The sequence below is a fragment of the Micrasema longulum genome, unplaced genomic scaffold (genome assembly GCF_059751315.1).
Source record: "Micrasema longulum isolate JH-2025_06_02 unplaced genomic scaffold, ASM5975131v1 h1tg001474l, whole genome shotgun sequence".
NCBI classification, from domain to species: Eukaryota; Metazoa; Arthropoda; class Insecta; order Trichoptera; family Brachycentridae; genus Micrasema; species Micrasema longulum.
In genome coordinates this window covers 70258-214436 of record NW_028278659.1, presented here as the reverse complement: position 1 = coordinate 214436, position 144179 = coordinate 70258, and the positions used below count along the sequence as shown (strand labels likewise).

At 32.6% G+C, this 144179-nt stretch overlaps 2 protein-coding genes across 3 annotated transcripts; both read left to right on the top strand.

The window, feature by feature from the left end:
- Positions 1–34369: 34369 nt before the first annotated feature.
- Tpst (tyrosylprotein sulfotransferase) lies at positions 34370–93085 on the top strand. Its single transcript, XM_088235931.1, has 7 exons — positions 34370–34535; positions 58368–58498; positions 87086–87194; positions 88344–88538; positions 90153–90269; positions 90798–90934; positions 92246–93085. Exons 1-7 carry the CDS (start codon positions 34386–34388, stop codon positions 92565–92567), a joined length of 1161 nt encoding a protein of 386 aa, XP_088092057.1. The 5' UTR covers positions 34370–34385; the 3' UTR covers positions 92568–93085.
- Positions 93086–103536: 10451 nt separating this feature from the next.
- dom (domino helicase) lies at positions 103537–140900 on the top strand. Of its 2 annotated transcripts, XM_088235933.1 has the most exons (27): positions 103537–103745; positions 107701–107843; positions 110261–110568; positions 114238–114494; positions 118428–118555; positions 118638–118823; positions 118939–119079; positions 119166–119334; positions 119413–119603; positions 119693–120609; positions 120683–120869; positions 120955–121091; positions 121169–121355; positions 123092–123520; positions 124183–124394; positions 125446–125648; positions 125904–126385; positions 127206–127490; positions 128367–128570; positions 134191–134226; positions 134313–135462; positions 136114–136271; positions 137067–137207; positions 138033–138200; positions 138989–139138; positions 139990–140175; positions 140609–140900. In XM_088235933.1, exons 2-27 carry the CDS (start codon positions 107715–107717, stop codon positions 140618–140620), a joined length of 6753 nt encoding a protein of 2250 aa, XP_088092059.1. In that variant the 5' UTR covers positions 103537–103745; positions 107701–107714; the 3' UTR covers positions 140621–140900. The 2 variants fall into 2 exon arrangements, with proteins under 2 accessions (XP_088092059.1, XP_088092060.1); XM_088235934.1 differs by lacking the exons at positions 103537–103745; positions 107701–107843; positions 110261–110568; ... (7 more) ...; positions 139990–140175; positions 140609–140900 and adding an exon at positions 117249–117353 and having other exon boundaries at positions 128367–129915.
- The last annotated feature ends 3279 nt before the right edge of the window (positions 140901–144179 follow it).

Genomic DNA, 144179 nt, shown 5'->3' with positions numbered 1-144179 from the left:
GCCATAGAAAAAATCAGAAAGATTGGTTGCAATAATATATTCTTTGTGACCACAAGCGAATGTAACCCGTTACAATAGACAGTGAGGAAGTTTAGTGCTTCGGGAAATTTATTATAAAAAATGATTTCTTACGCAGGGAGAAAAACATAATAAAAATGATTTTAATACGAAGTAATTTGAACGACGTCATTAGTTCTTCTAAAAACAACCAAAAATGATTTTAATACGAAGTAATATGAACGACGTCATTAGTTCTTCTAAAAACAACGAAGGATAGAGTGTTCTCATAGATTTTCGGCTACCGGGAAGCCAACCCACCAATCAGGAAAACTTACCGAAGAGAATTTGTAACGTCATACGCGCAGTAATTTCAAAACTAAAAAAAATCATTGCGCTGATAATATGATGTACTCGTATATTAGCGTATTTAAAAAAAAATAGCTTGGTTCGATCTTTTAACAAATAAACTAATTAAAAAACCGCTGAAGTTCCTCATTAACCCGACAAATTCAAAAACAAAACCTGTTCATTTGTCTAAGCGCTCACTGCCAAGTGCCTTAATATATATATTTTTGTAATTTTTAGGTACTAACTCTAAGAAATTCTAACAAGTATTCACAATCGGTCGATTTTTTTTCTTTCTGAGAAGATATCAAAATTAAAATCGCACGCTGACATTCGACCTTTTTTAATACCTTAATCAAAACGTAGTTAAAAATCATTAAAAACATTTCTTACATCGTATTAAACTACATATTGCAAATAATATTATACAGTTTCCCATTTTAAGTTATGAGGGTGAACAGGAAACCTTTACCTTCAAATACATATATCAATGGTATTTTCTTTATCTAGGGAGTGTATCCTTGTCGGTAAGGTACTGTCGGTAGATATATTTTGCTACGACTTCTGCAACCTGCCCACACGATCAGTTACCGTATAAATCTCACCTCAGCCCACATAGTTTCCCATTTCTTCGAATCTCCCCTCCTTGTGTCAGCCATAAATATTTTTTGCAGAATATTATGTCCCCGCCATTATCTCTAGATATTGTTTTTACCAGTTGCCTTAATTTCCACCCGTGTTTTTTTTTCTGCTGATTTATTAACCTAATTTCTCTAACATCCCGTGGTGCATGTGTAGTAATAAAACGTATTTAAATAAATATATTTTATTAAAATATATGAATTAGGTAGGTAGGTAGGTAGAAGTAAAATGGATTGTATCATTCGCCCAAACCAATGTTGAATCAACTGCTCCACAAGTGCATAGCTTATGTTAGGTTTTTGTTTGTTCATAGTGCGTTTTGTAATGTGGATAATAAAGATGTACATAAATTAATTATAAACATAAATACGTAGTGTTTAAAACTGTCTGAACATTTTGTTAATTATCTCTGTTTATCAAGTTAGTCTTCTTTGTTTATTCTCAAATGTAAAAATATTTAAAAAATATATAAATATTGTTAAGTGTCCTCGGCATAGGTAACCCCAGTTTGTAAGAGAAAAAATATTAATAAATAAATAAAATATATGATGAGATTGTAATGTATTCCTCATTGATAAATTAAATTAATAAATGCACAAATATTTGTTAGCATAGAAAATTCCACTGATAAACCTTACATTCACGGGCTGAGAAAAAAAATCTGTTTAACAAATTCCTCTGTAATCAACCAGGGGTGCATTTATGACTCTTCTCTATCCCCTAGAGAGTAGTTAATTTGGGGATATTATTTTTTTTCATGCGGCTGATTTTTGCTTCATATAATGGCCACACTGATGATTAAACGTCAAATGGTGTATAAAACTGCTTCAAAAACGGAAATACAACTAATATGGTTTGGTCATTTCAACCTAATGAGGAAGTTCAGTGTTTTTTTAAATTTTTTTTATTTGTTAATAGACAGTTAAACTAAGTCAAAATTTTTTTTTTTTAATTTTTATATATCGCATTATCGGCGCTACGATTTTTCAAAGTTTTGTATTTCTGAAATAACTCCGCGTGTAACGTCAGAGGTTCATTTCCGCTTATTTTCATTCGGTTCTTCCCATTGGTCCAGAAGCGACAAGCAGACTGGAAATCTTCCATAGCTCTCAGATCATAGGTTGATTCACATGAACCAGTGACGTCATTCAAAGTAGTGCGTTTTTATCAAAATATTTTTTCTTATTTTTTCCGTACATTTTCAAGAAACTTTGGGGTACAATTTAATGCTCTAATTTTTACCCCGCGTAAGAAAACATTTTTTGTATCCAATTTCCCGTAGGGCTGAAGTTCCTCATTATGTGTTTTGGGTAATACCTTCGTTGCCCTACTTCGCCAAAGAGCCTGGAGGCTATGGGAACGCCTGAAAAGCTCTAATAACGCGCTTCTCCAAGCCGCTGCAGGGTGGACCCATTCACCGTTGTTCAGGCGATAGCGTGATATGCTAAGACCACCATAAGTGCTTTACATATAAAATTTTGTTTTATGTTTATATGGTAGAATTGGATCTGCACTTTGTAGCCATTTGACTGGAATAAAAAAAAAATTACGCTTATGGTTAAAATAATACTCTAAATGAAAATCATCATATATAAAGTTTATATTTGAAGCACTAACTTTGTGGTTATTCATGTGTAGTATTTAGTGAACATGATAGAAATAACAAAAAAGAATCAATTCACTAGTTACGTAAACCTTGACGAAGAAGCTTGTTTGCTTTAAAACCGGTCGGTGAAAAATAAAAATTAGTGGTTAAAAACAAAGTTGTTTTATTTATGAAAATCATCATGTTCATATTTTTCGACGTTTAATCGTTAGTGTAGCCATATATGATTGATGATAAATTAGCCGCATTGAAAAAATAAATATCCCCAAATTAACCACTCTCTAGGGGATAGAGAAAATTCATAATAGCACCCATTGTAATCGGGGCCCAAGACCGCGATTAAAGTAGCCCTTATGACGAAGCGATGAAGAAAGCCTTTTTTATCGCGGCCCTAGGCTGCGATTACAAACGCTCTCTTTATCTGTACGTATCGAGACATCGGTTTTTCTTGTATCTTTATGTACCTCGGTATGACGAATTTTGATGTACCGATACGTCGATACGTGTTTTTAGGAAGATAAAACTTTCAACGAAAATAAAAGAAATGGTAACCTTTATTTTCGTAGTGGCAACATTTCTAGCTTAAAAATACCAAGTTATAAGATATTTTTACCAAATGGAATTTTTTATGAATCCATTAATTTCTCTTAATATATAAAACATGGTTTGATAATCTATTCATCAATCAATATTCCTTTATAACTTGTGCCTATTTCAATCCTCGGGTAGTATGTAGGTCCCGGTTTTTGCTCCACGCCCACTACTACATACTCGTATAAAGGGTTCTTGTCTTATATCATATTCATGGGTTTTTGTGGTTTTGCGATTCACAGGTCGCAAAACCGATCTGTTAACCAAATGCTAGACCCTTATACCCTTGGATCTAGATGACAGATAATGTTTAAAGGGTACATATTACATTTAAAACGTATTTTGTGAAATTATATATTATTCCAGTATTTTGGAAAATTTTCCGATTTAATTAAAATATAAGAATTCCATTCGTGCCTTTCGGGACTTTCGGGACATTGTTACTCCTTATTTATTTTAAATAAAATATTAACTAATTTATTTTGTGTAAAATAAATAAAATACTAATCATGTGCCTACCGGCTTACAACATATATGTAGTTGACTTAGTTTTATTTGATTTATTATATATACGACCTAAGCCAACAACAACAGTTTTATAAAGAAACATGTACATGAAAATGAACATAAAGAACGCAAAACTATGTAGCAAAAAAAACTAAAACTAAATAATGGTATACAATACATTCATAAACAAAAAAAATATTTTTACTAAGAGGTGTTATTTTTTTGTTATAATTTATTCAAATATTTTCGGAACAATATTTAGATAACATAGATATATGTAGGTAAGTCTATATTTTTAAACATTTGACTTATTACTAGACTTTAAAATTAAAATTGGAATTGGAATTATTTAGCATAGAAAATTACGAGGCGATTATTTTTAATGAAAATTTTATGATATATTATAAAATCGGTCGGAATATAAAATCGGAATAAAAATGTAATATAAAATCGGTCGGATGTAATGGTCAGCACGTTTGCCTACCTTGCAAGAGATCTCGGGTTCGATTCCCGACATTGTTGATTTGAAATATTTGTTTTAAAGGGTGTTTTCATACTATAATATTTCACAATACCTGGACTGGTAGCTTAAACGTAAGACTGATCATCTTACCTTCATGTAACAAAAAATATCAAGATACGCTGCGATTGGTTTACTAATGCAGTGCCCTATGTACCATTAGGTGCGAAAAGGGAATGATAATGATAAAAATAATTTAGCGCTCGTAAATAATATTCTTTGAGTAGCGTAATGTTCGAAATTAAAATTAAACTATTTTATAGTTCAGCCTTGTGTTATATTTGGAGCAAGTCCAAATATTTGGACTGAATCAAAAAAAGGTGTAGTATTTTCAGGCGTTGCTTATTAACTAAATAATTCAGTCCCGTGAAACTCACCCACATCAATAATGGTTCCAGCTCTTCAACTTCACAAAAGACTACCGATGAAAACTTTTAAGAAATTTAAATAGTACACAGTTTGTAATGTGGCCAATTACACCAGCCAATGACAGGTCATAAGCCTTTTTAATGCCTTGGCAACCATATTATTTCCTTTAAAATGTTTTCCCTCTCTGTTGCAATAAATTTTAATTATTATCATGTTCTCTGTTAAGGCTGTAGTCGGGTAAAACACACGAAAAATTCGGAAGTCATACGATTTTGTCGTATGTACGTAATCATACGATTTTAATGTACCGGTAATGGCCGGTATGAAGGTAATAAAAACCTTAATAAGCTATTGTTAGAAATTGAATATTACAACCAGAATTATCTTCTTAAAAAACAAAGGAAAATACAATTCTATAAAAAAAGGATTTTAACTAAAATATTGCAAAAACGATTTTTTTACCGATAGCATAATTTTACGTAGAAATAAAAAAAATGACACAAAAAATTATGTGATTCAAAATGCTTGAATTTATTTTTTAAAACAAAAAATTTAAATTTTGTTTCGGTCATTTAATTTTCAATCTACCCTTTTGTCTTTAAATTTTTTAAACAAATTTTAGTTCAATACTTAGACCAAAGTTAAGTCTAATATTGAAATGGCTGCCGGTCGAAAAGTAATTATATTTTACTCATATAGAACTTTTAAGTATATTTTTTAAAAGAAATACCTTTAAAACTTATTTTTTATCTAGTCAATGTTTTTTTATTGCGCGACTTTCAAAAAACATTCGTTTTAAAATGGTAAAATCGTATGATTTCCTCATTTTTCGTGTGTTTTATCCGACTATAGCCTTAAATTTGCATTGTTCACATTTGCGTGGAATACCTTTGAAATGTTTCTATTGGTGGATAAATATTTTTCGGATAAGGGTGGGGAGGTTTTTTATAATATTTTTTTTACTTTTTGATACACTAAGTATTGTAATCGTTTGTTTTTTCCGTATATTCACGTTTATTCATATAAAAAAAATGTTCATATTTACTACGAAGTTTGTATCAGCTTATCGCGACCTCAGTATTGGAACGCGAAAATGGATTTCCGTGACGGGGAAGAAGAGTCTTGGGAAAAGGGTTTCTTAATATCTAGATCTAAATTACTATCGTATTCATTCGCACCTTACATTCACAGTTTTACTTCACACTGAGGGCGAGGATCACACCAATATTTAATGCAAAAAAAAATTGTTTCAAACTCTGGACGATATTGGTTTCTCCAGATAAAATACTTATACCTTCAACATTAAATTTCTATGCTCGCTTATTATTTACTTTTTTAATTTTAATATTGATTTTTTTAAACATGAATGTACATATTTTAAAAATTACGATCAAAATATTACTTTGTTATGGATTTACTTGTAATTTTAATAACTAATCTTTTTTTATTAATCTCAAAAACACTTAACTTATTAACTCCACGTATCAATGTCTAATCTGATGGCTTTTTTTAAAATTATTTTTTTTAAATTTTTATTCCAGTAAAATGGCTATAAAGTGCAGAGCCAATTCTACCATATAAACATGAACATAAATATAAATATAAACAAAAATATAACAATAAACATAAATATAACAATAAACATAAATATAAACGTAAAATAAAATTTTATATTGCAGCACTTATGGTGGTCTTAACATATCGCGCCATCGCTCGAACAACGGTGATTGGATCCACTCTGCAGTGGCTTGGAGAATTTCGTTATTAGAGTTTTTTTGATTTGGTCGTTTTCAAAGGGCTAGCTTTCAACCACCCAACACGTTGAATGATGAGTTATCTTATACTATCTTAATGTAATATTTAGTTATCAATGTGGAAATAAAATAGGATACAACTCATTTGTTAAGTACACCTTGATAAAGAAGCTTGTGTAGCTTTGAAACCGGTCGGTAAAAATAATACAAATTAGTGGTTAAAAACAAAGTTGTGATATATATATTTTATTATAATTAAGAACCGCAAAGTTAGTGCTTCAAATATTCATTTTATAAACTGATGTATTTTAAGAGCGAGGAATATATCGTAGACCTATCTTCTCAATTAACAATTCATAAAACAATGTTTCGGAATAAATTAACACCAAGATGTCAACCTCTATGTAATTGAATTTCCCGTTAACTTCATAAACCTCTGAAATGTCCGCTTCTCTAATACAATATTACAGTGTGTGTACCGGTTCGTCTGTAGGGTCTATGTTTTTTGGCATACTCGGGATATCTTTGGCCTACCACTAAATGCTGAGCTAAAGATCGGGTTTACGAAAGGAGTTTAATACCATTGTGTTATGTGACCTATGCGGATTACTGCTGCTTCTCGTGATAAAGCTGAGACTTGGAACCTAACCGCGGAGGCTTTGCGTTAAGTCCTTCGCCTATTGAATTAACTTCAGCATAGTATAACACCCTTGAAGACGTTCTGTCAATTTACAGTTGAAGAAATGATTACGCCCTATCTTTACGAAAATCATATTCCCTCTCTCAACACGAGCATCTTACTTCACTAGAATGTAAAGTAAAATAGTTTTTTTAAGTATATATAAAAAAAAACAATAAATAATATTAGAAACATTAAACTAGTACACGTGAAAATAGTTACATAGTCAATTCATGTACACATAATATGTACGTTTTTATATTTAATTGAACCTTTCAAATAATAATAAAATAAATAAATTTAAAGTAAATTTAAGAAATTTTTTGAACACGTGTAAAAACTACACTAAATTAATTTTAATTAGTATGAGTTTATTATTGTTTTATTTTTTTCTTCTTCATATATTCTATGTTTTTATTTTTCTTTCTCGTGTACTTGTTTATTTAAAATTATATAAACTCTTATAAATAAACAACTACAATAGTGTAAGTCACTCTCCAAGCACATGAGTTGGTCTCTTTTTTTGGGAGTTACAGTGATAACATTCACTAGATGTATAAAAGTAGATCTGTAAAGATTTTTTTTTAAACATGTACCTTTTAAAAAAATAAATTATAAACAAAAAAAATGTAACAATAAAAAATAACATTCCAAAGAAGATAACATAAAAAAACCAAAATATAAAAACAACGTTAAAATAAACTGCACCACATATACAATTATAAGTTAAAGCACTCCCTCCACATGCGCAAAAACCGTTTTAAAGACTTTCTCATCAGTTTCGCTTATACGAGAAATAAATTGTCAAAAGTCAAGTTGTTTTATTAATTCTCTCGAAAACTCTTCTGCTTTTATTGCCCCTTTCACTGTGAGTTTAACAAATTATGTGAATGGCTTATGTCTGATATTGTTATTCTTCCTCGTAACAAAATTACAATTACAGAAACAGCTGCAAAAACTGTTTATTCACTTATGTAAATAGTTACAAAGATCCATTATCATTATTATCATCATAGTTTACTTATAAACAGTTTATTACACATTTTTGAAACATTAGCTCCAACTCTATGGGACCAAAAGTCCTGTGTTGTATTGGGATGAATAATGAATTATCAATTCAAATAGTTAACTATTAAAATTAATTTTTAAAGAACTAGATTTACCCTCAATTGATGACGTCTTTAAAAAAGCATCTATTATACATACTTTCAAAGAAAAAAATCACCTTAATTACAAAATTCTCGAAACCCTAGCTTTCCAAATAATTTAACTTTACGCAGATGTTAGGAAAAAAGTTTAATAATCTTCCGGAAATCTTAAAATTAATAGCAAATATTAAAACGTGTAATTTTAAGTACAAAAAAAACACACAAGACCCACCCTATCCTGAACTCCATACTGTAGAAAATTGTGTATCTTTTGAATATAATATTTAATTTTAAGGATCCTGTTTTAGATACTTGAAATCCCTTTCTTAACGCGAATTTTCATTCTATTAGAGAGGTAGATACGTTATTATCAATTTTGTATGTACAAACCATTTGTCATTTTATACTTATTTTGTCAACAATTCTTTTCAATAAATATAGAAAACAAATATTCGAGCTTATCACTACAACTATTATATTGGATCAGAAACATAATAATGTTTTAACTAAAATATGGCACATAAATATAGTAAACAGTAAATTTTAACATTTGGTTTACTTTTAATAAAAAAGAAAAAACAAAAAAGGTGGTCATATGTTCGGAAAATCATCAAGGAGTTTCTTGCTCAAATCCCATCTCACTAAGGAAAATCCAGTCCTCAACTCCTCTCTTGAAAATAGTTTTTATCCTTGAGAGTTTAACACGCTCTTCAAAAATATTGAACACTCTCGGTGCGATAAAGTAGAGATGTCTCTGAGCAAAAGCCGTATAGTTCTAGAATGTTTTTGTGTCATGATAATTTAATGGAAAAGATGCTTTGATGGTGTAAACTAAGCCATCCATGAATGAATTAATATTACGTTAGACGAAATAATTAAAAATATTATTAAGAATTAGTCGAACATTATTCTAATGTCGAAAGTTTTTCAGTTGCTCATAGATCGTACAGTGAACTTTAAAAAAAATGGTATTTCCCTCGAACATGGTATCCCAATTTGTGACGAGGCGCATCTATATTCTTCCTCTTTAAAATCTCCGTCGCGCCTTCGTAAAATCTCCACCAAAATGTGCCTAATTGTTCTACAGGCACTCGTAAACCCCGTTTTCAAAACACTAGTTATTACTAAATCCGAGCTGTACTATTTTAGGCGGGCACGTATTGTTTGCCTGGCACATTTATAATCCGAGGTACCCGAAACATCCCGTTCGCTTACGTCACACTCAACTTGATCGACATCTCTAGCGACCACTGTTTTGGCACTAAGCATAGTAAAGCGCGGGTGTACGTGGAATATTAATTAAAACCACGTAGCAGGTAGGGGGAGACCAAAATCTTATTATGTAACCAGTTCGTTCTGCAGGGGTGTCCTTTAGTGCGGGAGGAGGGATGGAAAATATCGCTGTTATTTCATTTCATTAGCGCGCTTATTTTATTGGCATAGCAATGAACAATCCATTAATTTAATTCGTTATTAAACAAATATATATTTATATTTTTTTAATATTACATTTGAAAATGAAACAAAATATTATTATTTAAAAGGGGCAAGAGCTTATGCTTGATTTGGGATTATAATACGGGTTTATACAATAATACATTTAAATGTTAAAAATATATAGTTCGTAATATATTTAACCTGGTGATGAGTACGGAAGAAAAAAATATTGCAACAGAGAGGGAAAATTAGTCGGCCTCGTGGTGTAAGGGTCAGCGCGTTTGCCAACTGATCATTTTACCTTCACGTAACAAAAAATGATCAAGATACGCTGCAGTTGATGTACCAATGCAGTGCCCTGCGGAAAGGGAATTATGGTGATGATAGGAGGGAAAACACTTTTGATATAAAGAGCTTATTTACCTGTCATTTGCTCATTTCTTGTGGCTTTTGTTGATTAAGAATTTTTACTTTAAGTTAAATATTTTTTTATAAACATTTTTCCGATTCTTTTCCGAGTTCGTTATATTATCACCGTCATTTTTCAGAATCTTTAAGTTAAATCCGGTCTTTTAAAAAGTTTTTTTTACGTTTTTTTCCTTCTAAAAAGAAGGCGTGGTTTGCTGCAAATTAAATAATAGTAAAAAAAAATTCGCATATAAATGACATTGTTTTGAAAGTATGATTAAATTTATTGTTTCATTGTTTAAAATATTTAAATAATTACAAGTACTTTAAAGCTTACTTATCTTTTATTTTACCTTAACATCTCATTAAACAACATTTGTCTATCAGATATACCAATTATTTTATATTTTTTTTAAATATTGGAATGTCAAATAATTGTTGCGTTTTTGGCAAAATGGGCAAAACGGGTTGTTTTAACTTATTTTTTTCACACGACAAATTTCGTCCATTTTGGCAAACACGCGACAATGATTTAATTTTAATCATTTTTAATGCAACGAGCCCTAAGATTTATGCAAAATGGCACTAAAATTCTACTACGTGCTTTGCCCACACTGATTTTTTTTTTTATCCTTTATTAAAATTTTCCGTTCAAATTGTATGACCGTTCTCTGAATTTTTTTCAATTACGTCCCGTCCACTCTGGAATCCTTCGCGATATTCTCATGTCATCCCTCCAACGAGGTTTCTGGTTTGTGATATCCGGCTGAACTCCGTCCGATGTACCGAGGCTCGCGCGCTATGTCCACGCAGGGCTGGCAACGGCGAAGAAAATAAGCACGAAAGTCTCAAATGAACGGAATTATACAGAAAGCAGCCAGCCATATATAAGTGTAGCTGAGATAATAGCATTTTTGTGAAATGTGTGAATTATCAAATCTACACAAGAGTTGGAATATTTTGACTTTAGCATATGATAAACAATAAATACATTTTTTTTTTCAAAATACAAACAAGAATCTTATTATGTATTTGACCAGTTTTAAAGATTTTTAAATAAAAAATTTTTTTTCTAGTTATGTGGGTGTTTTCTGCAAATTGAGAAATGCCTTTTTTGTGATCGACACTATTTTCAGAAGGTGATTAATAGAGTTTTTTTGTCATAAAGTGGTCTGGCTGTTTTTAGCAGAACATAGAATTGACCTTACTGCACCCGATTACATAAATATCTAATTTTTTCAAAATTGTGGACTGGCTGCTATCTGCATAACTACGTTCAAATCATTAAACTGATATCTCTATTGATCAATACAAATTCTGAAAATCAATTTCATACTCTTTGATTTTTTTTCGTTTTTAGAGGGTTGTAAAATCTCTTTTACGTGTATTTTAAACAAAAATAGGTAAATGAAATTGTACTGAAAACCTTGTTTCAATGTTCTGTGTTATGTTTTGTTAAAATATTTATTTTGTATTCTTTAGAAAAACTATCTTTCATTCATTAGTTTTTTGTATATTTTTTATTGTTTTTATTAAAACATCACTATAATTTATACGTCCTTATACTAACTTTATTGTTTTATTTTTAAGAAAGGAACCTCAAGGTCGAAAATAATTTCATGGATAGCTTATATAGCGCCACTTTTACTTAAATATAAACTACCAGAGTTTCTATTCCACCCTCTGTGGATAACGTAGGCATTGTTATTGCCGAAATAGTGGAGTGAGATGACTGAACATGAACATAGAGATGATGAAATATGCAAACTTCTGCAATTTTTTTTGACTGTTAATTGTTGTTTAGTTTGTTAACGTGTAACTCTCAAACTCACAATTATAACGACTATATTATGTACTATATATTAATGAATAATTAAATAAATAAAGTATTATATTTTAATGATTTATTAAATTTTATTTTCATTAACAATTTCTTTTAAAAAAAATTATCAACCATTTTCGACGGGCTCAGTTGGTTAGATGACTTACTGTGAAACAGGCGTCGCAGGTTCGATTCCCGCCAGTTTCAAGAAAAAAATCCAAGAAAGATTTTTCCCATTGGTCTGGGTGTTGTGGTGTATATTTCATTACCTCTTTCCATATCTCCTCTTACCTAACTGCTGACAAGCCTCTAAATAGAAGCTTAGCGGGTTATTCCTTTAAAAATATATAAATATTTAATTTCTTAACATGTGTCATAATGAATACTTATGTATTTAAAAATATATAATGTATCAGGCGTTAACATAGGGTGTGTCCGTTTTTTTTGAATGAAGAGAACAAGACAACAAAACAATTAAAAAATTACAAAAAATTAGTCAATAATGTATTCTCAAACTTTTTTTTTAAATAAACATTTGGGTCCTTACGATTTTCCTTTCGATTTTGGTAGCCATTTTCAACGAGTTGTAAATAACTCACTATTAGAAAATGGGAATCAAGTTAGAGCGGGGTGCGAACCTCGGACCTTTGATCCGTGAGTCTACGATACTAGCCACAGGACCACAGGCCGATTCAACAAATTAGTAAATGATTCATAGCATCTGCGCAAATATCGCGAGCAGCTTTGGCAGCTTTATTACCTCGATTGAACACGAACAGAAAAAGATGTTGAAAATGCTCACTTTCGTCTACTCGACGTTCCATTTTGAAGGCGTGTTATCAAATAAAATAATCTATGTGACATAAAAGCTAGCACAATATCTTGTAGAAAAGAAAATTTTCTTCCGAATGACGTATAACGTTGACTGTTTTTTTTTGCTGTTGATGCTCATTTTTAAATTTGGAAAAAAATGGACACACTTTAACATATCGTCGCTTCAGTTTGTTTTTGTCGAACAGGCCAAAATACAAATCTGCAGAAATATATTTTTAAAGTTTTTTTTACAAAATAGGCATAAATTATGACCACAACTTTTGACAAAATTCGTTAAAAAACTTAATTAATATTTTTTTAAATATTTATTTTTTTTAAACATTATAAATATAGGTTTTTTTTAGAATTCTTGAACACCTAACGCAGTTTCTTTGAGAATGGTCTTTTGGGCAAAATCGAACTAATGCGATGATACGTTAACGCTCAATAAATTACCATATTTCAGTTTACGTCGCTTGCGTGTTACCTGTGCTATTTCAGAAATTGCTTTCTATTATAGGTTATATCGACTTCGTATATTAAGGTTTTTTAACCCTTGTCGCGTAATGTGTTGAAACGTTATATCTGTGAAATTTAATTAGCCATGCATATATCCTTAGTGTTTCTCAACGAATTTTCATTAGCTAAGAGAAGCCTATAAATGTAATTAAGCACCGCTCAATTTGCGCTTTCCTTTTTTGATGCTTTGGAAAAGTTTGTTTAAGCTATTTCCTTTGGTAAATTATAATTATTTATATAACACATTGCGATCAGGCGTGTAATCAATTCGTTCGTAAATCAATCAGATGCTTGTAGCAATTTTACTATTATTAATGTTTACATCGAACTGACTTTCTAAGAAATATTTTATTCATCATTTTGTTGCCTTTCACGTTGTCTGTTATTTAATCTATATACTCGAATATATTTTACTTTCTTGTTTGTATTTTAAACGGAATATGTCTACATAAATTAATATGTTATTTGTATGAAATTAATAGTCACTAGCCATCTCAGCAGGTAAACTTACCAATGCCGTCTTCAATAAAGCCTTTTCCAATTGTCTATTGTAAAATTTTTGTTATTTTGGGCGAAAATGTCTATATTTTGATGGCTTTTTATGTAAAATATGTTCAATTACTCGTTACCGACAAGGATACTTCAATTTTTTGTACAAATATTTACGTTTTCGTTTTAAAATTTCGCGTCTTGTTTAAAGGCAATTCGAGATAACATTGTTAGTGAGGCCCGTGTTAATTTTTATGTGGCTTTGTTATTTTTATTTTTATTTATTTATTAATTATCATATCATTTACATAAAACTTTACATTTCTACAAAGTTGCTTTGACTATCTAACTATTTACCCCGTTCTAAGACAGTAATCAATACAAAGAAAAATAAAAAAAGGTAGCAAACATAGTGAAAATATAGTGAAAAACATAGTTGAATACATAGTAAAAAGGCATATTAAAAAAACGTCGTAAAAGACATGGTATAAAACATATTTTTAAACCCCGTAAAATACGTAGTAAAAACAAAAACCATATTAAAATGTAATTGAAAAATATGCATTCATGGTTTATACTAAAAAGGGTGGTAAAAAACATAGTAAAAACAGAGCTCATAGTAATGAGGATCTCTAAAAATTTTATCAACAAAAAAGTAAAAATTAATAATCACAATTTAAATAAGAACTTTTGGTGGCCATCTAACGGCCATCATCAATCCGTCAGACTCTGCGACCAATTTCACTGATAGAGGAAAGTAGTCAGTGACTTCTTTAGCTAGTGGTACATTTCCATAGTAGTACATTTCCATGGTTCTGGAGTTATGTTAAACAGCTTTTGTCGTATGTAGGAGTATTGTCTCTGTGCTGAAAATTTCTAACCATTTAACGTGAAATCTGATCGCTACTGGAACTCCGAGTCTCATAATGATGAGAAACTGAAGGGTGTGTATCTCTGTTAGTGTGGGTGACCACCACTACTCATGCACCTCGTGGTCTAATTAGTCAGTGCTATTGTTCAATTCTCGACATGTTTGATAACGGTATTTTAACACCGCATTATTTTACAGTCCCCGTACTTGTACCTGAATCGAGATACGCTGCCATTGATACCTATAACAATGCAGTGTCCTATGCATTATCAGATGCTGAAAAAGGAACGATGATGATTAATATATTTTTATTTAATATAAATATAAAACAACTATGTTTTAACCACTTTTTTTTCTACCGACCGGTTTTTAAAGCTACACGAGCTTCTTTATCAAGGTATACTTAAGTTTAAAGTTAAGTTGTTTTATATATTTTTTATTGTAATGAATAACCACGAAGTTGGTGCTTCAAATATAAATTGCATATTTTTATTTGCTTTTTATCGTCTTAATTCGTCGTCGTAAGAGGTAAAACAGAGTATTAAAAAAATAAAGGATTATTACATAGCAATGAAATACATATTAATAGTAAAAATAGTAAACAAAAAATCCCAGAAAGGCAGGCCTGTTTGTGGGTATACAAAAATGATTTTTTGCTGCTATAATAAATAAACAGTTATAATATATTTGTGTAACATAAGAAAGAGAAAATAAAATATTCTGTAAAAGATTATACCGTATTTTATTTTTATAGTAATTAAAAATGAACTAAAAAATATTTCAAAAATCATTAAAATATTCCTTCTTATTAAAGGGCAATAAAATATATCATAGAAAAAAAGAGTTCATATCTTTAGTTTGAATCCAGGATAGTGCGTGGTAACCCTGCTGTACCGGAGATGAAATAGGAAATTCAGCCCAAATGACCGTCTCGGGTACACAATACAAGAACTTTTAGCTACGGACGCAGGGTTGCTGCACGAAGTACCCACACATAAGATAACGTATAATATTATGTTAGCGACTGTTAACGTTGATTCCATATGCCTGCGGCGCGAGCGGTCTGACCTCAATATGCACAGAAAAATGTGTTAGTCAACTCGTAATGTTTTCTGCGGGTCTGTTTTATTTAATAATAACTTTTCCATCGTTATTATTTTTTCAATCTTCTCTTTTGACCTGAAGGAAGATATCTTTTTTTCCATACCATTCTTGTAAATTAAATGATTTCGTTTCGCCCCATCGAAGGAAATATATTTCAAGTATTTAAAATACTATGTACATTATTTATTTATTCATATAAAGATACGTATTACGAAAGAGTATAATAACGTATCTATAACTCCATGAAGCCAAGAGCCCTGTGTTGAGTTGGGATACAACATAATGGACAGTGGAAGCATACATATTTTATTTCATTGGAAAGCCAACAGACATTTATAAATTTATAAGATACAATTATTTTATAAATACATATCATAAAGTCCAATTAGAGGCTTCCACATAATATTGTAATTGTAAATGTGGTCACATAAAAATTATACATAACATAAAATAAATAATCATACAAAACTTATAATATAACTAAAAATGTAAATGTAATGCTTATTATTAAAAATATATCTACTTTTGAATATTGGTCACACAGTTGCACATTATAATATATAATACAACTATAATTGATCATGCAGTGTACATTTATTATGTGCCTACATACAGAACTGCACATGACTTGTATATTATAGGCTGCGGATTCAAGGCGCAACCTCATAACTTGAATTTTTTTTGGAAGTTTTATTTTTAAAGGAAGTTAAAGATATGTTATTAATATCAATGCAATTTAATTTCTGATTCCACATATTACAGGTTCTATTTACAAATGAATTTTGAGAAAATTTAGTTTATTAAAGAATACTAAAAATAACAGTTATTATGTTTGCACCCGACATAATTGTACTCCCATGAGTATGCTTTCCTAATATAATTATTAATTTTGATTTTAGGTTCGATTCCTGCTAGTTGCAAGAAAAAAAACTAAGATTTTTTTTCTTAATTGGTCTGGGTGTTGTGATGTATTTTCCGTTACCCCCTTCCATATTCCGTCTTTTCTACAAGCCTCTACATAGAGGCTTAGTGGGTTGTTCCTTTAAAAAAGTAATAACAATACATGTATTTCAAGTTTTAAATAAAATATACGAGTTTAATGATGGTGTTTTTAATGCGTTTTCAAATTCAAGACAGTTGCATGCATGTGCATGTTACTGATATTTCCGGTTATTAGTTATGTTTCTAAATTCATTGTTTTTACATTAAGGTCACATTAATATTAAGTTCTTATTAATAACCTACACCAACAAGCCAAAAATAGTAGCTTGGTAGGATTTTAGTTGTTAAAAATTATAGAACAAGAGCGTACGAAATTTTTGGGTTGGTTTTTAGTTTAACAACAAACGTGTAACGATCGGTTTCGGTTAGCGAATACGATTCTCGACCCGAGTTCCCACGGCTCGTTGTATTGCTGTAAATTGTAGCTAACTTCGAGGTTAATATTTTTTTTTTCTTTTTTTAAAAAAAAATTAATATTTGCGTTCTCATGATTTTCCCAAATATTTAATTTTGAGGGCCACTCTCAACGAGTTGTAAATAACTCACTATTAGAAAATGGAATCAAGTTGGGGTAGAGTGGGATTCGAACGACGGACCTTTGGTCCGTGAGTCCGAGACACTAGCCACGGGACCACAACCTGATTTAATCATAGAATGGTTTTATTTCTGTTTGAGGTACACTATTAGCCAGTGGCGTGTTATTATTCTAAGGTTGAAACAATATATTCAAACTGTAATAAAAAAGTATATTTGAAAAAAAATTCAGGACGTGATAGACAAACCTGCTGACCATTTGACCACAAGGTGGACTGTCATATTTTTTTATGTGTGGATATTTTTTACTATCTTTTTTTTTACATTCGGGAATATAATACGTTTCTGTATTGACACAGTGTTTTATTAATTCGCCTCTTTACGTTCTTACCCTTCGCGTTAAAGGGGTCAGAAATACACATACAATAAACACGGAAGTGACGAAAAAATTACACAGTTGAAAGCAGCATCACGCTCTCCCTCTATTTTCGTAAAATGCGGACAGTTAGAGGTGAAAGAAAATATATAATGTAGAAAAATATGAAATGTCGCGCGTATGAAAAGCAAATGGATTATCGCGACATCGGCAAAACCGTCTCTATCTTGGAAGAGGAAACGAATATTTTCTCAGACGCAAATTCTTGTTATTTCTTAGGCCTTTGAACTCAACCGACGAACGACTTCCAAGTTTCATTATATTGGAACTTCGTTATGTACAATCGTATTACAGTTTTTTTGCTTAGTCGTGTATTTTAATTTTATTTAATTTAAATAAACGGCATGAAGTCCCTTTTACATATTAGTTATAAATACAATGTAATACATACATGTAAGTAAAGTTAAAGTATACATTAAAAGTAAAAGACAGTATTGAATACAAATTAATATTGACGGTTATTTACAAATTATGAAGTCTGAAAAGATAGAGCATAAAATTATGTAAACAGTTATTAAAACTGACAAAAGACATATTTTTAACATATAAAAAAAAAAATATCAATCAACAAATTAAAACAATTTTGAATAACTCTAAACTATAAAGAAAAAATATGTATTTTATTATCAACTACGTATTAGGTTAATCGTTGCTTTAGTTCATTTTTAACGAAATTGAGTTAAGTATACAGGAGTTAAGCCTTTATTTATAAAATTAAAATAAAAAAAGAATAATCAAATAAAATAGTTTATGGGGTTTTTTAACGAATTTCGTCTTCAACGAGTTGTGGTCATTATTTATGCCTGCTTCGTAAAAAAAACTTTAAAGCTCTGTTTCTGCAGACATGCATTTTGGTCTGTTGGACAAAAACAAACTGAAACAACGAAATAGTATATATATACTGATCTATTAAATATTTTTAGTAAAAAAATGATAAAGAGAAATAATTTTAACCTTTAAATAAAATTAAGAAAAAAAACATTAATAAATAAATTCAAATAATTTTGAAGAGCAATAAATGATAAAAAAACTATAAATATTGTTTTCTAGAACTATTAGGTGCTAGCTTTTGCTACCCATAAAGTACAGGAAAAGGGGCCGCCTTGTATGTACTAAACTTCACATAGAATGAATCACCAACGTCTCGGTACTTACTGCCTAGAGTATAGTCTGTTGATGACTGCATTTTTACAGTCTTAATTCTGAAGTATTGTTACCATAGTATTGGTTGGTTTGCCGAGTTGCCCTTTTCTGTACATTACAATTAATTAGTGAAAAAATTGCAGATGTATGAAGTTCGTACACGTTTGACATCTTAAATTATACAATGTACTATGCATATGATGAGATGTTCTTTCGGTTGCTGGTTTAGTATTGTAGAATAAATGTAATAATATTTAGTGAACTTTTTTAAAAATAAAGGAAATTAATTGTATCAATTTTTTTGCAATAGTTTTTAAAGTGGTTTTAGTAAATAAATATTGCTATTGTATTAATGAATATTCGGAAGATGAAACAGGGTAAATTTAAATGTATTTCATGTACTTAAAATAATGTGTGCACTAAGGACCATAACTGATATTACATTTTTGCCGTTTTATATTTTCTTAACTTATTTTTTAATTTTAATTTTAATTTTCTTAATTTTTGCATATATACGTTTTAATTAATTAGACTGCAAGGCATTTCTAGCGGCAATGAATCCGGCTTTTAGTCATGCATACCTTTATTTTATTATTTTGTATTTATTGCAAAGATTTTTAACTTTTATCGAAAACAATACAATAAATGTGATTCGACAGTGGAATCATCTCCCATCCACTATTAAGAGGATACGCGGCCTGACTTTTCTTCATATAAACGTATTCCTGTATTTTCTACCTGGATTATTGTACTAGAGCGATGATTTTACACACTATATAGATATCCACCATTGGCGTGTCCCTGTCGTTTTTTTTTTGTATAAAAAAATGATAACTATTTTTTTTAAACCACGTTCCGACACAGAAAGTTTATTTTGGATACTGTTTCTTTAAAAAAATCTAAATCCGTTCAGTTTTGGGGATGAGAAGATGAGACCTCGATTTTGTCGTTTATATGTTGTTAGGCATGATCAGTCGTGCAGTTGTCTTTTTCGCACAGTATTCGGAGAGGCATCTACGAGAGTATGGCAGAAAAAATATATTGAAATATCTAATTATCAAACCGCTCCCCTGCCGCATATCCTCTGAAATATATTTCCATAGTAACTTTGTTTAAACCACGCTTGAAAAAACGTTTTCCATCTCATCCTTAAATACTTTTCTCTACCTCTCACTTTGTTCTTTTTTTCCTGTCTTAGACTAGTGTCTACATTTATTTATTTTTCTACACACATTGCCATTTCTATTAAAATAGATACTTTTTTGTTTTGTTTTTCACATTCATTTCAAACCTAAAAAATAAATACCATGTTTCTTTATTGGTTAGTAAATTGCTAAAAAAAATGAATTGCCATTTGACAATAAGCCCGCCCGCCTATGCAAAGAGCAAATATAACAGTACGAAAGGGCGAATAAATAAATTCATCAGCCAAATTTTTATGCTACGGTTGTTACAATTTACAAGTTCTTAGCTGGAACGATAGTAAAGTTAACCGTCCGCTCTGTACAATCATTATAATTAAAAAGGAGCTGAAGTAGGACTAACAATTATCAATTAATTATTATTCTTCTTCTTCTTCTTAGTTTTGGCCTTGTCGATCCATCTCTTTCGTAGTCTGCGCGGGTGTAAATAAATCGTGAATAATAACGGGAGTTAATGCATTTAAACTGTTAATGCAAAACTTTTTATATTCGTCCCAAATATTCTATAGCGCTTTCTATGGGGCTAGGAATTGCTATGGCAGCTCCCAGCAGGTCGCGAAATTTTAGGAAATTTTTAGAAACTCATTTGAACCGCCGTATTTTAATAATTTCTCGTGTCTTAGTGTTTCATCAAGCTTTTTACAGATGTCTCCGATCGTACGAAATCTTAACCGTTCGAAATACTCTAACTCGACACATAAAGCGCGCACAAAAGCACGCGTCTTTACGCGCTATTGCTGTATGGCCGCCCCCCCGAGCAGAAAACGGAGAACGCATTGACGCGCTTATGGCACTTCACCGGATAAGTGCAGTTATTATAACAAAAATGCATTTAGTACTAGCTTCACATGTCCACCTCTTATGTTGTTTCACGAAAGTTTTTGGTCAAAACGTCATCACCTTTTCTGACCTCTGTAAGCAGTTCCCAGTAGGGGGCTGGTCATAACGCCCCATTGCAAAACGATAGCCATTTTGCCGACAACGCATGACTTCGTATCGAGGTGGTCTGATTCCCTCCCCCCCCCCGCCCCCCTCCGTTCGTGACTTGCAGTCGGAACGGGGAATAGTTACAAATGATGAGAACTTTCCCGGCAGTCGGTTTCTAGAACACAAGAGATTTTCCTTCCACGGACGCCCCGAATCGCGCGCTTTATTTTCCTGACGCCAAACTTCTCTGCATTTAACATATTGTTTATACACTATGTCAAAAGCTAGTTTTAACGGAAACTTTCTTACGACTCTCATGTTTTTAGTTTCTATACATGTTTTCCCCATCCAATTAATTTCACTTAAGAAACTTCCAAAATTGTTTTGTGATTTATTATTGTATTTCAATTTATAACAGTTCACATATTTCAAACATTGTTAAATCGTTATTGCTACTACTGCTATCACGTCATGTCCTCGAGGCAGAGAGAACGGACCGCCCCACACGCCTATCCTGGCATACATTCCTATCTTCTCTCACATTCATACATGCCCTTTGGTTCTGCTTGCTTTTTACAGGACCAGACTTAAGATTTTGGTTTATCTGATCATGCCGCGTCTTCCTTGGTCGTTTTCGTCCCACGTCACCTTTCATTCTCTCCATATATACCCGTTTTACCATTATTTCGTCATCCATTTGTTCTTCATGACCAAACAATCTCAATACCCTTTCTCGATCTTATATACCTGACTTAGATTTTCACTCTAGCATGATTTCATCATTCGTAACCCGGTCATATATTGATTTCTTTAACATTCGTCTAAGAGATCACATTTCGACCGCGTTAACCTACCACTACTACTAACTACTCTACTTTCATCCTTCCTCTACAAGTTCTATGTTTAACATAAGTGTTATTGCGAATAATATTATTAATGTGTTGTTGGATTTCATTTATTTGTGCTTTATTAAGTTAGTTCATAACAACATCTGAGTTTTGAGACTCTGTTTTTCTCCTCATTGGTAATCTTAATTTTTTTTATCCCTAGTTTCATATGTATGTCATTGCTGGTTAAATTTGTTTTTTTTTTTTAAATTTATTTATCCCCTTAATTTGTTTATGCATAAAAATTGTTACATTCAATTTTATTTGTTGCTTTACTGTAAGCAAGCCAATTTTCTGTGCATTTTTAAAACATTAGAACACATATTTCTTACAAAGTATAATACTCATCGCCTTATTTAGAAGAATTTGTATGTTTTCAATTTCCCCTTCATTACATAAAAAAAGAATAGAAAAACAGTAATTTATGTGTGAACATACATGTTTGATTGTTTTATAGATAAGAACTCTACTCTTTATGTTTTTTTTAATTTCTGAACCTTCCCATAAAAGGTTTTGTTATACATTGAGAATGTGTTTTAAATTCAAAAATTTATTTAAGTAAACTCCGAGAAACTTTATTTTATCCACAGAATCTTAGAATTTTAAAAGCTTTAAATACAACAATGTTGGAGTATGTCCGAATGCTAGCTGGATTTCCTCCCTAGTGAGTTATTCATATTTAAATTTATTTCAACAGAGAAGGAAAACATTTTTGTGAGAGGGGAATATGGAAGCCAATGACAGGTCAAAGGCCTTGTAAATGCCTAGACTTCCATATTCACTTCTCTTAAAAATGTTTTCCCTCTCTTTTGAAATAAATTTAAGCATTAAATATATTTTACTAAGCATACGTGATGGCGTAACCATATACCAGGTTTATAAGTAAGGGGCCAAGTATAATATTTAGTGAATTTATAATTTTCCCTCTAATTTATTTATTTTATAACGTTCTTTAATTGGTTTTTGCAGTCATCCCTACGAAGAAATGGCGCATCAGAATAGATTCAGTATGTGTTTTCTGTTTTTTAATTTTTTTATTGATGAATTAATTTATGTATTTTAAAACTACAATACTACAGCCCTGTATTTCAACAACGGCAACCACGGTGGCCTTATGGTGTAACCAATTTGTTTCGTAAACTCATTCGTGTCGTATGAGAGGGAACAAGAGCGAAATACGGTTTTAATTGCACTAGAATGAGATGGATATATGACGAACGAACGAACTTAAGAAACAAAATTGTGGCAGAATAAGCCCGCAGATTCTCGAAAATCTCGGTCGTTTCACGAATCATTTCGCCTAGCGGAGTGAGCGACCCTCGCCTCGCGCCCTAGTAGGGACGATCCCCCGCGGCCAAAGGCCCATTCACAACAGCCGCCCTCCACTCCACTTCACGCGCTGGATAAAGGCCGCGTGATGAGTGATGAGTGGGCAAGAGCACATCGCTCCATCTCGGCCCAGAATACTTACTGCTCAAATTTCTACCCGCGTATTGAGGAGGACGGTCCGCGAACTATTTTGTCCCGCGAATGAGGGCAACTGGTATGAATCCGATTTTTATTCGCCAGCGAGTTAAACGTTTTCCTTTTTCTGGCATACGAATCCCTTTTTCATCTGTTTTTCTTATAGTTCCTTTACTAAGTTTATTAATGTAATAAATGTTCGCTTCGACTTGCGTTATTTAACTGCAATAATCGTAAGAAATGCGAATAACGTCACCCTAACTTGTAGAAGTCATAAGTCGTCAAATGTTAAAAAATGATATATTGGCGTTTGCTGTTAAGACTTCAAATGACTTCAAATTCTGTTGTGTGTAAAACTTGTGTAGTCATACAGTGTTCCACTATTTAAAAAAATACGTATCGTACAAAAACATCGCTACTGAAAGCTGAAGTAAAAACTATGTTTACTCTCCCCTGAACAAAAGTAGTTTGTCGGCCTCGTGATGTAATGGTCAGCGCGTATGCCTACCATTCGTATTTTAAGTGGTGGGGGTCAGTGCTATGCAAGCTCCTGACGTCACTGCGACCTGTGAAGATCTATTGTGACGGGTCCCTGTGAAAAGTTCTCGCCCTCTAAGCCCAGGTCTATAAAAAGCCTTGCTATTGGGTGGAAGGGGAAAGCTTACATTTTGCTTAATCTCCCCTTCCAAGCCCAGATCCGTAAAGTTTCGGACTATTTTAGGTAGGGGGCGAGCTCTTTAACATCCTCAGGTTAAACCAGTGGTCTCCCAAGGATGATGCTCCTTTTATGATGAAAAGCATCACATTCACATATAATGTGTATAGGTGTTTCCTCATCTGCACTGCAGAATGTTCATCTGGAAGTTTCGGGTTTGAATTCCGTCATGTTGATCTGAAATATGTATTTAAAAGAGTGTTTTTACACTAAAATATTTCATAGATCTTAGACTGGTACCTGAAGCGTAAGACTGATCATCTTACCTCCATGTAACAAAAATTATCGAGGTACGCTGCAATTGGTGTACCAATGAAGAGCCCTATGCACCATTAGGCGCGGAAAAATAATGATGACGATGAATATTGGAAGCGTCCACCACATACCCGAATCCGTTTTAAATACTAAATGTCTTTCTTCGGATTCACTCATACAAGCAAGCACTTTTTTTTCATTACGAAATGATTATATTTCTTCCTCTACTAACCAAATTCAGTAAGATTTTATTTACTCAACGCGCGAACAAATATCTATATTTACAACTTTTATATTCGCCTTTACCCCCTCCTCCCCCCTTATCGTCTACAAGGTAGTGACAAGGGGAAGTATAAATAAAATAAATAAATAAACCCATCACCCAGTTCAAACCCCTTTATGTCGACAGTGATAGGAAACGTTTAGTTGGTATCTACTCTCCGGAGCACCAGAACGCCCCCAGGTGACACTCAAGGCGGGTGATGATGATGAACAAAAGTAAGTTTGGGACACACGAGTTTTACTTTCTAGGCCGACGATAAGATTCTCCTGCCGAACGAAAAACGATTGCGTTCATACTAGCCACGCAGACCTCTCACCTTGCGAAGGTGACGAGTGACAGCCCTCCTATTCACAATCGCCCGCACGTTGCGCCCTCCATTCATATTACATAGAGCAGGCACAAAAGGCATGAGTGATGAATACTGGCGACAAGACGAATGTGTCTACCAAACCACTTCAAGTTCGGCAGATTTTTCTTTAATGTTAAGTGATCGGGTGACAAGCTCCTGTCTAAAAAAAATATTAAAAACGTCTGCGTTCATTCAGTTTATTTGAATTAAGAATGTTTCAAAAAAATTTTTAAAAATAAATTAAAATGGCTTTTAGACCAAAGAACTGGTCTATGGTCTAAAAATGGCTGTTTGTGTGTATATGTTTAAACGTGCCACCCTTTCTAGACAAACGCTCCCCGTTTCAGAATAATTAATGTAAACAAAATGTTTTTTCCATTACGATAATCCAAAATGGTATTCGAAATGTGGGCCCCAGTCTCAACATTTGTTTTTAATGAGCTGTATGTTTCCCTTACATTCAAATAATAATATGCCATGTTGAAATTTACTAGCTCATTTTTTCTTACAGTTATTAAAATTCTTATAGTCATTATCTTGTATTTGTAATAAATTAATCTTTTACCAATGAAAATTGGGCGAGTGTTGTACCTATTTAAACATTATAATTTGCATTGACTACAATCTCAAGGGCATTTGAAACATTGTTGCAAAAATATCAAGATTACACTGTAAATGCCTATTTATTTAGAGAACATTATATAGAAAGAAATATGATAGTCTAGGCATTTACAGGGCTTATGACCTTTTTTATATGGGAGTTGCATTATTTTTTAACTTGCTTATAATATTCAATGTTCATATTTCAAACGAGGATTTTTCCGCAACTATATTTCATTGATTTTATCTAAACTGTTGGGATCAGGAAGGATATAGTAAGCCAATCAGGAATTTCTCAGCATTTGCTCATGTGGAGAGGAAACCACTTAAAACTCTTCAGGAGAAGCTGGCCTGTTGACAGTAGTCAACAAGCCTTTCGTTCCAGGGCTTAACAGGGCGTATGACCTGTCATTGGCTGATTTAAGCGCTTATTAATTTATAATTTATTAAACACGTTATATCCATAAATATTTTATATACCTATATGGCAGGCATATTACCTGGAGGCGATTTCTACCCAAACTGTTCCGTTTGATAATAATAAGTATAACGACACATTCTAGGTATATTAATACATATCCACTTTTTTTTTATAGAAACAAAAATTGACTAAAAATCTACACTATACTATGAAGCGAGGGGTGGGATAGGACGGAAAGAAGGAGAAAGAAAAAACGCAAATATTCAGATAGCTTGCCCACCACATACCGCACACCGCACCTGAGGACCTAAGTCTCCTTGGCGGTACCCACATACACGGAAAAGTTGCTCGTTGCCGAACGAGAAAAGCTGCTGGAGCACTCTCTAATATGTGCCTCGATTATGAATGCTATCTTCATCTGTATATATCGAGACGGTATACTGAGCTTCTGTACCATCTGTACCTTATCTCGGTATGTTCTACCTACTTGTCATATCGACATCATATGATCGAAACAAGCCAATGAATGACCGCAAACAATTAGACCGCGTTCTTTATGTCATTAACATTTAAAATAGTTCTCTTTTATATTTTATTTCTGAGATAGAAAGTGCCCACTTCAAAGCGATTATAAACTCCAATAAATCCCAATTCAGGCAAAAAAAGCTCGCTTAAACATGATTTTTAAAAGACTTTTGACACTTGCAAGACAATATACTTAACGATCGTCTGTATTTATCTACCGAGCGACTACAAAGCCTGCTCCTTTAACGTCTCGATACGTACACTCGAAAATATAGTAAAACAGACGATAAAAATATAATAACTCAATTTATTTTTTACATTGGTAACATTTTACGGCTAGATGCTCTTGTATATTAATAGGGCAGCATCTAGCTAGCCTAGCCACTGCATCTAGCTACTCGTTTCCGAAACTGACAGTTATGTCAGAATTTAATTCGACTTCAAAATGTACTTATTTCTCTCTCATATTAGTCTTTTAAGAAAAAAAAATGCCAACCTCAAAACGATAAAAAAATTAATTAAATCATAACTTAAGGAAAAATTTCTTCATGGAACAAAATTTTTGACACTGTCAATGCCTAGATAAACGTATCGAGGGGTTCTAGACCCGTCGGTATAAACCAATGTACTTACATTAAAACTTGATGGTAGGGGGATCGGTAGTATTTCTTTGTCGTCGGTCGGGAGAATTTTATCTTTAACTATGACATCATACTGAAGCTATGTCATTTTAGAGCGTAGATATGTGTACCGTGACGTACGCTTCCCCTTGTTTCATATCGATGTACCTATTTTAAACATGAAGGTAGTAAATCTTTGTGATCGCTAGAGCGAATTTATCTTCAACTTTACCGTCAAGGTGAAGGTGTGACGTCTTTATCTTCTCATCATAATCGAGGCCCTGGTAGCCTTAGCATCTTTGTGCTAAAAGCAAGTAATCCAGAAGTCGATAATATGCACTTCATTAGATCGAGAAAAGAGGTAAGTGAATTCTTCACTGACTGGGATTAAATTGATTGGACGGGATCGATTCGAAAACTTTTTAAAAGCCTTGAAATTCTTTTTGGAACCCACCAAATCTGTATATCTGACAGGACCTTATAACAAATATTTAGATAATTAACATTTGAATCTTTATTTAAATCTTAAATAAGGAAGGGGCGTGGCGTCTCTGACATTAGTGGGTAGTTGTGGGTAGTTATTTCACAATCGAGCAGCTACCACTGTGATGGTGTTTCGATTCAAATTTAAGAGTGTTTCTTTAAGATAATAAATGATAATTATTTTTATTAAGACGTGAGATTCAAGCTATCAAAAAACTCCTGCTTCATTACTGTTGCACAGTTGATATATGTTATTATATTTTTATAACGTCTTAATATCTCGGATTCGTGAATCGTATGAGTGCGGGCAGGCGCGCTTTTATGATGGTCGAGTCACCATCTTGTTTGCATAATGTCGCCATATCTCTGGCTAAAAATAAATAATGGCGAGATTTCCCGACGTCCTCGCGCGTGTAATGTGACAAATTGCCCAAATTTGGCCCACACACACCGCCCGAGATGAAGTTTGGAGCCTGAACTGCGGAACGTCGCACGCCATCTTTGCGACAGATATTTTACAAAGTTTCTTACAATATTACAAAGTCTCATAATTTTCAGATGCTGCAAAAGTAAGACTACCCTATTTACTATGAAAACCAGATCATTTATTTGTTTTAACCTGCTGCATAATGCATGATAGTAAATTAGTCTTAATTTACTATTTTTAATAAAAAAAAAATATTTGCATTTTTACTATTCACTCAAAGCAGCTATTATTAGTAGGCAGTTAGAGCTTGCTCATTTAAACCAAGTTTAAAAAAAAAATTATTTATTCATCATATAATACAACGTATTTTTTTAATTTTTTTTAGTCTTAAAATATTACAAACATAATAATTGAATGTCCTTATATTAACTCATATCTAATTATTATTAAAACATGTACTAATTATTAACATTTTTAAACAATATACGTACACTTCTAAGAAGCCAACTCGAATAAGATTACTGTTTTAAAACTAACTTATCTGCTAAACACATATTTTTTAAACTTACATTTAAATGAAATAATATGTTTTTGTTCTCTTATGTCTAATGGTATTTCCTTTTAATATAACTGTACAGCTCGGTGCATCAACGAGTTCTGTGTATTTGTCTTTTTACGAAATGGCAGCTTTACTTCATTTTTATTTCTTGTTTTATATCCGTGTTCACATTGATTAGAAAAAACCATTTAGTCAACTCCTTTGGGGTATAACCATTAATCATTTTGTGAACAAAAAACATTACATTAAAACATATTAGTTGACTTATTACAAAGAAAAATACAAATTCATTATTTTCCCGGAGTTACTACAACTCAATTAGGGATTAAAGAAATACTTACATTTTTTAAAAAGGATATACTCGTACATATTCAAAACAACAAAGGCAAGTTAAACATCTTTATAACTAAATATATCACAAAATATAAACGAAAGACCATGAACAGTTTCTTACACAATCAAAATAAATAAATGAAAACCCTTTCAAGAATGAAGAAAGTGACAAATCTAGCACTAAGGGAGATATGGTCGTTAACATCATATGTTACGCAGATGACACAAATGTATTGATAAAAATTCTTACGCTGTACACATTATATGATGAGGATTTATTGACTTTATTTGATATTTTATCTTTAAATTATGACTACTGTCTGTTTTCACTAAATGCACGTCTCATTCTGTTGATTGGCTATTTATATTCCCTCTGAAAACGATATGTATTTCACAAGTTTCCGTTTAAGCTAGGTAGGTTTTTCCAATGCTGAAAAGCGTGGCGCAATCCTTTTTGTAATTTGGCTGTACGACGCAGGCCGTACGACTTAGTCTAACATACAAAGCTCACATTTTCTTTTGATGGTATATACAGAACGCACGGTGAATATTGCTATCGCTCCCCTGAGAATATTCTGAAGGCTTTTGATACGTATATTCCTTTCAGGGTACTTTCCCTCGCCGTGTGAGAACCTTCCACCCGCCAAACGTTTAGGGTTTAGAGCGGCGCTCTATACTTTATACACCGTCATGTGAGGGAGTAGCTAGTGTGTCGTCACGACTCGACTGGAAAAATCGCGATATCCGAGTTCTGCAATATCGTATTAAAGGGAACGTATTTTCACCCCTTATGGTTTAAGGGTTCCTGTGAACATTTCATTTCGAATTTCGTTTTAAGGCCTACTGCTTTGCATCATTTATATTTTCTCAATATATTTACATCCCAACGTTTTGAATACCACCGATTTTTATAGTAAATGCTGATAAGCTTATTCGGGGAAAGAATCTTCGAGTCTTAAATCTTACACGCTTAATTTTTAATTAAATTCATACATTTCATATTTTTGCATGTGAAACACTCGATTATTTTATTAAATGTACTATTTCATATATTTTTTTTATTTTTTACTAAATCAACAATTATCCGTGCATGGTTACCACTTCGTTCTTTTTCTCAAAGCATACTCTTAAAAGAGTATGCAATGCCAAACAGTTTTGATAAATATGTATTTAGACATCGTTTTTCTGTCACTCTTTCGCAAATGCCTCCCCGATATTGCGCGAAAAGACAAGTACTCGCCGGAATAATCTTGCCTAACTAAAACCGACAAAATCGACGATTGGCTGTTCCGTTTTCCGCATCCCAAAACTAAACCGATTAGGTGATTTTTAATAGATTTTCTGTATCGGTATCTTTGCCGTTATTCAAAATGATTTATATTTGGATATCGTACGTCCGAAGACGGCAGACAAAACTAGGCGCTTTTTTAGATTTTTGGATAGTCTTAGCTCCCATAAGAAAAAACATATCAAAACAGCTAAAGAAAAGAGACGAAACACGCCAATTGTAAATATCCATAGTGTGTAAAAAAATATTTCTCCATTGCCATAATCCAGGGACACAATACGGGAATACGTTTGTATGAAGAAAAGTAAGACCGTTTTTCCGCTTAATTTCCATCGACAATTCCACCATATTCTCTAAATCATATAGTTTCTCTGCAGCTCGACTGGAATCATCTCCCATCCACAATCAAAGATATTCTACAGTTGCTTAGTTCAAGTTACACCGGAAAAATATTATCTTTGTCTTCCTTAATCTCTCCTCTTTTCCTCTCTCTATTCTCTTTTCCTATTAAAGACTGGTGTCAATATTAATGAATTCGTTTACACATATTGCTTGTTCTATTTTTGTCTCTATTTTATTTTTTATATAGTCGAATTCGTTTTTAAACTAAAACATGTAAATATCACCTTTTATTTAACTGGTTGGATGAAAGAAATTGCCATCTGGCAATAAGCCCGCCAATTTACAAATGTAATATCACCGTACAAAAGTTTATTTCTTAATCCGCGTATGCGCTCAATGGCTACAAGTTCGCTTTTTTGGATGTAAAATGTTTGTAAGGCGATTTTCAGAAAAAATATATTTTTATAAGTCATCCAAATGATTATTGTATAATATTTGGTCCAGGTATATTTATTTTTTCATTTTTTCTGAAAGCTTTGCTTAATATTTAATCTTGGCAGAACTAAATAATAATATTTTTTTACACATCAGGTGGTTGAAAAAGCTTTAGAATCCCAAACGATTTTTTTTTTGTACTTTTAATCAATGTTTATTATTGAATTGTGACATATATATTTTTTTTCAAGCAAACACAGTCATAGTTATAAACAATACGTACGGAATAACGACAGATAACAAGACCACGGGTTTCAAAAGCAACAAAAATATAAAAAAAACAAAACGTACAGTTTGCTAGGGGTGAAAGGAAGTGTGAAAAAAAATAGGGGTGAAGGATGAGAAAATAGGAACGGAAGAAAAGAAGGAAGAAGAAAGAGTTATTCAATATAAAACAATGCAAAAAAATAAATTAGTATAAATATACACATACAACATACATACTTATACATACACACACACACACATCCATATATATATATATACATCATATAAATATATATATATATATATATATATATATATATATATATATATATATATATATATATATATATATATATATATATATATATACGCACATGAACATATATGCATACACAAAAGCACATACGTACATACATACGCGTACATATATCTAATTAGTAATAAATTAAAGAAAACTAATAAACAAAATGAAAAAAATAGAAACTAAAAACGTTGTTCTTGTGGCGTTTTTATCGCAATTTCGATATGTTTTTTAAAACAATATTTTGTTTCGTTGAAAAGATCAATCGTACCTACTTAAGTTTTAATCGTATGATGAGCATACTCGATGAATGTATTCATTTTTTCTAATGCAGTTAAGAATGAACAATATAGTCAAGCAGTTTTAACTGCATGCTGTTTTACTCTTGTTTTAGTTCATGAGAAAAAATTAGATCATATGTATCCTATAGGATACATTGCCAAGAAAAGGTTTAATAAGAAAGCAATATTTTAGAAGAAACTCTGACGATATTTCATTCGCTGGACATATTCAACGTTAAAACAATAAAACGTACCATAAAATCTTAATTTAGTAAAAGGGTTCAATATTTCATTGATAAATTGAACTCTAGACCTCACTTACTCCATCAGCAGTAACTTTTCGATGCTCAACAACTTATTCAAATCCAATTTCATTTCACGAAAATGCTACAATCCGCCCGCAATTAGCCTGATAAATAATATCAAACAAACTTTCCAAATTTCCATTTATCTAACGTCAAATCTGACTGGTTAATTACTTGTCGGTATAATGATCATTGTTTATCTTTGTGTAAATACTTTGTATCGAGTGATCGGCAAGTCAATACCTTGAAACAACAAGCCACCAACTAATGCCCACAATTTCGGAATGATGTTTTAATTGGAATCTCACAAATTAGCAATAATATTCTTGGAATAACGCGACGAACTTAAACAATATTATGTACTCCAATTTAGTTTTGAGCAAAATTCAAACTGCCTGAAACATGATTTAACTTTACAGGTTTTATTTAGTTTGATTTTGTTTTTTATCATATGTATGTTAGTTAGTCCGCCTTTAGGTGTAGTTGTTTTTCTGGTTCGATTTTTGGCAATATCGACCTGAAATATGTATAAAAATTTCTTTTTTCAACTGCAACATTTCATTGTTCCTATACTGGTATCTGTAACGTAAAAACAAGCGGCATCAATGATCCGATCCGCCGGTTGTAAAATAAAAATGTGCTGGTCCTTGATCAGTACAGCACAAAATATGGCTTATATACACCATCCCGATTATGTCACATTGTAAACTCGAGACAAGATCTGGACTTTTTTAGTGCAAGCATTTCTAGATTTTAATAATCACTAAGATAGGCCAGATCTTGTCTCGAGGTATTTATGATTATTAATATTTTTGTCCTGGCTTTAATTTTCTTTAGATTTATTTTATTTCAATTGTACCTGTATAAATATGTAGAAATGTATTTACCGTTGTTAAATTGACTAAATAAGTCCGTTAATAAATATATTTTATTAATCGGGTTTTGGTCCCGTGGCTAGTGTCTCGGACTCACGGCTCAAAAGTCCGTGGTTCGAATCTCACTCTACCTCAACATGATTTCCATTTTCTAATAGTAAGTCATTTATAACTCGTTGAAAATGGCACTCAAAATAAAATATATCGGTAAATCATAAGAACGCAAATATTTCTTTTTAATATATAAAAAAAAAGGATTTATTTCACATTTATGTGAGAAACGATTAAAATACGGTACATTTGGTATACCAATTCATTGCTCTATGCTTCATTATGTGTGATTATAAAATAATGATGATATATTTTGTATTTATTATGAATATATTTATGGCACTCTTTTATGTGTATCGTCTAAATATATCCGATAATTTCGGTTTATTTTTCTAATGGAAATGTTTAATTATTAGGTGGCTTTTCACTGCAATCGTTTACATAATTTCTGAATTGGCACGTGAAGCTTTCATGATCATCTTACCTTCATGAGCTGTAATACAAATGACCGTTGATACGCTATAATTGTAGTACAAATATCTTTGTATCACTTGGTGCGGATAAGGAAATGGTCGTAACAATAATTATGTTATTGAGTTTCCCTAATTTTTTGTACTCTGATTTCTTTGATCTGGATCTAGATATTTAACTCTCAACATCTGTAAAAAATCTTTTTTTGTTTCACTACGAGTTTTTCTACACAACAGTTGAAGTTGTTATTTTGGTAAGAAGCATGTAAACGTGACTCCCCTAAAATACTCTTCGAAGAATGCGCCAATCTTATGTCCCAGGGGAAAAGCCTTAAAAACTCTCGGCTTCTAAATGATCTCAGTAAAGTTCATTGTATATTTACTCGGAAATATACTTGAGAGAAAAAAAAAATATTTTCGCTCGAATTGAGCTCTAATTAGATTTATTTTTATGTAAGTAATATAAAAAATATTTTGTTAAGTAAAAAAATATTTGTAGCGACAGGATTAGATGTAACGTGTTGTATTTTTTTAAAATTATTCTCACAAAACTTCTTGAATAAACCAAATATTTATATCACGCATTCTGGAAATCTACAAATTAAGATCTGAAAAAAAATCGTTGTTTCTATATTAAAAACTGTAAAGCTGTACAAAAAAAAACATTAAAGAAAGAAATAAGAACTTATCACGTATTCAACGAATTAATTATATGTAATATGTACGTGCATACTCACTACACACTCTAAAGCATTAAATGAAAAAAATGTATCTTAATAAATGCTTACATTGTACTCGTTGAAATGCTGAATTTCGCGTTATTCTAACAATCATAAAACATTTCAGTCCTCGCATGTGCCTAATTCCACCGAGTAAAATCTTTCATTTCCGTTCCTGTTTCGTTAGTCTTCATCACCTCTGAGTCGCAAAATGTAATAGGGTTTGTGTTTACCTTCTAGGGCTGGTGAGGGGTGGGCGCTAATGCGGGGGGTGTGCAGGATGCGCGGATCAGCGGGCCGGCGGGTGGCCGCGGCCGCAGCCCTATTCCTCTTGGGCGGCCTGGCGCTCCTCTACAGGACCGGCCGCTTGTGTGCAGAGGATGTGGGGGACCCCCTGATGGCCTCGCAGGAGGTAACTTCCACTCTCTAACTTTGCTGTCTGACCAAATAATTATTCACCCACTTTATGTTAATCAATTTTGGAATATGGTATAATTGGATTTGGATGTGCTAATAATGACGCATTAGTCAAACAAATAACTTTTGTACTCAAAAAACATTTTTTTTACAAGTCTCAGTCAGAACGAGGTCTCTTGACATATCGCACCCCCAGAAAAACATTGTTGTATGTCTGAATGGACTTTTTTGCAGGAGAGCAAAATAAAACTTTTCAATATTTGTTAATGCTCGTAACTTGATGCATTTTGACATTATAGTGCCCAGTATTTTTGTGGTAGACCGTTCTCTCGTTCGCCCTTTTGAACTCGTTTGACCGTTAAAATGTAAGAAGAAAATGGCAGTTTCATAATTGAACGTAGTTATGCAGAAAACAGCTAGCCATAGAAAAGTGAAACTGAGAAAATAGCACCTTTATGAAACGAGTGATGATCAAATATTCACTGACTGTTGGAATGTTTTTGATTTTGAAAAATGATAAACAATGAAAACATTATTTTTTTACACACAAACGAGAATATAAGTATGTATTTAACCAGTTTTAATGATTTCTACCGTCAGATTTTTTTAGTGCTGTGGGTGTTTTTTGCAAATTGAGAAATGCCGTTTTTGTGATCGATACTTTTTTCAGTAGGTGATTATTACAGTTTAATCGTATGAAAACGGTCTAGTTTTTTTGGCAGAACATAGATTTGACCTTAGTGCACCCGAAAACAACAATATTTTTTTTTTTTCGAAATTGTGGACTGGCAGCTTTCTGCATAACTACGTTCAATTACTGCAGTCTTTTCGAGGATTTATTTTATTTTTTTAATACTGATGTTTGTGTTTTATCACGCTCAAAAATCATGAATAAAAAATGAGAAAATGTTTCAAAACTTTATACTTTTTTCCCCTCAGCACGGTACACCCCCAGTGACGAGACATTATTTTCAATTAAAATAAATAAGTACAAAAATTGAAAAAAAATAAAGGAATATTTTAAAAAAAAGTAATTTTTCAATGTTTTGTCAGTTTATTTCAATTAAATATGATTTGTGTTTTTAACTCCTATTTTTTTTAGCGTTAATTATACTTTATGTGTGATTCTGGCTTTTAAGTGTTATTTGGAATTAACCTGACTTTGTAATGTTATTCACTGTTTTACGCGAAAATAGTTTTAACTTTTTTCTAAATCTTTCAATATAACCATTTTTGTCTTGTTCTTTCCATCTCAATTGATGTATTTTTTCCTTAAATATTAAAAATATTTTTTAGAAAATTCTTATTTTAATTTTCTTGATTAATGTTATTTTTTTTTATTTTTCATTTTATTGCTCAAACATACAAGTTTATTTCCTTTATGTTAATTTATTTTACCATCAACTTTTATTACACGTTCCGATCATATTCACCTGATGCAAAAAAGTCCATTGGGCGTAAATAAACCATATCTCCATATGTCACGCTCTTCAATTTTATCCCGACTTTTTGTCGAATGGCGTAGGGAGTTATTCAAACTTTGTGTACTTTAATAAAAAAAAATGACCGACACCCCAATCTACATATTATGTACATAAAGATATACAAAACGACTTGACGCTTATCCACCTAAAATAATGTTTAAAAAACAATTTTTAACAATTAGAAATATATCCCTATGTTGTATCAAATCATATGCTTAAATAATTAAATCTCTTAAAAACTCTAATTATTATAAACATCAACCGCGGGGCCTGCAGTAAAATAATTATGCCTTCGTGGTATTGTTATATTATTTTATAGGTATTTATAAAACAACACCAATAATTTTTTTTTTGTGAACACACATCTCGACAAATATACGCTACAATTTTAGTATATTTACAAGGCTGAGAATTTCACATAACAGGTAAGAGTTATGGGAGTATATTCGAGTTAAATTTTACTGCATAATCCCTTGCGAATTCATCCACCCCTAATCCATGTTAACAAGATAAAGTTGTGCTATTTAGGCTTTGAAGCTAGATGTTCCATATCGAAGCATTGGAAATATTATGTAACATAAAAATAAAAATAATGTTTTTTTATAAAATCTGTAAAAGATTTTTCTTAAAAGGTATGTACACATTTTTTTCATATTTGTTTATTATGTGATATTACGTGTTACATTGCAAACGTTATTTGGAAACGAAGAACTTTATTCGTTAAAAATTAGAAGCGAGGTGTATGCTACGAGGTCTTGAGATATATTTTTTTAAATACTCGTAAAGTGGTTATTACTTTGGCGTTTTTCCAAAGGATTTGGGTGTCGAATAAAAACTCCTACCTTTAAAAATGTCCTCCCGTTCTCCGTAAATTCGTAATAATCTCGGTGCACACAGCCGGCTTGCTTAGTAGCAAAGACCACCACTCTTCATTAATGATTCACCAATTTACACTGAAGAATTTAAGATTAGAAATCTTATTTACAAAAACTTTTTAATAAATTGCGGAGTTAACAAAGCGACGAAGCGCGTTTTGTTACGACTCTGGGGAGCGCGGTTGACAACTGACTGGAAAAATAATCTGTTTTTTTAAACAAAATAATAAAAACACGTTTAAATCTCCATTAGTGTCACTCAGTAGTCAAAAGTGAAAAGAACTTATTATACTGAAATAAATTAAGATAACGAATTTCGAAAAACCGATTAAGTGCCGAAACAAAAAAAATCGCATCACTATCTAGTATTGAATTAATTCATTCAATAAACTACATTCTTCCAGTAACGAATTATTTGAGGGATTCGGAATTTTGGATATAAGGCAAGTGTATAGGATTCTTTTGTTATTAGGGAAAGTATTCTTGTGAAACCTCAATATACATATACCTTCGGCGGTATTCTGAACGCAAAAGCGCGCGTAGAAAACGCATTTTTAACGCGTATTTACGTACTGAATACACGCTATCAGAGCGATCTCTTCGCGCGTAATTTCGTTCAAAACACCAGCCCAGGGTCAGTATTCTAATAGTAAGTTTAAATTTATCTTCAGTTTTATATTTAAAGTAGAATTAAATTTTCTGTATGAAAAATAGAATATATTTACTTTTTTTTTTCTAAACATGTTCAATTACAGGTTACCGACGAAGTAATTTTGAATTTTCATACAAATACACCCATTTTAGTACATAAATATCGAGGTTAGGTTATACCGTTTCAAAATGTACCGATAAAGATAGCGTTCATAATCGCGGCCCAGGAGTAAAAAAGTGTTTTTAACTTGAAATTTTTGTTAAAAATATGCTGTTGGAATTTTTAAAAACTTGCTGAAACATATCTGTAAGGAAGAAAGTAATTTATTATTTACTATTGATATAGTATGTCGGTGGTTTGTACTATTATCGCTCTTGTTTGGTAAATCGTTTATTCCTGCATAAACATGAGCCTTAAAACAGGTTTTGCCTAGCTAGACAGAGATAATGTATTCCAGATAAATATATTACATTGACATAATATCCTTAACCATAGATTTTCTATCGGATTAAAATCCGGATATTGCCTGGCCGAGGCAGAACAGTTCTGTGTTAGTCACAGAACTACATTGTGCAACTCATGGCTGTAAGATATGGGGAAGGGAATATGGAAGTTTTCCCTCTGTTGCGACAAATTTAGATCTGAATAAATCCCTAGGGAGGAAATCCAGCCAGTCTGCAAACATTCGGACATACTCAAAACATTGTTGAACTAACAGTAGGTATTATTTAAGTGTAGGTAAGCAAAATAAAAAAGTCAGAGTGATTTTACGGCATTAGAATAATGTATAAAAGTTAGTTGATTTTATCGCCGTAAGAATTTTCTCTCTACAAACCGAAAATGGAAAACGAGACATCAATTTCTTCATACACGTATCCGAGTCGATGTAGTTTGATGATCGGAGAATTTACAAAACAATTATTTTAATTAAGCGGAAGAAAAAAAAATACCTGTCAGTATCAAGTACGGCATCGGCGCGGAAGATAACGAATTGTATTGCATCAATCGGCCGAAATCATGTGTCAAGTCATCATTATTCAACTGACTGGTTACGCAACAAACGTCCTTAAAGTGCTGAAATTCACCGGTGTATCAAATTAAAAAACGGTATGACGCTTACTGGAGAATGTTTATAAAACCAGCGTTAAACGTAAGACGTTACTTAATAAAATCATACTGTGAATAATGTATTTCTTTCTATAGAATGTATCGGTAATAGGATCCGTCAGAAAGTGATAAATATACACATTTATGTCTGTCTATATTATGTATCTGCACCCCCTAATCTGATCAGGGTTCGCATCACGCGTCATCCCCTTATTCTTTCATCCCCCCCCCCCCCTTCCCACCCGTCACGTCACTGAGTGAGAAGCCATATTTCCTTCGCTAACCCCATTTTCTGACACAATAATATTTACGTTCACTCATATTTTCATTTATTTTCCTCGCTATCAACTTGACTTCACCTGTTTTTCTACTCTTTTGTAACTGTGTTAGATTGTTCATATGGCAATTTTTTCCTCTCGAAAAATATATCTTAGAATATACCGAAACAAGAAAATTGACAAAATTAAATTTGATAAAGATTATCAAATATTTCTCTGGGACAGAATCTGCTTTGTTTTTTTTGTTATAAGTAACTTATTTGAATCTACTATCCACTATAGCGTGAAGTTATTTAAAGATTTAAATCTTTGTTTTTATGCCCCAACGTTCAGAATATGTAGATTAGTTAATATATAAAAATATGGGGAATCGATTTAGAAAAAATAATTTTATTTTCAAAATCAATATGGGTATTGTTATCTGTAATTTTTTTCATTCATAATTTTTAAAATAAAATTGTTAAAAAATACGCATTCACGAAAACGCGACATGTTTGATCATAACTCTCGTGACGTCAAGATTCAGTTTCGTCTACAATGTTTGGCATTTTTCCTTACTATTTATATGGGCCGTTATTGTCGCGTAGTTTTTACGAAGGATTTTGACATTGTCAATTATATTGTCGTTGTGCGTCTGGGTACTATTCAGTATTTATAACCTTTTTTTCCAGACATAATGCACAAAAAATACTTGAATAATCACTAATATATGCAAATAAACGTGGATTAAATAATGTACGATGGCCTCTTCATACATTGTACGTACTGGAATAACAAAACGTCAAAATTCAATGCGAATCGTGACGTAAAAGCGGCTTGGCCAATGCAATGGTCGTTTTCGCTGGAATTCAAAAATATTTTTTGTGCAATTAATATTTTTCGTTCATTTTCAAGAAACTTTGCCGTATGATTTAATGTTCACTTTTTTACTACGCGTAAGAAAATATTTTTTATTTCCAATTTCCCGAGGGGCTGAAGTTCCTTATTCCTTGGGTTAGATCTTCGCGCTTTTTGTAGATCTCTTCGCCACTTACACAGAGTGGGATGATGAAGGATCGGCATGGTTTAGCTCGAAGTCTTATATTATGACTCGACTGTGGAATCATCTTCCATCCACTATATTACTACATTATCTCTGTTTAAATCACGTCTGAAGAAACATCTCCTTTCTCTTCCTTAATATTTCCTTCTTTCCTTTTTCCTCTTTTTTCCTTTTTCCCATTGAGTAATAGTTTTGATTTAAGATAAAAATTTAAAAACAAATACGTTTATTTCTATTTTTATATAACCTTAGCTTTTAAATCTTTATTTTATATTGAATATGTTCTATAACTTAAATTATAAAAATAAAACTTTTATTTTATTGGTTGGTTGGAAGAAATTGCCATTTTGCAATAAGCCCGCCAATGTACAAAAAACTTTATGTACACAAAGTTAAATAAATAAATAAAATTATGGTTTTATCGAATATTAATATATAATCTCCATCTTAGAACAGGCTGTGCCATGTTAGATGGAGACTATCATAAACAGAGAATACTCCGTTTTCATTTTACATTAATTGGTTTTATATAGATTCCCTGTTATTAAGTTTGTATGTTATTTTTTTGCTATAAATTTATAAATAAATAAATTAATTAATATACAATAATTTGTATACCATTATTTTATTGCCCTTGTTTTTCTTTGCTATATACTTTTTTGTTATTTTTGTTCAGTTTTTTGTACATCGTTTCTTCATACTAATGTTTTGGCTTAGGCCGTTTATTTAATAAATAAATCAATTAATTAATTAACAAGAACAAGAGGATCTGAATAAAATAAAATAAACAAAGTTGTTTTATTTCATGATAAATTCAATATTTAAAGCACGTAGTTTGTCATTTCTTATCGTAAATCATCAAAATTCTTATTTATTTTGTGTAAAATCATTAAAAAAAAATTTCATGCCGACCGGTTTCAGAATACGATCATTCCTTTATCATCGCTTAATAATAATTAGCCTTAGGAAGAATAATAAAAATAAGTTTTTGCATCTGGCGGGAATCGTACCCGCGATGCTAGTTTCACAGTTGACCGTCTCACCAACTGTGCCTGTAATCGTACGTCGATTTATTTGACATCGTTATGCAGCGCAATGTACTCGAAAATGTATAAGAATATTTCAGTACAAAAAACATGTATTTATTTATTTATACTTTTACATTGTTTGTATTCTTTTTTATACAGAATAATGTTCCCTCACTGGGGTGTTCCGTGCCGAGGGAAACATTTTACAAAATATGAAACATGCCGTAAATTAGTTGTTTAACAAAGTTAACATAATAATAATTTAAAAAAACGTAATTAATCTAATTAACCTAATTATCATTAACATAATAAACAATATAAATTAAAATAACCATAAAAAACATAACCAATTTATATAGACTTAATTTCATAAACATTACACACATTTTACCTATTTGGCTTGATCCTCTCATCGATCCGTGCGCAACCCACCTCCACTATCCATTTCTCAATAGCAATTTTATATTGTGAGTACTTACTAATTGCCCTGATGGATAATGGAAGTAGATTGTACACTTTAACCGAGTAGTAGGCTAATCCTCTTTGACCAAAGGTTGTATTAATTTTTTTTTTTTTCAGCATCAGGGTGGAGTATCTAGTAACTCTTGTATTTGTGGAAGGAGTTATGGAAGGTAGAGAATAATGTTTGTGTGCGTATAGTAACAGAGCTTTTACATAAAGTTGTTTTATAAATTTTACATTCAGATTTTCGAATATACGGAGGGAGCTAGTTCTGATTGGGACTCTTAAGATAATTTATATTAAAGCTTTTTTTGCAATTAATATTTGTTTGATCAGTGTGTCATTTGCACATCCCCATCCAGTAAGTATCATATAAGTATTTGAAACTTCGGAAATCACTAAGGTGCTTAAATAAAACAATAAAACATTTGCACTGGGTTATAAATTACTTAAGGTATTGTAATTTTATGTTTTCAGTACAGAAAAATATTAAAAATAATGATTTATTTATTAAATCGCATTATACATACATTAGTTTATTACAGAGACATAGTTTATGGTGACATAACCAGGAACGACCCATGCCTTTGAACCTGAGCCGACTCGTTAGTAAATTAGTATTTTTATCACGAAATATATGTTAAGCTTTATCTTTTATTTGAATCTTAATAAAAACTAATGCCTGAGCACCCGTTGAGAAACTATTATTTAATGTTTATCGAGACAAGTACGTCTGAATACTTTATGTTTTTTTTTTCTTATAATGTATTAATATTGTAATAATATGTGTATTTTATTGAATAGACTCTTATAGTACTAAAAACGCTTCAATTTAATTTTTTTTTTAATGAGTACCGGTTTTCGATTTACCTTATTATTTTTTTATTAAGTGGAAGAGCCTCCATCGTGATTAAATTAACCTTTAAACTGAAATCTCAGAATTATTTCGCTTCTACGCTTAAGATTTTAATTATCCTTTTCCAATAATGAATGCTATTGTTTAACTTTTTCAATTTACCCGCCGAAGTTAGGCTTTACTTTTAATAGGGGGTGAACGTAATAATGGAAAGGTGTTTCATTGGTTTATTTTCCGCTGGCTAACATTACTCTCTCCCGATATAAATCCTCCCCAGGATGGAAATCGGAGAGTTTGTCGTTTGAAGTTTCGCGATCGCCGAACTGGAAGGTGGTTTGTTACTTTTCAGTCTATAAAGTCGGAGAAAGATCAAATGAGTGAAATATCGGCTCAATGTCTACTTGCGTACTTAGCGAGCCAACAAAAGCTCCGGTCCTGACGGGTGGCGGTTTTCGGGGCTTTGGCAAAAGCTTCCGCATCGCAGTCGAAATATTTTAACCTTCCCTTTTTTATATCCTTTCACCTTGTTACATAATGTTAACGGGCAAGGAATCACATCGACGTGACCGCGAACCGAAAACCTCATTCAGCGCTTACGGTTCTAGAGATGTTTTATGTTATATTATATGTTTTTCTGTACCTCGAAATATCTCTAATTATTGTCTTATGTTAGGAATGTTATATTCCTAAAAAAAACGTCTATTTAGAAAACTAATCGTTATAGCAATGCGGGGTTTTGTGTTATTATAAATCTAGACATTTGAAAAATAACATTATTTGTCTAGGTATCAAAACACGAAAAACATTTGAAAATGCTCATTGGTTTTTTTTTTAGGTAAATCGCCATTTAGCGTAAAAATGCGCATTTAACTGTAGGTATTTTACGGCAATGAGTAAGTTCAAACCTACGGGAAATTAGAAATAAAAAATCACAAATTGATAACACTGCAGTAAGGGGTACAATGAAAGTTTTTAAAGTTTCTATGATTTGTTATTTTCGCGGTTTAATTGTAAAGAAATATTAAATTTTCGCTTAGTTAGTTTTTTTTAAAATTAAAAGTGAATATGTGAAGTTGAAGAAATACAATCTTTATGAACAGTTTACAGAAAGGGGCGGGTGTTTTCAGTGTATCGTAGTTATTCTCTTTTCTCTTTTAGTCGGCCCCGTGGTGTAATAGCGTGTTTGCCTACTATGAAAGAGGTCTTAGGTTCGATTCTCGACATGGTTGATATGAAATATTTATTGAAAAGGGTACATTTACACTGGAGTATTTCATAGTGCCTGGACTGGTACCTGAAGCGTAAGACTGATCATCTTACCTTCATGTAACAAAAATGAGCTAGATACTCTGCGATTGGTGTAGCAATGCAGTGCCCTATGCACCATTGAGTGCGGAAAGGGAATGATGATGAATTCTCTTTTATTTTATTATTTCCTAATAAGTTGTATATTTTATGTAGTCTTATATACTTTGTAGTGTTGAAATAAAAGTTTGATGTCAAGTAAAAAAAAAGATTCTTAATTAACTTCTCTGCAAACTAGAATCTATTGATAATTTTCCTTTGACAACTTCGCGTTTCTTTTTTCCTTTTGTCTCGTTTCGTTTTTACTTCTGATTTCTTCAGAACCGCCTATTTATAAAACATAACGTATATTTTCCGTTTATTTACCCAATACATTAATTATATTATTAACATTTAAAGCATTAACTTTGTGGTCAAACATTTTACTAAATGTTATTAAATATTTGTATATAACCACTTACCGACTTTTCTGTGTCTACCGGTTTCGAGACGTATCCGTCTCTTCGCCAGGACACCAATTAAACCAACATGCAAAACCCACTGTATACCTTTACCATCGTTGTTGCACAAAAATATTAAACCAACATGATATGCATTTTAATAAGCACATGCACTGATTAGGACAAACATGCACTAATTAAATTATGAAAATATTATATTGTTTGAGGATTAATGAAAAAAGAAGAGGGGATGGAGAGAGGGGATAAGCTTAATTGGTTTTATAGGTTTTATAACAATATTGGTTTATTAAATAATTCAGGTGTTTTCCAATTAAAGTGCGATTCATGTCCTTCAGTTAACGTTGGGAGAACATCAAGAAATTTTGATATTCGTGTTAAAGGACATATGAGGTGTCTTCACAATAACAGTTTCTCTGAATTCGCAAATCACCTAATCAATTTAAATCATTACTTAAATAAAAATACTGGAGTTAAAATCTTACATACAATTAATAAAGGGTTAAAAGTAAATAATATGGAAATATTTCACATTAGGAAAGCTTTAAAAAATAATGATCCTTTGATCAATAATCAAACAAACTTCCAATATAGTCCTTAATACGATGTTCCACTGTAATGGTCACCCTATAAAACCTTTTAAAATTATCCCCTCCCCCCATCTCTTCTCCTTTTTTCATTAATATTCAAACAAGAGAATATTTCCATAATTTAATTAGTGCATGTTTGTCCTAATCAGTGCATGTGCTTATTAAAATGCATGTCGTGTTGGTTTTATATTTTTGTGCAACAACTATGGTGAAGGTGTATAGTGGGTTTTGCATGTTGGTTTGCATGTTGGTTCAATTGGTGTCCTGACGAAGAGACGGTTACGTCTCGAAACCGGTAGACAAAGAAAAGTCGGTATGTGGTTATATACAAATATTTAATAACATTAATTATATTGAATTTGTTTTATCCACTAACCGGACGCGAGGCACCATTTTCAACATTAAGCTGTCGGACATTTTAATGGTTAAAGCAATAAATGGTCATATGTACACGCACACAATCTCAATCTATGACTGCAAAAAACACGGTCATGAAAGATCTCAACATCTCAGCCATAAAAAACCCCGGGTACTTAAAATGCAATATTAAACCACCATTTTATTACCAAATAAAATATATGTAGGAAGTAGGTACTCATGTACATCATTTTTTATAAGTTCAACTTTTTTCTGCAAGCTTTTATTTCTTTACCTCTAATTATCTTTTATCTTCCTACAATATTTTTTGTTTCATGTCGGCATTTTTAAAGGAACGTTGCCTTAGTTCAAAACGTATCAATAAAGCAAATTTTAAAAAGGTTTAATTAAAAAAATATATTTATTATTATATTTACAAAGTCAGTTCCTCAAATGAACGCAGTTATGCAGAAAACAGCCAGTCCAGAATTTAAAAAAATGAGATATTGGTGTTATCGGGTACAATAAGGTCGATTCTATGTTCAGCTAAAAACAGCTAGACCACTTTGATATAAAAAACTGTAATAATCACCTACCGTAAAACTCCCCAACTATGTCGTGCGGACTCAACTATGTACCAACCAGTGGCGAATGCTCCTTGTAATCGATTACATGCAGCTTACCATATTTTTTTGACATCGTAAGTAATGTTTTATAATACTGTAGTATTATTAGGAAAAAACACATCACCAAAAAAATATATTACTTTTCTTGGGTAAGTAAATTTATATATTCCTTTATTCCATACAGCGACCAGTTGCACCTCTATTGGCCAAAATTATAACTACTGGATTACACGAGATTACTCTGCTCACTTTAAAATCACTAATTCAAATACGTATTTAACCTAAAACTTTAGAATCTCGTTCGAAAAATTACACTTGGGATTACAGTAAAATTTTGCAGCTTTCATTAATGCAATTAAGTCTTTCAATACTTTTTCATAAGGGCTAATATTCTTTAAAATACATCAATTTGACTTACGACAGTCTAAGGGAGGTGACAATTTGCGCACTCGTTATGTGTAAGAAAGAGATAACGAATATATTTTGTATGTCGAAGTAATTTATCAATCTTATGTTTCGGTGGTTTGAAAGTAAATTTGCTTTTAAATAAATAAATATTTTGATATTTTAATCGAAACGAATTAATATTTTAATCCATAATACAGTATAAATCCTTTAGTGGGTTTTAAAAAACAAAGATTCGCTTATTGTTTTTTAATTGTAATTCGTTTTTGTGCATACGATGACAGTTGAATATTGTAGGTTATTCTTCAGTATCCATTTAAACTTTTAAAATTTAGTTAGAGTTATGATAAAAACGTTACTAGTGTATAGTGTTAAGAATAAATATATATGAAGAATTATAATATGTATAACTTATGTCGTTATGTGAATAATAATGTGCTATAAAAGTCGATGAAACAATGATTCTTAAAACATAATTTATGTTTTGTTTGGTGAACTATCGTACTCGGTAAGGAATACTTTTAAATTATTATCATTTATTAAGAAATAGTGTTTTATTTCAAGACAAGTTATCATAGTCTGACTTAGCCGAAGACGCACCGGTGCGCTAATGAATTATTTAATTTATTAATTACTTTTTCGACACTCGGCGCAAAACGCGAAATAGCTGCGCGGATGGGTCGTCGCTTTCTAATGACTTGGGCGGAGGTTCGAATCCATAGGGGTTCCTATTTTTTTTGCAATTATGTTTTTTTAAATTGTATTTTTTAAATCAAATGTTTGTGTTACATTAGAAAATATTTTTACTGAAACTATTAGCCGCTGGAGCCATTTGTTATGAATTATTTATTAAATATACAATAGACTTGTTTTTTATATGCCATACTACCGCTATGGACATTTTATCAGAATTTTCATAGCTTACCAACTTTAAAACTCACCGCTCGCCACTGGTACCAACCCAGAATCAGATGCATTTTATTAAATATCGTGCATTTACGAAGACGCACCCGGTTCTTTCTTTATCTGTGGTACAGAAGTAAGTTGGCTCCAATTTCTCATGTCATTCCATCGCAGCTCGCTGTTGGTCGTTTTACGCGGCAATAATTTTTAATTTAGTTGATTTTTCGCTACTTTTTGATTGCTGTCAAACTTTCTTGCACAACACACAGCACCGTTTATTTCCCTATTACAGACAATAATATAAAATAATAGCCACACTTGTGGAAATATTTTTTGCTTGACATCGATTTGTAGGTACAGTAAACTCCAATTATCCGGATGTAAGAATGCCAGACGTTTTCTGGATATGCAGAAATCCGAATAATCGGATTAATCATTAAATTAAGATAATGTTTTGAAAGAAAATGCAAAATTTACTTTTGCAATAATACAGTGAATAATTGGAATCACATTTAAATCTTACTAAATATGTCTAGCAAAGTTAATTGCTTTGACGAAAAGACTCGTGTACCCTTTTTTATTTGTAATTATAACATTTCTTTTCATTTTTATTTCCTGATAACGATCCGGATATTTCGCAATCTGGATGTCTGGAGATCGGATAAACGGAGCTCTACTGTGTCAATATGTAGTGTTCATCATAATCGATGACGCATAAATGTGCTAAATCATTTTACCTGAAATATAGGGCGACGACCGATAAATGAAGCCATCGTCGTAAACCAGCCAATGACAGGTCATAAGCCCTGTAAATGCCTAGACTTCCATATTACCTTCTCAAAAATGTTGTCCTTCTCTGTTGCAATAAATTTAAATATGAACAACTTCCTAGGGAAAATGTCAGTTAATATTATTTTAGTTTTACCAAAAATCCAGTATAAAAAAATAAATGGGAAGAAATTATAAGGAATATAAAGAAAAAAATCTAATTGCGATAAAAAGCTAATTTTCTGTGTAAAATTCAAAAACGACCTTTTTTTCAAACTAAAAATATAACATCTTTCTTTTTTTGAATATGCATTTTCGTCAAATGCAACTCTGGTAGGTCGATGAAAAAAAGATTTATGCTTCTAACTTTTTTTTTACTTATTCGGTTGAAAATTCCAATATCTATGAACACGCGCTGCGCAAAAATCTACATTTCGCCAAAAACCGCACGTAAATCGGTTAAGCTGTTTAGGAGGAGTTCAGTGACATCACACATACAGAAGAATTATATACATAAAGATTAGGGGAATTGCTATTGTTTATTCTCTATTTGAATTTTGAAGCATTCCGTTTCATCCTTATCATCAAGAAAGTAATTGTGATTATTACAGCTCTATTTGTCTACTACAAAGTTTTGCTAACACAGCTGTTTTCCAGATTATTTCAAGTTTAGTAACTGAAAATAGTTACATACAGCGTCGTGTGTAGATTTCTTGCTACAGTGAGTGTGGGGGTAGGTTTATCTCAGTCACAGATGTTCTTATCTCCGTAACAGCGTCATGCCATCACAAATCCACCCCTCTCCACCCCTAATTAATGATACATTAATATTAATGTACAAACATCTTATCTGTGTCTGTGCGGATGAAAAATACAGTTATGTGTATGAAATAGAACCATAATCCTAGACGAGTGTTTTCGACTCCATGGCTGCTCTCAGATAAAAATCCTGAAACAGGAAATCGACCGGAGATGTGTCTACCTTGTTGTGTAGTGGTTGACGCCTTCGTCTACCTTTCTCGAGGTGCTAGGTTTGATTCCTGTTAGGCTGGACGTGAAATATTAATTTGTTTCTTAAGTCATATTTAAGAAAATTAACCAATAATGGTTTACAATACTTGTTTGAACTTCAGAAACAGAAAGATGACGTATACAAGGTTGCTTAAATAATTCAATCAGATGTAAAACGGGATAAAAAATAAATCAGAAAACATAATTTGTCTTAATTTTATAACTTGTAATATATTTACTTAAATTATTTTATACATATTGATAATAATGTAAGTTATAATTTGGAACAAATCCAACAAACACGGTATTACCCAAAAAAGAAAGGTATTGATAACACTGACCGTGAAAACCTTCGCATTTATTTAAGTTATAACTTGTGAACAAATTACAACAGAGATGGAGAACATTTCAGAGATGGGAATATGGCAGTCTAAGCATTTACAGGGCTTATGACCTGACATGAGCTGGTTTAAGTGGCCACTTTACACACTGTGTAACATTCAAGATTTTGCCTGTTTTTTAACATCCATATTTCTTCAATTCTTCCATCTGTTGATTTTAGTGAAGTTAAACACAGGCAAAATGGTGAATTCACAGTGTGTAAAGTGGCCACTTAAACCAGAACATGACAGGTCATAGCCCTGCAAATGCCTAGACTTCCATATTCACTTTTCTGAAATATTCTCCATCTTTGTTGTAATTCGTTCATCTTAATTACTCCCTAGGAAGTGAAATCCAGTCTTTTTATTTTATTTTATTTATTTTATTTATTTATTCACACTTATTATCAAAATACAATTCCATATTCACTTTGCCCAGCTAACAAGGGTACATACCCCGTTCCAAGCTAGGCAATTACATTTTAATATATTATAATACTTAACAAATTAATATAGAGCACAGACAAACACAATATATACTTATTCGGATACACATTTTGATTCATATACATACAGACATACACATATATACACACATGTATATATAAATATACACATATATACATATGTACATACACACACACGTACATACACGCATGCGCATACACATACATACATTCATAAAAACATAGACAATTTATTTATGCGAAACTTCATGGTTGTCATCTATAAATATATATTTTTTAAATTATTCTTTATTTTTTATATTTTATTTTTGACATCCAGTAAGGTTCTCCAATCCGTGGCATGCATCAACTTTTCTGACTCCCTACGACCAATGTCATGAAAGAGCGAGGTCAACACCTTCCGTAACTTGACAACACTCCCGTCTTTCCACGATTCTGGCAAAAGGTTATGGACCTTTTTGCCTACGTTATAGTGTTGTCTCGATGCCAGAACAGTGTTGACCCCTTCACTTAGTATCAGATCCCTATTAGAGTATCTTGTGTTATGGTTGTGGTTGACGCTTGGGTAAATGTCTCTCTTTATGTGTGTAACCACTACCGTTCTCAATATATACTGTTGAATAATATTCAGTACTCTGAATTCTTTGAAGAGCAAGTCACTTGGATAGCGAAATGTTTTTTTTAAGATGACTCGGATTAAAGATTTCTGTGCAATTGCTACAGGTTCAAGGGCGGTTTTTGTGCAAGCTCCCCAACCAATTAGACCGTAAGTCAACACAGAATTTGCCAGTGCATGGTATAGGTGTTTCAAGTCCGGGACTTTAAGTATATTTCTAAGTGGGATGAAAAAATGTATTAAGCGCCTAATTTTTGCAGTTATAGTTTCAATTTGTTCATTCCATCTCAAATACTGGTCTATAATTATTCCAAGATATTTTATACTTTGAACACTACTTAGTTTTTTGCAGTTGCAATTTACCATCACATCCATTTTGTCTGCAAACATTTGGGCAAGCTCAAAATACTGTTTTTGGCGGCCTCCGTGGTGTAGTGGTCAAGACGCTTGACTCACACACGAAAGGTTCCGGGTTCGATTCCCGGTGAGAACACAAAAATTAAAATGTGATTTTTCCCAAGCTTGGGTGTTCTGTGATGTAATTCACCACTGTAATTGGGCCTCCTGGCCTGTTTTGGTGCAAAAAATAAATAACTAGTCGTTTAAGTTTTTTTTACAACTATCTAAATAAATCAACTTGTAAAAACAATCGTATCTCAAATTCATTTATTAGACGTACCTGTAAAAAATAGAATGAAGTCATTATCAATGTAGATATTTTTAACTGCACGCTGCATTTGTACAGATTTTTTTTTCATGGAGTGGATTATTTGGGATAGTTGCTGAATGTGCATCTTGAGTAGTTTATGCTATGTATACTCGTATGTATCGCATGTAATTTATGTTTTTCGTATGTTTTATGTATGTTTTTTGCGTGTAGATGTGCGTATGCATGTGTGCCTATGTATACGTTCATATATGTGTGCATGGGTGGCTCTGAGTGTGCATTCGGTATTTTCATTGGTTATCAACAATAACCTACATGGAAAACGCAAAAGTTAATTGTTTAACTATTATTTTCACACTTAATTTTTTTATTTATTTTTTTTTGTCTTATTTAATGTTTACGTCTTTTACATAATTAATGAAAACTTAATTGGTCATTTTGTGTTTGAAAATCTTTGTTTCTATTACTTATTATGTGTGACAGTATGTTTTCTAAATAATTAATAAAATAAAAATAAAAAATCAAATAAAATAATACATTACATTACATTACAAACTGCAATATTTCATTGTTCCTGACACCTAAAGCGTAAGACTGACCACTTTACTTTCATGTAACAAATGAACAGACTTTGCTGCATTTAATTTACCTTTATTAAATGTCTGCATAAAGAAGGATGATTAATGATTTTTTTAATACGCAAAGAAAATTATATATAAACGAAGACAAAGGAAGTAACTTTTTGATAGATATCTCAATCAATATAAAGGAATTATTGGGTAATGCGGAAATTTACAGAGCTCTCACTGTTCTACTTTTGTAACGTTTTTACAGCACCCTCTGTTGGCCGGTCTCGCACATTGTGCGATTTTCAGACACAACTTTGTGAATATACTCCAAAGCTAATAGTAAAAATACACCAGAGAAGCCCTTTTGCTCTATTGCATAGAACAAAAGCGATCCAAATTTTTGGTTTGATTTTTAGTTTAACAAACGTGTAACGGACGATTTCTGTTTGCGTCTGCAATTCTCGGCTTGAGTACCTGCGCCTGTTGTGTTGCTGTTAACTGTAGCTAACCTTGTGGCTGATGATCATATAATGTTTTTTGTCCGTATTGGCGACTCTATTAGCCAATGGCGTGTTATTACTCTAAGCTCCAAGGAGTATTTATGTTATTAAATTATTGTTTTTGTATTCAGAAAAATCTTGCATATACGTAGAAAAGTAAAAAAAACCCAACATTTTGGCTAATTTAAAACTAGGATTAAAAAGACATCTAGCGAAGAACTTCACCCAATATTTGTAAGTCACACTTTAATTTGAGTCGGTTTACGTTTCACGTGACATGTTAATGATTTTTTTACGTCTTATTTTCTTTACATTTTCGACTTAAGCACTGTCGTAAAGGCGGAAAAGTAAATAATTTACGATTGTCGCTTCTGACACCTTCTTGATACGCTATCCCGCATATGCGCCTATGTATGATCTCAGTTTTTTCATGCGCCTTGTAATGATATTCTTTTTATGGCATATTTATACGGCCGGTTTGTTTTTATACACCTCGTAATTTTGCGAATATACTTATATAACGTAGACCAGTGCTGGGCAACCTTTTTATCACAGCGAGTCAAAATTCTAAAAAAACCTGGCTTGACACGGGTGCCGTATCACATCTAAGAATATCTCCATAGGAATTAAATCCAGCCCGTCTGCAAACATTTGGACATACTCAAAAAAATATTTTATTATCTAACTGGTGAAAGAAGAAGTATGAAAATCGGAAAACTGTTTTTAGGCGTTGCCTAGTGAATTGGTTCAGCTGGATGAATCACACCGACGTGATACTGGTGATTTCATATAATTTTAGCTCTTTTACTTCACAAAATTCAACAGATGGAAGAGTTGAGGAAATGTGGATGTTTTGACATAGGCAGAATGGTGAATGTTACACAGTGTGTAAAGTGGCCACTTGAACCAGCCAATGACAGGTTATAGTATCACAAGTTTGCGGGCGAAGGCCTGGATGGCCTTTAAACTTCCGAAGGGTTAATTTACAATTCCAGCATTTTGGTGCGTATAAAATTATATGTACCGAGCAACTATTAAAAAACTAGGTAACACGGATTATTTTTTCTTCCTGAATGCAGGACAAATTTACCGTTTTTGATGCCTGCGGGGAGAATGATTGATCCGTTGAATAGGCTACTGAAAGAGGTGGATCTTTTCCATGCTGGGATTACCAGTTTTAGGCTCTTCCTCTAGTTAAACTAAAAGTTTTTTTTTTTTTTTACATTTTTTTTTGCACCACAACAAGCCAGGTGGCCTAATTACAGTGGTGAATTACACCACAGAACACCCAGGCTTGAGAAAAATCACATTTTAATTTTTGTGTTCTCACCGGGAATCGAACCCGGAACCTTCCGTGCGTGAGTCAAGCGTCTTGACCACTACACCACGGAGGCCGCCAAACAGTTAAAACTATGTATCATAATGTGTATTAGTGACTTATTCGTCTTTGTTTACTATTGTTTATATGGACCCTAATAATCTATTGTGCTTTTTTTATCATGTTTTTGTAGATACTTTATTAGATAATATATGTAGATTACAATTGGCGGTAGTGCTTTATTGTACATTTAATAAAATAAATAAATTAGCCCTTTAAATGCCAGACTTCTATATTTCCTTCTCAAAAACGTTTTCCCACTCAGATGCAACAAATTTAGTTCTAAATAACTCCCTAGGGAGGAAATCCAGTCAGTCTGCAAACATTTGGACATACGCAAAACATTGTTGAAAATATATTTACTAACCATAATATATACAATAAGATAGATACAAAAAAATATTTATACTCAAATAAAACATAACATAAAATAAAACATAAGTATACACGGTTAAATGGTGGACTTATGGCCACTACAGAATACGTGCGCGTGAGTTGATTTGAGGTTGAGTGAGAAAGATTGATTACAATTGAAGTTGTTTATCAAATAGTTACACACGGGTTACATCCTATTATTTCGTACAGAAGGAATTTACAATAGCGGGCACTGGCGGAGAGCTAGTAGCCAGACAACACGAACTGTTAAGATGAAATGTGTCGAGTATTTTCGATGTACGGTGTTTAGTAGCCTCATCCGGGCTGACGTTGCAGCGGACTACGCGTTGCAGGCCAAGGCAGAGCTTGGACCTGCCAACCTCACGGCTGTTGGTGTTTGCCCGCCACACCACTAGCAATTTTTTAGTCTTACCAAAATCAAATTAAAAATATAATTATGAAAAAAAAAATACATTGAGTAAATAAATAAAAAGTTAAGAAAAATACAAAACTTGTTCGTAGTGGTACTCTTCTTTACTCTCCAAACTTTTTATTTCTAAGTTAATGAGTTTGGACCTCAAGTTGACAATCTCTCGAGCTCAGATACTGTTTTAAAATTCTTGTTGTTTCATGTTGCAACCTCAAATCATCACATTGCATCCATCCGAAACCATTGAATTTCAAAGTACTGTTGACGCGCCTTTAATCTACGCTGTAGATAACTTCCCCCGAACATTTCATTATTTGAATTGTTTATTCTGGTAGTCTAAATTGATAGAATCTTTACCGAACTGATCATGTAACGAGTCCACAATGTACTGGTACTTTATATTCATAGGCTACCTTTCATTTTGCATGGTTGTGCTGGCCTTTTTGGAGTACTTTTTTACTCGAGGAAAATACTAGTAAGTTGAAACCTCATTCAAAAAACATCCATCCAATGTCCAAATTTTTTCTAAACGATATTATTGGATTTTTTTTATTTTTATTTTTTTTATTTAATATAATCATACAATGCATATACATTATACTCCCAGGAGTTATTAGAACTCATTCCGGGACTGAGGAAAATATAACAATTTTATAAAGTACATGATATAAAGAGTTACAAGAGACATCGCATTTCTGGCTAATCTTAAACCAGTTCATACAAATAGAAATTTGAAGATCAACCAGATCAGATTAATTTCAATAGAGATATGCCAGTTTAAAGTGTAACAATTATACAATTAAAAATATACATCCTAACTACAAACAAACATCTTACCTTGAAAGAAAAATCTAACAATTATAAAAAAAGTACATCATTTAAAGATCAACCAGAAATGGACCAGTTTAATGTATAACAATTATAACAAAATACATAATATGATAGACTAATAAATTTATACTACAATATACAATTATAAAATATACAATATACATCCTAACCAAAAAGTACATAGTATGAAGAACAAACAAGAAAAATACTATTTTATCCTACAAATATGCAATTATAAAATAAAAAAAACATACATCCTAGCTAAAAAGCATTAAACATCAGATATAGAGAAACCTTAAATAAAACAAACCATTAAAAAGCAAGCAATCAAAAAGAAGGAAAACAAACACAATTTCTTATAAATAGAAACAGTAAAACATCAAATTAATATCCAGTCAAAAATAACCTTTACCTTTAACCTTTTACAGTATGCGTCCGTACAATATTTCTTTATAAATAATTCTAAAAAATCGTATGTACCCCAAATTCACTATTAAAAATACGGTATTTTTGCAAAAAGAGCAATATTTCAAGTATTTTTTTTTTAATAAACAAAAAATATCCTTTTATTAGAATTTCGACCTCCATGTAGCGCCACTATCGATCATTATGTGACAGTTCAAAGGTGTTCTGAATAATCTTTAATACAGGTTATTAGCACTGTTTACTGAATATTTTTACAAATTTAATAGAGAATTCAGCTACTACATAAGTTTTAGAAAAACTGCTATTTTTATTTCAACTATTTATACCTATCAATTTTGGTTCAGTTTGCACTGAAATCCACAGAGGTCTAAATATTGTCTAAAAACAGCAAACTTACGTTTTTTTTGGATGTTTAAATATATCTGAAATATTTATAAAATGTTCAATTTCTGTACAGTGCATTTCAAGAATATCTATGATTTTATTTCATAAAAACAATAGTAAATCCGTGGTAATCTGTTTTAACATTCTTCTAAAAAATTTTGGTTTGCAACATTTGGGGCCTTTAGTGGGGAAGTTACCATTCTTATTCTACCGCTATAATAAGGATGGTATTCTTATCCGGATTTTACCACTTTGCCTAGGCATGACTTCATGCCAAGTTTGTGAGTTAGGCCCTTAAAATTTCCCAAAATATCAAACTAATAAACTTCAATCTGTTTTCAATGCAATACAAAGCCTTCTTACGTGAGTAAAAAAATATTCTCACATCTCACAACATCTTCAAGATTTGCACTGGTTAAAAATCACAAAGAGAATATAATACAAGCTTTGCTGGACAGTATTCAAATCCCTTTATGAAATGGCTCCAAAATACCTATTGGACCTTTGTATTAGGGAAAATATTAGTCAAAGAAAATCTACTCTTAGGTCAGCTTTTGATTCAGGAAGAGAAAAACTTGTCGAAATCCGGCGCTCTCTAAACACTAAATTTTGAGATCGTGTTTTTGCCGTTGCCGGCCTTTCTGCCCTGAACAAATTGCCTTCAAACTTACGAATCATTGACAGTCCCAGTCAATTCAGATTCCAACTAAAATCTCACTTCTATAGATTATCATTCCCTCAATTTTAAATCAGAAAATATAATATGTCACTTTAGTTTAGTTAGAATGTAAGTTTAAGTGTTTAATTGTAAATCGCTTTTGAGGTGATTTTTCTCAAAAATGGCGCTGTATAAATCAGCCAAATATAATTTTATTATTGAAGTTTTTAGAACAAGGTATTCAGTTTTAGTCGCTACATAAATATACGAGCGAAAAAAGCGCTTCGCTGGTTCATGAGCTAAGACCATCCGTAATTGATGCGAGTCACCCAAAATGTCTTGGCGTGTTACCTCCAACACGCGTCTCGTAGGTTACCCATCACTGGTGCAGACCGTCGTGTAGCCGTTCCGGACTGGAATCCCCAGAAAGCGGCGTTACGGAGAGAATGGCTACGTTAGCCTATAGTGGGGGACCCGTGTTTTTATTGTCATATTTTTTCGTTTTCATTCGAGTGCAGGATTCTTGAGATTGGATTTTTCTATAATGGAACCTGCAATAATGGACTTTCTACTTCTCTTTACTCCTTTACTGTATGTTACTTCGCCTTTGTTTATTTTTCGTATGAGAGTTCTCCCGACCGTAGAAATGTCTCGAGTATAATATTATTGCCCACTTACGACATCTCTTTTATTCAAACTGCATCCTTACATTCTTCCTTTGTAGCATTCCGATTAATTGGCACAATGGTATTAAGATTTGTGATTTTAATGGAGTATTATAGCTTAGTATTTTTCAATCAATAATTTTCTATAAAATAGAAGTACAAGATTGCAGTCTATCTTTGTTTTGGCGTCTGGTAGATAAAATTATTCTGTAAATTTTCCAATCTTCAGACTACATTGTCTCAGAAACGACAAAAAAATTATGTTTCGTTTTCCATTGTAGGTTTTTAGGTTAATCATTCTTACGGCAATAAAATCAAAACAACTTACATTATTTGATTGCTGTTAAAATCACTGACTTTTTGTATTTTACTTACTTACACTTAAATAATACCATGTTTACTTATTTTTACCTATTTTCACGTAATATTTTATCTTTATTTTTGCATACATAGATATATCTTTAAAGTATGATGTAGTTCAATACTTAAAAACCATACTATTTATTAGATAGATATTCTCCCTATGAACTAATGTATCACTAAATAAATTTAAAGAATTTTTTTGAACCCTAGTAAGAACAGCATTTTTTAAAATTAGTATTATAATTTTTTTCTCTTTATTTCGTATAATTTTTTTTCTCGTTGTATATTCGAATTTATATAACTTCAAATTACTAAATAACTATAACAGCGTAAGTCACTCTCCAAGCACAAGAGCTAGTCTTTTTTAACCTTTTGTATGTAAATAAATAAATAAATGGAAAAAAAACATGAATAATTTTATGTAACTGTATTTTTTTGTTTTATTAAATACATTTATTAGACATACATATACTTTTGTAATGAAACGCTTGAATCGTAATTTTGTGCCTGTCATTTAGAAGCCCTCTTGGCATTGAATAAATAAACTAAATAATTAAAGATGTTTTAAAAATAAAAGTCAGCGATTGGACACATGTTATTAGAAGGTAATACCAACGTGCACTGATTATATTGTAAAAAAAGGGATTTACATGTTGGATTCATATAATTAGATATATAAATGATATGATTAGTGTCCTGACGAAGAGACGGGTACGTCTTGAAACTTTTGATCTCAAAATGAATGCTTTGAAAGTTAATAATGTTTAACTAGTTGTTTCCATGTAAATGTATCATTTGTACTGCTCCTAATACATAATATATTGTCTATTAAGGTGTATAAAATTATGTGACAATGAGTTTCCGAGTTGGTTTCACACACCTATTAATTAAGATTTATCGTGTTTTCACAGAAATTCGTCGTCGGCTCAGACCGGAAGGTATACGCATACAACAGGCAGATGCCGCTCATCTTTATAGGAGGGGTTCCACGATCAGGAACTACGCTTATGAGGGCCATGTTAGATGCGCATCCTGAAGTCAGGTAAAGCAAAACTCTTCATTTTACATACTAATTTCAAACGACAATGGGAAAATATCACATACTACGAGTACCAATAAAAATATATAAAATTAACTAAGAAAAACTGTATTTTCAAAATCAAAATGGATATTGTGAAGAAACCTTTTCATATATAACTTTACAAAATAAATTATTAAAAATGATGTCCCTACAAAAACGCGACATATTTGGTCTTGATAATTGCGACGTCAATATTTGTGACGATGCTCTATTAGAATTCAAACGGTCACAAACAAATTTCGAAATGTACACAAACCGTGACGAGTAAGGGGCGTGGGCAATGCAATAGGCCGTTTTCGCCGGAATTCCAAATTGTATAAATTTTTTTATGCTACTAATTAGTAGTGAATTTTTTTTTAATTACTTGACCGTAGTTTTTTTTTTAAATGTGATATTTCCCTCTACAAATAAATAAATTTAAAAAAAGTTGGACTGAAAACTGGACTTTAAAATAACAAATACTATGGATAGTGGTTAGGTCCATCTTATCTCATTTTGTTTTCAAATTACTCCACCCGTGACGTCACGAGTTCAAGTCGGTGAGTTTTCCTGACATTTTAAAAAAAAACCTTCCTACAAACCGCGCTAAACATGGCTACCCGGAAACCGAAAATCTATCGCAAGCACTAATTAATTGGCTAATCTAATCGCGTGTTGGCCAAAACCTGTCGTGTTTATGTAGTTTATTTTTGACAAATTACAACAGGGATGGGGGACACTTGAGAGAAGGAAATATAGAAGTCCAAGCATTTACAGGGCTTACGACCTGTCGTTGGCTGGGTTAACTGCCCATTTTATACACTGTGTAACATTCACCATTTTGCCTGTGTTTGAATATTCATATTTCTTCAATTCTTCCCTCTGATGATTTTAGTGAAGAGCTGAATTGTGTTGATTTTTTTTGCTGTAGTTGTAATTTGTTATCTCAATGACACCCAAGGGGGTAAAATCCAGTCTTTTGTCAACAAACATTTGGACAAACTCAAAATATTGTAGTTCTTTTTTTTTAATGCATTTTCGAGAAACTTTGCCGTACAATGAAATCTCCTATTTTTTACCGCGTTTTAAAAAACATTTTAATATTTCATTCCCCTTAGCTCTGAACTTTCTTCTGTTTATTAATGAGGAAGTTCAGTAAAACGGGAAATTGGATATGAAAATGTTTTCTTTTTCGCTGTAAAAATGAGAGCATTCAATATTGTACGGCGTCGTTTCTCTAAAATGTACAAAAAATTTACAACTTTACATAACGTCACAAGTTCTTCTAAGTCCACCAATTCTAAAATTTTGTGATATATTTCCGGTTTCAAAGAAGTCAACCCATAAATGAGGACAACTCACCTAAGAGAAGTAGTGACATTACGCGCGGAGTACCGTATTTTGCGGACGCACCCCCAACTTTATTAAAAAAAAACTATAATTTTTAAACGATTTTGACGATCAGACGCATCGGACCATAAGACGCACCCCAATTTTTGATAGAATTTTTGGAGTAAGAAAGTGCATCTCATAAGAGTTTAAGCTTGGTTTAATAGTCGATTAACAATTTATTGTTTTCTAAAACTACTGAACTCCTCATTGAAAAACCTCTTCTTACTATGAAATTAGAAAGGCAGGAATTACCATCTATTATTTCATTGTAATAATTGAAAAAAAACATAACTGGCGACTAAAATGTTAAGAGTAATATAAAAAAACCGCTTTGATAATAATATTCCTTTTACTGTAAAGTTTAATAAATTATATGGCTTCGTTTTGCTAAATAAAAATTTAATGTATATTGCTTTTATATACATTAGAGGGCATTTTTACGGACCGTAGTCCGAAAAATACGGTAATTAAAAAGGTACAAAAATCGTAGCAATGATAATACGATACATATACATTTTTTTTTAATTGGCTTAGTTTGATCGTATGTAAACCTTATTAGGTAACCTGGCAATGGTTTGTATATCAGCGAATTAAAAATGTCTACCTCAATTGAACGTAGTTATGCAGAAAGCAACCAGCCATAGAAAAGTGAAAGCGAGATATTAACACTTTTATGAAAAGAGTTAATAATCAAATCTTCACAACAAATGGAATGTTATTTAATTAAGCAAATGATGAATAATGCACGAATTCTTTTTTTATAATACAAAAAAAACGTGTATGTGACCAGATTAAATAATTTTAATGACGGCCAGATCTAATATTATATAAAACCTCATACAAACTCTGAATGTATGAAGTGACATTCATTTTTATGACATTTTGACATCATGAAATTTTCAGAAGGTGATTATTACAGTTTTTTTTTTATGAAAGCGGCCTGGCTGTTTTAAGCAGAACATGGAATTCTTATTTTTCTTCTTCAGCCTTCTGTCCTCTACTGCTGGATACAGGCTTCTTCCATATCCTTACATTTTTTCGGTCGCTTGCTGTTTGCAGCCAATTTTAACCCCCCACAGCAGCTTTGTCGTTGGACCATCTTTTTGAGGTCTTTCGACGCCTCGCTTATTCTCCCAAGTTCTTCATCTTAAAATTTTAGTGGTCCATCTTGCGAGGTCTTGTCTCGCAACATGTCCTGCTTGTTGCCACTTCAGTCTTGCCACGCGATCCTGGACATCCGCTATTCTAGTTCTGTTCCTAATTTCCTCATTTCTCATTCTGTCTCTTAGGCTTATACCAAGCATGGATCTTTCCACGGATAGCTGTGTTCATTTGAGCTTTTCTACATTTCTTTTTGTAATGGCCAGAGTCTCTAATGCGTTTGTAGTCACTAGCAGCATAATATTATTATTGTATATTATTTATTTATTTACATACACAAGTTAATTGTACATTATTTGAGACATAAGTCCCAACTCCATGGGACTAAAAGTCATGTGTTGAGATAGGACTAGCAATTAGTTGACACAGACACATGAGTATATCACCACAAATATAGAATCAGAAACTTAAAAAATATTTTTTTTTTAAATATTTATATAATGGCACATCAATATGGTAAACAGTAAACTCAAACATTCGGAAAATTATCAAGGAGTTTCCCACTCAAATCCCTCCCACTAAGGAAAATCCAGTCCTTAACTACTTTCTTGAAAATAGTTTTCGTCCTTGAGAGCTTAATACGCTCTTCCAAAATATTGAACACTCTCGGTGCGATAAATGAGAGATGCCTCTGATCAAAAATCGTACGGGTTTTGGGTATGACATAATTCATGCTCTGGGAAAACCTCGTACGGACATTTTGCTGAGACCTCTCTTTATTGTTCGACCAGAAGTATGTAAGTGCTTATTTAGGAACAGTTGTCTCATATCCAGCACTTTCATGTACTGGAACAACTGAACGTAGTTATGTAGAAAGCCGCCAACCGTAGAAAAGTGAAACTGAGATAATAGCACTTTTGTGAAAACAGTGAATAATCAAATCTACACAACAGTTAGAATGTTTTTGACTTTGACAGATGATAAACAATCAATACATCCGTTTTTTTTACATTTCAAACAAGTATTTTATTACTATTTGACCAGTTTTCGTAGTAATTTTAAAGTGCTGTAAGATTTTTCTAGAGCTGTGGGTGTTTTCTGCAAATTAAAAAATGCTGTTTTCAAAATCAACACTATTTTTACAAGGTATTATTACAGTTTTTTTTTAGATAAAAGCGGCCTAGCTGTTTTAAACAGAACAAAGAATTGACCTTACTGGTACCCGATAATACCAAAATCTAATTTTTTCGAAATTGTGGACTGGCTGCTTTCCGCATAACTACGTTTAACTGTTCTGATGGGTATGTTGTTGATTCATATGATTTTCTTTTCAGACGAATCGGAATCTAAACATATAATTGACCTTCCTGAATGCGATAACACCAATATCTAATTTCTTCAAAATTGTGTACTGGCTGCTTTCTGCATAACTACGTTTTATTGATTAAAAAAAATACCCTGTGTTTACTGCTATATTAAAATATTCGTTCCCCCCGTAAGCCAATGAACGAAGGTAATTTTACTTTCCTTGTTTTCAATGAAAATGCCATTGAGACAGTTATTGATCGTTGGAGGCGCGTCAAATGTTAATCAATGAGTTCATCTATAATACATTTAGTAGACTCAAACGGCTTCAGAATAGGCAGTAACATCCAATTCAGTTTGTTCCGAAAGGTCGACCCACAATGGAATGGAGATTCCCATATACCCAACATCTTACTGTAATATATTATTTACTCGCATATAATTCTTTCTCTCAAAGAACTTTCCAAACATAAATCTGTTTCTTACAATGTTTAAATGCGGGTAACTTTTTTTTCGTTCAGTGCTTACATAGTGCCGTTTTTTTAGCAAAATAATGTCGTTTTTATGAAATAAAAAAAGCATTTTCTTTTTCTTTAAAACACAAAAAAGATAATAAAAAAATTCTCGGCTTGAAAATATTTCGAGTCTTTCAAAATGTTTGTACACAAGAACTGGATCAACCCCTTGGGAGTTGTTAATATATATATATATTATAACAGAGATGAAGAACATTTTATAGAAGGGAATATAGAAGTCTAGACATTACAGGGCTTACGACCTGTCATTGGATGGTTTAAGTGTAACATTCGCCATTCTTTTTAATATTTGCTGTCTTATGATTTACCCAAATATTTCATTTTGAGGGCCATTTTCAACCAGTTGTTGATAACTCACTATTAGAAAATGGGAATTAAGTTGGGGTAGAGTGGGATTCGAACCACGAACCTTTGAGCCGTGAGACCGAGACACTAGCCACGGGATCACAACTCGATTTAAATTTCTGCCTATGTTTGAACACATATTCCTTCAATAATTAAATCTGTTCTCTTTGTGAATGGGTATAAATCGAAAGTGATGGTTTTTGAAAGGGATGAAAATATAACTAAATGTGAGATCAGCGTGAACGGAGATATTCTGAATCAGGTAAAAGAATTTGTGTACCTGGGAAGTATGTTTACTAGGGACGGAAAGGCCGATAAAGATATTGAAAGGAGGGTGAGTGCTGGGAACAGGGTGAACGGTGCACTAAAATCTACTTTGGCAAACAAATGTTTATCGCAGGAGGCTAAACTAGCAGTTCACAACGGAGTTCTAGTTCCAACTCTAATGTATGGGAGCGAAGTATGGAATTGGAAAAATAATGATGAAAGTAAGTTGAATGCTGTCGAAATGCGATCCCTCAGGCGAATGTGTGGTAAAACGATGTATGATAGGTGCACAAATGTCGAGATCCGTGAAGTGTGTAAGGCTGAGGCATGCATTATTGACAGAATCAAGAAAGGGGTGCTGCGTTGGTTTGGACATGTAGAGCGAATGGACAGCGAAAGAATGTTGATGGATGCAGAAAACGAGGAAGACCGAGAAAGACATGGCACGATCAAGTCCATCAAATACTTGAAGATGGACATGTCAAAAGTAGGAATAATCGGCGTGCATGCATAAGAAGATGTATGAATGTAGAGGAAGCGAGGTCTATTTGCCAAGATAGAGTGTTATGGCGTTCTATCCTCTCTGCCTACCCCTACGGGGAAACGGCGTGATGGTTTGTTGTTGTTGTTGTTATGAAGTTCGATCAGAATAACTCTCGCATGTTTAAAAATTTTAGCTGTTCGATTTCACAAAGATCAACAGATTGAAGAATTGAAGGAACATCGATGTTTAAACTTAGGCAGAATGGTGAACGTTACACAGTGTGTAAAGTTCCCACGTAAACCAGCCAATGACTGGTTATAAGCCCTGTTAATACCGAGACTTATATATTCTTCTCTATAAAATGTTCTTCATCTGTGTCGTAATATATCTACATTGAACGTTAGTTTTTTTTTCGTGTCCTGGCTAATAATACATTTCTGTGTGTCAAATAGAACTAAATTCCTGGACGAGTGTTTTTAACCTTATGACCACTCTCAGGTAAAAATTCTGAATAAGGAAATCGAGTTAAGAGAAGACTGCTTTGTTGTTTAGCGGTTGGCGCGTTTGCCTACCATTCTTAAGGTCCTAGATGGAAAATTACAATGTTAGTGCTTCAAATATTAATTTTAGTTACTGTAATTTAGTATTTGTCTCAAAATAGCTGTCGAGCTAACTCATTTTTTTTATTTTGTTATAATAATTTATTTTCATATTTGTAGCACTAATTTTATGGATCTGTTATATTTATGTATTTATAAAGTCTAACCCTAACTCAAACACAAAAACCCCTCCTCTATCCACCCTACCGCAAACACAGTTACGCACTCCTCTATACTTATCGACACCCACTAATCTGTTCACTGTTTCTTTTATTTATTTTGTATGTTTAGTTATTAAATTACCCTGAAAAGGCAACTTGTAGTTGCCGAAACTAATCGGCTGTGTCAATAAAAAGTGGTTAATAAAACAAAGTTATTTTATTTATATCTCAAAAACTTATTTTTTCATTGGATGTAATGGTGATTTAATTAATTCTCGAATACTTTATCGTTAGTTTCTTATTAAATTATTTTGCTCGTATTGCTGAGAGTTGTTTGCTTGTATCCGTGCTTTATTTTCTCTTTCCATTTCTACTAATTTATATACAAAGAAACGGCTTAATGTAACCAACCCTAAACAAATATCCGACGCGGTTTTCTCGTTTTTCCAAGTACTGGGATCAATAAACGTTATTTCGTGCTTTCTTCGAATTACTTTAATTAATCATTCAACACTCTCACATCTGAATTGATTTCTGTGGATTAATAAATAAATCATTCTCTATGTATTAAAGGAATTATAGGGTAATAATAACATATAATATGGTTGATTCGCCGTATCTTCTATTCTTATATTCGACAAAATATTGGTTTCCGTCGTCCTCTTTGCTATACCAGATAAAATTCCCTTTTTTATGTACCAACTTGTAAAAATAATTATACCTCGAATTTATTCATCAGACTTACCTGTAGAAATTATAATGGACTCATACCCGTATGCACAGACAAACCTTAAGGTGGGGAAAGTACATTCTATTGTCTTCACCTTCGGGTTATTCTCTGAATTTGAGATTTGAATGTACTTTCCTCACCTTGAGTTTTGTCTCTGCATACGGGTACAAGTATTGATGTAGACATTTTTAACAGCACGTTGCATTTATACAGAAAATTTCTTCAGGGGTCGATTATTTGGGATAGTTGCTGAATGTGCATCTTGGGTGGTTTATGCTATGTATATGTGCCGCATGCAATGTATATGTTTGTGTATGTTTTATATCTGCGTTCATGTGTGTGTGCGTGGATGGCTTTGAGTGTGCATTCCGTATTTTTATTTTTTAAATTTATTACCTCCATGGAAAACGCAAATGTTAACAATTTTTTTCTCACTTGAAATTCTTATTTATTTGTTTATTTTTTTGTCACATTTAATGTTTATATATTTTGCATAATTTATGAAAACTTAATCGGTCTTTTTTTGTTAATTCTTTTTGTTTTTAATACTTATTATGTATGACTATGTTTTCTGAATAATATAAAATAAATAAATAAAACATAGTATTTGGTACATTTAAATACATATTCCTACATATAACCAATAAGATTTTTTTAATTACATATAATACATAAAGATGGCATGACATACTTAAATATTGTAAAACATTTTAATAAATCAATATAAGATTTATTTTTTTTTTTTAGGTACACTAGTAAAAAATAAAAATCCTAAGTATTGCGATAAATAAGCAGTTGTAAGCGGGTAGAAAAGAAAATAATAAACAAATTATTAACATGCTTTAAAATGGGTAAAAGTGTACATCCATAAAAAAGAACTAAGCAAAACTTAACTTTCTTATAAATTATTATGTTTTCTTACTGTTTCGGATTGTATTAACTGATATTTTCTTTTTATGCACGGTCCCAAATGAGTTTTTTTTTTATCTGGGAGTACAATATGCTCTTCGTTCTAATTCTCAGGGCACTCTCTTAATACCCATCCACAATTCCTCTTTCTTCTCTAACTCATATAGTGTCCATGCGGCTCGACTGTGGAATCATCTCCCATCCACCACCAAATATGTTACTACATTATCTCTGTTTAAATCACGTCTGAAGAAACATCTCCTTTCTCTTCCTTAATCTCTCCTCCTTTCCTCTTTCCTCTTTTTTCCTTTTTCCCATTGAGTAATAGTTTTGATTTAAGGTAATTTATTACGTTTATTTCTATTTTTATATATCTTTAGCTTTTTAATCTTTTTTTTCTATTGAATATGTTCTGTAACTTTAATTATAAAAATAAAACTTTTATTTTATTGGTTGGTTGGAATAAATTGCCATTTGTCAATAAGCCCGCCAATGTACAAATGACATTATGTATAAAAAGTTAAATAAAAAAAAAAAATGTTTTATCAATATAAATTAATTCATCTTAAATTGCATCAATCGGCGAACTCTCCGATCATCGTACGATTCGCTTAACATAAGTTTGATAATCAAATGTATCAAAAAAAATCTGTTGAATTCAACGTAATGAAAAACGAAGTTACTTCTATTTTTTAGCCAATTTAAATGGTTCTACAATAAGTCATTCTATCCATAAGGGAAAGCAACCGACTTGTCCAAGAAAGGGTATAAATACGAGAATTGTATTTCTGTGTCCAGGCGGATAAAGAATACATGTTTGTAAAATAGAACCAGAACCCTGGGCGAGTGATTTCGACTCGATGGCTACTCTCGGGTAAAAATCCTGAAAAATAAAATGGAGTGTAGGTATGTCAGCCTCATAGTATTTTTTTGGGGGCATTCGCCTACCTTTTTTAAGGTCTTGGATTCGATTCCATACAGAGTGGACATGAAATAGATTTCTTTTATGGTGATTCTAAACTGCGGTTATTTCATTGTTTCTGGACTGGCACCTGATGCTTCAGACTGATAACCTTACCGTCAATTAAACAAAAATGATCGAGATACTCTACAACTGGAGCATCAAAGCAGTGCCCTATGTATTACTAGATGTGGATGGGGAAATGATGATGACTGTATTTACAGGCGTTTCCTAGCGGGTGAAATAATTCAGTAGAATCTTACCCACATCAATAAAGATTTCAGATCTTTTTCCACTTATTAACTTCACAAAAATATTGATTATTTTAAAAATAATTCGTAAATATATAGTTTAAGTTACAGTGTTTAGCTAAAATAATTACATAAAGCAGCTTATGATAGGTCATATAATCTTTTCTTAAAAAAGTTCTCTGTCACAATTAAGAAGTCCAGTGTTTTTTTAAATACTTTTTATTGGTTAGTAGACTATTTAACTAAGAAAAATTATTTTTTAAAAGTTTATATATCGTATTATCAGCGTTACGATTTTTGAAAGTTTTGTATTTCTAAAATAACTCCCCGGGTGACGTCCAGTTCTTCCCATTGGTCCATCCACGGCAAGCAGACCGGCAATCATTCACAGCTCTCATATCATGGGTTGATGAACATGATCCAGTGGCGTCATTCAAAGTAGTTCGTTTTCATTACAATGTTTTTTTATTATTTTTTTAGTACATTTTCAGGCAACATTTTTTTTTAAAGGAATAACCCGCTAAGCCTCTTCTTTAGAGGCTTGTCAGCAGGGGGGATAGAGGGGATATGGAAGGAAGTTATGAAAAATGTATCACAACACCTAGACCAATTGAGAAAAAAATCTTTTTTATTTTCCTCTTGCAACTGGCGGGAATCGAACTCGCGACGCTAGTTTCACAGTTAGTTGTCTTACCAACTGCGCCATGGTGCCTGTCGTACAATTTAATGCTCCAATTTTTACCGCGTGCAAGAAAACATTTATTGTATGCAATTTCCTGTAGGGCTGAATTTCATCATTGTAATATTGATAACTTCACGTCGCCAAAGAAAATGTGCTGATTTAAAAGATTTCATTAAACATTCAGCACGGAATCTGAATGCCGTCCGAGTGATTTACCTTCGGCCTCCTGCATCACTGCACTCCTTTCATCATAACCATCATCATTCCCCCCACCAAATGGTGCATAGGGCACTGCATTGGTACACCAATCGCAGCTTATCTTGATATTTTTTGTTACATGAAGGTAAGATGATCAGCCTTACGCTTCAAGAGCCAGTTCAGGTTCTTTGAAATATTATAGTATAAAAACACATATTAACATAAATATTACATATCAACCATGCCGGAAATCGAACCCGAGACCTCTTGCGTGGTAGGCAAATGCGCTGACCACTAGACCAAGAGACCGATTGATACTTACTCCTTTACAATCCTCAATGTTTTTATTATGATAGGGGGTAAGTTATTTTTAAAAAATATATATTTTGTTAGTTGATTATATTTTCATTTATTTTTGTAAATATATCATATTGGAAAAATGTCAACTTTTTTTTTGCAATTCACTGACGGTATAAATTTTTACCACTATTTTTAAATATATTTATTTTTTTAAAGAAGAAAAAATAAATATTAGCGTTCTTATGATTTACCATGTATATACTCTAAGGATTTACCCAAATATTTTATTTTGAAAGCCATTTTTAACGAGTTGTAAATAACTCACTATTAAAAAATAGGAACCATGGACCTTTGAGCCGTGAGTCCAAGAAACTAGCCACGAGACCACAACCCGATTCGAATATTAAGATTTAAACAAAAAGAACATGGAAAATATGTAAAAGAACCCAACAAAATATAATCACTCGTTCAGCAACACAAATTTGTATCAACCGCCTTTGGTAAAAAGCAATATAATGTAATTGCTCCAAAAATATTTAATGATTTATTGACAAATATAAAAGACTCAAAATGTAAAACAAATTTTAAAATAAAAATAACTGCTCATATAAATAGTGAAGCGAGAGATTTTTTTGAAAAATATATGTAAATCAAAAAACGTAGTGCTTAATATAATTGGTACACACATTATTTATATTTGTTGTATTTCATTGTTTTATATTTATACTATATTATTTATATTTAAGTAACATGTATTCTTGGCACATATATATACGTTATATTTGTATAATAACGATTTTTAATTTCTTACATTTGATTAGCTAGGCATTTATGATTAAGTAGTTTTAGTTTTTTTATGTTATTGTTTTATTAGTATAGGACTACTTGTGCTCTAAAAGATAAAAAATCTCCATCTAAGAACAGGCTGAGCCATGTTAGATGGAGACTATCATAAACAGAGAACACTCCGTTTTCATTTTACATTAATTAGTTTTATATAGATTCCATGTTATTAAATATGTTTACTAATTTTATTGAATAAATTTATAAAATAAAAAATAAGGAAATAATTCATAACATAATTAAAAGTTTAATAAGCTCATTAATATTTTGACGACTTAAATTTTTAATGAATAAATTAATAAATATTTATATATTATATATGTTATAGATCTTGCCTCACACTTAATCCATCTCCATTTACCGGTCTTTTGAGGGACTAATTTTTTATTTTTTTATTTATTCATTCATTCAAAATTACACTAGTTTAAATATCAATGAACTTATTAAGACTTTTTAGGTTATGCCCGTGTCGTCAAGCCACAATAAATAACAATAAAAATACATTGTAAAAATAATTATATTAAATTATAATGACATGTGATGCAATAGAATAACAATCTAGAATAAAAGGTATAAGTAATAAATAATAAAATTCCAAAGAATACAATGCAAAAAAGATAATCAGAAATAATTTTTAAAATATAAATTATACAAATTAAGAATCACACATAATCAAATATACAAAATAATGGTATTATTAAAATCATCAAAATAATATAGTAGTATTTAAAAAAAAAACTAAATAAGAGTATCATTGAAATCAACAGAAAAAGAATATATATATAAACATAATTGAAATGATAATACTCACTCAATACTATAGTAAGAAATAGGAGCAATAAATCATATGCAAATAATAGTAATTGCAGTGTTTAAAGGCGAATCTATTATTTCCCATATTCTCTGTTTTCGTTTTGCAAGAGTGCGTCTTTCTGTTCACTTACCCTCGGCAATTCGCGAGATTACCAAAGAGAAAACCAATGATTAGTCAAAGTATATTTATTCTGGTGACACCATATTATATATTGTCAATTATTACATCGTTTAACAATTAGTATTCAGTCTTTTATTTTCTGCATTCGTTATAGGTATATTTATTTGTAAACTGCCATCGCGATTGCGATCTCTCCAGCAAATTTGTGGTAAAACTATGTATGATAGGGTCACAAATGTCGTGATCTGTTCATTATGTAAGGCTGAGGTACGCATCTACGACAAATCAAGAATAGAGTTCAGCTTCGCGCGTCGGTTTGGACGTGTTAATCGAATGAACGGCGAAAGAACGGCTTAAAAGATTTACGATTCGAATGTTGATGAATGCGGGAAACGAAAAAGACCGAAAAAGATACGGCAAGACCAAATCCAACAAATCTTGAAGATGAACATGTCAAATGTCGGAACAATCGGCGCGCGTGCATGACAAGTTGTAAGAACGTAGAGGAAACGAGGTCTACGTACAAAGACAACGTAGTGTGGTGTTTTATTCTCTGCTTACCGCTATGCAGAAACGGCGTGATGTTTTTTTGCGCTATTGTTATTGTTTTCATCACCCTTTGAGCGCGTCCCGCTCCGGCTTATTTTATATTTGTTCTTAATTGTTATTCGGTAGATGTAATTTGAAGGCATCCGAGGGGCACTCGTGTAGAAGTTGGAATCCTCCGCCCTTTCTCGTTTCACTTTCCTCGACAAATTTCCACCAATTACTCCCCCCCCCCGCTTCCGCCGCCACCATCGCCCGCCCGGACCGTGTAAGAGAGATGAATAAGTGATTACACGAAAGTGGAGGAGTGGGGGAGAAAAGAGCCGGCACGGGATTGGATGAGAACGTGACAGAAAGAAAAGTGTTTATTTTCCCTGTAGGAATGTATGTGTACCGTTACTGGATACGTGTCTTAATAATAACTGTACCCCGTACTAAAAGACTAGTACGGAATCACGTATTGAGCTCGTGATAAATATTGAAAACATTTAAGTGTATTTTGTTTATAAATTTTCAATTTTGTCCAAAAAATATCGGTGGTAAAAAAATAAGTATGCGCATTTTTTTAATGCTCATATACATGTTTTTTTTATTATGAATCTACGCCCGGAAGGCTTTTACATGACTTGTACAGTCATCGCTTTCCTATGGAATAATTGGATGGGGGGGACCTTCCAAAAATCATATTAAACCATTAGAAACTGTTCAAAAAATTTTCCAAAAAGTTTAGACCTAAGACAAATATATTGTTTTCAATGTTTAAAATATATATTAAAGAACCAAAATTTATTTACAAGTAATTCAAATAGATCAAGTCAAAGAAGGAATCGTGCGTTAGAAATACCACATTGTAAAACGAGGCTCGCACAGAGACATGCATATTTTATAGGCCCAAAAATTTTTTTTTTTTTTACTGATTTCATTGAATACAAACTTTCAAAATTTTCCTTCTTTTAAAAAACATGCTCTATCCTGGATTCAAACCAAAGATACGAACTCTTTTTTTCTATGATTTATTTTGTTTTCCTTTAATAATAAGGAATATTTTTGTGTTTTTTTTAATATTTTTTTATTTGCTTTTTTAATTACTATAAAAAAATACCATATTATCTTTTACAGAAAATCTTATTTTTTCTTTCTTATGTTACACAAAAATATTATAATTGTCTATTATTTATTATAGGAACAAAAATTCATTAACCTTTTCTTGTATACCCACGAACAGGTCATACCTTTGTGGGATTTTTTGTTTACTATTTTTACTATAAATATGTATTTCATTGTTATGTAATTATGCTTTATTTTTTTTAATACTTTGTTTTATCATTTATGTTTATTGTAAACAAACAAAAAAATAATAATAAAAAAATAAAAGTAAACAAACATATCTATCTTTATGTATAAAAAGCGATGTTTGTATGTGTGCCCACGATCGACTGTACAACTATTGAACCGATTTACGTGCGGTTTTTTTATAAAATGATGAGCTTTGCCATGGGTATATTTATAGCTCTTCAATCCGGTCTGTAGAAAAAAAGTTGGTAGCGTGAATGTGTTATTCATTAACCTACCAGGGCTGCATTAGACATGATGCATTCCCTAAAAAAATGGGAGGATGTTATTTTTTTGTATGTTAAAAAGTTTGTGTTTAAACAAACTACATTATTTTTTATGGATCACAATCAGATTCTTCTCTTATAATTTTTACTATATTTTTTAAAGTATAGAAATAATCTTAACTGACATTTAAATGCTTTTTTGCAGAGTTTGACATTTGCAAAAAGACAGTGATAGAAAAACAATGTTCAAATGCCTATTTATCGAAATTACCCATTACCGCATATTCTCACAATTTACGAAATGAAATCAAAACTATTTTTTTAAATTATAATTGAAACCTTAAGTATACGAATTCACTTATTATTGGTTTAAGCAAGCAAAAAGGGCGCACTTGCCAGACTTTTTATTTTAATAAATTTGGTAAAAAAAAAAACCTGCCAACAATGAAAATAAAGCATTTTCAGAAACAAAATGTTATTTTGATAAAATAGAAGTACTCGAGTTCTTACATTTACTCAAATGTTAAAATTTTCAGACCATTTCCTAAACGTTGTAAATAACTTGTGCTGGAAAAATGGAACTCGAGTTGTGGTAGAGTGAGATTTGAACCTAGGACCTTTGGTCCGTGAGTCCGCAATACTACCACGGGACCACAACCCGGTTAATAAATGTACAATATTAAAAGTATAATATCTTTAAAAAATAGCCTTTTTTGCGTACTCTTTTTTACTATTCTAGGTAAGAGTACGCATCTAATACAATGTTAATGTATCGTACACAAATCACTACTGATTGCCCCAAAACCAATGCAGTCAGTGGACTCGTCGTGTCACCGTTCGATACATTTTAAATTGGATCCAACCCACTACCGGTGGCTCAACGTATACCACTTTGCAAAGAGGTCACAGAGGACTTGTTGGCTCGTTTGATCATCTGGACTCATTGTTTTCCCATTGGCTTATGGTTTTATCCCTGCTTTCTTTGATTTTGTTCGTAATTTTTATTCCCTTTCCTTTTTTTTCTTCTGTTCTTCCTTTTTTTATATTTTATTTGGAAGTTCAACGAGGATACATAAAATACGTTTGTAAGTAAGCATTGGTATCATTCTTTATAAATATCCTCAATTATAGAACACCATCTTTCATAAATTATATCAAATAAGTGTGTAGCTTAATTAAATAAATTTGAGTTATAATAAAGATTGAGTTATAGTTCATGCTAATAGTTTTTTTTAAGAAAAGAATAGAAAAAGTAAGAAGTAATAAAGGAAACTAAAATTAATTTACACACACAAAAATAAAGATTACACATTTGATTTCAAAAGCACAGTAATGTTTTTTTTTAATAATCTTTTACTCTATCATGATAAATGTCAATCTCAACTTTTTTCTATGTTGTTATAGCTCAACATTCTTGCAAGACGGTTAAAATGTACCATATTGTTTGTAAAAATTGTAAAATAAAATGTATCAGGTGGTCTCAGACGCCTACGCGGAACGCACACAGACACATTTTCAACACCAAACACTGAATGAACATTACTGTGAATTATAGTATTTATTAAATTTTGTATCTTTTTAATATATATTTTCTATACACATTCGTACTCTTTCGATGCGTACACTTACCTTTGGCATCCATTTGTTGACATCACAAAATTATTTATAGAATGACATCGAGTGACAAAAACAAATTCACAGGTTAAATGATCACTTAACAAAATAAAATAATACTCACGCTTGCTATAGTAGTCTCAGTCTTTACAATATTTTAGTCGTTAACTATGGAAACGTGTTTTGAATACGTGTCACGATGCGTACTCTTTGCTTGCTTTACCCTAATTTTGAAAAGAATTTCCCGTTTGTGGCCTCAAGGGTGTTCAATGTTCTGGGTGAACATATTAAGTTCTCCAAAACGAAAGTCATTTTCAGGAAAATTGTACAAGTTTGGATTTTGTTTAAAGGGAGAGACCGTTTTAGGAGACTGCTGCTAGATTTATATACTACATTGCATAGATTTATATACATCTAGTGGACCCAAGAGACGTTGTCCTGCCCGAACGTTGGCTTGCCTCCTATTAGCTTGGAAAAAGACTTGTTAATGATTGAATTTCAAAACTAAAATGTATTCATATTCAAATATTGAATTTAAGTAGGTACGTAAGTTCCGAAACATAAAATAATTCATTTTCAAATATAGAATTATTTTTGCAAATGTCAAACTCGGTTCTTCTCGCCAGCAGGGGTGCACTTTATTCATGAATGCGATTTTCAAAAATGTATTGAATGTCAGTTAATATTAATTTAGTATTTTCAAAAAAATTGTTTAAAGAAATAAATGGGAATAAATTATGGGGAATGTTAGGAAAGAAGATCCATATTGGGATTCATAAAAAGTTCACGTTGTTTGTAAACATTCAAAAACAATGTTTTTTCAAACACAAAAAACAAAATCCTTCTTTTTTTTGTACATGCATTCTCGTCGAATGAAATCCTGGTCGATTAAAAAAAGATTTATGCTTCTAACATTTTAAACAATTTTGATCTAAATTTTGAATACCTACGAACACACCCAACGCAAAGATCTACATTTCACTGAAAACCGCACGTAAATCGGTTTAGCCGTTTAGGAGTTCAGTGACATCACACGCACAGAAGAATTATATAAATATAAAGATTAAGCGTGTTGTTCAGATTTGTATTAAATTTTACATTCAAATAATATTTTTTTATTTTGAGTGTTCTTTAATAATATGCATACTTCCACTTTTCATTATGTTGTATCCCTACTCAACACAGGGCTCTTGGCCTCATAAAGTTAGCGATACGTTATTGATTTTTTTGTAATATGTGTCTTTGTATGAAAAAATCAATAAATAAATAAAAATATTACCTTTATCGAACATGATAAAATGAGCTAATTCTCTCCACAAAAGTTTCTTGGTGGGTTTCGCTGACAATTTTATATAAGATGGTTTTAATTTGTATTGAAATTAAAATTAAGTTTTGGATAATTAAGTACCTATATGTTATTTTGAGTTAAATGAATTATGAAATGTTATTTACCAAGGTTGAACGAAAAACATTAAAATCCTAAACGAAAGACTTAATTTTGCAAACCACTGTAGTTTTAGGGCAACCACTCTGTCGCGTCAGTGTGAAGTGTGGCTTAAAACAAAGTTAGACATTTATTTAATAACTTTCAAATGTAGCGGTATTTGAAAAGGGTCCACAGTGTTCCTTGATTTGATTAATATTCAGTTCGTTCCTAAGGACTGTGTTTTTACCATTAAAATGTGACAAGTTTCAAGAATATTAAAAAGTGTAAATTTAGTAGCGTCACAAGTCCTTTCAACAAATCAACTAGTGGGAATATCTTGATGGAAATGGAAATTATTTCTGTTCAAAACCTAAAACATAATTACGTAATAGTGACCTGTTTCATTGCTTCCACATCTTTAAGACTGATATGGCTCGACTATCGAATAATCTCCCATCCACCATCAAATATATTTCTTCAGCAACATTGTTTAAATCACGTCTGAATAATTATTTTCTATGCCTTCCTTTACCAGTCCTCTCTTTCTCTTCTTTTATTTCCCCCCTTTCTTTTTGAAGACTAAGAAGATTAATTTGTTTATTTTATTCAAATATTGCTTTTTAAGTGTATTTTTTTCACATATACGCATTTTTTTTTTTAAAGAAACAATACCTTTTATTTTGTTGGTTGCTTAGAAGAAACGGTCATTTGGCTACAAGCCAGCCAGTGTGAAAATATAATTACACATGAATACATAAAAATAAATGTTTATTACAAAACTCGCTCACTACTTTCACATTGCTACGATACAATATTACGATCGGAGCAAATAACATTGCTTTTCATGTAGCGCACAATAAAAATGCTGTTAGAAATAATATCTACTTGTTTTTTTCTGTTGTTTTATTTATAACTTTAAAAAATTAACATACCCGCAAAAAAATTAAAGAACAGAAATAGAAAATGGATATCAGAAGGTTGCGTGTTCATATCACGTCGGGGTCACCAATTATGTAGTGGACTGTTTTTTGTATATAGATGATTAATTAAATTGGACTTACCAAAATTTTTGTTACAAGGTTGCGTGCATTAAAATAAAATATTCACTTATTGTGACGAGTTTTGTTTACTTATTTTATGACTTAATTTTTATAACAAAGATTCGAATATAATGAACGAGAGATGTAGACAGTACTGAACGCGAATCCAATTTACATTTACGAATAATGTCGTTAGCTGTGCGTGTCGGTCGACCGGTTCCAGTGTTGAACTGAGAGAGTCTAATTTACGTTTCCATTTCGCCGCTGTTGATGCCTTGTTAGGTTGGTATATTCGTTGGCCTGGTACTTGGTGTTTCCAGTGCCCATATGAGCAAAATTTCACTAAGCCACTTATTGAGCTTTGTTGGCGATTGAAGTAAGAAATACGTTAACCGATGTATGTTTTAACTTGTAACTATATTAATGTTAAGGTGTATTATGCATTTATAATCTTATAACATTAATTGTCTGTATTCAGAGTGTCGAAATATATTTTTTTTTAATGACTTAAAATTATCACATGAACATATAGTATTTTGTTCTGTAAAATTGAAGTTATATTTTAGATTTGTTTTTTTTTTACTATATATTTTGATTTTATTTATATATATACACGTTCTAATAATATTATCAAATGATTACCCATAAAACAGTTAATTTATAAAACATTAAATGATTTTAATGTTTTTTTACATTTAGGTATTTGGTTTTTTCCAAATTAAGTTGTTTTGGAATCACACTTTGCGTCGTTCTGTCCCCGTAATAATTTTGCTGTCGAGGCATCCTCGGCTTCTAGCCGAAACTTGTCGAGTCACCATTTTGTGTGATGATACATTCTGCTTACGAGTATAACTACAATCTGAGAAATGGTCAATAATTATTTTGTACTGGTACAGTTTTCCAACGGCTAAGTCATTGATATAAATAATATTTTGTCATTGTCTTTTGCATCTTCCTTTATGTTTTTTAGTATTGTACTTTTTAATATCCTAACTTGTAGATTGAAAATCCTGTCTGTATAAGGTTTAAAACTTATGACCCACATTTATGTTATAATTAGCTCAGCTAACCCCAAGTTAACCAGTCCCAGCGCTGTGTTTGGTAGGTACCACGGGCGAATCCAAGTTTTAGTATCGGGGGGGGGTGTCAAGAAAATAAAACTACTAAAAGTGCATGCAATAACCTTTATATTATATAAAAAATATGAAATATGTAAAAAAAAAACAGAAGGTTCATTTGATTACATATGCACTACAGAATGAATCTTCCGTTTTTCTTTTCAAACATATCCACTACTTCATTCGCATCAATTTTTAACCCATAGTGAATGCCATGCCGTTCAGTCTGTTTTCACTCGTTGTGTTCCGCGAGTAGTTTTAACGTCTCCGTAGGCTTGAAAAAGTCCTTTCTGGTGTAGCAGCGGAAACAGATATGGTAGCCAATATTTGTAACAACGTGTAAATATTTGGATATAATTTTTGATCGCACTTATCTAAGCATTCTAAAGCAGATTTTGGAGTAGGGGAGGTGATAGCCATAGCTGCTTTCCACACTTCAAGTTCTGCTTTGACGACAGATATACTTCTTTCGGGTATCACTGCCGAATACATAAAAATTGCGTCTTCAATTTCAGAACTGGCTGCAAAATTTGATGGTAACACACCAGATAATGCCGATACTTTTTTACGGTGTTTCGCAAACCTCTCGATTAATTGTTGAATTGTGTGTTCTAGAAATGAGATGAAAAAATGAATTTTGTAATACGTGCATATATATCCGACGCAGGAGCAGGTTAGAGCGATTCAGTTGCCTTCCAATGATACGTGGCATTTGCAGTAAACCACCATTTTCTTCGAGCATCACCTTTGCTTCTTCATACAGATGAAGGTACTCTTCGTCAACTTTATTTCTCAAAAGTTGTGAAGCATTAATAACATCATCCACGTGGCTGAATGCTGTTATGAGGGCGGTGTTAACTGCTTGCAGTTGTTTTGATAGCGACAATGTATAGCTCATGACTTTTTGAAGAATCACTAGGCACATAACAAAATTCGAAGATCGAAGTGTGTTAAGCATTTAGACAGCTAGCTGCGATGTTTCTTTGGGGTTCTTCGAGAGCATTCACAATAAGTTATTTCGCTCGCCTCTCCTTATTTTTACATGTTGATATCTTAACTTTTCGAAGGGGGGTTCGAACACCCAAGACCCTCCCCCTGGCTACGCCCGTGGTAGGTACGTATGATTTCAGTTGGTACATGTTCAATACGCGTACTTAACCTTAGCTTGTTGCAAACTGTTTTGACCTGTTCCTTTTAGTTAAATGAGTAATCTATACTAATACTAGTACTTTTTTTCTGTTTTTAAACAGCATATATTTTTAAACATACAGTATGTAGAGATTTATGCAAGCATTCGTATGTGTGGGAATATGTTCTCATTTCTTCCCTTGGTCTATTATATGAGGATGTCATTATCATTTTTTTTCCGTTGCTACGTATGATAAAGTCCGATTACAGATGGTGCTTTTCATCTGTGCATACCTTCATGTGTCTTAGTATGACTCGACAGGAAATCAAACCTGGTCCCTGTACGTGTCAGTAGACCCCGTGTGCTAATAACTAGTGCAATTCAGAGGCAGACCAAAACACGTAGGTACTATTGAGGATTAATAGTGCGGTTGTGGGTCCCTTTATGTCCCAGCGAGGTATTTATGCAAATGAAGACAAAGCCACCACCATCCGGATGTAATCACGGTGAAATAATGCTCTATGCTCCGTTATGACAAATTCAATTCAATTTCTTACCCCCTTTGAGAAGATGTACATACTACAGTACATGGTATTAATATCTTTCGCGGCAGCGAATGCTTAGTAAAAGCTTTCACCAGATTTCAAAGAAATTTTCAGCGTTTCTTTCAAGAAATCCCAAGAGGTTTAAAACTCTTGAAAAACGCTCCTGAAATTTATGGATTTGGTATATTTAGCACATATTTCGTTTTTCTTATTTGACCTGCGTCAGTATAAAACTGGATCGATAAAAGAACGGGTAATTTCAATTTGTCGTTCTTAAGGTTAAATGAATTACAATATTTTGAGATTGAATTAGTTTAATATTTGTTTTGAATGAATTTTTAGTTGGCAATACATTTTATAATAACTATTTCAATGTAGACCTTTAGCAATATTTTTGGAAATTAGGCATGAACAAATAGAAAAATAGATTAATTACTCGAGAACGAACCAAAATGTAATTAAGTACTTACGTAATAAGTTTTAACTTCTTAATCATCACCATTCGCTTTCCGCACCTAATGGTGCATAGGCACTTCATTGGTACACCAATCGCAGCGTATCTTGACCATTTTTTGCTACATGAAGGTAAGACGATCAGTCTTACGCTTCAGGTACCAGTCTAGGGATTATGAAATATCCTGGTCTGAAAACACAGTTTCAAATATTTTTTTCATATCAACTATGTCGGGAATCGAACCCGAGACCTCTTGCATGGTAGGCAAACGCACTGACCATTACACCACGAGGCCAACAAGACGATATATTGTCATATTGAAAAAATATATATTTAGAGGCGTTTCAAAATATTTAAAAAAACTAATTGTTTCTTACTTCTGCAGGGCGTAGAGCTAGCTACCCCCTTCGCACTTCTGTTTTCTCCCCTCTCTTTTAAATTATTATGATTTTGAAACATTTAAGTTTGTAAGTGAAAATTCTGGATGGAAGTTCATTGTAATTTATTATAGAAAATAAAAGACGAGTAATACTTTAATCCACAAATTTGGAATATCCAGTGACCGGATTCATCGCTTTCGCGACATCTTCGAGGCTGGTATCTTGCTATAAACTTGACAAACATGAAATTTTCGAAATTAAAATATTAAAATTTCTTTCTACAGTTAAATAGATCTATACTATTGAAAAATGCATTATAATTACGTGCCAAGCAAATCAGAGGTTCTGTGCATAGTTGGTGCGACCAGTTGGTACATGGAAAAGAGATAGATTCGTGTGACGGGTGCGGTTGCCAGGTACATTAAGGGCCAACTCAGAAACCAGAACAGGAATATCAAGACGTCCATTCAAAATTTCATGTCATCATTATTGCAATGACAACACTGTCAAAAAACTATGTTTCAACTCAGAAGCTAGTAGATCCACATGGACATTGTGGTGGATTGTTGTGGACATACTGGCGTTTGATATTTATCGACTCATGTTCATCCAGGACACTGAACACTCTTTGGCCCACAAAAGATACATTTCTCTAAACATAAGTCATGTGTGTTTTTGGTATTAAATAATTCAAACTACAGGAAAACCTAGTACGACTTTAGAACAACTTTTTAAAACCCCCTTTGTTAATTAATTATGACTACTTACCTGCTTTTAGTCTAAAATCTTAAAGAAGTATGTAATTTTCAAACGATAGATATATTCAAATTCCTTTACAAATATTACAGTCCAGTTTGTTTTGTAACCCTTCACATACACGTACAATTTATAAGTACGTATTTTGTTATGTACCAGACTACCTACGCCGACGGTCGATTCTTGGCTCAATGGAGAAGGTCCATGCTTTTGACTCGATAGATTGGCAGATCTCATTTTAGATAAAACCCTTTAGCCCATTTCAGAAACGTGCTTTGTATCTATCATAGCTGTTGATCGTGGTTAACGAGACATATTTATATCTGGAAACACTAGTGTGTTATCAGCGTAATTATTTTTAGGTTTCAAAATTGTTTTGACCGTAGTAATTTTATTATTGTGTGTTAACATAAGCTGTGATCGTTTTTTCCCATTTTAAAATGAACATCGAAAGTTTCAAAAAATGGTAAAGGCTATTCGAAAGAAAATTTTCTCATTGTGTTTGCTTTTACGTTACATTTATTATTTTATTTTATTACAAGCCTTTGGAATGGAATGTCAAGTAGAAAAAAATGTGCATTTACGACACCTCTTTCTGTTCGTATTCTATCAGGGGAATAAAGCTGCCAAAGCTGTTCGCGATGTTTGCGCAGTCTACGGTGAAGATGCTATAAATACGGTTTTTGTTATTTTCATTGTGCGTTTTGTAATATAAATAATATAGATGTACATAAATACGTAGAGTTTAAAACTGTCTGAATATTTTGTTAATTATGTATCTCTGTTTATTAAGTTAGTCTTCTTTGTTTCTCAAATGGAAAAACATTTCAAAAAAATATATTGTTAAGTGTCCTCGGCACGGGTAATCCCATTGAGGTCACATTATTTTTATTATTAATTATAGTTTGTAAGAGAAAAATATGAATAAATAAATAATTTTATATTTAACCAGAATGTATTTATTAGGGTGTCCCAGACTATAAGGGCAATTTTTTTACAGTTTGAGACACGCATACCCTCTTATTTTGTTCCATTTGACCTTAATAACTGAAATAATAAATATTATTGAAATCGGATAGCGATAACCCGTGCCGACTTGATGTCAAACTTTGAATATAAAAGTTTGTATGGAAACCATAGGGGAATATTTTAACTTAATATTTATTTTGTAAATAAAACCATGGTACTTTGATTATTGTATCATATTTATTATGTATTTTACATATTAATTATTTAAAGGATATTATTAATTAAATTTTCTTTTTAAGGTTTGTTTTTTACAGTCAGGATATACTTTTCTGTGTTACTTCAGAATCAGAAGATGAAGTTTCTTGTAATGGCTCATGAGAAGACGTAGAGGGTGTTATGGATGCCAAATAAGTGGCCATCCGCTTTTGCTCCTGGATATTTCTAAGACTAGCCTTTTCCTCCTTTTCTGCCAATTTTTTGTCCACTCCAGCTAAATGACCTGGTCGTCCTGGCTCTCTCTGCTTTTGTAAGAAAATCTTATCTTCATTTATCTTTATGAATTGAAGCGCATCGGCATGCGCAATATCAAACAATTTTTTTGTACTTGTAACAAACTCTTGTCGACGCTACTCAAACACATCTTGAGTTTTGTTTGCATGTTTTTGCAAATTTCTCCAATCTTGGTATAAGGCTACAAGTTTCTTAACTCAGTTAGGTAAAGATTTAGTCAGTATTCGTGCCTTTTCCCAATAAATAATGCACTCACGAATAGTAAGATTTGCACTTTCATTGACGCCTAAATTGACTTTGCGAATATTATAAAATAAAACCGCCAGCACTTGTCCATTAGAGGGAAGTTTAGAACCTGTAATTTGATGTTTTATATCCCCAACCAAAAATATTTTCTTTTTAGAACTGCGTAACTTCACAGACATGTTGACCCAAAGAAAACAATGCGTTCACTAATAAAAACAAAAACGATATAACACGCACATTAACACTTAGTTCGCGCGCGCCGTACTATGTAAGTTCTGACAAGTTCCGATGCAAGTCGGCACGGGTTGCCGTGATTCAATTTACGTGAAATTTTATTTATAAGTGTTTTGACATCATTCAAACAAAATTAGAGGGTATGCATTGAAAAAATAAAACTTAAATTTTTCTGGGACACCCTAGTATTTATACTCCTACTTTCCTTAATTCATACTTGACCACTCCCATAAATTTCCTTTTTTCCTTCACTTTATCTCCTTGCTTTGTCCCCTTTTCTTTTATTTTAATTTATCTAAATAACATTGCTTAAATATCATCGTCGGTTTATTTTATTACAATTAAGTGAACACATGTTATTGAATGGCATGCCCTACTAAAAATATATAAAGGTAAACGTCGTTTTACGCCGGGGTTCCGTTCTGAGAGACACCGGCGTAAATAAAATCGGCGTAAAATGAACACAAATATAATGGAAGATATAAGGTTAGGTTCCGTTTCAAAATTCTAAGAACAATCGAACATGTTTGTTTAACACTTTGAGCACCGGCCGAATACACATTGAATTTACCCTGTGCCCGGCCCATTTTTGTGAAGGGTTTCTTAAAAGTGTCCTAATTATGAAAATACTTGGTTAAATCAATTGAAACTTCTCATATTTATTTGAAATAATTAAATAAGTCATTTTCGTATAATAGTTTTGCCAACATTCCCCTTTATGGAGAGCCACATTGCGCATTGCAATGTTCGCCCATATACAGGGCCTCTTACTGCCTTTGCCTAGGACTCCTTTTTTTGTGCTGTGTATCCCGGAGCCGTGTAAACACGTGATTATAATAACAATGCGTTGTATCCCGGTCCCGTGTTTTCACGTGGTTTACCAGCAGCGAAAAAGTACTAAGAAAAGTCACTAGATGTCAAAAAAAATCACTTTTTTAAACAGCTGGTAAACCACGTGAAAACACGGGACCGGGATACAAAGCATGGTTATATAATCACGTGTTTACACGGCTCCGGGATACAAAGTGTTAATACATATCCTATATATATTCAAAATAAATTATAAATGTATTTGAAAAATACAGTTTCAATTCGTTTATAAAATAATTAATAGTTTCTTGATGTAAATAATGTTTTTTTTATAATAAATACTAACTCTTCAGTTCGTCGGTACTAAATTCAATTCTTTCACTTTTAAAAAAAAAAGTCCAATTTTATTTGCTTTGATCGTTGCTTCCTTTCTTGCAGAATCATAGCACAAACTACAAAAATATATTTTTTATTTTAATAATAATAAAATGAAATATATAATCATACAAATTACAACAGGGATAGAGAATACCTTAAAGAAGGGAATATGGAAGTCTAGGAATTTACAGGGCTTATGACCTGTTATTGTACCTGTTGTAATTTGTTCATCTTAATGACTCCCGAGGGGGTGAAATCCAGTCTTTTGTCCACAAACATTTGGACAAACTCAAATATTGTAATACAAATAAACCTTTTTATTTTTCTTAAAAACAAAACAAAAACTAACTCGAAACAGTTTCACACACACAATAGGCTGCTCGCGTACACGGTAATATAATAAAACAACGTATAAAAGTGTGTCTGCTATTATAATCGCGGCGCCTACTGTCGTCGTGTCGTCTGGTGTCGGCCGAACTGGAAATTCTACACCGGCACCGACTAGCGGAATTGTAAATCGGCGTAAATCGAACCGGCGTAAAACGGCGTTTACCTGTACATGTAAAAAAAATATAGTCTCTATCTTCTATATCTTCTATCTTCTTCTTCTATATATATAAAAGGCAATGTTCGAATGGTTGTCCTCGATGGACTGAATAACTACCGGACCGATTTACGAGCGGTTTTCAAATTAATGTACATCTTTGCCACGAGAAGGTTTAAAGCTCATAAAATCTTCAATAAGTACGAAAAAGTAAGGAGCGTATTATTTTTTATTCATCACCTGGGTTGCATTCGCCGAGAATGCGTATACAAAAAAATGTATGAATGTAATTTTTTGTTGAATAAAAAAAAGTGTGTTTTTGAATGTTTACAGACACTTTCTGCTTTTTTGCTGCATTTTTGGTTATACTAAAATAATATCAACTGATATTCTATACATTTTTTAAAATCGCATTCCTGACTCAAGTGCATCCTTATACCCGTATGCAGAGGCAAACCTTTGTTTTGTCTCTGCATACGGGTATTAGAGTATATACATATATACTCTAAAAGTGCATCTCTGAGCAGAGTTTGACATTTGCTTAAAGAATTCTTTATTTGAAAATAATTTATTATTTTATGTTTTGGATTCAAACATAAACAAATACTTAGGTACCTATTTAAATTCAATGTTTGAATATCTACATATTACTTTTAGATTTGGAATTCAATCATAAACAAGTACCTACTTACCAATGAAAAGTTACATCTTTTTTACGTTTATCCGAACGGTTTTTATTAAAGATTTTTTAGTAAAAAAATTTGTAAGTATACTTAATTATGTTTAATCTTAAGAGGAAACGCGGTCTGACTTTTCTTCATACAAACGTATTCACGTATTTTCTATCTGAATTATGGCACTAGAGAAATGTTTTTTTACAATAACAACAACAACAACAAACTATCACGTCGCTTTCCCATAAGGGTAGGCAGAGAGGATAGAACGCCACATCACTCTATCTTTGCATTCAGATCTCACTTCCTCTACATTCATTTTTGAAAATCGCATTCCTGACTCAAGTGCATCCCTGAGCAGAGTTCGACATTCATTAAAAGAATTCTTTATTTGAAAATAATTGATTATTTTATGTTTTGGAATTCAAACATAAACAAGTACTTAGGTACCTACTTAAATTCAATATTAATTCGAATATCTGTTATTTTTAGATTTGGAATTCAATCATAAACAAATACGTAGGTACCTACTCTCCAATGAAAAGTTCCAACATATTTTTTATGTTAATCTGAACGATTTTTACTAAATATTTTTTAGTAAAGTTTTGTATGTACACTTAATTATGTTTAATCTTAAGAACGAAACGCGGTCCGACTTTTCTTCATGCAAACGTATTTTCTCTCTGAATTATGGCATTAGAGAAATGTTTTTTTTCTCAATAACAACAAACTATCACGCCGTTTCCCCGTAAGGGTAGGGAGAGAGGATAAAATGTCACATCACTCTATCTTTGTATTCAGATCTCGCTTCCTCTACATTCATAGATCTTCTCATGCACGCGCGCCGATTATTCCGAATTTTGCCGTATCCATCATCAAGTATTTGTTAGATTTGGTCATGCCATGTCTTTCTCGGTCTTCCTCTATTTCTTCATCTATGAAAATTCGCATTGTAAATATTTTTAGCCTTTCTTTCGTTGTCCATTCGCTCTACGTGTCCAAACCAGGGCAGAGCTCTTTTTTACCCATTATAGATATTTACAATTGGGGTGTCCCTATATTGTTTCGTTTTAAAAAAAATAGTTTATTATGGGAACGAAAACCGTTCAAACCCGTAAAAAATCACAGTTTTATCTGCTGTCTTCGGGCGCACGGCGCGCGGTATACAAATATAACTATTTTTGAAAATGCAAAACGTACCGGTACAGAACATTTTATTCTGATATTCTGTCTAAAAAATAACAAAATCGGTTCAGTTTTGAGGTGCGGAAAACGGTAGAGCGGAACGTCAATTTTGTCTATTCTAACAAAAGGTCTGACATGCAGTTGTCTTTATGCTCGAACACCTAGTTATCAAAATTATCTGTCCTCACAATTTATCTAAACTCTAAACCGAAACACAAAAATAATAATGTATACGTACATATCTAATTTGGACTAAACACAATAATTGCTATCAAACTTTCGATTGTGTTCATTTAATCTATTTAGCAAGAACTCAAATCTAGCAATAGCAAAGCATTGCCGGGTCCAGCTCGTTTATAATAATTTTAACTGTGCATCTATTTGTATTAAAAATAAATAAAAATATGCGTACATAAAATGTGAAATTATTAAATGTATTCAATCTTATTTTCAGGTGCGGGCAGGAAACAAGGGTTATCCCAAGAATCCTTCAACTCAGATCTCGGTGGATCAAATCACAAAAGGAAGCTTTGAGACTCGAGGAGGCAGGAGTATCTAAAACGGTATTAGTTTCGCTTTTCTTTTCTTATTTTATTTCTTTTTTCAACTTTTGTACAATGAGGAAGTTCAGTGGTTTTTTTCAATTTTTTTATTTGTTAATAGACTGTTACACTAAGTCAAAAAATTTTTTTTTTAATTTTTACATATCGTATTATCGGCGCTACGATTTTTTAAAGTTTTGTATTTCTGAAATAACTCCGCGTGTGACGTCAGAGGTTCATTTCCGCTTATTCTCATTCAGTTCTTCCTATTGGTCCAGAAGCGACAAGCAGACCGGAAATCTTCCATAGCTCTCAGATCATAGGTTGATTCACATGAACCAGTGACGTCATTTAAAGTAGTGCGTTTTTATCAAAATATTTTTTATTATTTTTTCTGTACATTTTCAAGAAACTTTGCCGTACAATTTAATGCCCTCATTTTTACCCCGCGTAAGAAAACATTTTTTGTATCCAATTTCCTGTAGGGCTGAAGTTCCTCATTATATACGTATATTGGCGGACGCATTGCTTTGAGCGATACTTTCCAACCAACCAAAAGCAGGCTGGTGAAAGCTGGTCAAGATTTTTACTTACCAATTTTTACAGCTGTTTTACTGTGGGCCATCAACCAAAATTGGTCTATTCTTATATTAGATATTAAATTCTTATATATTATAAAATGAATGCAATAATCCGGAAGGGTTAATAAATAAATTTTCAAATAAAAAAAACCCCAGCTGGCTCTGGCCAAGCGTGCGTGGAAAGTCATTTTTCCTAAATTTACAGCTTTCCTAGCATAGGAAGTATGAGACTAATTTCTTTCAAGAATTACACCAAGGATAGAAACCGAATTTGAAACTCGAATAGAAGTGCCCAGGAATTTGATCGAAGGAGGACACACAAGATTGTCTTTTAATAATGAACATTGGGGTTTTTGAGGAGCAAAACTTAATTTGTTTCGAATACCCCAATCGGATACTTTATTTAATGCATTAGCTGCGTCACTACCTTCATGTAACAACATAGGACAAATGCAGACTAGTTTGATCATCTGTTACATGATCAAGGTATCCTTTTTGCACCACTGGGTGCAAAAGGGGGGATGATTATTATGATTATATGGAAAATATCCCCCGTGTAAAACTGATTATTATAATTGGCATGTTGCAGGTGTTAGATAGTGCCATAGCAGCGTTCTGCCTCGAGGTGATTGCCAAGCATGGCGAGCCCGCCCCGCGCTTGTGTAACAAGGATCCTCTCACCCTGAAGATGGGCACATACGTGCTGGAGCTCTTCCCCAACGCCAAGTTCATATTCATGGTGCGCGATGGCCGTGCCACTGTGCACTCCATCATATCTAGACAAGTAACTGCCGTGTTTTATTTACTCATTTTGTGTATAAAAACAAGAATGTAAAAATTATTGCAACTCGCGTGATGTCGCAACTCCGTTAGAATCTATTTTCAATTTATGGACAGAGTCCATTTTAAACATAATATTATAACGAAAAAGACAATTATATACAGAGTAACATAAAACTAGAAACAAACCAGATATAGAAAAAGCAGAGACAAATATATGTATTTATGTGTATGCGCATGGGTATATGTACTCGTATGTGTGCATGTATGTGTATATATATACATGTACGTATATATATATATTTATATATGTATGTATATGTGTATGTATATGTATATATGTGTATGTATCAATATGTGTATACTAGTAAGTTTCTATTTTATTTGTCCGTTCTTTTAACTTGTAAATTATTATTATGTACTAAAATGTTATTGCCTAGCTTGGAACGGGGTATGAACCCTTGTTAGCTGGGCAAAGTGTACAAAAAAAATTTATGTAATATTATAATGTGTAAAAATAAATATATAATGGACAAATATTATGGGATCCGTGTTGATCAAAGGTATAAGGAATTTATTTAATTTTATTATTTATTTTTTTAATTGATTATTAAGGTTATTTAATTTCAAACCAAAATAATTCAGATACTGATTTTCACTAACAAGTCTAATCATTCTGGGTAGAGGTACCTGGAAACCATAATTAGTCTTATATATGATGACCGAGGAACACAATTGCATTATTTCTGAGTCTGCATGAAGGAACGGCAAGAGGTATCTGTTGGGAATAGTCAGGACATCAAAAGTATTGTAAAGATGCAAATTAAATCTGCATTAAATCGGCGTTTTGAAAGACTCGATTGATTAAGAAAAAATTCCGTATGGTATAGTTATGATTATCTCATGTGATTGCTAATTTGTAAGCAATAGAATTTTTCTATTTCTGTACATAACCAGTGGTTAGCTAATTGACTGCAGTCCTGTGCCACTTTATTGGGTTAAATCATAGTGAAATTTTTAATACATATATAGTTGAATGCGACAACACGTGAAACTCCAAAACATTATCTTTTTTAGGTTAAATTTCAACTAATGAACAATGGATAGACAAAAAAAAAAAAAAAAAAAATGTAATCCCCCTAGCTGATTTAAAAATGCATGTTAATTAGTAAAATTATATTAATTTTACAGCAAAAAATTAAATTCATAAAAAATGTTGGTGTTAAATCAATTAATGTAACATCCATAAAAAATGTATGAACTTGTGCCCTTCTGGCTGCTGAACAATTAGAATGTGTGCCCCTTTGGCCAGTAATAATATCGTAGATAGGCCCTTTTTTTCTATTTTTAAAAATAATTTTTAGCATTAATATTCCATAGTCGGTCTTTTAAAAAAATGTGTAGTTTTTAAAAAGGAATGTGAATCAACTGAAAAGTGTTTTTTGCTCATTTGTAAGGCGTGGGCCCTTCTGGCAAAGTAGTGACAGTAGCATCATGTAACCTTTTACAATCCCTTCCTTCATGGAAAATCTAGAGCATCTTAATTAAAAATTGTTATTTTTTTCTAAGTTTTTTGTTGACAGTAATCTTCTGAAACACTTTATTGATTTGATTCCAGGTTACAATAACTGGCTTTGACTTGACGAGCTACCGCCAGTGTTTAACAAACTGGAATAGTGCAATCCAGGTCATGCACGGTCAGTGTAAAGACGTAGGACCTAATGGATGTCTAATGGTTAGTGCATTTTTACTTAGCATTATAAACATTGTATTTTTTAGTAACTTTATTTCCTTAGTTATGAATTCTCTTTCATAATTTCCAGTTCATTATTAATTTGCAAGAAAATATCTGAAATATCATAGATACTTTTATTTTAATGGGATATTGCCATAAATTTCTTATTCCATTTGAAATTAATATTCTTTTTTTAATACAAGGCTTTGGGCGAATCTATAGAGCCACTCCATTACTGAGTGTTTGTTTTTTTCACATAATTGTGTTATTATTATATGCCCATATGTTTTGCATTAAATATATCAATGTAGTGATTAAAAGAACAGGTAGTGGTGCACACATACCTTATAAACATAAATACATGTAATTTCCTATTTAAATAGCTTAATTTGAACCCCAGTGAGGGAACATTATTCTATATTTATAAAAAATAGAATACAAACAATGTAAAAGTATAAATAAATAAAATAATATTAATGAAAGTTAGTCTTGTTTTTATAGTTATAATAAAATTTGATATGTTTACAGGTTCATTATGAACAGTTGGTGTTACATCCACGAGAGCAGATGGAGAGAATTCTGCAATTCTTAGAAGTTCCTTGGAATGAATCCGTTCTTCATCATGAAGAGTTTATAAATAAGCCAAATGGAATACATCTCTCAAAGTAATAAATTTTCTTTATTTTATAAATATTTTAATAATTTAGTTTATTTTGAATGCTTCACTCTTTTTCTGTTCGTAAAAATATTAAGTAAGGATTTATAAAAACTAATTTTCATACACAAGTAACAAGTGAAAATCATCTTCCAATATATGTATTTTCTTCTTAAATGTATAAAAACACTATACCTTTCAAACCCAGATAGGTAACTATGTTTTCATATTTTTAATTAGTTAAAATATTATTCGTTTTCAATTCATTTTTTATGTCAGAAGCTTCAGTTCGAAATTTAAAAAACATTAAAATATTAGCAGGGGACTAAAGTACTACACATTGAATATTTCTAAATATGGTGGACAGCAGAGAGCAGCGCTGGATCTGACGGGATCTACGGGACGGGAATATATACATTTAAATTAATACAAGTTTAAAGTTTATATTTGAATCTTAATTATTCATTATAATAAAATAAATAAAACAACTTTGTTTTTAACCACCAGTTTTACGTAACTAATGAATCGATTCCTTTTTTATTTTTATCATGTTCACTATATACTACATGTGGACCCAATAAATCAAACCAATAAATTGGTCCATAGGGCACTGCATTGGCACTTCAATGACAGCGTATATAGATTATTTTTGCTACATGGAAGGTTAGGCGATCAGTCTTATGTTCAGCTACCAGTTCAGAGACAGTGAAATATTGCAGTTTTAAACCACCATTGAAACAAATATCTATTAACAGGTATCTAAGTAACGCCCTCACTTCTTCCCTGCCAGGAATCGTACCCGGGACCTCAAGAATGGTAGATGAATGCGCCAACCACTACACTACGAGGTGGATTTATCCCACTAGATTTCTTTTTAACCGCTTCAGTAATCATAAAAAAAATTGTAAACTTTTTTTTTATTAATGAATTTAATTTACTGAACATATACTCGTATATTCTTCATAAAAGCCATTTCAGGCTCAAAATGGGACTGAAAGTTGATAATATTATGGTGCATAGTGTAGGTCAAGAAAAAAATATCCTGGAAAAGTATTCATTTTTATTCATCATAAATAATTAATATTACCTTATAAATGCAAAGAACTGGGAAAAAAACCTCATGGCTTGTAGCATTATTTATTTTCACTCAAATATGTTCGGAAGTGGTATTTTCGCATGTAATAGCCATCGAGTCGAAAACGGACATATTTCACACACAGAACTGCATTCTTCCTTTGCCTGGGCACGGAATAAATGAATTATGCTTATTTTAATAATGTGTTATTCTTTAATGAGAAAATTTTAAAATTTTGCCTTTCAGGTTGGAGAGATCTTCCGACCAAGTGATCAAGCCCGTAAACTTGGAGGCCCTCACGCGCTGGGTTGGCGCCATCTCTTCAGATGTGGTGCGTGACATGGCGGACATAGCCCCCATGTTGAGCGTCCTCGGGTACAATCCGTACGCCAACCCGCCTACCTACGGCAACCCCGACGATCAAGTCAAAGACAATACCCTACAAGTGAAAAAAGATGAACAAATGTGGAAAGAAAAGGCCCATGACCTTTTGCAAAAACAATTACCCAATTTCCAACCCTCGAAAGAGGATAATGCGGAGGATTCTGTTACTCCCATCACAGCGTGATAATTGTGAAATGTATGCCCATATCATTCATTAATATAGTGAACTAATGACAAATACAGTGTGTGTGTGATCATCAAAACATTTGCGGGTGAGCGACTGCTAATGATAATTTTAAATCGAAATGTGACAATTTATCGGTGTTAAAAAAGTATATTTGTTGTTAATTCATATTACGTTTTAATTCCGGTGATGTTGAAGAAGTTATTGCTTTGAATAAATTGTTAATTTTTACTAAATGTGTACAGGATTATACGTTTGGTTTATACGTTGTTTATATGTAGTTATTATTTCTATTCGTGCATGTTTAGTTGTGAGTGTTTATTTTATTTAGGTATCCGTAAGTATTTATTTTCTTTAAAAAAACATAACGTTAGCTAGACATTTTTGTGGATATTGTATGCTTTACCCTTTTCTCAACAAAATAATACTGATCAGACTTGCTTGTTGAAAAACATTTTTTGTTTATATCCAACTTTTATAACATACGTAAATTAAATCCATAACGTATTAATTTTTCTTGAAGTAGTGTAATATGTACATACATTATGTTATATTTCCGTAAAAAGTGTACATATATTCATAGATCTAAAATATTTATTATATCACTACATGCATGTATGTTTTATTGTTTTAAACGTTATTTATTTACTTCTCCAAAATTTGTAGGTTTTTTTTATCAAAATAACTCTTATAAATATATACTTTTGCTTTATTTTAGTTACTTGGATAATATTTTATTGCAAGAACATTTTCGGAATGGATAATTTTCCTATCGAGAAATGCACATCAAATAAAAGTGGTTTGGGATTAATTTCTCAGTGCTCTTTCTTTTTAAAACCACATTTCCAAAATACGCAATAAATATGTTTTTTATCAAATCATATGATTGTATTAAATATTGGACTTTTAGTTATTTGTTTTAGTATAATAACCAAATCTCTACATACACGTTTTTCATTTTCTCATCTGCTTTGTTGCTGAATTTTTCTAGTAAATGTATACATCAAATATCAAAAGAAACTCTAATTTTATTAATAATGTTATGTATCTGTTTCATTTCACGTGATCTGTCATTTTTCTCTAAACTTACCAAACAACTATTTTACCTCAGAGTAATAAATCGCGACCCGCTTATAAAAATGCCCTTTTGCTCTATTTCATAGACAAAAATTTTTGGTTTGGTTTTCAGTTTAACAACAAACATGTAATGGACGGTTTGTCGCTGCGCTTGCAATTCTCGACCTGAGTACCTACGGCCCATTGTTTTGCTGTATACTGTCGCTAACTTCGTGATTGATAATCCGAGAATGTCATTTCTCTGTACGGGCAGCTCTAGAAAAGGGTCGCAAATTATTACTGGAGTATTTTACATTTCTGTTTTCTTTTGCACCTAAGTAACAAATCATGTTTTTTCAATAAAATCCCATTTTGATAATTCATATTATTCTTTCCGGTTTCAGTTAACATTTTAAATATGTATATGTGAGATAATGTGGAAATAAGGGTACAGCCTTTTTTTTTAAATTACGTTTTTAATATCAAATCATTCTTTAACTTACTTAACTTTTGACTTAAATTTTCATTTTATTTCTAACATTTTTATGTTTGCCAACAACATTACCATTTTGTTTTTTCTTAATTCTTAGAGCTAGTCAATACATAAAATTCTTTTAAAATTCACCTAACTTTAAATGACTCTCATTTTATGTGAATCGCAGCAAAATATTATTTTTCAAAAAGTTTTTTTTTCAATGTTTTTATTGCATTGTAGAACCAATATTATTTCAATAATTACAAAGCTACCTATTTATATTACTGGAATTTATTTTAGAGACTTGGGAGTAAGGACATTTTTAATTTGTTGATAATTGAAATATTACTAAAATCAAAACTATAAAAATGTTTTAGTTGCTAGATTTGTAAGGATTTGCAATTTTTTTAAATTTTCGTAGCCAGTAAATACAGTGAGAGACCAAGGATCAAATATTATCATTATTGTTCATTTTTGTGATGCATTAGCAAAACTGAATTCTCTTCTTTATCAGTTTTTTATACTCAATACTTCATTTAATTACATCCTAGTTTAATTCAACGGTATATCATATATTGACAACCCCAGGTTTTGGAAAATCTTTTAAATTATAAGTACTTAAGGCTCATATTGAGGACCAATATAAATAAATATTACTTTTGAAAATGCATTCTAGTTTATTTAATGTGTTCGTTTTAATTTATTTTCTGTAATTAAATTACAATTTTATCTATAGTAAATAAATTTCTACTTTGTTTTTTTAATGATTAATAAAAACACCACAAGATGCCGACTAAATTATAGTTTTTTTTTTATTTGTTATAAATATACCTACATACCTATCTACATTCTTAAGATTTCTATACCAAAACTGACTGAAAAAATGAAGCTACTTAAAATTTATGTTAGTGTACAATCACTCCTAGCTGCTAGGTGGCAATTTTGTCTGTTCAAATAGGAATATTTGCAATGTAATTTGAACCCCGCTCTACTACAACTTGATTTCCATATTATGGCACAATATTATAAGGAAAATACAGTTTGTAGTTTTGAGCACATTAAATGTTTAATTGTGATTGGGTTCTGAGAAATATCAATAAAGGAACTCAATCTTTTGAATCTTTGTTAAGTTCTTCTCGCTCTTTCACTTTTGATCATTTTTTGTTTTATGCAATTTTGGTTGCATGAGTTGGTCGAGTGAGTTTTGTATTTTTGAATGAAGATCCTCACGAATTAAAAACTTGTTTTTATTAATAAGTTCAGAAAACCATGTTGAAATTCATTTTTATGCTAAAGTTTAAAAAGATTTCTGAAATAAACTTCGGCTGGTTAATTTCTTATATCTTGTGGTGCGTTATCTAAAGTTAGGAGGCTGATGATTTCTTTATAATTTATCTAAATAGTATGGGATTAAACAATATATAATGATGCCATAACAGGTTAATTTAACTATGTATGTTTAAATATTGTAAATAATGTTGTTTGATTGTACCTATTAGTTTTATATACCTAAGCATTCATTATGTGCTGTGAAAACAATGTATTGTTTAATTTTTGTGTGACAAAACAATTTTCATGGTTTGCCAATGGCCAGTTGACGACTTGCGAGAAAATTTAATTGCTTTATCGACATTATTTATAGAATGCTAATATTTTTATTTTTATGAATTAGTTTTGGTTGTAACTTCCAGCGCCGGATCTAAGGAGCATTAGCGCCTTGTCACTTACTGAAAAGGGACAGAATATACACATTTGTAAATTAATATGCGCATACTACTCTCCCTTCCCTTGTAAGTGAGTGTCTGGTTCTTTGCGCCAACTGAACCTTTGGTCTGGCTCTGGTAACTTCCAGTAATACATTTTGTAATAATTTGAAGTTTCCAAAAAATAAATCGTATTTATCAAATTTAAATTTTGTTTTACTGCTTTTCCTAATATGCTTGTTTACACTTATTTTACCAAGGAATCATTTCCTAATCACAAACGGCTTATCTCCACCCTATTTTTTTTCAGAATTTTTATCTGAGAGTAGCAGCTATTGAGATGAAAATACTCATCCAGATACGGGTTAAATATTAAAAAGTTAAACATTAGAGTAAAAAAAATATTCCGGGTCATAGTGAGCAGGGAAGGAAGACAGCATTGCAGTAAAAAGAAAATTCTCGAAATAAACATGTCGTGTTGACCTTGCCTACAATCAAATGAGAACACATATATGGTTGTCAACCTCTTCACCACAAAAATTGTATTGTATTTGCCATATTTTTTTCATTCATGGTTATCTATTAATGCTGTACCCATATATTGATGTCAGTTTTATAAAGAAAACTGTTTCTCTTTCTATAAAAAATGTGTAGAAATTTTATTTTCATAAAAAATGTAGGTACCCATCCTCTACGCTTAACTCCTTCTCAATTATTCCAGCGAATGTAACCAAAATCTTGTCTCTCATTTACAGCTAAAGCCGTAGGCCTAAAAGACATGGTATTGAAAAGACAGCATTAACCTATGTGAAACTAAAGCAATTATATGGTAGATTGGTGATATTTTGTCCCTATAAAAAAACCACAAGGCCAACGAGGTCAGCGCATTTGCCTGCCATGCTCTTGCAGACCTCTTGGTCTCGCGTTTGATTCCCAACATGGTGATGTGAAATATTTAATTTGAATGGTGTTTTAACTCTAGAATATATCGCAGTCCCTGGACTGGCACCTGAAGCGTAAGACTGATCATATTTCCTTTATGTTACAAAAATGATCAAGATACGCTGCGACCGGTGTACCAATGCAATACTCTTTGCACCATTAGGTGTGGAAAGGAAATGACAAAAAAAACAGTCAGTAGCCAAAGTATCCCCGTATGTTGGTCAAATCGAATTCAAACCATCAACTATGGTCAAATCGGAAGCAAAATATTCCAAAACATAAGGAAGATAGGATGTGTTCATATGAGTTGATCTTATGAGAAAAAAGTAATTACAAACGTGTTTGATGAACCGAGAATAGTATCCGAGCCTTCATGCACTCATGTGCTCCTTTGCTCTCGATGTAATTTTTATGGTTATGTGCACCTTTTGGTATAGTTTTTACAATTGATCTTGTAAATACCGTCGGTTTCGAGAGGGTCCCGGTCCTTTGCCGATTTTAGTAAATCTCTTATTTTTGTGGATGTGCCTAAATCGGTTTTTATAGGCACAGTGGCGCAGTTGGTTAGATGGCCAACTGTGAAACTGGCGTCACATGTTTGATTCCCGCCAGTTGCAAGAGAAAAATCCAAGAAAGATTTTTTTCTCAATTGGTGTGGGTGTTGTGGTGTATTTTTCATTACCTCCTTCCATATCCCCTCTATCCCACCTGCTGACCTGAAAATAGAGGTTTAGCGAGTTATTCCTTTAAAAAAAAAATTGTTTAAGGATTTTGGAATTTCTATTTACATTCTGTACATCCAGAAAACAAATTATCCCTTTGCAATTGTCATTATGATTGTCATATTTCCGGTTTGCATTCGGTATGGAGTGGAGGTATTTAGTTGCAGCGATCTGTATAATGAAGTCAAAAACAGACTAATAAAGTAGCAGTTATATCTGTATGCCCAAGGGACACTGTTTGGGACAATGAGCATTGCTAGTGGAAAGCAAAGTCGAATATATAAAACATGCAGCAGACCTATAATGACTTACGGAATTGAAATAAGAGCAGATATTGGTTGAACGAAACATCTCCTTAGAACTTTAGAAATTAAATTGTTGCGATATATCATAGGTAAAACCCTCAGAGATAGATATACAGAAGACATTATGAGATGAAGTAGGCAGAAAAGATCATTCTGGAGAGACCACATTGAGAGGATAGATCCAGCGAGGATTCCTTAGACTGTGATGCACGAGACCCCCGAGGGATGTCCACTCAGAGTAACAATTCGCTCTCGCTTAAAAATAAGCCCTTTAGTTCTATTGAATAGAACAAAAAAGTTCTAAATTTTTGGTTTGGTTTTAGTTTAACAAGAAACGTGTAATGGATCGTTTCAATTTGTGCTAGCAATTCTCGATCTAGTGTCCTACAGCCTGTTGTATTACTGTGAACTGTGGTTCGCAATTGTGGTTGATAGTCATAGAATGTTTTTTGTCCATATGGGTGACTCTATTAGCCGATGGGGTATTATTTAAAAAAAATAATATATTGGCGCTGGAAAGGCTATTTACTTTAAGCTACATCGCAGTTTTAATAACAACAGAACTAATTACATTGAAGGACACAGGACTTGTAAAATATTTTCAATAAATAGGCGAATACACATTAAAATATAATTTACCACGTCTATAGACGATGTTCTGAATGGAAGTATAATTTATGAGATATGAATTTTTTAATTTTTTAAATGGCTCTCTTAAAGTAAATTTCCAGCGTCGATATTCATTTCACATTCATTAAGACACAAGTCTCAACTCCATGGAACAAAAGTCCTGTGTTGAGTTGGGACGAATATAAGTATAAAACTTTAACAATCAATACAACCTATCACCTATACTATTCTGTGTTTAGAACAAAAAATAATTTTTAAAAAACATGGCATATCAAGTATAAAAAAAGAACATGCAATTAAAAAATATTTAAAATATGGGAAAAAATAAAATTTAAATGAAACTAACTCAAATATTTGAAAAACCATCAAGGAGTTTCTCACTCAATTACAAGAAAGATCCAGTATTGAAACTCTTTTTTGAAAATGGATTTTGTCCTTGAGACCTTAACACGCTCTTCCAAAATATCAAACACTCTCGGTGCGATAAAAGAGAGGTGTCTCTGAGCAAAAGTCGTCCGAATTTCGGGTTTAACATAATTCATTCCCTGGGAAAACCTTGTACAAACGTTTTGTTCAGACCTCTCCTTATTGTTTGACCAGAATTGTGTCAGTGCCTCTTTTGGGTAAAGTTGCCTCATATCCAGTATCCTCGTGCACTGAAACAACTGTTCTGGTAGATACGTTGGAGGGCCCTGGAACATAAATCTAGGCAATAATTTCTGCGAAACTATTAGAGGCTTTAAAATGGATGCCGCACAATCTCCCCAGCCAGCTATTTCATATGCCACAGTGGATTGAAGCAGAGCAAAGTTCACACTTATGAGAGTGCTTAAATACAGAATGTCTCTAAGAGAGCAGAAAATATGATATTATTACTCTAAAGATGTCGACCACCCGGAGACTACTAAAGAGGTAGAGGGAATGTTGGAGATCTGCATCACAGGACCAATACTAATATCCTGTGAAAACAAATCGCAAGATCTAAAGAAAGAAGAAGAAGCAGATACATAAATATTCTTGCTGTTTTATTGATAAATAAGTATTTAAAAATACAATTTTTGAAGATTTTTTTACATCCCTCGACTTTCAAACATTCAACATTAGCACACATTTTCAGGAACCAAACCAATCATTCATATACAGTAGGCCCTCGACTTTCTCATGAAAGTCGAGGGCTAACTGTATGTAGCACTGAAGAATTTAATTACAGAAGTAATTAAAATCATCTTTTTATAAATATTTTATGATGTAAAAATTAACGATGAATTTGCAAAAGCTACTTATGCTAATGATCTGCTGTTAACTAATTTTATGTTCTTAATATACCGACTTTTTTGTATCTTTTGTATGTGACATACATATATGCATACATATTTTCATTGCTATTTTTATTTTCCTTTTTATATATCCATGTTTTAATATTGTTTTTTTTATTTTTGTATAACTGAACTCATTATTATGTTATATTTTATATTGTAAAAGGCACGTGTACGGTATGATAAAGAAATAAATGAATAAATAATAGATGAGTGAGACTTAAGTCTGCAAATTCGGAATAACCCATGCCTGTTGTCTTTATTATGTAATGTAATCAATTTATAAAAAATCAATAATGGTAAAGAATTCAAAATTAATTACCTGAACTATTTTCAATAAAATCAATATTTTTTAAATTTATTTTATTATTATGAATAACCTCAAAGTTAGTGCTTCAAATATATATTTTTTCAAACTATTTTTGTCCATTTTAAAGGACCATTTTACAAAGTGTTGCGGGGTAAATTCATGAGTTTCTGTTATGTTATTTTAATGAGTTTAAATACATTAATGTATTATTTAAACTTCTGTATTTACCTAGTCATACTTCATAAAATGGTCCCTCAGACAAAAATAATTCAATTCAACAACTATTTTATAAACAATTTTTTTAATTTTTTAATCAGAATCTGTCTCCATTCCTCCCTGCACCCTGCGGCTCTTTTCCAGTTCGTGAGGCCAATTGCTCTAATGTCACATTCCACATTATCTAGCCATCTTAAGTTTGGTCTGCCTCCACTTCGTCTGCCTTCCGGAGTGGTATAAATAATATTTTTTGGGGTACAGTTATCATTAATTCTGTGCATATGGCCCAGCCATTGTAATCTTCTCATTTATATGAATTGTGCAATGTTGGGTTCGCCATACAGTGCCTCTAATTCATGATTCAACCGTCTCCTCCACACTCCGTTTTGGTTGACAGCACCAAATATCTTCCTTAATATTTTTTTTTCAAATACTAATACCATGTTTTCATCTCTCTTGGTGATAACCCAGCATTTGGCACCAAATGCTATGACCGGTCTGAGGAGAGTTTTGTAAATAATGGTCTTAGTTTTTCGAGTGAGCAATTTGGATCCCAGATGTTTAAACAAGCCGAAAAAACATCTGTTTGCTGCCGATAGCTGTGCTCTAATCTCCGTATTATAATTGTTATCATTAGTCATTTCAGTACCTAAATATTTAAGGGAGTTGACATTGTTGATGTGGTGTGACCCAACGTCAATTGCCTGCTGTGCATAGTTTATTTGTGACTTTTTTGCTAACATACTTCCGTTACAAATACAAGAGTTACTAGATACTCCACCTCGATGCTACAAAAAAATAAATACAATCTTCGGTCAAAGAGGATTGGCCTACTACTCGGTGAAAGTGTACAATCTACTTCCATTATCCATAAGGACAATTATAGTAAGTTCTCACAACATAAAATTGCTATTAAGAAATGGATAGTGGAGCTGGGTTGCACACGGATCGATGAGTAGATCAAGCCAAATGGGTAAAATGTGTGTACTGTTTATGAAATTTGTTCTATTGGTCAATATCAATTAGGTATGTTTTTTATGATTATTTTAGTTTATATTGTTTATTATGTTAATGATAATTAGGTTAATTGCATTCATTACATTTTTTTTATTGTTATTATTATGTTAACTTTGTTAAATAGCTAATTTAAGGCATGTTTCACATTTTAAAAAATGTTTCCCTCGGCACGAGACACCCCAGTGAGGGAACATTATTCTGTATAAAAAAAGAATACAAAAGTATAAATAAAAATATTTATTTTTTGTCTTAGATGTATTTATTTTAAGACCCATGTCACTTGCTGCCATCTCTAGCTTTAAGAAATCATATTTTAATCCCGGAACAGTTCTGGAGATTAAGTCTAGGTCATCTGCATAGGCTTACATATGGGTGGTCTTTCTAAAAATAGTTCCTGTTGTTTCTACTTCTGCATCTTTTATTGGATTGGATTTTTCTAGAGCAATATTTTGAGTATATCAAAATGCTTGTAGACACGGCGGCATTTCACTTTCTATAATGAGTAATCAAGATCAAAGATCAAAGTTTATTGCAACGGAGAGAGAAAACAATTTGAGAAAGTAAAATGGAAGTCTAGGCATTTGCAGAGCTTATGACCTGTTATTGGCAGTTTTTTGTCTAAATTTGAAAGTAATTTTCAGTAATGCCGAGTATGTGAGCTCGATAGATTTCACCCACATCAATAAAAGTTTCACAGCTCTTTTACTTGACAAAAGTCGACAAATGAAATGAGGAAAGAATATGTTCAAACAAAGGCAGAATGGTGAGTGTTACACAGCATGTAAAGTGGCCACTTAAACAAGCCAATGAGAAATTATAAGCCCACTCAATGCCCAGGCTTTCAATTTACCTTCTCAAAATAGTTTTCCCTCTCTGTTGCAATAAATTTCAATACTTCTACATAATTTTCTATTTTTAACCATATTAATTTTAAATGGATTCAATTTTGTAATAAAGAAGTCTCAAAGATGTCGCAAAATGCATACAAAAAATTTCCATCCATTTATTTGTGTAAAGTTATTGTTATTGCTTTATATATTTTTTAATCCAAATAGATTTTCTGGATAAGCTGCCCACGAAAAAGTTTTATTTTATTTACAAATAATAAATTAATTTTTATGGTTAATTTAGATATTTTTGTGAAATGTGACTTAACTTAATAATCGAAAGGTAAGTTAAGATTTCGTTTTAATAATATTACATATTATACAGTGCTCTTGAAGTTATTTTTTAAATAGCATAGAACATTATTTTAAATACGTATCTAAACAACACATATATTATTAGATGGTGTCAGAAATTATAAGAAAAAAGTACCAAAACAGTTTTCTAATAGTTAATAATGAATAGGAAAAGCTACACAATAAACAAGAAATAATTTACATTGTTTGGATTTTTTTAGATCGATATTACCGCCATTCATAATATCGATAGTACTGACGATTCTACTTCCCTAAATTGAGTGTGCGCACTACGTATTGGCCATGTAATTAATACTCTAACCAACCGTTGGCGGCGCTATTGCATTACTTGAGGGTCGGGCGACGTTCCATTAATTTCAATTCTCATAGAATGTCTACCCTAAATATGAACGATACCCGTCACAAAAAATCATAACAAAATAAATATAACAAGTCGTTCGTAATTTAAAAAATACCCCTTTTGTTTCAAACAAAACTAAAAAGTAATTTATTATTGTTCATGTAAGTCATGAACAATAAAACGAATAATAGTCATGAACAATAAAACGTTCCTTAGTAGGATTGTAACAATCAGAGATAATGTAGAACTATTACTAGGTAACAATATAAATATTAGTTAAACCCTGTTATCATTTACGTAATAAGTTCAATGTAAAATATTAATCTATTCATCCATATTAACTGACTGACGTAACGAAACTAGTGATTATGCATTATAGGACTAAATTATGCATAATCTTTTTTACGTGGAAGAGACTATTGCTATTTCATCATCAGATTATTTTAATTAATTCATAACAATAAAAAATATTTTGCCATTTGCATGAAAAGAAATGAAAAAACAGAGAACTATCGGTTTTATTTTCATTTTAATATAATATCCATTTTAAATAAAATACGTCGTAATATTATGACACAATGTAGAATTTCAGTAAAAAGTAAATGGTATTTCAAAATAATTATATGTGTTGATGGGAATTTTTTCAAGGAAAAAAAACAACCATGATGAAAACTCTACTGACGATTACGTCGATTTTTATAAAAATATCGATAACGCTCCCAACCTTAGTCGCGCATGCGCGTTTAGTAATCGAACAAACCGGTGGCACAGTATTTTTGTTGGGCGTCTAGATATATAATTTAGCCTTATTTCTCAAAGTTTCCGTGTAAAAGTGATGATAACGTGAATCGTTAAATGCTTCCTTAAAAAATATATTTAGCGATGGTACAACTTTTAACACGTGATGGGTGTTCAATGTGTGACAATATTGTGATTACAAAATGGTGAGTTATCCTGTTTGGCGCACAGGAAATATGGCCGCCGTAGTTGGTACCAATTTGCCGAAATTATGTAAGGAAAAGTTTCTCGGCTTCAACGATCTCTGTTCATAATTTTTCTCGGTTTTATTGTATTTGCAGTTAAAAGGCAGTTAAAATGCTATAATTTAGTGAGTTCTTTCAATTATTTACTTGTTTATTGTGTTGGTGTTTTTGACATATGCAGGATACATTATTTCCAAGCCGCTTGTAACGCCAATGTTGATATAACATTTCTTTTTCTATTCACGCCCAGTGACTTCGCAAATAAAGAAACTTATCTGCTCGTGTTGAATTCAACTATGTTTCAATGATAATATTATTTTCTGGTTCTTTGAATTATATATAAAAGTATGGAATAGTTTTTTATTTTCTCAATAGTATTTTTTGTACTTTTGTTTATTGTTTTCATTTGCAACGCTTTAATCGTACTCGTGAAAACATAGTGGTAGTTACGTTTAAAAGTAAAATTTATTTCGGTTTACTGAGACATTCAGAATTTGGCGCGCATTTATTTATTTATTTATTTTAACCTCCAAAATGCGCGTCATTTAAAATTTTTGTTTTCTTCAACTTCATTCAATTTTCCATCTCATGTTTATTGGAATTTTTTACACCTTGAGAGAGAATAGAAACACATTTCTAGAGGATTTTAAAAATAATTTTGGATTTATAAATATACCTAAATAAATGGTGTGTATAATATAAAATTAATTAAATGATTGTGTTAAAGCGGTAGTAAATATTCGCACAGATAGAAAACATAGACGGCGTGGTCATTAAAACCAGCTAATAGCAGGGCCTCAATTATGAACACTTTCTTCATCTGTACATATCAAGACGGTATACTTAACTTCTGTACTATCTGTATCTTCTTCGGTACGTTCTACCTACTTGTCATCTCGACATCATATGATCGAAACGAACCAATGAATGACCCCATAAATTCCGCGTTCCTTACTTCATTAATATTTAAAATATTCATTTTTATTTTATATAAGATTTTGTGATAGAAAGTGCCCACTTCAAAGCGATTTAAAACTCCAATAAATCCCGATTCAAGCGAAAAAAGCTCGCTTGAACATGTTTTTTCAAAGACTTTTGACACTTGCCAAGACTTGCTTAACGATCGTCTGTACTTATCTACCGAGCGACTACAAAGCCGGCTCCTTTAACGTCTCGATGCGTACACTCCGGAAAATAGTAAAACGTAATAGATAGAAAAAATATAATAAGTAAATTTATTTTCTACAGTGGTCATTTTCTAACGCCTAGATACTCTTACATTATTTTACATTATTTTTTGCATCTAAGCGTTCGTTTTATTAAACTGACAGTTATGTCGGAATTCAATTCGACCCCAAAATTTACTCATTTCTCTCATATTTTGAATAGGCATTTAAGAAAAAAAGTGCCAACCTCAACACAATTAAAAATTTAAATAAATCATAATTAAGGGAACAATTGCTCGGTAGAATAAAATTTTCGACACTTTCAATGCGTAGATAAACGTATCGAGGGGTTATAGACCCGTCAGTATAAACCAATGTACTTACATCAAAACTTGATGGTGGAGGGGATCGGTAGTATGTCTTTGGTCGGGAGAATTTTATCTTCAACTATGACATCATACTAAAGCTATGTCATTTTATAGCGTAGATATGTGTACCGTGACGTTCGCTTCCCCTTGTTTCATATCGATGTACCTACTCAAAACTTGAAACTGGGGGGTCGGTAGTATATCTTTGTAATGGCTAGAGAGAATTTATCATCAACTATACCATCAAGGTGAAGGTATGAAGTCTTTATTTTCCTATCATAATCGAGGCCCAGGTTATAATTCCTGTAAATGCCTAGACTCCCATATCCCTTCTCAAAGAATTTCTTCATCTTATTTGTTTCCATTTATCAATCTCAATAAAAATACATGACTATTTATGATGTAGGATCAGCAGTTTGGTATTGCAGCTTCAATGAAATAGAGCCTAACATAACATAAATATACAGAACAAATTATGAAAAAAACTCATATATTATGCAAAAAAATAGACATAATTATAGCTTTACCATTTAACCACTTAATAGCTTTATGACTCAATGTTAATGGGATTATTCTCAAGCGGTGTCATATTTTAACTATTTTCTTCATGATAATCGAGATTTTCGAGATCGAGAGCCAGATTATCAGGACGCAAAATGTACCCCAACTGCCGAGTATTTTGTCTGCGCACTGGATTTTGAGCCTTTTTTGCAATCTTAATTTTTTTGTGAAAACAACATAATCGCCGATGGATTGCAATTCTCGTTTGGCCTCTATATAAACTAATATATTTAGGTGCTTTTAACACTGCAATAATGTCTATTTAAGATTGTAATTAAACTACTTTGAACGACGTCACTAGTTCATATGAATCAACTAATGATAAGAGAGCTGTGAAAGATATCTGGTTTACTTACCGCGGATAGACCTATCGGCAAAACTGACCAAGAAACTAATAAAACAAAGACTGCATCACCAAACTGCTTTTTTTTCCAATAAAAACCAATGTAGGATACAGGGTATCAAAAAAGTAGTAAAACAGTACGGTATTTATAAAAATACTGAAAATGAGCACCTTTAATATATGGCGTTCATTTTCAAACCAACCTACCTGCTCTTTGTTGTAATTTGTAATCGTAATTCTCTTAGAGTGATAACCTAATAGAGTCGCCCATATGGTGAAAAACCTATGATTATTGACCACGAAGTTAGCTACAGAAATACAACAGGCCGTAGGTACTTGGGGTTAAGAATCGCAAGTGCTAACCGAAACCATCTGTTTCACGTTTGTGTTAAACTAAAAACCAAATTAAAACCCAACCAAAAATTTTGAATGCTTTTGTTCTATGCAATAGAGCTTAGGGGCTTCGCTAGGGAATTATTACTCTGACGTAATTCTGTTCTATCAAATCATGTATTATAGATTTCTAAAATCTTTATAAAATTTGCTATTAACTGGCGTAAACAGAGTATTAACTTTTAAATACTTTTTATAAAAAGGCACATGTTGAATTTATTTTGCAAACTGTCAGTTTATTTTAATAAAATTATCAAAAACTCACAATGGTGTCAATTTGATTACTTGAATCTATCCCTAAATACAATTAATAATGAACAAGTACTTACATTTATCGTTGTCTTCCTAAAAAAACGCATTCATTTCACAAAATCGAAAAGTAATATAGAAAATTGCGATCCGTTGAATGCTGTTTGCGACACTGTTATGACACCAATGACGTTATTTTATGTATGGTATTAATTAGTTTATTCAAAAAGTATTACGAAAAATCCATTTTAGGGCCACAATAACAATGAAAATAGGGAGAATTCCACTTTATTTTGAAGCGCAGATCTACACTCCGGCTCTCAACGAGGATTGAAATTGAAAGCTAAGGTCTGTGCTCCGGCAATCGAGTGGTTAAGACAAATCTAGCTATATATGACACATTGGTATTGCTATAAAGGGTGAAAAGATAAACCAAAAACTAAATAAAGAAAATGAGAGACGTGTTATTTTAGTTTTGATTCGGATACATGATATTATTAATTAATAAAGTTACATAAAATGATAAATGTTTTTTTTTTTCCTATAACAATCTACTTTTATAGATTTAGTTAATGTTGTAACTGTAACTTTTTAAAAGAAGAGACTAGCTCTTGTGCTTGGAGAGTGACTCACACTGTTATAGTTATTTAGTAATTTGAAGTTACATAATTTCGACTGGCCTTTCGAGCTGGGACAAGACAATATTGTCCTATATTATCCACATTTAAGCGATACTTTATTGTCGAGGCTCTTGAGATGATTTTCACAAAAATGTTTCCATGTAAATTATCCTAATAATAATAATTTGAATTAATTTTGATGCATTGGTTTTTCAGATGTGTAAAATAACATGAATGAGAAAAATGATTCTGTCAAGCTCGGGTCCATACACACGGTGGGGAGGGAGAGGGAGGGGGCCCCCGACCTGCAGCCGACACTCGGCCGCAGAGCCTCGGTGGGCCCCGCTGTACTGCACCAGGTATCGTAATAATCATCAGATCATTAACTCTTATTCTTCTTCTTCATCGTCTTACTCAATGCTGAGCATCGCGGTCTTATAGGATATCAGCTACTGAATGTATGTTACGCCTATCTTCTTCCCGGTTTCGGGTCAAGTTGAGGTAGCATTAAATGAGGATCTTGTTGGTTCCTTTATTCGGTCAGTTCATCTTGTTGGAGACCGTCCTCTTAAGACCTCGTTACTACCAGTTTTTTTTAGACTCATTCTTTCATAAAATATGTCCAAAATAGTAGTAGAAGCAAGTGTTAAAGAGCTGGATTCGTTCCCCGGACTTCCCGATCTGAAGTCCGCCACGCTACCAATGGGACCACAACTCACCTTAAATTTATTATATTTTTATTGGAAAACCAACAGACAACTATTAGATATATATTGTAAATAAGTTAAATATTAAGATGAATATATCGTGGGTATACTGGCAAAAAACTTTAACTCTCAAATCTCAGTTTTGCGAATTCAAGCATTTAAGTTTTGTTCCTATTTTATATCTTATTTGAATATATTAAGATGTTAAGTGCACATTTAAGAACATGTTTTTAATTTTTCCGTTTCTTAATTTTATATTAAGTTGTTTAAAGCTTTTAGCCCGAATGAAATACCCGATATACGACTCAACCTTAAATTTATTTTTAAAACTACAGATATATGAAATTTAATATGACTTAGTGTATTCTGCCAGTTTGTAGAGCGTTAAAAACTTTTTAAAAGTGCATCATTAAGTCAAATCAGCATATTTATTTATTTAAAAGGGCGTCACACTAGAATATTTCATAGTGCCGAAGCGTAAGACTGATCATCTTACCTCCATGTAACAAAAATGATCAAGATACGCCGCGATTGGAGTACCAATGCAGTGCCCTATGCACAATTAGGTGTGGAAAGGGAATAATGATGATGATGAATAGTAAACATGGCATATCAGCTAATAGTTGCCTAGTCTTATTATAATAGGCTCTGTATGTACTTATAGTCTGCAACTGGTGTTCCAATAAGTGTCCTTTGCTCATAAGGGAAAAAAAAATACACCACGAAATAGAGGAAATAATAAGGTGTAGCTTTTTTGTCATGTTAAACCAAAAGAAGGGATTATAAAGCGGAGTTATTTTACTAAGTGAAACTAAATCTTGAAAGCATATCCGCCATTGTTCAAAATATCATTGCTCGATCAATTCCCCCCTGACCCCACAATGTGTAAGGTCAATTTGATTCGAAACTTGTCTGAAACTCTGATTTCCATTATAAGTGCACTATAGTTACTTCTGTATTGTGTGTACATAATGTTGCTTTATTTTTAACACTATCAATATGAATGCAATGCTCGTGCCAATCTAAACTCATCATATAATAAATCATTCACTGATTAGATATAAAATGAATCCTACACTCTTACTCTATTTCTTTGAAGTGTTTATTTACAATGAAGAGTCAGGATTGTGTGAAAAACTAAACTATTAAATGCAGGTCCTAATCAGTCACTTTTAACTGCAGTGATTTAAAGCCTCTTAATTCTATTTTAATTTTTGAATTAGTACTAACATTAAATGTCACATTATATATTTATAGTTTATTGCCAAAACATGCAAAACTGTTAGATTTCCCCCATAAATAATATTTGTATTTCACTGTTCATTTACACATATTATTTTTTTTTTAAAGAAATGTTAGCGTTCTTATATTCCAAATATTTAAATTTTGGTGGCCATTTTCATCGAGTTGTATATAACTCACTATTAGAAAATGGAAAATAAAGTTGGGGTAAAGTGGGGTTCGAATCTCGGAACTCTGATCCGTGAGTCCGCAACACTAGCCACTTTTAGTCCCATTTTTACGAGAAATCACCACCAGTGCTTTACAGTTTTTTTACTCTGTCTAAACTAGATATCTAATTAGTCTGCCACAGTATCTTACGGAGAATTACCATTACCCATTACGCTATTTCATGGTTGAAAATAAAAGTTGTACTCTCCTCCAAAGTGTGATTTCTTTAACATGGATTTAAGTGCATGAACAATTAGTATATATTATATAAGACACTGCAACTCCTTGATTGATTGTAAATTACCCTTTTGCTTGTGATAACGGAATCTTTTCCCTTTTGAGTAAAATAGTACCTTATTTGAATTGATTTCAGCATATACTGTGAATAAATTTGTACAAATGTACAAGTGGATTATGTTTGCTGAAATTAAACCCGAATGAAAAATTTACTAGCAATTGTTAAAACTGAGTTCTTCTTCTATGAAGTAAAACGTAAATACTAACACGAATGTTCAAATAAGATAAATTTCAAACACATTTATAATTGTTATTCATGTATATTAATTGTCATTACGATATATGATTTGTAAATTTTAATTGATATTATTTTTCTCTAGGCTCTGATAAAGGAAGAGATCAGCCCAACTAAAGATCAACCGATGGACATATCAGAAGCGCTCCGCATTTCAATCGGCAGAGTGGGCGATGGTTCTCCCACCACGCCCACTTCCAGCCTGGGCCCCGCTTCCTCTATGGGGACTCCACCCCCGCTGGCGCCCCCCTCTCCCCTCGCGTGTGGGGCCCGTAAGCGTCTCAAAATGTCAGACGGCAGTGCCGCCATAACTACCACCACTGAGGATCTGGTTACCATGCAAAAGAGGAACATAGATGAAAGAATGGCCACTCTAAAAACATTGAAAGAAAGGTACGTTAGACATTAGTCAGACTTTATTAGCAAGGCACCTTATCACTACATGGGAATGGTATTTACATAGATTAATGACAGCCGAATTCATTATTTAGACTGAGGTATGCTGGCAGATGGATTTATGTCTGTAAGAGGCTTGAGAGATCATGTCTTACCTAATTTTATACCAGCTCCGCTCAACAAACTCATGTTCTCACAAACACTGGACCACATAAATATTGCAGTCACACTATCTCTACAATGTTTTGAGTATGTCCAAATGTTAGCAGACTGGCTGGATTTCCTCCCTAGGGAGTTATTCAGATCCAAAAACAACAGAGGGAAAACATTTTTGAGAAGGGAATATAGAAGACATGATAAAGGTTTCAGCTCTTTTACTTCATAAAAGTCAACAGATGGAAGATGAAATGTGGATGTTTAAACATAGGCAGAATGGTGAATATTACACAGTGTATAAAGTGGCCGCTTAAACCAGCCCACTACAGGTCATAAGCCCTGTAAATGCCTAGAATTCTATATTCCCTTCTCAAAAATGTTTTCCCTCTGTTGCAACAAATTTGGATCTGCTCACTATCACACTAAGCTGTCAATTTGAACAATCTTTAATAAATTTTATGTTTACTTAAATTTTTGGTGAATTTTCATAGTAAATTATATTTGATATTAAGACATTTCCACTGTTTATTTGAACGTAGTTATGCTGAAAGCAGCCAGTCCACAATTTCACAAAAATGGAATTTCTCAATTTGTAGAAAACACCAACAGCTCTAGAAAAATATTACAGTATAGATGCTGATGAGAAGATTAATGTCTCCAAAATCTAGTTCTCTTAAATAAATTAAGTGAATAAAAGCATAAGTATTTTAATATTGTAGATTCATTAATTTAAAAATACCTGTAATAAAAAAATATGTTTTAATGCAGAACGTCACCTCACACATTCAATATTAGATCTGGCTATTTTTTGCGAAATTCACATCTAAAAAATAAACTAAATTCTTTTAACAAAAATAAACTAGTTATTATTACAAATATATCAAGCGTTTTTTCAAAATTAAATACCCTAATCCCCTAATATAAATATAAAGTAATACAATCAAACTTGGTTATAATGATCACGGAAACAGCGAGATCTCGGATATAATTAGCAAAAATTTATTCACTTTTATAACGAAATTACTTCTCCGACATACCGAACAAAAATATTGTCAACAGTTGTGCAAAAAATCTTCAGTTTTCAAAATAAGAACCTGAGTAATAAAATCCAAACGGGCAACTAACCTAAAAGACCAATACCGCCGGGCCTCGGGATCGGATTATGTTTATGACAATGCAATGACCTAATTGTTTTTTTCGCCGACATTAAAAAAGTATCAGACATATGGTTGAAATTGCATGTATAAATCCAAGCTTATGAATTCAGTAAGTAACAGGCTCGGCACCTAATTACAATTTACAACTTCTTTTTTAGTTCATGAATGAAGTTCTTGTTTATGGGTTTGTGATGGGATTGATATCAGTTCTATAGCAGATCTGTTAAAAAATAACCTTTGTATTACAAACTTGTTTAGTAAGAAGAGGAAGTGGCTCTAAATTTGTGAAAAATTTGCTATTATTATTGATGAGAAATGTAGAAGTGTTAAAAAAGTTTTCTCTATCTTCACCCATCGTACTGGTGGTTTAAATTAAGCTGGCGCGTTCAGAAAACTCAGACTAACGCATTTAAAATCTACAGGTGTTGATTTTAAAAAACGTATTAAATTTTAACAAAATGTGATCTTTTTTTAAAAATTTGGTGTTGGATTAGAGGGTTGTGTTGGTGAAAAAAAATACAATGGGTTAAGAAAATGTAATATTAATTTACTAAAATACTTTGTTTCATTATTTTATATTTTTTAAAATGTCGCATTTTACTAATTATAGTCCTTCCAAGAACAAGAGGCAATTTAAATTTGACAAAATATATTTTTTTTATAGTCGATTAGACTAGACTAGAACTAGAATGCGAAGTTGTGTAGATTGTTTTAAGTATATAAATAACAAGATTTATGGTTTATCAATAAGTGTGGATACATATTTTTTCCGATATAATTTGTACTGTGCATTTTAATTATACTCTATTAATTATTATTATAATGAACATAAAATATTAAATTAAAAACATGCTTGTTTAAAAATAAATACTTGTAAATATATAATATCAAGATTTTTAACCGTTAGAATGCTACGCGGCGCAAAAGCGCTGCGATCGTTTGTATCGAAAATTGCGGTGCAGCGCAAAAGCGCTGCGAGTTTCAGCGTGTTTTCGGTGCTCCGCGGGAGTGCACGTACGCTAACCTCGCACTTTATGTTTAATAAACATTAATAAACAATACATTTTATCTTTATAATTAATAAAATTGATTGATATTTGTCTAAGTTAGAGTGTTTTATTTGACACCATTATTTTTTCCTCTAAATTAATCAATATGTGTATAGCAATTTTCATTTATTTTTGCCGAAATTGCTTAGCACTAAAACGGTTAAAATCAGTATTCTGTACATTAAAAATGTTATTGTGTAAGTTTTGTGAAAGCGCCATCACTACATAATCGACCTATTCATGATTTGATTGAATGAAAATACCTACATATTTATAAACCAGTATTTTTAATCCATAACTTAATACTCGTACATATTATTATATTTTTACTATTAAGAATCTCAGTGAAATTCAGATGAATGTAGAAGCATCCTTTGTATATTGTATCACCATATCATTAGCAACTAATAAAGCAATAGTTGTCTATGTCACGCTCATAAGCGCGTCTGAGCGCGAGAGAGACAGAGATTATTTTCATAATGCGTATGTGTAAGTATAGCGCACGCGCCAGCTTATAAAAATCCACCAGAATCTACATTGTGGAAAAATAAGAATGTTTAGTTATCTGCATTCAAAAATAATATCTCAGACACTAAGAAATTAGAATTTTTAAATTTTATGACATAAAGGGATTGACAGACAAATGTGTCTAAATAAATTCCAATTGTTTATTTTTCTTTGGATCACAACATTCAGTGATATGTGTCATACTTTATATTTTCATGTGGGTATTTATTATAATTTTCCTCGACAGTTTTGTGAAGTTATCCGTATGAATTACATATTGATGTGTTAATAATGTTCAACGGCGATTGCATTTTTTTTACAAATCTTTTCCTGGTATAAGGAGTAACGCTTATAACAAGCTAATTCAGTCGATCCCGTCTTCCTCGTAAAAACGTAGTTCAACTGCATGTTCAATACATAATAGCACAACATACGTCAGAGTTTTACTAGGGCTGGCTGTTTTCTGCAAAATGCACATCTTGGGTTGTGCGGTCAGCCAGACTATAAAAAATATTAAAACTGGTCAAATATATAATTAAATAATTTTTTGCATTATAAAAAAACAAATGTATGCATTATTTATCATTTGTCAAAGTAAAAAGTATTCCAACTGTTGTTTAGATATGGTTATTTACACTTTTCTTAAAAGTGTTATTATCTCAGTTTCACATTTTTTTGGCTAGCTGCTTTCTGCATAACTACGTTCAATTATACATGGTGGTTTGTTTGTAATTATTGAATGCATCGAAGGTGAATTTAATAAAAAAATTAAATTGATTGTAATTTGTTTTTTCCAGATACACGGAATGTATAGCCCAGGTTTTCTACCTCCAATCTGGTGGCGTGGTGATGGACTACCAGGCGTGGCGCAAACGACCGCTGTCCGCGCAGTTCCTAGCCTATGCTCGCGCACACCCGCTGGAGGGGGCTGAGGAGCCTCCGGCGTTGCAACCCCTCACAAGGGGGGCGGAGATCAAGATCCCCGGAGTAGGCGCCACCCCCGTGGCTGTGTCCACCCAACTACCAGCCGCTGTTGCTCAACTCACGCAGCAAGGTATGTTCTTTTGTTTTTGTACTGTGATTTTAAACTACAGATATAACTAAACTTTTTCCATTACTTTATTTATTTCCAATAAATATATTTTATTCCAAATATTTTCGCTGTTTGTGTATATCTGTGGCTTGGATCTAAAAGGGCCAATGTTGTAAACTGCACTATTACAGGAGAGTAATTTTCCAGATTTTTTATGGCATTATAAAGAACTGTTTGATGTGTTTGAAACGAATATTAATGATTACTACATAATATTATGTATGTGTATATAAAATATTTCAATAACAAGACCCTCTGTAAAATGTTGGCAAGAAAAAAAAATAATTGTCCCATTGCATATTCTTGTAAATCTTTATAATAAAAGTAGAATTGAACCAATAATAGTTTTTATTTTGGATACTTTACCAATAATTACAATGGAATAAGGAAGTACAAAAGTTTAAAAAAATATATATATATATTTGTTATTAGACTATCAGTCTATGCCAAGAATTAAAAAATAATAATTTATGTAGCATATTCTCAGCTCTATGATTTTTTAGAGTTTTGTAATTTTAAAATTATTCTGCGTGTGACATCACAAGTTCTCTAAATCTATCACAACACTATCGTTAGTTGATTCAGAAGATCTCGTGATGTTCGTTTTTATTAAAATCATTTAATTTTTTTCATGCATTTTCTAAAAACATCGCTGTACAATTTAATGCTCTAATTTTTACCGCGTGTAAGAAATCATTTTTTGTATCCAATTTCCCGTAGCACTAACATTCCTCATTCAACCAAATAACTGCATTTACAATAAATACGAAAAATTCAATCTTACATTAGCCTTTTTGTTAGATCCAAACCACAGATGTATTCTTGGGATTTACAGGTGTATAAAGTAAAAATAATATCATTAAATGGATCTGATCTAAACAATAATCCTCTTGATGTCAAATTCAGTCATAAATCTAAATCCTGCAAAAGTAAAATGGTATTTTAATCATTTCCTATTGTGTGCTTTTTAGTAAGTAATTAAATCCACATCGTAATTTGGCAAATAAATTATATGAACTAAACTTGTCCTTAATGTTGCTCATAATACAACACCATGTATATGGCAGACTACTAACAAATGAATCCAAAGCAAATGTAATTCAAGAAGAAAACTTATTCTTATCAAAATGTTATTGTTAAAAAATATACAAAATCAGTACTCAAATAGAAAAGTGGTAATAATAAGGTTTAATAATAATTAAAAATGTTTGTGCATTGAGTTTGTGAGCTAATTTCTTTCTATAATTTTTGTTATTTGTAACTGTGTCATTAAAATGTTTTGTTGTGTGATAATGGTACTAAATCTGAATTATGGCTAGTTAGAACATAGGATTTAAAATAAAATCCCTACCATAATCAAACAATAAAGAGAATGTTTTAACAGCATCAGCGATAGTTATTTTATTTTCTAAGTATAACTAATCATACTATACCACACACATATATTATTGTACTTTTAGCTTATCTATAATTATATAATCACAAGTATTCATTATTTTTTAAATAGCTTTTAACAATTTGGCCTGAGTTGCTAGTGGAGGATAGTATTTATTATAAGAAAGTATGTTTGGTTTATATATTTGATATTTTGAAAAACATTTACTCGCTGATTTACCCATTCATCAAAATACTGGTACATAATGGTTTGAAGAATTCTTCCCAATGCTATAGCTAGCATTTAGTAGGGTTTCTTAATCATTTGCAGATTCAGTTTACTGTTTAGGATAAATAATTTTTATTGTTTAATTTTAACAACACTTTAAACCATTTGCTTGGGTCGTATACCCATTTTGGCAAAATAATTCGAGCCTACAGGCATTTGCGGCTCAAATACTTTTGGTAGGAAATGTATATGACCCACACAACTGGTTTAAGTTATAGTAAAATAAATAAAACAACTTTGTTTTTAACCACTAATTTTATTTTTTTTCCACCGACCGGTTTCAAAGCAAACAAGCTTCTTCATCAAGGTTTACGTAACTAATGAATTAATTCCTATTTTATTTTTATCATGTTAACTAAATACTACACGTGGACCCAATGAATCAAGTCTTTTTTCTTACAAGAGTGGTAATTTGATATCAAAATTTTCGAAGCTAGACCGGAGAGGACTAAAAGAAATATTGTTTATTAATTATTTTTTTCTTATGAATTACTTTTTTAATTTCTAAATTGTCTAATTTTAATATTTTATTTTCAACATGAAGTCCTTTTAATCCAGTGTTTTTATTGAGGTTATGATTATTTTCTATCAAATGGTTTGCGAATTCAGAAAAATTATTATTATTTAAGCACCTTAAGTGTTCTTTTACTGATAAAAATAAAATAGGAATTAATTCATTAGTTACGTAAACCTTGACGAAGAAGCTTGTTTGCTTTGAAACCGGTCGGTGGAAAATAAAAAAAAATTAGTGGTTAAAAACAAAGTTGTTTTATTTATTTTATTATAATGAATAACCACAAAGTTAGTGCTTCAAATATAAACTATATAGGTTAAAATTATACTTAAATTAATTAAGTGGAAATTGTGGTTTAAAGCCTTTGTCCTGGACACAGTCTCGATGTAAAGCCTGTATGCGGTAAATATTTGATCAAATCTTGCCACGATTCAGAATGCTCGGTAGTTAAAAGTCGATGCGATTAATTTGAAGATGTTTAGGAATGGGAAAGAGCGAGTAAGTGTGTGTATGGAGTATGCGAGAGTGTAGCGTGAGCGCGTGCTTGTAGGTTCGGTGCCCGGGCGGCCCACTGGAGGGCGGCACGGCATGGTGTTCGCCCCTCACCGCCCCCACCACTCGGTAGCCACCCCCCGACTGCCAGGTACCCCCGCCACAATCCCCGCCACACGTACCGCACACGTATCCATCACTCACCAACTGACCGTACTGGACAACTTCAACTTGTGGGACTTGCAAGACCCTTTTCTGTTTACAGTCAAAATAAATCATTGAAACTAACTCTACTAATTCTTTTCTACGATTAATAAATAATACTCATTGATTTGCATGCGATTCATTAATATATTTCATATTTAAAAAAATGAAAAAAAAGAAAACACCGTAAGAATTATTTTTATGCATCATAAGAAAAGGGAAATACTATAATTGGGTAAAATGATGTTATTATTTTCAAACAGTAAATATTATCTTATGATGTGTATGTTAAGTTTGCGAGTGATAAGAAAATTTAAATAAATCCATAACTCATAAATAATAATACTTTGTTGCAGCGATTTATCTTTAATTTGCTTTTTAATTAAAGTAATTAGCTATTGGTGTTTTTAAATCATGTGAAAATCTTTTCTTTTTTAATTATTTTATTTTGCCGCATCCACCACATTTGCCAATTTTTATATTTTTCATTTGGTATGAAATGTGTATTTTAATTTTTGTATCAAATAATATTTCTAATTTGTAACATCTGTATGTATTATTAAATTCTAAAGGTAAATCACTGCAAATGCATTGAAGCTCGGGTACTATGATACTGCACACATGCATATTTCAGTGTTGTATTTACACCTTATTTATTAAAAGATAAAATCGTTTATGCAGAATAAAATTTTATTAATTACCTTCTTATCATTATAATTTAGTATCAATTGAGAATAACATTCATACTGTAACTTTTACAAATTACACAAATTTCATGGTAATACATTTGACAAGCATGCATCGACACCTCCAAAACAAATGTTGTAACTCGTATTTGCGTATCTTGGCTCATCCATTCGTAGTTAGGAGAACTGGTAGGTGCTTGGTTCCAATCTTTACTTTGCAGAATTGACGAAGGATTGTAGTATCCGATTGCCATTGCTTTCATCTCGCTTTGAATGTTGATGTTTTCATCCCATCTTAAAAATAGTAACTTACGAGGTTATTTTTTTTATTGCAGGGGGAACTCCTTTAGTGGTTGAGAACAATGCTAGTGTCGGAAGAACAGCCAATAACAATACATCACCTCAGGCAGCAAATACATCATTATCAAGCTCACAAGAACAAATAGTAGAAAAAGCCAAACAGGTGACATATTGGCGACTATTTTTAATTCACTTTGTTTATGATTATGTCACGTTTAGAACTACAATGCTTTTTTTTATTTTAGGAAGCCTATGTTATGCAGAGGATATGTGAACTACAGAAAGAAGGACTTTGGACAGAAAAGAGATTACCCAAAGTTGTCGAACCTCCGCGGCCGAAGGCTCACTGGGACTATCTGCTCGAGGAAATGGTTTGGTTAGCAGCTGACTTTGCTCAAGAAAGAAAATGGAAGAAAGCGGCTGCTAAAAAAGTAAGTAAACATTTATTTTATATGTATTATCTTAAGTTAAATTTATTTTATACGTTAATTTTGGTAAAAATACTTATATGTACAAAAAATTATAGTGGTTTTAATTCAATTGCAGTGCGCAAGAATGGTACAAAAACACTTCCAAGAAAAGGCACTAGCTGCCCAAAGAGCGGAGAAAGCCCAAGAACTACAATTGAAGAGAATAGCCTCATTTGTTGCCAAGGAAATAAGACTGTTTTGGTCTAATGTAGAAAAAGTATGTATCATTTCCCTTATGTACGTTTTTGTCTTTAATTTCATTAAATGCAAGTCAATAAATATGGATTCTTTTTCTCTTTACAGTTAGTAGAATTCAAACAACAAACGCGAATGGAAGAGCAACGAAAGCAAGCTCTCGATCAACAGCTTAGCTTCATCGTGGACCAGACGGAAAAGTACTCGCAGCAACTGGCCGAAGGGATGCGCTCGCAACAGGCGCAGAACTCCGGCGCATCTGCTTGTCAGTCGGATGGTAAGTTCGCTTATTTTCATTAAAAAAAAATTGTTATCCAATTTGGGTAGATCTGATTTTATTCTCTGAAATTTGCAGAGGAATTCTGTCCCAGCGGAGCCGTGTCGTCGGATGATGAGGAGACTATAGCCGCTGCGGAGAAGGAAGACACTACTGACAATTCACATAAAGATGAAATAGAAGCCCTTCAAAGAGAATCTCAAATGGAACTCGACGAGTTTCTTAATGAATTACCCAAAGACTACCTTGCCAATAGAGATAAAATTAAGGTATTGATTCTACTATGTAAATTTATACAGTTATTTCATCAGATATCGATGATGGATCCTGTCTTATTTATCTGCGATTGCCATTTTAGCTTTCTGAGGATGAATGTTCCGACAAATCGGATGACGATGCGGAGTTCAAGGCCGAGGAAGATTCCTCAGACGACGAGGATACGATCATGGAACAAGAAAAAGCTGAAGGAGAAAATGATCACAAGAAGGAAATTGACGACCTCAATGCTGAAAATGAAATGAGTGTCGAAGAGCTAAGAAAGAAATATAGCCGATCTCCACCCCCAGATTCACCCCCAACCTCGGAGTCTGAAAGTGAAGACCTTTCGGAAGAAGAGGATGAGGAAAAAGAGAGTTCAGATAGTGGGGACGAAGATGTTAATGAGAGCTTAAATGCTCTCGTTCAAGAAGGTGCAGAAAATCAAACTGAAGACCAGAGAATGGAGAATGCTGCGGCTATCGCAGAATCCATCCAACCCACCGGCAACACTCTTTCGTCTACCCAAGTAGTCACCAAAGTGCCCCACCTCCTCAAACACACTCTTCGAGAATATCAACACATCGGCTTGGATTGGTTAGTCACCATGGAACAACGCCGGTTAAATGGCATTCTGGCTGATGAGATGGGTCTCGGCAAGACCATCCAGACTATAGCCCTCCTGGCGCACTTGGCCTGTGAGAAGGCGGACTGGGGACCTCACCTTATTGTGGTCCCCACATCTGTCATGCTCAACTGGGAAATGGAATTTATGAAGTGGTGTCCCGGTTTCAAAATATTAACCTACTACGGATCGCAGAAGGAACGCAAACTGAAAAGGATAGGTTGGACGAAACCTAACGCATTTCATATTTGCATCACGTCCTATAAATTAGTAATACAAGATCATCAAAGTTTCAGGCGAAAAAAGTGGAAATACTTGATTTTAGATGAAGCTCAAAATATTAAAAATTTCAAATCTCAAAGATGGCAACTGCTTCTGAATTTTCAAACTCAACAGTGAGTACATGTTATTTTTCTTATTTGCCTATTATTTCTATTTCCAAATTGTAATGTAATATTTCTTTCTCAGGCGACTGTTGCTAACTGGTACACCGCTACAGAATAATCTTATGGAGCTGTGGTCACTCATGCATTTCTTGATGCCAGATATATTTGCGTCGCATAGAGAATTCAAAGAGTGGTTCAGTAATCCCGTCACCGGTATGATAGAAGGCAATTCAGAATACAACGAGAACATTATCAAGCGATTACACAAGGTACCTATTTTTTTAAACTGTTTTTAATACTAAATATATTTAAACTAAAGTTGAGATAAATTTCGAAATTTGAATATTTTTACAGGTACTTAGACCCTTCCTCTTAAGACGTCTTAAATCTGAAGTAGAAAAGCAAATGCCAAAGAAATACGAACATGTCGTTATGTGTAGACTTTCTAAAAGACAAAGGTTTTTATATGACGACTTTATGTCTAGAGCAAAGTGAGTACGACACATTCTCATGGTTTGATAATGACACTAAGAATATCACATCATTTCATTACTTTATGTTTTTATAGGACTAAAGAAACATTGGCATCCGGTAATCTACTCAGTGTGATCAATGTTTTAATGCAGCTACGTAAAGTCTGTAACCATCCCAATCTGTTTGAAGTTCGACCCATATTTTCACCATTCCAAATGGAAGCTATTAATTATCACATACCTTCACTGGTATACAATATGATGGCGTATCAACCATTACAGGTATTTATTTATTTATTATTTTATTTTATTTTATTTAGAAAACATACAGTCATACAAAATCAGTATTAAAAACAACAATTTTTTAACATAAAAAGACCAATTAAGTTTTCATAAATTAAAAAGATATAAACATTAAATGTGACAAAAAATAAAAAATAAATAAGAATTTTAAGTGAAAAAAAGATAATTGTTGACATTTGCTTTTTCCATGGAGGTAATAAATTAAAATAAATAAAAATACCGAATGTACACTCCGAGCCATCCACGCACACACATGAACGCACATATAAAACATACACAAACATATACATTACATGAAGACCCCATGAAGAAATTTTCTGTACAAATGCAACGTGCAGTTAAAAATGTCTACATCAATACTGAGTCCGTTATAATTTCTACAGGTGCGTCTAATGAATGAATTCGAGGTATAATTGTTTTTACAAGTTGGTACATAAAAAAGGGAATTTAATCTAGTATAGCGAAGAGGACAACGGAAACCAATATTTTGTAAAAGATACGGCGAATCAACTATGTTATTGAGAATTTTGAAAAGAAAAATTAAATCATATCTAAGGCGCCTTTTTTGTAGTGATTCTATATTAAAATTGATCAAAGATGCGCTGTAATCATTTTCAATGTTACCAAAACGATATTCCAGGCTCCTTATAAATTTCTTTTGAATGTTTTCAATTTGATTAATATATACATTATATTGAGGGGACCATACTAATGAAGCGAATTCGAGTTGACTTCGCACATAAGTATAGTAAAGAAGTTTTAATGTATTTGGTGATGAGAATGGCTTGGAGATTCGTAAGATAAACCCTAGAAGTCTGTACGCCTTATCTACTATTGTATTTATGTGATCTCTAAATAAAAGCTTATCATCCATCAGTACACCCAAATCTCTCGCTTTCATTGAACGATTGACAATTTTCCCAGATAGTTTGTAGTCAAATAGTATACTTTTTTTCTTTCGAGTAAATGACATGACAAGACATTTATCAGAATTCAATAATAACTGATTGTCCTTGCAATAGCAACAGATTCTATCTAAGTCAGCTTGAAGAACTTCGCAATCATTTATTGAAGACACAATTTTAAATACTTTATTGTCATCAGCGTATAGCAAAAAATTTGAGTTTTGAATGCATAAACTTATATCATTGATATAAATAATAAAAAATAAGGGTCCAAGATGCGAACCTTGAGGGACACCTGATGGGATTGGTTTAAATGATGAATTAAATCCCTTGAGTGAGACCGATTGACTGCGGTTACTAATGTAGGAACATATCCAACGATACAGATTCCCCCGTATACCAATGTTCCAAAGCTTGCGAAGTAAGACCGAATGACTTATTTTATCGAAAGCCTTTGAATAATCCGTATATAAAACGTCTACCTGAAAACCTGCATCCATTGCATTCAAAACAATATCGGTAAATTCACAAAGATTTGATTCAACTGACCGTTTCTTATAGAATCCATGTTGATTGGGATTAATATGTGGTTTTATATTTATGAAAGCAATGATAATTTTATTTGACATGGCAGTGTGGAGTAAAAGAAAAAGGGTGATATTGTTACACTATGATTGTTTGACGGGACCACAACCCAACTTTCTTTGAGTTGTGCCTGTGGTGCAATTTATGTTCGCTTAGTACATATTTAATATTCTAAGAATTTGTAAATAAACATTGAATTTTAATATCTGTATTTTTTATTTCCAGAGTATGAGTCTTTCATCTATGAATATGAACTTATTACACATGGAGCGCAATGTTAGCGCTTTTGAATCCCATCATGTTCGCTCCCTGCGGACAGCGTCCAACCTTATTACGATGGTGGACAGCTTACCCCCACCACCACCACCGTGCCCGCGTGCTGCCGTGAAGATACACGTGACGGTGCGGCACCTGCCACTGTCGCCCCGCCTGCCCCTGTCCGGGGTGGCCCCCGGGACCAGTCCTCGAGTGGCGGGTGGTGTTACCAGACCCGTCATGCGCGTGCCCCCCTTGCAAAATGAGGGCCCGGCCCTAGCGCAGCCCATCACCCCCACTATTCTGCGCCAACTCTCCGGAGCACGTCCGATTCTCAAGCCACCTCCTCGACGAGAAAAAAATAAGCTGGAGTCTGTTTCCCAAAGCGAATTTAAACAGGTTATTATATAAATTTGTATAGTCTTTTGGGTGATCTAGTGTAAGTTTGTTTCGTTCTGACATTTCGGCTACCGTTGCAGGACCCATTTTCATGGTAAACCATTTATCCGACTTACACAAGATCACCCAAAAAAGACACTACATATTGCTAACGTGACCATGAAAATCTACGCACCTATATAATAATAATATCTAATATCATGAGCATATAAGGAAAACTGGCGTAGTCAGAATTCTCGTTTGTTGGCAAATCAAGATTGAAGCTATTACAAAGTCACAAATGAATAGTTTTGCTATTTAGTACACCTTTGATCTCGAGTTTCTTTTGCTTTACATATACAAAGCATTAGCAATGTGTTGTGTTAGTATGGAAGTGTTTTGATTTTGTCAATATTTCCTTTAGCAGATGTTCATAGACTAAGTTGATCAATAACAATTATCAATTTTGTAAAAAGCTTTGAGATATATGTGGACTTGGTTTTCAGTAAAAGATAACATCCCTCACTTAAACTTGGTGAAAAAATCTCAAAATTGAAAAAAATTCTCTGTGCAGTTTTCTTTGTATGCTCACGATTTTATTATTGATTCAGCTGGTCAAACAAAGCGCAAATTATTGCTTTCTTACAATTATTTTTTACTATTATTATTTTACTATCCTTTAGGCCTCTCTCGAAGAACTACTTAAAACCAGGAGAAAATCATTGCTGCATATGTTAAATGACATAAACACAAGAAGATGCGATGCTTGGCCTCTTTATGGTTTAGACCTACGAGAAGCTTGCGCGGTGCCACCTGTTAAGTATTGTAATACTTTACAAAATGATATTGCTACAGTAGAAAGTTACGCAAAAGGAATGAGCGATATCTTCAAAAGGTAATCATAAGTGCTTTATTTATAAAGGCCTTTTAAGACCTTGTGATTCTGTGATATTCTCGCATTTGTCGGGTGCATCTTTCAATTCCTATTTAAACAACTCGTTGCATATTTTACACGTACAGTCAAATTTAGTCTTCTCTTCCTGTTAAAAAATTCAATATGTATGTTTATAATAATAAACCATCGAATTAAGAATAGTCCAGAAACCGCAGATGCATCAAACAGAAGGCGACTAAACTACTCTTAAAAGAGTTGTTTTACATTTCGAACGCAACTCCCGATTTAAATTCAACTGTGTTGTGTTGTGTCGTTTTAAAGTGTGGAAATACTGCTGGGATCTTAAAGAAACAGGATGGGATCACATTTCACGTGTAATTAGCAAATGCACGTGTAAATAGCAAATGCATTACTTTAAAATTGAATTATTTTTCCATCTGTTAGATTGTCAAAGAAAACAAAATGGACATTTCATTAGTGTTGCCAGGGTAGTCAAATTTTTAACTCTACTTTGCTAATCTAATGACAGAACTAACGGCAATTGGACCTCTAGGATCAAACAACGCCGTAGTTGACATTTGAACACCATTATCTTTAAAACATAAAATATTATTTAATATGACATAAAAATATCCGTTTTATTTTAAATAAAATTTGTTTTATTTTTTATGTTCAAAGTTTATTCATTAAATTATTAAATGACCCTTTACTTATCTACTCTTTATGTCAATCAATGTTTCCGCGTGTACAATAAAATTTTAGAGAAATTAATAACTTGCATTTTTAAAAAATATAATTATCTTACATATGTGTAATGATGACATTTTTTGCGATCTGGCAACATTACGCGGCGTGGGGCAAAGTGGGGGGTTTTTTGACACAGTCCGATGTATTCAAATATGATTCTACGCTCCTTCTGGACTATTCTGAATTCAATGTAATTAACATTAATTACAAATATTTTATTGCGTTTCTTAGCAACAATAATAGAATTACTTTATCATATTTTTATAGCTCAGTGATTTTGAAATTAAATTCTGCTAATTTTTAGGTTTATTGTTTTTATTTGCGGTGCAATGAGTCCCGGAATCAAGGCCCACGTTAGTCATGGGGTTTCCTGGAAGATTCAAGAAGAAAAAGCAATGGATCATTCCATTGTAAATTATGCCAAACCTGTTATGAACTTGGTTCATCCAATCAAAACTCAACTCTCTACATATTTCCCTGACCCTCGGCTTATTCAATACGATTGTGGTGAGTTAAAGCCTTCTCTAATATATATATATATATTGTTTGTAGTGAAATGATTATGTTTTTGCAGAGATTTTTAAAAGAAAAGTTTTTTTTTTAAATAACTGGCAAAATATTTATAAATTGACCCAGAAAATTATTTAAATTTCTTACTAACTCAATATTAACGAATTAAGTTAGTCTGCCAAGTTCTGTAAAGTCCTATGCATGCGGGGACCAATTCTGCAGTTTAGATAATTAAATTAATGTCTATTTTAGGTAAACTGCAAACATTAGACCGACTTCTGAGAAAACTACGAAGTGACCAACACAGAGTGTTGATATTTACCCAAATGACAAAGATGCTGGACGTCTTAGAAGCATTTCTCAACTTCCACGGTCATATTTACCTTCGCCTTGATGGCACCACTAAAGTGGAGCAGAGACAAGTTCTCATGGAACGATTTAATAGTGATCCTCGGATATTTGTTTTTATTCTCTCTACCCGATCTGGTGGTGTGGGAGTCAATTTAACTGGTGCCGATACTGTCATCTTCTACGACTCCGATTGGAATCCTACCATGGACGCACAGGCTCAAGATCGGTGCCATCGTATCGGCCAGACAAGGGATGTACATATATACCGCCTTGTGTCGGAGAAGACGATAGAAGAGAACATTCTCAAGAAGGCCAATCAGAAGAGAATGTTAGGAGATTTGGCTATCGAAGGTGGCAACTTTACTACCGCATACTTCAAAAGTGTAAGTTTCTATTGAAATGAGTAGATTAAAAATTTTTGGAGTAAAAAATCATTTTGAACGAGATTGTTGTCTTATTTACTTGCTCGTAAAGAAACTGAAATGAATATACATAAAATACATTTATCAATAATAGTTAGTCGGAATTTTTGTAGACATGAATATATTACAATATACGATATGAAAAACATTTAAGAGAAGGAAATATAGAAATCTACATATTTACAGGGCTTATGACCTGTCATCGGCTGGTTTAATACGATGTTGTATTTAACCAGCCTAGACTTCTGTATTCCCTTCTCAAAAATGTTCTTTAACTTTTTGTACATAATATAAATTGTACATTTGCGGACTTGTAGCCAAATAGCAATTTCTTCCAACCAGCCATTAAGAAAATAAAATATTAAAAACATACAAAAATAGAAATAACAATGTTCTTCATCACTGTTGTAATATATTAATCTTAATATACATTTAGTTACATTTTTCCACTCCTACTTTGCTTCAATCATCCTTCACCACTCCTTATCAATTTCCTTATTTTCCTCCCCTTTGTCTCCTTGTTTTGTCCATATTTCTTTTATTTTAATATATAGTATATTTATTATTTATATAGTTTAAACCATCTTCGCTTTATTATAGTATAATTTAGTGGATACATATTATTAGATAGCAGGCTCTACTATGTATGCATTTTTGATAGTTTTTATTTATATTCTTTTAACCTGTACATTTGTTTGTATTTTTAATAAATGAAAAAAAAAAGTTAATTTTTGGGGAGGCATAAATTTCAATTGAAAATCTTTTTTCTGATTGTTTTTAGACAACCATCCAGGACCTCTTTGCTGTGGGTGCTGAGGAAGAAGCTGCACGGAGAATGGAAGTGGAGGAGGATCCCCCTGCTGTGGGAGGGACGACAGCTCTGGAGAGTGCTCTGGCGTGGTGTGAGGACGAGGCTGATGTGGCTGCTGCGCAGACCGCGCGGGCGGAGGCTGCTGCAGACCTGGCAGAGTTTGATGAATCCATTCCGTTAGAAGAGCAACCTGCCGCTGTGGAGCAACCAGAACTCAGCAAGGCAGAGTTGGAAGTCCAGGCACTCATGCAACAGGTATTTTTTTTTCGTTACAAAACAATATTTTTTTGATGTACGTTTTATTGAATGTAAGGCAGTGATTTAAGATAAAATCACAGATTGCAGCTAAGTAATAAGTAATCTTGAATGTAATCAGGAAGTTCAGTGTTTTTTTTTACACAATTTTCATAAGTAAAAAAAAAAATTGCATTGTATTATCGTCGCTATTGTTTTTTAAAGTTTTTTCATTCATAAAATCCCCACCAAAACTTTGAAATTACTCCACCCGTAGCAACAGGAGTACAGGCCTGTGAGTGTTTCTGACTTGTAAAAGTTGAACTCCATACAAATGATTTGTACCCGCTAAACATCGAAACAAACTAAACGTCAAAACATGCTAAATGTTGAAAACGTGGCTACACCAGAAATCTGTTCCCAGTTGCCGCAAAAACATAACACTATAATTTACTGGATTACACATGGTCACTTAAAATATGTGACGTTACAAAGTAATTAATTTTTATTCAAATCATTATTATCAATTTTTGAGAATCTTCGCTGTACAATTAAATGCTCTAATATTTACAATGTGCAAGAAAACATTTTTTATATCTAATTTTCCATAGTACTGAACTTCCATATTGCGTTTCAAAATTCCCAATTTAGTGAAACGGTAATCAGGTTTCAGATAAATATTATGGCAATAAATTAATATATTTTTAGTAAATATTTAAGGAAAGTTCATGATTAATAAAAAGTACATCTAGCTTAGAACACAATTATTGAAATAGAATAAAAGTTTTGTTTTTATTACGGAGTTCAAATAAGAAGTGTAACTATCAATCATTTAATCAAATTAACTGTATTTTTCTTATAATTCGTTAAATAAGAACAAATGTATCTTATTCGTAGTTATCACCGGTGGAATTGTACGCCATGCGCATGGTGGAGGCGAGCGAGGCGGCCACACTGGCGGAGCAGCAGGCGGCTGCTGAGATGGAGCGCCAACGCCGCGAGTGGGAGGCCGCACGCCGCCTGCTGGAGCGCCCCCCTACACCACCCCCAGCCCCCGACACGGAGCTGCTGACTTTCAGCCGCCAGGACTCCACCAACCAGGTCTCGCATCGCCCCCCTACCAAGACCCCCGCCCAATCCCTCCGCCTCAAGAGCAAGAGGGAAGCTGCGCGTCTCCGAAACTCAGCCAGAATTTCTCTCAACCTAGAACAAAACGGCTCTGTAGATAGCTCCGAGAGTAGTAATTCCTTAGATTCCGGTTCCAACTTCTCCGATGGCTCCTCTTTAACAGCCCAGAGTGTGGGGAAATTTCCCTCAGTTGGCAATAAAAATAGCGATAGTCCTAGAACCAGATCTCGGGGAACTGTTAAGATAAACTTATGGACACTGGATGCAAATCCCGTCCACCCCGATACTAAACCCCTAGTAAAAAATTCCCTCGGTAAACGAATGAATAAGTCCTCCTCGGATTTGATTTCGTCTCGCTTTAAACGAAAGAGAAAATTTAATAACGTCGGTAATAACTCTCACCATTCGGATGGCTCTAAATCTCCGTCTGTATTGCGTGACTCCGTTGACAATGATACTTCTATTTCTGCTGATGTTCCTTTAGATGAAGTGTTAGATGGTGGCATTGGAGAGAATGCGGACGATAAAGAAAATCCCATTGTAGATATTTGTAAGTTAGAATCTAATTTAGAAAGCGAAATCAACGATATAAACTGCGGCGATTCCCATACTAAACCCTTAGTTAAACCGCCTACAAAAAACTTTTTACCCAGAAGGAGAAAGATTATATCTCGACTGAAAGGTACTATGCAGAATGTTTCTAATAATAGAACTCTCGATTCGTGGATCGTAAGAAAGGCTCAAACTCGAGAAAATCAATTGGATATCATAGCGAAGCAACCCGTGGTCAGCATAGCCGCTATTTCACTAACCAATAGTCACCTAGTGACGAGAGCGAGGAGATCCTCCACTAACCCAGATAACCAAGTAGTTAAGAAAGTATCCAAGACCAGTAAAATTATAAGTAAGCCTAGTAAAGCCAATGAGACCATGAATGAGATTTAGTATGAATGACAAACAGATCTTGCGAGAAAGCGAACAATGTTATTTTTAAGTGCGGTGTAAATATGCTTTAATCGATAAGATATTTTTTATGTAACTTGTAAATTTTAATGTTAACTTTACACAAACAAAAGTACTTTTTGCATAATTAATAAAAAGAGATATGTTTTAGTTATCTCTGGAAATTTACATTTCCTCGAATTTGCACCCGGTAAATGGGTTGTACATTGGATTACAGAGAAGTGTTCTCGGGATTATTCTGCAATTGCATTTATTAACTGTATCGAGTGTGTTCTAAGTATCTTTATTTGTGGATGCCAAAATACGTGTAAATTTGACAAGAAATGTAATGTGGAAATAAAGTGACTTTCCTTGCTATGGTTGTTTCTATTTCCCGACGTTTGTTGTTTTGGTGACACACTTGCTCTTGTGTGCTTGTTTTATCATTTCCAACTGGTCGCCTGACGTAATGTTTGGTTTGGCACTGGCGATGTTCTCATTCTATATGCATTTAGAGACTTGTTGCACCAAAACAGCGATGCCATTCCAAACGTCTGGGATAAAAGCAAGCACTGCAAAGCAAGGATGATCACTGTCATTTCCTAATCCTTTTCCCTTATTATTTTATATCTCGAGAGGCCGTGAAATGTGGTCTTATTGTTGATTGGGTCGTTTTTATCTAATATTCATAGGGAATATTGTTTAATAACACTCGCAACATTAAGTTCTTGGTTGCGATGTCTCTCTTAGACAGTTTATGTTAACATATCATTTTTAATCCATACCATACGATGAAACATAAAAAAAGAAAAACGGGCAATAAGATATACATTTCTTTCGACCTTGAGAACGAGAGTGGTTTAGGTTTAGTCAACAACTTTTTTTTTTAATAAAATCTAAATCTTTTTTTAAAAATTTATCTTCAAATTAATATTTGACATCAACACTACAAAACAATCAATTTATTGTGTGAATAATATCACCTTGGGGGAAAAAGTCATTACGTAGTTTTTGCTTTATTTCAATGCTTAATAAAAAGTGTTACAATCATCCGATTTAAGTCAAATATGCGCCATTCTGTTCGATAATTTGTTGCCAACGATAATCCAACTTCATAATGCCCCTCTCGCAGAAGCCCTTGTCCCTTGCCAATGCAAAAAACTCTGACAACCAATTTTCACAGGCCTCTATTGAGGCCAAATTTCTACCCCCAAGCGCATTGGCCATAGACAGGAACAGGTGGTAGTCACTTGGTGCCAGGTCCGGATTATAGGGTGGATGCATAAGGACTTCCCATCCGAGCTTCTGGCGCGTCATCAAAGATGTGTGCGGCCTGGCGTTGTCCTGGTGAAACACGATTCCTCTCCTATTCACCAATGCTGGCTGCTTCTGTTTTATCACCAGCTTCAAACGGTCGAATTGTTTACAGTAGAGGGCTAGATTTGAGCGTTAGGCCATAGGGGAGCAGCTCATAGTGGAGTATTCCCTGCTGATCCCACCAAACACACAGCAACACGTTCCTGCTAACTATAGTCAACAAATTACAAAATCAGTCTAGTTTTTATTTTTTATGTTAAAGAATGGCAATATGTAACTAATTATTTAAATGGACAACAATCTAATATTTGTAATGAAGAACTTCAGCCCTACGGGAAATTGGATACAAAAAATATTTTCTGGCGCGAAGCAAAAATTAGAGCATTCAAATGTAGTTAAAAAATAATAAAAAATATTTCAATAAAAACGCACTACTATGATAGATATCACTGGTTTATAAGAACCAACCAATGATATAAGAGCTGTGAAGGATATCCGGTTTGCTTACGGTAAATGAAGCGATTGTGAGAACCGACATAGACGAACCTCTGACGTCACACGCGGAGTTATTTTAGAAGTACAAAACTTTAAAAAAATCATAGTGCTGACAAACGATATATAAAAATAAAAAATATATTTTTTGGCTTAGTTTAAGTCTATCAACAAATAAAAAAAACACTGAACTTCCTCATTGAGTTAATTTTCCATCCGAATACAGCTGAACTTAATCCAGGCGCACCTCGACCGCAGGTTTCGGCTGAGCCTCAACTTTAGTTTTTTTAATTAAGTATTTTATTTTAAAATCAATATATAAATGTTTTAAATTCATAATAGATATAATTTTGCACACCTAAATGTGATTTATAAAAGCTATCCAATACTTTTCCATGAAGCCAAATTACTAAATTAAAATTGAAATTTCGTAAATTTAATTTGGAAATCAGCACATCCCTAAGTAGAGCTGTTGACCATTCTTAGAAAATTATAATGTAATCACTATTTAATAACCATTTTTTTTAAATCAATTTTTCAAATAATACAATTAGTATGTTATCCAAAATTAGTATGGCATCCAAGCCATTCAAAATAGGAACTATGTAACATTAAAAAAGTTTGAACGATATATGAAGATGTGTATATTGGTATGTACTAACATTCCAAATACTATCTCTTGAGAGTGAGGCTTCAACTCAAATCTTCTGGCTGTACTTGAACTAAAGTGATAGATTCAATTCAAAAGTTGACCACCATCCAGGTTTGAGTTCTCAATTTTTTCAGTAGAATAAAGGTGTTTTTTTTTAAACTTTAAAGGTTAATTAAATGTGCATATTTTATTGGTAAAAATCTATTTTTCAACTTTGATCACTTAGATTTGTGAAGTCTATTTTGGTCCATACAATTCAGTCACTAGTCAAAATTTTCCGTTTGTCCTAATGTTTGCAGACAATGACCTATGGATTTACCAAGTTTTACATATTACAACAGAGATAATGGAGAACATTTCTACGTCCCTGTGGCGTTTAATAGAGTTGTCTTTGTCTATTCTGATTACGTAAGGTGGGGCGCTTGAGATGGGCTGGGCACATCGGGCTCTCCATAGATAGCAGGAAATATGTCAACAGTCTAGTAAAAATAAACAGATGGAAGAATTGAAGAAATGTGGTTGTTCAAACGGTGAATGTTGCGCAGTGGGGTGTAAAGGGGCCACTTTGACCAGCCAACATCTTTGTCAATATTCCTATAGATGTCTGGACTTCATATTCCCTTCTCAAAAATGGTCCTCATCTCTCTTGTGATATGTTAACTAGTCGCTAGGCGCAAGCTCACAATTTTAAGTTGCATTTGAAATTTACATTGGAAAAGTAAAATCTATAAGCACAATAGTGCCTGTTAGTCAACCCAGTAAACATTCAATATTATTTGTTAGTACGCACATTTGAATGTTTTATATGAAAAATGTAATAATATTAAATCTACTTCCATTGTATGAAAATGGAGTTAAAAAGATTTTGCGTAAATTTTCCACAAACAAGTAAATATAATTATGGATATCCCAGTTGGACACAACCCTTAAAGTGATGCAAATCTTGAATTTGACAGTGAATGGGAGGTAAATTCTGCCTACCTATTAATGCATGCAATTAGTAGGGTTAAAGTAACATTTTTATTTTTTTAATAACCCTTATCTTTGCAGAATGAAAAAATATTTTTTTTACACATTTGATGGTTGAAATGGCTTCAGAATCCCAAACAATTTTTTTTTAAATCCAAGTTTATTATGAATTGTGATGGTCTATTTATGGGTGAAAAATATGGAAAAGCAGTTATAACTGAACGCTGTTTTAGTTCACGATAATTTTTTTTTTATCATAATATGTATCCTTTAGGATACATTGCCAAGAAAAGGGTTAACAATCTGAACATGAGTTTTTTTTCAATGCAGTAAAAATAAGCCAAGCAGATGCTATTTTGCCTAAATTTTGCAATCGCAAAATAAGTTTGTTGAAATGGGATTCATTGATATAAACTATTGAGATGAGCTATGGAAAGAGTGCATAAAAGATAAAATTGGACTTATCCACTATGGACTTATCAACACAAAAGATGGTACTAAAACTAGGCAGAATAACCCCTTTTGATAATAATCCAGTAAATAGGGACTAAATACAATAAGATCGATATCAAACTCAATATTTAAAGAATAGGAAACACTAGAGTGTTAGTAGTAGTATGTATTTTAAATACAACACAATTGAAGGGTGATTTTTCAAAGTGGCCAATGTTAAAAAAGATAATTTAGTAAAAAACGGTTATTTCTGTTTTGTAAATTTTTATCAGATCAAGTGTGATTTTATACGACATGTCAAAGTGATTTTAGACTTGAGTCATGCAATCAGATCAAATAAATACACTTTAGTAATTTGCCATCATCAATGCTTATTAAAATAAGGCATTTTGGAGAAAAATGTGAAATTTTAAAGCTTTATAGTATCAGATTTAGTGACAGTGAACAAATTTTGTGAAAACAATGGCATTTTTACTCTGAAGTTCATAAATTTTGACTTAGAACTGTTTATAAAATCAACCTTTAATTGTAAAATAATGTTCCCTCAGCACTAGCACCCCTTTTTAAATTTATCAATAAATATATATAGTAATTAAAAAATAAACTTAAATACTAACAAAGTTTAAAATTCTACTTTCCTTCATACCAGGTTTACAACACACAACTTTCTTTTATACATATTACTAAAATGTGCTCAGATTTGTTATGTTACCATAATAATACAAAAGTGCTATTCAAACTTAAAGAGTGAAAACTCTCTGTTTATAGGTTTGGCTCTCCCGTGATGGCCGAGAGCGAATGCCGGTTAGTAATATTTTTAATTAGATAACTCGTCAAAATAGATTAATGGTATTTCTAATTTTGTCATCAAAATCAAATCAATTTTCCAGATGTGGTGTCCTCCAACCCCACCGCAAGGAGAAGATGATGTTTATATTGACGTGTCAATGGGTTATTTATACGATATGAATATTATGACCGAGACACAATTGCCACCTGTTTTTGTTAAAAGGGAAAACAAGAGACAGAGGGCCGATACGGGTCACAGCCCAGATGGAAGAAGACCACTCAAAATTCGGAAAGAGGAATCTGTTTACGCTCCTCGTTCTCTTTTCGAGCGGCCTTCTCCGGCGTTAATGAAGATGCGTAGAGATTTAAAACTACAAAAATATCGAGGCATCGTGAGACCACCGATTCCTGTTTCGGGGATTAAACCGACACCTCGACCGCATGTCGAGCCTGAAACGGTTCCCGAGTGGATGGTGACTGAGGATATGGCGTTACTTCAAGCGGTCAAGTCTCAGGGGCTGCCTCTTAACTTGGTGATATTGTCTCCGGCACACATACCCAACTGGGATCTCGTATCGGACTTAGTAAATAATAGGTCCCGAATATACAGATCTCCTAGGCAGTGTCGAAATAGATACGAAACAGTTATCTTACCCAGAGAAGAAGGTTTGTATGACGCTAATCAGAAGAAACAGAAGAAAACTAAAGGTGTTTGCAAAACTACCACAAAAGGTGGCCGTCCTATGCGTACATCTCAGTTATTCGAGCAAGACAACAACGAATCCTTCACACAATCCATTCAAGCGCGGTATGATACAATGAAAAATATATTAAATAAGAAAACTGCCACGCCAAAGAGAAGGTACGACGATCCGACGATGAAGAATCCGAAACACGCTGCTGTGTTGAGCGAGTACGGAGTGAACTACGAATCTCCTCCTAGTCCGATGGAGATAGCGACCAGGCGGGCGGAGAGGATTGCAAAGGAGAAGCAAAAAACTGCTTCAGTGGCGCCTGCAGCGCCCCCGAGTGCGGAGCCCCTGGCGGTGAGCCGCCTGCAGGCAGCGGGGGCCGTGCCCTCACCGCCCCCTGCTGCGCCAACGCCCCCCACAACCCCAGCCCCCACCTTGCCTGGGCCCTCACTCCCTGTGGTGCGAGCCCCCCACCACCGCCTCGTTCAGCAGGATCCCCTCCAGAGAACGCAGAGGATAGTGGTTGCTCCTCAGCAGGTTGCTTCTGTTGTCCCCAAAGGTATTTTTTTACTGTTGATATTAAAATTTACAATTCTGCAAGTGTAATAATTAACACCTTAGTTCAACTTGTTGAGACAAAGGTTCATGTTACAATATGCTTTTGTACAAATGTAACTTCTTATATATCACACATACGATAAAATATACCAAAAAAATAGTCATACTCGCTTAAGCAGAATTTCCAGGAAAGCCAAAAACTAAACCTTATGTTAACACATAATATTTTTCATTGAGTTTTTTTTTCTTTTAATCATGTAAAGCAATGCCGATGTTCCATATACATTTATATTTGTTTTAAACAATGCTATGATATTTTTTTTAATGAAAATATAAAAATATGCGTAAAGACAGATTTATGTAAATTTTTGAGCATGTAAATTTTTAAAAATAATTTGTTTTGTATAATTATAAAAAAGTTTTTAGTAATTACTAAAAAGTTTTTTTAGTCAAGACTATTTTATCGGATGTGCGATGTGCAGTTAATCAGTAGGCACACAAAGAATTTTATCTTATTAGCTATAGATAAGCTATAGTATTTACCATATTCTGTTGATATGAACATCAACATTTTTTATTATTTGAAATATTGTTTTGATTGTTTATTTTTTGATTATAAAAATCAATGATGAGTTAGTCTTTTATAATTCAGGCACAGTGACGGCGGCGGGCGGGAAGCCGCTCCGCACCGCCCACCTGCAGTTCCTCCACCAGCAGACCCTTGCGCGACAGATGAAGGTCATGCAGCCCCAGAGTGCTGGACAGGTCCCCAAGCCCGCTGTGCAGCAGCGCCCCCAGATTACCGCACAGGTTATAGCAAACTTCACTCGTACTGTGAGTTCAATGTTAGACACTACTTGTAGCCAGGCCAGCCACCTGTATCTGTACACGTTTATCGTCAGGAGCAATCTTGACCTGGGTCCTTTATTTACTTCTGTAGGTCGATTGCAGTGGGAAGATACAGAAGCCATTGGCATTGTGAATGATGCTAAATTTGTTGCTAGATTTAATGAACTTGATCATATAAATTTTAAAAGGGATAATATTTGTCAATTAATCAGATACATAGCCTTTCAAAATTAGGAAACTTAGCAGTTAGTAATTAGCAGGCAATTTTTTGACGATAAAAAGGAAAAAAAATCTCAACACTAAAAAAATCTCGTCTATCTTTAAGAGGAAATATTGTATACTGTATGAATGAAATCCAGCAAACCGTCCTCAATATTTAGCATGATCTTAGCCAATAATAAAAAATCAAAGTTAGTACATACATCACTAGTGTAATGGCGGCACAGTTGAATTCGAAACTCGTTTGAGTAACAGTGAGGGAAGATTCAATAGAAATAGGAGTTTCTGTATCCTGCGGCATACTTACCTATGCCTCTCTATGTATAGGAAATGTCAAGTTGGTGTACAGTTTTGACGTACAGTTTTTATTAATTAGGATAATAGATTAAATGTAGACATACCTCCTAATTATAAAGTGGAAAGGAACTCTTTATAACCCCTTTCTGGCGATAATAATTTATTTATTATCCATTATACTTGTGTTTTTGTGTAATTGTGTTTAATCATCAATAGAAGTTGATAAATCATTGCCTTTAGGCGGTGGGTAAGCAGACTATAGCCCGGACAGTGACACCGAGTGATATCAACGCGTTGTTCAAGAGACAGGCGCTGGCTCAACATAAAGCTTCTGCAGCCATTCAACCGGTTGCACAAATATTTACTCAACAACAGCTACAGGTATGTAATTTTTTTTGTGTTTTCAATAACCGATTATATAGTTCGAAGCAAACTGAAACCTGAAAATAACCCGATGAAAAAGTTGAATGCTACCCGAAATGATATTTTTACAATATAATACGGATACAAATATTGTACGACGACTTCACCAGAATGTAGAGAAAAAACATTAGCCCATTATATATATAAGTTACTTATTCGATCATAAACAACTGGTTGAAAAAATCCACAGATTTCTTAGAACAATTACTAGGAGTTAAGAGTAAAAATGTAAAAACAAGTAAAAGTGACAAAACCAATTGTTTTTTTGAAAAGTTAGTTAAATAGTACAATAATATATATTTTTTAATTAATTTCCTAATTGGAAAAAAAATCTTACACGAATATCACATGAAATTTGTGATTAATATTTAATCTACGCTATTTTTCATAGATTTGCAGATTTTGCACAAATTCCTATTGGGCATTGTTTATATTTCTTTTGTAGGTTCCATCGTTTAGATTCATATTTGTCTTTCGTATTTAGAACTACCAACAGAGGCTAAATAAGGCAGAAAAAAATGTGTCTCATTTTATTACTGGGCTCCACCTTGCTCGACTAGCTCATCATAGTTGTCCTTAGGGATCCCCATTTTATTGGTCCCTGCAGAACCAGAGCCTTCCTGCATTTACATCTAACTTCTCCAAATAAATTCCTATAGAGAAGTAACGAGTTTTACTATACAGTCCACAGCTACGTAAACCAATCGAAGGAATCGCAACATTATGGTCCTCCGAGTCGGATATGAACCAGCAATCTATGGTCAACCAAGTTATTTTTTCCAGGGAGTGGCAGGTAGTAGCGGGGTCGGTAAAGGGAGTGTTGTGGCTGCTGGAGTGGGGGGAGGGAAGCCCGGTACTCCGCTAAAGGTACCCGTGCAGCGTCAGATGCAGCTACAGCATCAGTTGGCCTTTGCCCAGAGGAAAGGGCCCAAAGTCACACAACTGGCACAGGTTTGTAACAGTATTTATATATTCATCTATCAACTCCGACAGTATGATTTTCTGGTTTCTCACACGGGAGTCCCGAGTTTCCCAGTGTATCGCAAGTTCTGTGTGTTAAATAGAACCGGAACCCAAGAAAAGTGGTTTTGACTCGATGGCTACTCTCAGGCAAATGTCCTGAAAGAATCAAACGAGTTGATATATTAAATCCACCTTGTAGTTTAGTGGTTAGCGTGTTTGTCCACCATGCTTGAGGTCCCAGACTTGATTCCTGGCTATGTGGACGTGAAATATTTGCTGTAAAGTTGGTTCTACATTGGAATATTTCATTATCCCTGGACTTCAGTGTAACAAAAATGATCCTGGTACGCTGTAATTGGAGTACCAATGCACTGGAAGCAGATGTTTTTAGCCCACCTTATGGTGCAGTGATTAGTTTGTTGGGTATCACAGTTCGATTCCTGGCCAGCTCGAAATTAACAATTTGTGATTTTTCACATTAATATTTCATGTTGCCCAGTCCATGTGAAAGTTGCTAATCTGTTATTTAATTAAAAAAATAGTTTTTGTATGAAGAACATATAATATGTATTAAAGTCCATGGTAATTATACTAAACTTTGCAACATTTGTATGGGTTTGAGTCATCAACATGTCAATGTTGTCTTTGATTGGTATTTGAAGCATACAAATGATCATCCTACTTTCGAGTTGCCGACATAACTCTCCATTCAGTTCTCATTAGGTGGGGACTTATCCCAGATAGGAGAAAATAATTGATAATTGTTGGTTGAACAGGTGGGCGGTGGAACGCAGGTGATAGTCCAGGCTGGTACAGGAACAGGAGCCACAGGAGCACACAAGGCATCTGTCACCATGCAGCAGATCATGATGGCGAGACAAATTCCTCAGGCTGGTACCAGGGTACTGCCTCGTCCTACCATACAGGTTAGTATTCAAGCTATGTAGTTGGATTTATCTACTGAATTTCCTCTTTTTGACCTCCACTATCCGCATGTTTATATCCTTCTATATATGCAGCAAGATTTGTATTGATTTCATTTTATTTCCATGTATTTATTTGTGTGTTACATATGTTCATTATGATTACAAATGCTATCTTCTTCAGTCTCAGGTTCGATTCCCGGCATTAAATATTTATGTAAAAAAGGTGTTTTTACAATGGAATATTTCATGACTGAAAAAAGTTGAAATTAGAGTAGCTTACACAGATAGACTGGTACTTGAAGCGCAAGACTGATCATCTTACCTTCATGTAAGAAAAATGAACAAGATTCAATGCTATTGGTGTATCATATTGTAGAAGATAAAAACCTGACATTATTATTTGATTTATTGTGGGAAAAATAAAATCGCAAAGTTAGTGTTCATCTACAGTCTTAACATACATATGATATCCTTCCTTGTTCTTAACATGTTTTGTGTAAATATTCCTTATTTTTATTATGTACAATCTTAATTTGTTGAATTTTTTTATTTTTAATACATTGACATTAATTCTAAAAATAATTCTCATAACAGAAATCGGTAAATAAATGTCTTTGTAAAGTTAAACCAAGTGCATTATTATTTTATTTTTTTACCATTGTGGTGATTTTCTTAGAACGGTGAACCCTGTTTTTTCCCATACCCCTCATATATTATGTATGTAATATTATTAAATGACTTATAAATATCTCCAATACAAGTGCTTTTTGCACCACAAGCTTCTGGAGTGTCAGTTTTACAAAGCATCAGTGATCTTATATTGCCATAACATTACGGTTTTACATTTGCAGGTGGTAGGGGGCAACATGGGGCAGATGAGGGCAGCGGGGAGCTCGGCGGGGGCGGCGGGGAGCTCCGGAGCGGGGGCACACACACAGGTCATCCTCTCTCAGGTGTCGGCCGCCCTCCGCCAGTCTGGCCAGGCGGCGCTGCGCCCCTCCCAGCCGCCCGCCGCCGCCCCACCTGACCCAGCGCAGGTAGGCTTTATGATAGTTTACTATTTTTCATCATGCAATGTTGAAAAGATGGCGAGAGTGAATGTTGACAATGTTATGTGTTTGTGTAATTATATTAACAATACTGGATTCAAACCAGAAGGATAGGTTCTATCCAAATCAAAATAAAATAAAACGGGGATTTAAATGTAAACATATTAGATTATTTTGATACATAGTAAAATTGAATGAATACATTTTTTTTTTCATACATTTTTGTGAATTTTCTCTGAACAATTAAATCTTCTAATTTTTATAGCGCGTAATAAAACATTTTTTAAATCCAATAGCCCGGAACTTCCTCATTGTACCATCTGTTAATTTTGTATGTGAAGTAAAAGAGTTGAAACCTGTATTGATGGTTGAAAATTGTGTTTTATGATACAATGTTGCTTTAACATGTTTTTTTTTTCAGCCCAAACAATAATCTCTATGATTAGAGTCTGTAAGAATCCTGTATTCATCATCACAGTTTTTCTACGCATTTGCAAAGAATTGGATTGCCATAGACACTTATTACATCTTTGTGGGTGAATCAAGTTTACAGGAATCGCTCTTCGATGTCCACTTTCTGTAAAATGCAACTAAAATATCTGTCACGTGTTTGAGTGAGTCACATTATTATTGCTTGTCATGGGAATTTATATTTAATATCGTCAGTTTCTGGAATGAATTTATTATCTTTATCATAAAATTGAAAAAAAAAACATAATTATTTACAATGTTTGGTTTCACACTTAAATGTCAGTCCTAGGATTAGCCAAATTGTAATTGTTTTATCTTTCAATTTCCATTATCATTCAACTTATATTACATTTACAAAAGTTTATTTTCTTTTGTAATTCTGTTACCCTTCATAATGGATAATAGTTTCCTATACAGACTGCCTTAAAATAATATATATATCAATAATATTCATATTTTTTGTATTAAATTCTTTAAATGTGACTTTCAAGATAAACTTGGTATAATAAAAATAATTGTATCTTTAGATACATAATATTGTGGTAAAAAAAACATACAAACCAGAATTGTAACTAAACTGTACATATTTAATTATTTCTTTTTTAAGTTTTATTTCTATGTTTGTAATTTAATTTGTGTGGAGGGTGTGTGAACATTGTTTATATATATGATTATTTCTGCTAAATGTTTTTATACATTTGCCTCCGGAGTAGGCAGTACATTCCAAGGTGTAAAGATTTGTATCAAATTTTATACAGTTAACGTCGCTCTCTAAATTATTTATTCAGCTAATCCGAAGTGAAATAACAATACAATACATAACACATTTGCATATGATGTAGTTCATTTGTGTTCTTCTGTTGTGTGTATTCCTAAAAACTTATTTAAAATACATTATGGAAAAACTTAAGTCGATAATAGTTACTAGTAAATTAAAAACCCACTGCATTCTTAGTTATGTTATAATATGCAAAATATTCTGAGATCGTTTAATAACATTTATTTCTAGTTTACTCACCTCGTATGTTTTTGCCCAACATTTATAATTCCAACCTAATTTAATTTAAGTTACTCTTTTTAAAAAAAATCTAAATTAAGGCCAGTGTTTATGTGGGAGGGTAGTGGTTACATAGAGTTATATTATTTTTATCGATGAACAGTATTTTTATTTAATGCATTATTTTAAGATATTTTTAGTTACAGAACTCTTAGTTCGACAAATTTTTACATTTCATTGGTCTCATTATTGTGGCTTAGTTAAAGCTCATTCATTTCTCACGTTGCCGGCTTCGTGTACGTAGCATTTACCACAGTTGGTCACTCGAGTCATCGATAATTACGCATTTTGAGAATAAACTTCAATCTCTATAGATTAAGAGATTAATTCATTATATAGAGAGTGTGTATTGTCACCAAAACAACCCTGCATATTGTACTTAGAGCAAAGATACAAAAGTAAAATTTGGAGTGGTTGGCTTTGTTTTAAAAGTTTATTACCTTATTTTACACTCTTGCCAGTAAATATGTTTGTACTATAATTAACTCTCGAGTAGTTTGACTAACACATTTACAGGACCTTATCGAGTAGGGACAGTAGAATTGAATGAGAGAGAGAGAGCACATTAGCTAACAGAGGAATGTTTGTTTGACGAGGAAGAATGCAGAAATGGGTCATAACTTATTAATACATTTGGTGCTTACCTTTACTAAAGACTGTGAAATTCCAACTCATATCCTTTTTATCTACCTACGGTTGAGTAGATAAATGTGAGGGAACCTTAGAATCAATGTCTTCTGCATTCTAATACTAGTTTAATTTTGTATGTGCTTATTTTCAGGTGTCAGACATAAGTCCTTTGTATATTGTATAGCGTGAAAAGGAACACTTGTAATTTAATGTTGTATATAATTTTCCTTGTATTCAGTTGATATTTATTGTGAATAAAGCATTTACATTTGATAACTTTTCCATTTTTATTTCAATGAATATATTACAACAGAGATGAAGAACATTTAAGAAAAGGTAATATAGAAGTCTAGGCATCTACAGGGCTTATGACCTGTCAATGGCTGGTTTAAGTGGCCACTTTACACACTGTGTAACATTCACCATTCTGCCTATATTTGAACATCTATATTCCTTCAATTATTTCATCTGTTGATGTTTGTGAAGTTAAAGGGCTGAAACCTTTATTTATGCAGGTGAGATTCATCTCATTGAATTATTACCTTCTATATTACCTTTTCTTAAATGTTCTTCATCTCTGTTGTAATATGTTAATATAAACAGCTCCCCAGGGAGTTGAATCCAGTCCTTGTCTACAAAAATTTGGACAAACTCAAAATATTTTTGACTTTTATTTCTTTTAGTGAAATTTCAAAACACATTGTCCTTTTTTTCTTCAATGTCATCTCATTTATTTTAATAATGTATGAAGAGCTATCTTTAAAAAGCCATTCTAATGTCATTGGCATGATGTAAAAATATTTTTAAAAAATAAATTCTAATATTTTTCATCAATCCTATGTATTTCCAGGGCCGCAATTACTAGTGATCAAAGCATAATAAAAAAGATTAAAGAAATTTGCCATCAATTTTATTTTAAACTTTTTTATTTTAGATGACCTGGTGAAAAAATAAAAATTCGTATTTTAACTCGTAAGATTAGTTTTCATTTAGAATTTAAGATTATTTTCATGTAATTTATAAAGCAAATGCTTGCCTCTTTCACAAACTCGGCCTCGGTAATTTTTCCATTTCTTTCTAGTGTGGGTTCATGAGGATTGATTATTCCCATCGATGCCATTCCCGTGTAGAATTGCTCTTTTGAGATGTAACCACTTCTGGTATGATCGAAACTTTTAAAAATTTGTTGAATATGCCTAAAAATATGTGGTGATGGTCAGACATAATTAGAAACAGAGTTTTTTCACTTTTGAATTTTTCTTGTTAATTTAAGTTCCCGGAGAAGTAAGAAGCATTCTGGGAACCTCACTTTATGATGTTATAGATGCGCATTTAACCAAAAAAGCGGTTAGTATTTTAAAAATTTGTAGCAAGCAATCTAGCAATTTTAACAATATATTTTATCTTTTTTTAAGCAAACCCTGAATTATTCTTTTTTTATGTGATTTTCAGTCATTTCTCTCTACATTTTATATCCACTCACCAACTTAGCTGAGACTTTTATCTATTCTTCTTACTACCCTGCTTCCCTACTATTATAGAACTTTGGATCTAGATATTGTGTTAGAAAAATTGGGCCGTGGAAGTTTTTATACGCTTTGCCGTCAAATCAACTTGGATGTCGGATAACTTGTTTAATTTTATTATTCAGTTATTTCAAGGGTACTATTTTTTTAAGTTTCAACTTAAAACCAATGATACTCAGTTAACCAAACTTACTCTTGTGTAAAAAATATGGGCGGGTCTGTAAGATTCAAACGAGACATCATACATGTATCCAATAGGTCAACGAGGAATATAAGAGGTTCTTCAGGTTGAGTAGCTATCACATGCA

Bases quoted from the DNA above. Each gene is read 5' to 3' on its own strand.
- Tpst (XM_088235931.1), top strand. From the start codon at position 34,386: ATGCGGGGGGTGTGCAGGATGCGCGGATCAGCGGGCCGGCGGGTGGCC. The intron at 58,499-87,085 runs GTAAAGCAAAAC...TCTTATTTTCAG, and splicing joins GATGCGCATCCTGAAGTCAG to GTGCGGGCAGGAAACAAGGG. The intron at 88,539-90,152 runs GTAACTGCCGTG...ATTTGATTCCAG, and splicing joins ACTCCATCATATCTAGACAA to GTTACAATAACTGGCTTTGA.
- dom (XM_088235933.1), top strand. From the start codon at position 107,715: ATGAATGAGAAAAATGATTCTGTCAAGCTCGGGTCCATACACACGGTG. The intron at 119,080-119,165 runs GTATGTATCATT...TTCTCTTTACAG, and splicing joins TTTGGTCTAATGTAGAAAAA to TTAGTAGAATTCAAACAACA. The intron at 125,649-125,903 runs GTGAGTTAAAGC...TGTCTATTTTAG, and splicing joins GCTTATTCAATACGATTGTG to GTAAACTGCAAACATTAGAC.